This window comes from Pteropus alecto, unplaced genomic scaffold (genome assembly GCF_000325575.1).
Source record: "Pteropus alecto unplaced genomic scaffold, ASM32557v1 scaffold161, whole genome shotgun sequence".
Lineage (NCBI taxonomy): Eukaryota > Metazoa > Chordata > Mammalia > Chiroptera > Pteropodidae > Pteropus > Pteropus alecto.
In genome coordinates, this window is record NW_006432943.1 from 9,373,121 (window position 1) to 9,499,121 (window position 126,001).

Consider the following 126,001-nt stretch of genomic DNA (forward strand, 5'->3'; position numbering starts at 1 on the left):
TTCTATGTCTGTAAGCTTATTTTCTGGAGATTTTTCTCTTTCTTTCTGAGATGCCTTGTCACCTTGGTTGTTCATTGTGTTTAATGGACTATTTCTCCACTTGGGCATTAATGGAAGTGCATTCTGCTTTTTTTCCAGAAAGAAGATTTATTATACAAAGGTCTCTCTTTAGCCTGCTGCAAAGAACATTCTTTTCTTTTGATTTCCAGTAGGTGGCGCCTAAGCCTCTTGGATCACTGCTTTATATAAAGCCTTAATAATGCCTTTATATAATACCTTTATTTTCTTGTAGATATTTAATCACACTCACTACTCTCAGTTTCAGTCCCTGTCAGTGTTAGCAGCAGTTTTGATAGCATTTGCTTAGATTCCCCTGGTACTCTGCTGTGATCAGTATCAGAGGGTATAGGGGGAGGGACCTCTGGGTTGGGAGTAGGGGACTGCGGCTCAGCCTCTGTTTTGCAACCATGGCTGGTAAAAATCAACTGTTGTTTCTCTGCCGTCCGCTTCTCTGCCTTCTGCCCTGATGACTGGACCCTGCCCCCGGCTGCGTGGAACTCACAACTCTCCCAGGCAGGGCTGTTCATGGAAGCTGCTGCACCTTCTCCCCTTCCCCTCCGCCTACAGGGGCTCTGGTGGCTGCGAGAGACAGCTTTTTTATTTCTCCTAGTCCACTGCACGACACCCATGGTTCTGACCTGTGGTAGCTCTTATGCTCAGATTCCATGCTCAGATGTGTTGGTGTGCAGTTTTGGTGTTTTTTTGTTGAGTTTTAGATGTTCAGCTTATTGTCGTTTCAGGGGAAGAGATCTGGGGACATCTCTCACTCCGCCATGTTTCCTCTGAGTATCTGCAATTGTTAAACATTTGAAGAGTGGTGAACTGGGATGGCTTGCAGCTGACAACTTGACTTTGGCCTTGCGAGACCCTAAGCAAGCAATCAATTGAATCTGTCTGGGCTTCTGACCTATAGAACTGTGAGGTAATCTACAGGTATTTTTAAGCTGTTATTTGTGGTAATTTTTCATGTAATGACAGAAAATCAATATATCGTGTTCCAGAGAATGGGCAATAAACGCTAAGAAGATTCAGGGGCGCATAGCATCAATGTAATTTTTAGTCTAATGGTCTGAGGCATGCTGGAACATTCTGTCCAAAGTTAAGGGCAGATTATTGCATCTCTCTCTTCCCATAATCAGGAAGAAATACAATTACTGATGTCTTCGGTTTCTGTAGACAGCATATTTATTGCACACTTGGGAATATTGATTCAGTCCTTTTACTGGGTGACTCATAAGACTGCCAGCTTTGTGTGGGGCCCAGAAAGGGAAAGGGATCTATGGTAAGGCCATGCTGTGGGACCTCTTCCACACTGGATTTGACAACTGTTCCAAATATGGATTTGCCTTTTCTGCCTGGAGGGCCTCAACCAGCATCACTAACCAACAGCTCAGAAAGAGTTCGAACCACAGGCACGAAACCCCACATAAAATTGCATTGGACCAAGAGACCTATTTTATAGCAAAGAAGGTGAGCACTGGGTACATGACTATGGTCTCCACTATCCTATTACATATCCCACCACAGGCTGCTGGACTGACAGAGCACTGGAACAATCTGTTGAAAGTCCAGCTGAGGTACCACCTTGTTGAGAACACCCTGTGCAGATGGAACGCTGTCCTCTAAGATATACTTCAAATCATTAAATATTAGATAGTGCTGTGTTTTCAAAATGTAGAAGGCATGCATGCACCCAGGAAGAAAGAGGTGAAAACAGAAGGGATTCTTCTTACCATCAGCCCCAGTGGCTCCTTTAGGGAATTTGCTCTTCCCTTCTTTGAAACTCTGGATTCTGACATTTTATAATCTTGGTTCTTAGAAGGGGAATGGGTCCACCAAGGAACACAGGAAGATCCATCAAGGTAATTAATAGGATTAAGCTCTTACTTGGTTACTTCAAAGATCTTGTCCCAGCAGGCAAGGAAAATAGTCACTATAGTAGTAGGAATAATTCACCTGACCATCAGGCAGAGGTAGAGCTGCTTTTACACACCAGGCCAGGGAAGAATACATTTGGCACTCAAGTGATCCACGTGGTTGCTCTTGGTAACTGTTTGCCCCATTTTGATGGTAAATGTGACAGCAATCACAGCCTGAGAAGTTCATGGTGACCAGTGGCCCATGGTCACTCTTATTTAGAAATAAGTGTCTATGTTACCTTAGCAGGTGATAAAACTGGCTTAGCCACCTAGACCAGCAGAGGTGCTATTTGTAGGTGAAGAGACTCTAAAATAGATGGTGGAAGACAAGCACGATGAATGTCTGTAACTGCCTCAGGATCAGGTGCAGTGGTGAGGATGGTAGTTTTTCTCACTAATACTCCTTTAGTAAGATTCCCCAGGAGAAGAAACCAGACAGAATACTGGAGGAGCTTTTCAGAATATATTATATAAAGCAAATAGATACAAGTGGAGCAAGAAGTTGTCGATAGAGGATGCCATGAGTGCACCTAGCTTCCTCACAAGGCCAGTTCATTCATTCCCCCAAGTAGATGGAGTGTTAGTGGAAGATAGCGTTCAGCTGAGTTCCCTTTCTGGGACTTTCCACAGGCTGGAGAGAGCTGCCTTGCCCAAAATAATAAAGAGGAGAGCCTGCAATTCATGTCACAATTTGAGACACCTCTAGAAGGGTCACCTCAGCTCCCTGTAAGATTAACTGAGACCTTCGTTGCAATGGTCTTGAAGTTTCAATTCACCTCTGCCCAATCCTGCTTCTTTCCTTCCTTCTCAGGTATTGATCCCCAAATCACTCCCCAGTAAACCTCCTGTACATAAATCTCTGTCTTGGAGCATGATTCTCAAGTTTCTGACCTGTGGCAGAATTTGTGCCAAATTATGTCCTGCTAAAAATATATGAAATAATAGTTTCATCACAGAATTTCTGGCATTGTATACTTTGGTTTTTAAAGTTGGAAATTTATTTATTTTTTGTTGAAATTTATTATGCAAAATAGTGCATTAGTCTTATTTAGAATTTTTAAAAATTGCTAGTAAGGTTGAACATATTCTTACATGTTTATTTGTAAAATGTCTGTAGGCATGACTATTGTTGGACCTAGTCATTACATACCATCCAGACCAATGGCCATTTCTTTTTCACCTTTCCTACTTCTTTCACATGATGCACAGTAGGAGATTTTGAAGTATGCTCGTCTTGTTTACCACAAATAAAATACTATTCCGTCCTCTAATCTGTCAAGTTCCTAGAAGGGCCAATGAAATAAAATTAATGAAATTGGGTGGAGAATTGGGTTGGAAATGTGCTAAATATAAATAGACTTTTTATTAAAGGACTATAAACATACTTTATGACTTCTTTTTTGTTTGTTTAAGCTTTTCAAGCTTGTGATTTCAATTTTTCCAAGACTGGGCTATTTTTTCTGGATGAAGGGCTACATATTTCAGGACTAAATGTGCAGACACGGCTTTCAGTTTCCATCGCCCTGTAGTGGAATCTCCTTTAAACTGACAAAAACTTCAGCTTTTATCTGACTTCATTAGGCAAGTTAAACAAGCCCAAGGATATTTGGAATCTTTTTCAGAAGTTAGAAATATTTTAATGCCTTTCAAATTGCCACTGACATTTTAAAACTAGATTATGCAAAGAACTTTATCTTTGGGACATGGAATTACCTACTGCCAAAAATAACTCAATTGAGACCTGGAATCTTTTTCTAGCTCCGAGAAAAATGATGTTAGTAGGATTAGTTAACAGACCAGAATCCTCATTTTGAGCAAAGACATCGTATGTGATTAATGGACTATTTGGAAACAGGCACCACCTCACTTAGGATGGCTTAACTGGAGAAGTTCAATCTTTATAAGCTTATCATAAGCAGCACTTTAACCATAATGAACAAACTTATATTTATGATCATCTAAGAGCTGAAGCTGATGTACTCTTAGGATAAAGTCAGTGCAAATAATTGTGATAAAACAATGCAATGTGGATTATAGATTTGAGAGGTGAAAAACTTTTGATGATGTGAATTCAAGATTGGCTAAAGAGCATACCCTTGAACGAAGCTGTAAATTCTGGTAAGGCATTGATTGTCACTTTTTAAAACTGTTATGAACAGAGCTTGAGAAGCCATCAAGACAAGGTGATAAGTAGAGGAAAGTGGTTTAATCATTTAGAAAGAGAACTGGCTAGAAAATTCTTAGATTTCAGGGGAAGCTGAAAAGGCTGATATAAAGATATGGATGGCTTCTCCATAGAAGTTAGCTGCAGTCTTCAAAGATGAAGGCTATTGTACAAGATATGTGTAAGAGAAGTCACCTTTGAAATTCCTCCCTCAGAACTGACCAGTTACACTCATCACATCACCAACGAAAAATTTTGCCCCCACTGAACTGAATATCGAAGATTTCCAGGAACAGTGAGAACTTGCCAAGTCCGACTACGAAGGAATCTATTAGGAAAAGAAGACATTTTTGGTCTACACTTAAGTGGACTCACATTTTTAGGGATCAAACAATTAGTTTATACCTATACCCACACCCCAGATATTTTAAAATATAAATTTATATTGTATGTTTGGTTTTAAATATTAAATATAGGTTTGTCAAAGTGTATATCCAAAGCATGGGGTTTTCCTTTTCATGATTATGTGGTATTTTAATGATAGGAAATGGATTTTTAGGAACAAAACTCCAACTCAAGAGTCAACTGTGGAACGCCTTTAGCTGTCATCCAGAAATTTTATTGTAAATCTTGTGTCAGCAATATCTGCATTTCTAATTCCAGTCTGTCATTCTTTCTGAGGCACAGAGAAAGGAAGAGATGGGGTTAATGGTTACTAAGTACTAAGCATGAAGGGCCTTATTTAGTCTTTATAAACACCATTGTTAAATATTATCAACTACATTATTTTTAGGTATCTGAGGTGCAGGGAGATGTGCCCAGAGTCACTAAAATTAGTAATTGGCAGAACTGAGATTTAATTGCATGTTTATTTTCATGCGCTTCTCTGTCAATAATCAGTCCTACAAGAAGGTAATAATACAGCATTAAACTATTGATTTGTAAGTAACCATTGTGATTTTTATTTCTTTTTATTACCAAATATGCCTAGCTCAGTGCTGGGCACATAGTAGATGACCAATAGGGTAAGTGGGGAAATGGATAATGCATGAGGTTGGAACCTAAAGCACCAGGGTCCAGAGCCAACCCCCAGCTCAGTTACTGGATTCACCACTAACCAAATATGTACTCTTAGACAAGTCAGTCTCCTCAGATGGTAAAATAGGGATAATAAGACATATCTTCTAGGATGATTGTGCATAGTAATTGAGTTGATACTAGGAAATCACTTAGAATAATATCTGGTACCTAATAAGCTTGAGTGAATATTAGTTTTTACTATAGTTAATTAGACAAATTCTATCACTTTGCAGCTGTATGAACTTGGGTAAGCCTTGATTTCCTCATACGTAAAATATGGAAAAATAATTTACCTTGCACAGCTATTTTATTTAGCAAGCATTATCTTTTATAGTCTTTGCTCTGTGCTAGGTAATGTTCTATGCATTCTATAGGTGTTAATTTAACTTTCAGAGCAACCTAATGAAGTAGGTACCATTCTGATCCCCATTTTACAGATAAAGGAAAGTATGAGGTTAAATATTATTTTCAAAGTAATACAACTAGTAATGAACTGAAGTGAAATTCAAACCCAGACATGCTAGCTCCAGAGTCTGAGTTTATAATGACTTCCGTGCCATGGATGCAGTGAAATAATATTTGTAAAGCATCTGCCCTGTTTCCAATGCATATCAGGAGCTTAGTAGATGTCAGCTCTTCTCTCACCGTCTCAATAAATATCTTTTGAAATTCTGTGGAATACAAAACGATATGAATTCATTGGCTTGTCTACATGCTTTCATAAAATGTCTAAGTTTGTGTAATAACAGCATCCCTGTGTTCTTTGGGGGCACCGAGAAATATGTGAGCATTCCTCTCTCTGATTAGGCCCATCTTGGGTCATCTTGTCTGCTGACACGTTGGAATTCCAGGAAGCAAGACATCAACATGTAGTCATGTGTGTTCAGTGATGCCCTGTAGAGCAGCTGTCAGTGATGACAGTTTGGAGCAGAACAACTGGAGGGCAAAGCTGATGTTTCTAATGACTGAGAACAAGTCATGGAGATAAGGCAGCGGAAGGGATCACTCTGACAGCTGTGTGCACACCCCACGCTGCTGGTCAGGGTTTCTTAATGAGGATCCTGTAAAAATTTTAGGTGGAAAAATTCTGTGCTGTGCGACTCAGAGAACCTCAAACTGGATTATTATACATCATAGGATTTGGAGGAGAGGGTACGACTCCTCCAACAGCCCAGGGCCTTGGGGCCTGAGATTAATTGCCGTTGGGGATAACTCATTTTGTAACAGTTAAATGTGTATCATTTCATTGCATATCAGCCCCAGAGCTTGTTATCATGGCTCAGCAAAACCATCTGCAGCCTGGAGTCTCCTTATGGTAGGGGAGGGATGGGGGTTTAGAGGGATATTGAAGGAGGAATAATGACCTGTGGAACTCAAATGTTGAAAGTGAATAAATTAAAGAGAACCCTGTTCTTACTCTCTCTTACTCTTCCTAGTAGGTCTTTTATCAAGTTCTAGCTTTCTGAAAGATGTATCATTTTCCTCAGAAGACTCCAAGAAGAAATGGGGGAGCTGGGAGGAGTTGACGGGTGGATGGGTGTGCGGAATGACCCAGGGCTCTACATGTAGCCAGCTAAGTGCTGAGATGGTTTTGAACCCCTTCTCTATTTTTTCCCTCTTAGCTTTTTTTTTCTTTCTATTTTTTGCGAGTGAAAGAGGTGGGATGGAAGGATAGGAGAGGACAGAGGAGAGAGTAAGGAAAGTAGAGAGGGGAGATAATTTGGCACATTATATACAGTGTGAGTCTATCTAAAAAAATCTCTCTCTTTTGTTCATTTGTTTATTCTTTCCATATTTTTTAAATGGTAGAAACAGTATTCAGTATAGTAACTCTTTTGCTCTTTTCCAGTCCCTAAGTTTTACTCATACTTCTATAGAAGATTGAGTCATCTGCCATGTTAAAAACCATGACCAGATGAAATGTTGGCTGAGGACAAAAGAAATGTGCAATGGCTAACAGAAGGAAAAAATTATATATCAACATTGTCACATGACTATTTACAGAAAGGATCTTTCATAATTATGCATATTCTCATCCTTGCATGCATGTATATACACACACACACACACGCACACATACACACACATATATATAAGTAACTTTTTTCCTTTCCTTTCTCATCCCCCCTCAATTCCAAGATACAGTGGTTAACCTTATAATTTCCTATGTAAGTCATAGGCTGTCAAAGGAAGATTGCCTCTGAACTAGGAGTGACTATTCTCAGAGCTGAAGTGACATAGGGACACTTTCTTTTTAGGGAGCAGTGGAGTGAATCCTCAGTTGTCTGAGGGACAGTTGTATCACATTAGGGATAACATAATATTGTCTTTTTTTGGGAAGTTCTCATCTGGGATAAGAAAGGTGAACTGTGCTCATTTGTTTATTTTCAGCTCCGCATTGTTACCATTCTTTTCTAAGATCTCCTTTACAATACAGAGGAGAAGCCAGGAACCACATTTCTTGCAATCTTCTTTCTTGTATGGTTCTGGCTAGAGCTTGTCTATGAGAGCTTCTCAGGCCAGATATGGAAAAGGCAAAGTCATTCTTTAAAAACTGTTGGCGTCAGGTGTGGAGGCAGCTGTGGCTTCCCACTGAGCTCTTGAGGACCACCCACCTCACTGCTGCAGCCTGAGATGGTGGTGGCAGCTTCCCAAAGACCCAAGAATTTCAGCAGTTACCTGCTAGTGGCTTCCCTCACCTTTTCTCTTCCTGGTCTTGCAAAGTTTGTGTGAGACTCTAATTCTTATATGAAATTCTTAACTTTGTGTTAAGATTTTAATATATATCCCAGGAATACATGGAGAAGTTTTTTTTTTCTTTTTTCTTTTTTTACCTTTCCCTGATGAACCCCTATAGAGCTGAATGTCCTGGTACAGAGGCTGAGGTGGCCATTTGTCTCTTACACCACTCGATAACACCTGGCTTCTGACTGACTTGAACTTTTCAACACTCTGCCCAGCAGCGTTTGTTGCAGTGAATTCCCGTCCAAGTGCCAAGGTCGAAATGGCTAGTGGGAGAACAAGACAACAGTCTGGATTGTCTCACCACAGCTGCTGTGTGGATCTGATGACAAGAGAAGGGTCAGTCTGGAGTCCTCTGCTGTTGAATTAGCCCTGCTGTTGAGTTGGTGGATGTCGAGTAGGTGACCTTGGTTGGAAGTGCCAGCATCTCAACAGAGGCAGCTGAGAGTCTGCCGGGCCAGATGTTCTAAGAGTGGGCCCCTTTGGCTACTCTAAAAACTTTCCTTCAGGTAAGGACCTGGCTTCTGGTGGGTGCCAAACCTTGGCCTCTGGTTGTCCACACTGGGTTCAGACACAGATGGGCCTGTCTGATGGCTGGCGAGTGTGTGTGTCAGGAACCTCTGGCACAGAGTGAGGGCTCTGTGGAAGCAGTCATGAGCATGGACTCTGGAGGCTAATCACTGGCATTTGAATTCTGCTCCACCACTTACTAGCTGCATGACCTTGGGCACGTTTTTATAACTCTTTGGCCCTTAGTTTTATCATCTATGCAATGAGGATATTAATAACATCTGCCTTATAGAGATGGCAATCCAGTAAAGTGCTTTGAACAGTATCCAGCTCATAGTGGGTGCCATGTGAGAGTAAGCTATCATTATTATTATGCACCAAGGAGGGACAAGTTGGCACAACGATGGAGCCTTAGGGTAAGGGGGAGTGATTTCAAGGGCTGCATCCTTAGTCTAGGCTGCTGTGGACTCACCCCTGACTCAACTAAAAGAGAGATGTTCACTAACACTCTGAGAGGCAGAGGGGTCCTAACAGAATGAGGTGGTGGGGGGGTGGGCGGCAGTCTCTTTCTTGGCATAGAACACAGCCCAGCCGGGCAGCATGAGTTAGCACACATGTGCTCTGGAGCCTATGAGGCTTGCTGTTAGCTGCATGCCAGATACCTTGAGACTACCCAAAAGAGCTTAGGGGGACTTTGCAAAGGGTGAAAGTTCCCATTTTAGCAAGAAGTGTGAGAGTCTTAAGAGCTGGGTTATACTTACATCCGATACCAATCCCTTGGGTGGCAAAAGACCAAGGACTCTGGTGACAGGAGAACCGGGTTAGAATCCTACCTGTGACACTTACTAAATTGTAAATACTGGATTGTAGGGGCTTCTTATTCATTATAGAGTACACAGGATTCAGTACATGCATGAATGAGTTTAACATAGTGGAAACTCAGTTCCTCATCTGTAAGATGGAGAGAGTGTGATGACCATTAAAGCTGATGCAAGGTACCCAAAGCGCCCCCCCCCAAATATTAATTAGATTCCTTCTTTTGTATAGTAAATATTTAGTGTCTTGTTTAAAATAGAAACACGGTACATTTGTCGACTAAAATTGATTAATGCTGTTTAGCGCAACAAATGTACATTTGCCAAAGACTAGATCCTTTAAGAGAACATACCACTACAGGTTTTTTTCCAATTTGATCAATGCTTTTCAAGTGTCATTTATGACTAGATGATTTCTGATAATAATCAAAATACAGCTATTGGTCAGTACCATTAGATTTCAAGAGAGTAAAAGATTATAGATAGGTTACTAAAGAATTGAAACAGAGTATGATCTGACTTGGAAAAGCAATAATACTGGGAAAAATATTGATTTGGACCCAAAAATCATATAATGTAAACACTGTGTATTATTAAGCCTTTTCTTTCTATGCACATTTAAAGTGCTTTCTGACCGATCCTCTGCAGACAAACTTGGAATGGTGGAGTCTTTACTGCTTTTGTGTTCATGGCAGATTCTCAAGAAATGACCGAATGAGCAATGGAAAAGGGTCTATTCTATGCTTCTTCTCATTTCTCATCTTGATTCTTCACAGTCAACCCTCCAAGCTGTGCCCCTGGAAACCAGGTACCTAAACTTATTAAATTGGAACTTGAGTTTACATCCATCATGAAATCAATGAGCTGTAGTTTGCAAGTGGTTCCATTCCTCTCCTGCATTTCAAAATGCGTGGGCTTTGTTGTTGTCTTTTCTTCAGAATTAGAATAATCTTTGGTTAGTGTTTGGGTGATTGATATTGCTTGCTGTTTTACTGTTAGATAAGGGTGGGTATGCTGAATATAATTTTTTTGAAGGAGAACGAACCAAGTGTTATCAAATGTACTCCTAATGCCAGTATACTTTCATAGGACTTAATTATGCTTCACTGTCTATATTGAATCAAAGTGTTTATTTTTACATCTATTTTATAAGGCACAGTGTATAGTTAAGAGGAAAATCACTGCTTGTAAAATTTCTTCATTTCTGACATTTTTCAATTTTTTTCAAGATCAGGAAGACCTTTTCGCTCTGCAGAAAATATTATTTATTGACGTGGGATAAGTTTTCTATAAAAACAAGCCAGGGCTACTTAATATAAGCAGTATGGGGCTTATCAACTGAATGGCTTGAATAACACAACATATCAAAGTGTGAATCATCACTGTCAGACACAAGCTTTTAACAATTTTAATTGATATAATTATAATTGATATGCAATATGCCATACAACAAAAGTAGATACAATTACATTAAATATCAAAGAAGTTGCACATCTTTCCATCCTTAAATGATGTTGGCCAACTCACCCCAAGAAAGCAATCTGGTGTTGGTCTCTTAGCACTATAACCAATATCACCTAGCACTTTGAAATCAAAGTTGAAATGGTACATTTATTTGCCAAAAAGAAGTTAAAGGCAAAGAAGGTGAATCATCGTACAAATCTGCATCCGGCCCAGTTGCAAAATTCGTTTCCCAGATGCAAGGGATTGAACCATGCACCCTTGCAAGCAAGATGAAGGGCAAACAGATGACATCAAACTAAAATCAACTCCACAAAGGAACTCAGAAGACCCCAAGATGGTAAAGGCCAGAGGTCTATTTCTGTTAGTGTTCAGGTATCCATACCGTGCTACCCTAACCTCTTGAATCCTAACTCAACAGCCTGTGAAACCTATGTCTAGGGCCATCCTTCATATGGTGATGGAAACTAGCCTTTGTGGTCCCGAGCACAGTTAACCCTCAGTCAGTCAGCTACATTGTGGGGGGTAGCCTAGAGCTGAAACAGCTGTTTGATGTAGCTATGACAAAGCCGTTGTTTTATAGACAAGTAAAAATGACACACCAGTATGACAACAGATAAGAAACTGAGAGCACTTATATACTTGTGTAATACTTAAAATACTTAAAATGTCTATAAATATTTTTCTGAAGAAACTTAAAACACTGTAGACATGATTTCATTAATCCTCACAACACATTTGTAAGGTAGCATGGGTGAGGTCAATAAAAAAGCATCACCCTCATTTAAGAAATGATGGCACAGACATCCAAGGAGGGTAGGAGACTTTATTGGGGCCTCAGGAAAAGAAAACAAAATTGAATCTGCTATTTTATCATTTGCAAGCTGTAATCTACAAGAGGCTGCTTGCCTCCCTCCTGCTCTGACATTCCCTCTGATGCTTTGACTAGTCTTGTCCCTGGAGGGTATGTGGTTGTTTAGATCCACTGGAACTACTTCCCTTGGGTAGAGCTGGATAGACTCCTTGAGGTAAAGGTCGTCAATTATCCATATATATTTCAGGTGTGTGTGCATTGTGTACATGTGTGAAGCAAAGTTTGTTGAATTCGGTTGCTAAAATCCTTTGGCCAACTCAGAAATAGAAAAAATACATTTGGCAAAATCAGGTTCAACCCACTGGTACTTTATACTAATATAACAAAGAATGTTAGAGAGTTTTTTTTATAGGAAGCTGTCACCTTGCTGAACAGATCTGCTTTAGGTCCAAATCCCTGCCTTTGCCATAGGGATTTGGAAGTTAATCAGAGCAACAAATGCATCAAGTGCACAATCAATCCTAGCCTTCAGTAAGGAAAGATGCTGGCTGAGTCCATGGCTTATAACTGGTCAGGATTCCTTGGAAAGAGGCTGGTCCCTCTGACCCAGGATTTATGACGGAAGCAACATCCAGAAGTGCATCTATTTCTTCAAAGGTGTTTCATGGATATTTTGTCAAAATGTTTGTGACTGAGGGAGAAAAAATATATGTGGAGTGTCCTGTTTTTATTGACTCATCTTTTGCCAAACTGAAAGCCTATATAGGGAGTGGGGCCAGGAAAAAGGGACAATTATTTAGGTCAAGCTCAACCAGAGGAGTCATCATTGGTCATTCCTGACCATTTTTTATTTTTTGTTTTAAATAATAAGAGATATCTGAATTCCATTCCTTGTTACCCATTCCTGTTGTAACATACCTCTGGTGGTTGCTCATTCTCCTTTGGTACCTAAGGCATTTAGGAATAAATTCTTACCAGAGTGTGGAATGGCAGGTTTGTAGAAATGGCCTGGATACTGGTGTCTTTGATACCAGAGGGGTTTAGGACAGCACGGCAACTGTGGTTCACATGCCAGTACTTTGCTGGGCCGCAGCAAGTGACAGGTTGAGCTAAGGGTCAAGTTTCTGGAAACTAACAGAGTCATGGCAGCAAGTCCAAGTTTAAAAATAAAAGTTCACCAGTGTCAGGTTCTTTATGACATTGTCAAACAATATAACACATTTCAAAACAGGACCTAGTATATGTTTTCTACTCCACGAAATCAGAACATCAGTTGCTAATATCAGCTGTTATAGGAGGGCCGAGGTACAGCCATGAAATAAAGCTATCTCGAACACACAAGGAAATAAAAAGACAACCATGCATGCTCAAAACAACCCATCAGCCAACAAATTAAAAAGGATAAAAATGTAACAAATCATTTAATTTAGTTAAAAATCTGGGAGTCTTGTTCTGTCACAATGGGCAATTGCAATAAATTAGAATTCCTCAAACTCAGCACTATTGGGCCAGATAATTCTTGGTTGTGGTGGGCTATCCTGTGCATTGTAGGATGTTTAGCACATCCATAGCCTCTGCCCACTAGTAGCACCCTCATGTTGTGACAATCAAAAATCTCACCAGACATTTTCAAATGTCCCCAGGGTACAAAACTGCCTGTATTGAGAATCATTACAATAAATGGATACCTGTAAAAATGATCAGTTCATTCTCAAAATTTGTTATACAAGATTTTAAGACTATCTAACTAGGAGTTTTCATTTATTAAAGGGCAGAATCAGTAAAGTAAGTGTATGCAAAGAATAAATGGATTAATCACGGTGTCTTTTTCAAATGCCTCATGAGCAATTGCAGATAGACTAGTGCCTTAGAAAAATCGTCTTTAAAAACAGTTTACAGCCATTATCCGACAGACAGTAAGGCAGTGAACCAGTTGCTTTGTGGGGATAAAGCAAGGATTCTATGGGCTCCTCTGAGAAGTGGTTGCCTCTGATAGTTACTGAGAGCTGATTCCCATTTTCTTTAATGAGGCACTCAGTACATGTCAGCTTCCTCCCTCCTCCATTCACCCTACCGTACATTCACTCCACACTCCTCTCCCTTCCTTTTCTCTAACTAAGCTCATCTCATTGCTTTCTGTGGACCTACAACCCCACTGTAAGCTTGTGGGCTGGGAATCCAGCTGCTGTGGACTAGGACAGGCATCCTGGAGACAGGTGACCTGGAGGGGAGAACAGGTAGAGGGTACAATGAAATCTGACAGCAATCAGCTACTCTGCCCCTTGGCTGGCTGGCCTCCTCTGGAGCACTTTCTAGTTTCCCCTTTCATTAATTAGGCAGGTAAGAAACAGGCATCCTGTCAGACACAATCAGATAAATAGAGATTAAAAAGGAATCTGAGAAATTCCTGCTTCCTTACCTGCAGGGTGAAATCCTCCCAGAACTCATTTCTTTTCCCCTCATTGAGATTTAATGTAATTTTCTAAATAAAAGTTTAAGAAATCCACAAACAAAAAGTTCCCCTAAAAGTAACCCCCTGACAAAACAACTTGATTCCTCTTCCTCTGTCCTTTTTGCAGTGGGTCCTGTGGTGGGTACAGAAGCCTCCATCGCAGTGGTCTGGCTCCACTGGCTCAAGGTCGGCCCATTTCAGCTGCAACTCAGCCTCCACTCACCTTTATGTAATGGTTCTTTTCGTACCAGAAAGGGTAAGTTGTAGCATCCAGAGGAGAGTGAGGAAAACAAGATAACCAAACCAACAAAACAGGGCTTAAGATTGTCGCTCAATGCGCATCAGGTACTTGTCATTAATTCTATGGATAAGCACTTATAAATAAAGAGCAGTTATTCCTCATCCCAGGCCACGTTCCTTTGTTAGGAGTCGTCGTACAGAGGATTGTTGTAGTTTCCCCAAGACCCATAATCGTGATCATCCAGAAGCCTTCCATAGGAGGAATGCCTGGTGAGAAGGAGAAGAGGGTTACGGTTATTTAGAGAAGTTGCCCATCCGTAGACAGCCTGGTGCTCTGCAGCCTGAACTGAGGAGGTTCACAGAGCCAACAAGAGGGAAGCCAGGATCTTCACTATGACAACCTCTTGGCGACAGACTCATCAACTGTGGAGGCCCCAGTCTATAAACACCCTATAAGTTACCAATGATCAGCTGGAAGCCCAAGCGACGCCTTTTGTTGAGATCAGCAGAGTCCTGTCTGTCTCTCCGTGCCCTCCAGTGCTGGAGGAGGAAGCCCCATTCCCTTGGCTATTTTATAAGAAGTAATGGGAAAGGGAAGGTTGCATTCCTGTCATTTTGACTTAGGTCCTGAATTTAATTTTCCCTGAAATAATAATGCCACAACCACAGCCACTGTTGCTCTCACCACCCCTCCTGATATTTACATATTGTTTTATTATCTACAAAATGCTTCTATGTTCTGTTTCTACTTGATCCTCAAAATAAAGCCATGAGGCAGATATTGTTTATCCTTGTTTCTCCAATGAGGAAATGGGGCTCAGAGACGTTGATTGACATGCTCAAGGTCACCCAACTGAGCTATGACTCAATCCCTCACCTCCTGGATCCAGTGCTCTGTGCTCAGTTTCTTAGAGTCTGATTAGCATCTTAGTTGAACTACGATATGGCTTTAACAGTCTTTGGTGGGGTATTCTGGGAACTTGTTCCACAATTAATATTATGTCTTTAATAAACTGAAGTTAGATTGTTCTCATTCCTTTGTTCAAAATCTTTGAGTGGCTCCTCCTCTCACACAGAGTAAAAGCCAGTCATTACATGGATTGCAAAGCTCTACAGGATCTGGCTCCTGTTACTTTTCTGAGCGCATCAGCTACTATTCCAGTCCCTCTCACTCCCTCTGTACCAACCACTCTGGCCTCCTTGCACTTTCCCTTCATACCTGGCACACTCTTGCCTCAGGGCTTTTACACTTATTGTTCCCGTAGCTTGCAACAATTGTCCTCCATGTCTCCACATAGCTCATCTCCCCATCTCCTTCAAGCCTATGCACAAATGTCACCTTCTCAGTGAGGCCTTCCTTAAGAACTCAATTTAAACTTGTGCCCCCTCTCCCCGAGCACTCCCTGATTAATTTTTCTCATAGAAGTCACAATCTTCTAACAGACTTATTTATTTTGTTTTCACCTCTCTCCCCTAACTAGATTGTAAGTATGGGTCATTTGCCAATTTTGTTTGTTCTTGGCTCTATCTCCAGCATCTAGAAGAATATCTAGCACCTAGTAAGTCCTCAATAAATAAAATAAATGTTGGTGGAAGAAAGAGTGACTAGAAAAAAATATATCATGAAAAGCCAGTCTGCTCACAAGATGAGAGCTTCCTGGAGAGGATTATGGTCATTTTAAGACCATAAGAACTAATGACAGGATTGGGAAAACTTCACAAATGAGCATATGGTGCTTCTGAGGTTCATGTTAATGTGTGAATTATTACACCTTGCCATCAGAAATCAGCTATGCTATATATAGTACAGATAAACATTCCCAGTTCTCCTAATTTTTGTCTCAGCTAGATATGAAAATTAAATGAAATGAAAATACAATCTGAGAGGCATGAAAAACATTTGCTGTCCTTATATCTGTTGCTAAAATAATTGTCGTCACTCTCTGAAGCTTATTTCTATCTGTCAGGTATTTGAAAAGAAGTGATCTGTTGAAAAAAACCAGACGCTTGATGTGCTGGTTTCAAAATTTAGCCTTCAAAATTCTGATTTCTGTCCTGAAGGCTGGCTTAGCTGACCCAGTCTATATGCCTAAAACCTTGAGGATATTCCACAATTATGTTTTGTTTTCTTTAAAGGTTCACATTCATTTCTGCAGGTATAAGAAGGCAAGAGATCACAAATAACACACCACTGATTTTCTGATTGACAGGAATGGGGAGGCCAGTTTTGGTAGACTGGGCCACTAGTCATTGCCAATAGTACCCCACATTTAAAATTTCTAATTCCAATCAAATTCTTTAATGGAATAATTGAGAAATGGAAGGTATAGAAAGCTATAGAAAGTAAAAATCTGGGGATTACAAAACTGGATCCGGGCCCAAATTTCAGTATGACTTAGTGTTGCAAGCCTGGCCAACGTTTACCTAATAAACATGTTCCTTTATTGACAGGGTATTCCTGCCTCAGCTTTGTATGGTAAGTTACTTTCTCACAGCATTTTTATATCTATCATATGATTTTATTCCCATAAGATGTCAGTAGGGCCAATAGATGTATGTCCTTGAATGTGTTTTTAACCTCTCGTTTCTTCAGCTATAAAATGGAGAAACTTAAAAAAAAACTTCATTAAGGTTATTGGGAGGATTAAATGAGGTAATATGTATAAAAGGCCAGGTACATAGTAATGCACAATAAGTGTTTGACAATGTTGCTTTTTAATTTTTATTATAATGAAACTTATACAAGCATATGACGAATCTGCAAGTAATTAAAAAAAAAAAAAAAGACATTCAGTATCAATGAGCCTTCCTCCCACAAGGAACTCCTGAAACTACTCCTCAGGCACAGTTATAAAACCAGCTTCTTATATTATTGTTATTTGAATTAAAAAAAAATTATTATCATGCTGGAGTGAGGTTGGAGGATTAAAAATCTTCTGGTCACCAGGTTTTACTGATAATGGTTATTTTAGGCAAGACTATTTGATCAGAGCTATACCTCAGTCTGCTGTATTAGAAGAGACATCTGCTATACAAACACTAGTAAAAAAAAAGAAAAAAATGAATCTTTCATTTTTCTTTGCCTTCTCATTCGAATGAACAGTGACTCGAGCAAATTACTGATAAATGAGGAAAGCAAAGCAAGAGATATAGATAAACCATATTTAGAGATGTACTGAACCCATAGAGCTTGTTTTAATATATTAATGAACCTAAACAAAAAACATAGGGCATGCTGGGATTCAAGCCAAGTTGGGATAAATTCTATCATATTATAGAAAGGGTAAGACACAAACACACACATACACATACATGGGGTAAAGGAGGGGAAAGAGAGAGATAGAGGTAGGGAGAGAATAATTAATGATCACTTTAAACTATCTAGGTCAAAACTTCTTAAAGCGCGTCATGTTTTAGATGGAAATGAGGGGGGAAGATTTTCAAACTGGTGTTTGTGGAACCTAAGAGGTGGAAAACTCCCATTCGGAAGATCAGGAAGGAGGGCCTCAAGGAATCTCGATGACTGTCTATGTGATTTAATGGTAGAGCTGTTATGAAAACTTAGGTCTCCCAGCTCTATTACACAACATTGCTTCATCTAATTTCAATCTGAATAGCAATCTGTACGAGTGACATCATTGTCAGGTGAAAGCAGTTTTGTTTACTCAATTTCTTAGGGAAGACTGGCATTCGTCCAATACAGCTCTATTTCTACTTGCTGTGCCTTGGCTCCCTTAGATGGTAAACCTCTTGGGGGCAGATTATGCCTTATGTTTCTTCTTATTTTCTGAACATCTAATATGCTGCTCTTAGTGCAATGGTTCTTTTATAAATGTTTGATGATAGCTGTGTACTCCAGTAGCACGTAAATAGTACACATGGAGTTTGTTTGGTTGTTGCCAGCAGAGAGTAGTATGTCTTGTGGCAATTAATTGTGGCAAAGTGAAAATATCTTATTAAAGAACACAAAGGATCAAAGCCACCATTTCAACCTTAAATATAGGAAGAGGAAAGAGAATTACAGCTAAATTCCTCCCATGTGACAGTGTGTCTTTAAGCACTCAGCACAGTGCTCATAGTCCCTTTTAATCAATGGCACTGTGCTTATCATCAATATTATTTTACTGTATTGCATGGTTTAGTTAGCTAAAAGCAGAACCTGCGTGGACAAAATAGGGAATAATTTATGTTGTCGTTGCCTCATTGCTTCCTTCTCAAGTGGTTTTGCTCTAATAGGAAGCAGCTCTCCCACTTCTCTTCTCAATTGGTGATGCATTGTTGATGACAACTGGTATATATAGTGGCAACACTGCTTTAGGCCTTCTCCACCGCTGTGAAGTGATACCTAGTTTAAGGTAACTGTAGCATTAATACTTAGTGGAACTCAATTGTCTTTGAAAATGAAGGAGATTTTACTTTTCTTGTGTTGAAACAAACATTTTAGAAAACACCTTCTCCTTTCTAAGTTTCAACCCCAGTTCCCCATTAAGGCTCCAACTTTATTACTTTTCCTCCCCAAACCCTCTCCTCTTTAGTTAAGTGAGCCTTTCCATTCATTTATTAGTGCTTATTAGGTGCAAAGAAGGAAGGATACAAAGATAAATAAGATATGGCTTAGTGCTGGGAAAACACAGCTGAACCCGTAGCTCATTAGTCATTATAATTAAGCCTTAGACACTTATCATCCATTAGCGAGGCTAGATTGGTGCAGCTGTCACTGTCTCCCTTGTTTCCGCTGGTGGCTTTCTTTCTCTGAATATCATTTCCCTGCCTGGATCTTTCCAGTTAACTATTCATTGAAAACTTACCATCCATCAGGCTCTATTCTGCTGTCCTAAGGGAGCTTATATTCTAGTGGGGACAGACACAAAAAATAAGACATGAAAAATAATATGTCAGGTGGTAATAAATGTAATAGAGGAAAATAAAGCAGGGAAGTTCTGGGAAGTGAGGAATTCCAAATGGGAGGTGGGGATTATAATTTTGAATACAGTGACCAGGGAAAGTCTCACTAAGATGACATTTGAGCAGACACATAAAAGAGATGCAGATGAGCCTCAAGTGGATGCCTGAGACAGACACTCTACAGACAGAGAGGACGCCAAGTGCAAATGCTCTGGGGCAGGAGCAGAGAACACATCTGTATGGTAGCTGCTGAATTATAATTTTTTAAAAATAAACTTTTGTATTGGAATGATTTTAGGTTAAGAGAAAGACTGCAAAGATCAATATACCCTTTACCCAGCTCCCCTTGTCGTTAACCTCTTAAATAACCATGGCACATTTTTTAAAACTAAGAAATTGACATTGTGAACTACAGCTTTGACGCTAAGAAAGCTGTGACCATCAGGGGTGATTTTAACCATTACCGTAGCAAATTAGTGGCAGAGTGAGTATCATAATTCAGGAATTCTATCTGTTCTATCTTCCTTTCATCAGAATCCCAATGATGGAAATGTTTCTAAATGTTCACTTTCCAAGTGCTCTTTGCATAGTCTGAGTTTCCTTTAAAAAACAGTGACTTTCAAACTTATCTTAAATACCTACCTCTACTTTTAAGGGGCAGATAAAGTTTCTTGTTTACTTTACTTTTAAGTTATCTGCCAGATATCATACTTGCAGACACTCATCACAGAACAGGCTTGCACACTGGAACACTTCCCTATTTGTAAACAGGTTCAGAGTCACGAGGTTACCAGTGCAAGTGTAATGTTTAACAGATCCCCGTGGCTTCCCCTTCTCTAAACCTAGTTTCTCCTGATTTGGAGGAAATGAATACTGCTTCTGCACCCTAAACTTGCCTACCTAGAATCTTTCACTCAGGCAAGAAATATTTATAAAGCAACTATTATATGCCAGGTACTGCTCAGGGCTTTACATCTTTCTGGTGGAGGAGACTTGGCAGAGAACAAGACGATTCCAGTCCAGGGAAGTGAGTGGTACGAAGGGTGTGTGTGCAGCAAGGAACTCGCCATGGAGAGGGTGGGGAGGGGACTTCCCAGAGGGGCTCTCTTTTGGGTTGGACAACTTGGAATCAGTCAGATAAAAAAGAGGTGAACCAAATACCTCCGACAGAGGGATCACTGTGTTCAAAGTAACAGAGGCCTGAAACAGCAGGGCAATCTACCTGAGAAACTCTAGAGCAAGGTATTTGGAGTGTTAGGAGATGAGAGCAGAGCAGGGTTACTCAGGTGTTTGCTCTTGGACCAGCAGTGTTGGTATCACCTGTGAGCTGGTGAGAAATGCCGATGCACGGGCCCCATCCCGACCTACTGAAGCAGATCTGATGAGGATGAGACCTAGGAAACTGTATTTTTAATAAGCTCTCCCATTGATTCCCATACACATTAAAGGTTGAGGACCAGTGAGGTAGACCTGCAGAATGCCAAAAGCTGATCTAAAAAAGTCAACCTGTAGATCACAAATTCTAGAAGATCTTAGCCTTTATGGCTGGCTGGGCCTACTCTTTAAACCTAACAAAAACCAGAAGGAATCTAGTTCTATAAAATATAATCACTAGAAGACTTAAAGCAAAACATGTGACTTCTAACAAGATGCCTTCAGACCCAGGCCCTGTAGTGTCTATAAATCAATATCACATTTATTTTTGTGAAGGGAACAGCCGTGTTGTCTGTCTGGGTTACTAGCACACCTAATTATAGCAGCATCCATGTTACTGGTGATTGCAGATACGGTCTCCTGCACAGGAGATTATCTCGTGGCTGAATGGTTTTGAGCCAATTTAAACAAAACAAAACTGACTTACCTCATTCTTCAATCACAACTAATTAAAGACACCTTTCTGCAAGAGGCAGGCAAGGCTTTGCTTTCTTTTAAAGTTTCACATAAGCCCTGGAATAAATACTGCTCAGAGATCGTTTCTCTTTATGAACATATAACATGGATGCAACTTCACAGGCCTTTTGAAAAAGCACAATTGAAACTGCGCAAATGGAACATTAGAAAACTGAGCTGCAGTGCCATCTTTCTCCTTCTAGGATTCCCCTCTCCTTTGAATCTTTGATGCCTACTGGATGGGACTTTTTGCAGCCACCGTTTTTCTGAGTACCTAAGAAGTAAGCATCATTTTAATAAGAATGGTTACAATAATAGCAGTAGTTAATGCTTCCATCGCCCTCCTCTAGCACCTGTCACTGAAGGTTTATCTGTATCATACTTAATCCTCATAACAATCCTGAGTTAGGTATTAGTATAGTCCCATTTTACAAACGGAGAAACTATGCACAGAATGATTAATAAACTTGTTCCAGAGTACATGTCCTTAACCAGTATGCAGTCTATTTCCTCCACATACTCTCCACTCATTACATCAGTTTCAAAATGAACTGGAAAGATAGGTATGATTAGCTCTATTTTTGCAGGTAAAGAAATTAAAGACCGGGGTGATTGTAATTTGCCCGAGGCCACCTAAATAGTAAGTGGAACTTGACCACAAAGCCCATGTTCCTCCTTCCACACCACACTGCTGCTGGCTAAAATGGGGGACCCACCGATAATAGAGGAGAACCCAGGGCAATTCATTTCTAGAAGCAACATCAAAAGTGGCTTAGATCTCAGAAAGATATGGTTCTCCAGGCAGGGGACACTGTGATAAAACTAGGGGTCATGGTCCCCAAAGAATAGGAGTGTTAAAAACAGATGCCTAATGTTTACCAATGCCTTCGGAGGGAATTAGAGCTTGGGAAGAAAGTGAAACTACTGAGCTACTGTTAGCAGAGCTTACAAATCATGCCCTTTTTCTGGTTGCAAGGCTGTGCTTTTTAAGTGGACCTTTCTTTTACGTTAGTAGGGATGTAGCCCAGGGTTTCAGGCCAGATGCTAATGGCTCTCTCATGGCCTGTGATTTCAGTCAGCTGCTACTCTAGCCAAGTGAGCTACAGGACCACAGACAACAGACTTCTTGTTATGTCATTGTTCTCAGAAATCTGGGATGACAGGAATGAAATAAATTTCCATCCAAGGCAAAACTCAGCCTTAAGTACACACACACACACACACACACACACACACACACACACACACACACACACAATTGTCAATTGAGCCAAACGTATTTGATGAATGATTAGTGGGACTTTCCAAGAATCTGGCAAAATAACACTTGAAGGGGTTTAGCACAGCTTTAAGATTCATGAAAATTATGAACCTACTTGTTATCATTTTGCCAAAATAACAGCAGCAGAGTGGGGTTTTCCTTAGGGGGTTTCTAAACAGGGATTTGGTCACTTTATGCATCCTTAAGTTTGTAGTGCCAAAGATAAATAGTAGCCTTATATCTGTACCACTGGGGGCCTTTCTACATTTTAGAGGGAGGATATATATGGGAGGGAGAAACTATGACCCGTTCAATTTAATCACTCATCGAATTTATACAATGTTGAGAATGCCTGAAGAAAATATGCTTTACATTTTTAAAATAAAATATTATTTCATTTTAATCAGCACTTATTAGAATCAATTTTAATAGCCTACTAATAAAATTTTCCAAGCACAGTAAGTTCTGTGATGGCAGGACTGTGTCTCATTACTGATGTGAACCCCACGCTTAGAAGAGTACCTGGCACACGGCTAACACTCACTATCATTAAGCAACTGTCCTACTGTTGGGGTCACTTCCAGTTGACCACTTTGATAATATGATGATGACAATGATGATGATGATTATGATGGCAGGGATATGTACTTGCGAAGCAGTGTCTATTAATCTCCTAGCAATGCTACTGAGTAGTTAAAATTTTCGCCCTTATTTTACAAGGGAGGGAAGTGAGGGTTAGTGAAGCTGCGTCACATGCTCGGGTCACACTAGCACCTGCTACAAAGTGGTAGAGCTGGGATTCGAACTGAGGTCTCTCTGCTGTGGAGTCTGAACTATTAATCACTGTTCTAGACTGCCTGTCTATAGTCAATGGCAGGTTCGAGATGGTAAATGTGAATTCTTGTCTGAAATCAAGAGGGAGAATCCTTAGGTTTTTCGACATTATTTTTGGCGAGTGTGTGGCAAGAAGAAAGAATTTCTATTTCTTCCTTCTTTCCAGTGGAGGTAACATTTTTGGTGACACAGCCCTTCCGAAACTCACCACTGGTGAGTCCAAAATGACTCTAAGTTAATCCGTAAATCCCTTTTTTGGCGGGGGGGCCCAATGCAAAGAAAAATTTCGTTACAAAGTGCGAATGAGGTTCCAAGACTAGTTTGTAAAAGCCAATTTAACTCATAATAAAAATACAATATATCTGCAGTGATAAACTAGTAATTAAACCAATGAAAAAGAGTGCCATTCAGTAAGATATAATTCATAAAATTAAGTTTGCTGCTCAAGGAAATATAGACTTAACGAAGAGATTTTTTTAAAATAGGAAGGAGACCTAATGATGCTTTTATAAAGGCTTTTAAACACAGGTAGCACTGGCCCTTTAATTCCAATTTCTCTTCAAAACCTGTTTTTCCTATTCTTTGAACCTTAGATGCAGGTGATATTGCAGGGCATTCTTATACTTGACACCGACATTAGATTGATTTGGTGCACATTTAGAACAAAAGATGGAGGGAGATAAAAGGGAGGGAGGAAGGAAAAGTTCCCTAGTGGGCGTTGGAGTGGGCTGGGGTGACTAGAGGAGATGAAAGAGGGTGAGGAGAGAGGGCAGCAAAGGGGATGTGTGCATAAAGATGAGAAACTAAATACACGAGCTACACCTGGGGAACGAGGACAGGAGGGAAGGACAGGGTGTGCACACCCTCTTGAGGAAGAAGAACAGCTATGGGGAAGAGAAGTCAGGAGCGTACGTGTGTGACTGCGTAGCCTTATGCCCTGTTGTTCACTCATTCGATTTATCGAGCATCTTTGTTGTGCTCACAGATAAAGTCTGGGCTCTCATGGAACTTACATATTTGTCAGGAAAAGGAACATAAACAAACAAATATATATATAAAATAGACAGGTAACAGGCAGGATAAAAGTAAGAAAATAAATAATGGGCATCAAACTGGAAGGCAAGTCTTCTGGAGGATGTGATGTGAAAGCCATATATGAGGAAGAGTTAGAAGCAAAGCATTTCAGGGAGAGGGACCAAGAAGAGCCAAGGGCCTGGAGAGAAAAAGAGCCTGGTGTATTCTAAAAATCGGCTAGAAAACCTGCATGACTGCAGCCCAGTAGTTAAGAAAGAGAGACAGATGTGATGAGAGAGAAGAGGTAGGCAGGGATGGGTCCATGAATGAGCTTGGAAGGAGTTAGGATTCGATTCTAAGTGCCTGGGGAAGCCACTGGGGGCTTTTAAGGGAGGGAGTGAGGGGGTCAGAGGAGCTTCCGTAAAGGGCTCCTGCTGTCGGGAGGCAAACGTGTTAGAGGTCAGGGAGTGGCTGTGCTCATCATGGCAGCACATGTCCTTCTGCCTCTTTTTATGTGAACTGCACAGACTGGCAAATAAGACTGTCACTTGCCATTTGGTATTTTACAGCCGGAAGGACATTCAGTGTGAGTAATGTGATTTTGAGACTGGGATTTCACAGAGCGGTAGACAAAAGTGGAAGCTCACAGAGTACTGCAACTTTCTATTTGGCTAAAATAAAAAGAAGTGAAAACTCAGCTACCATCTGTGATCACCTTCATTTCATAACAAAAGATATTTTAAAACCAAAGCTATAAGGACATAATCTCGGGGTGGGGGGACCAATTTTATAGAAAACGCTGCACTTTCCTCATATTTTCAACAGTTTGCTCTAGTGCCAGAGAGAATGTCCTTACAGGCTGGTACACATCCACACATCAGTGTTCAGAACTTCAGTATTTAGGGACCATCAAACCCACCCTCTCTCCCATTTCACAGATGAGACAGCTTGAAGGTCAGGAGTCGTGGCTCCCTCAGGGTGATGGGGTGAATTAAAGGCAGAGAGCCAGGGCCTCAGTCTCTGGACTCCATTACATAATCATGCTGTGTATTTCAGCTTATTTATTCTGCTTTGCCAAGGTTCAGGTACTGTACCATCTATTCTCGTCCAGTGTGGAGGACACTGGCCATTTTCACTTCTCTGCCAATATTTCTGAGAGCTGAGATACTTATTAAGAAATAAGCACTCAGCAAAACAGCTCTCAGCCTGGAACCCAACAAAATGGAATTCTTTTTTTCATAAAGAAGAGTAAGGTGCCTCTCACCTGATCTTCAGATACGCTGCAACTCCAAACACCAGCACCACCACGGCAACGACGGCCACTGTAATGGCAGCGATGCTGCCTGTGAAGGAGGAAAGGCAAAGGAGAGAAGATGAGGGAGTGTATTCATTCCAGATCCTTCTGAAGTCAGAGCTAGAACAAAACTCAGGGTCTTAATTCTTTTTACCAAAATGCTCTTTTCACGCTAAATGAAGTTCAGTAAATGGCCAGTATTTATTAAGTCTGTTTGGCTGGCCAGGAGATCAGAGAACAGTCTACAATAATATTTGATTATTTTTAAATAATAACACCAAGCTATTTCTGCTGCTGCTGTTTGCTGGAGTAAGGGATTTAAAATCTCCCAATTTTATTTTCTTATTTTATAAGCTCTGGCTCCTCTTCTCACCATTTGCAAAATATTGGGAGACTCAGGATGTTTTATTCAAGGGTTACTCCAAAGTAATGTGGTTGGTTTTCAAATAAACTAGAATCATATAGCTATATAAGCACTGTCCACTTCAAAAGAACCATTTTGGTAGGAGATGCTCTAATTTTAATGATGCCATCAAATCAAAGCATTTTTAAAATTCCTTATTGGGAACTGTGTCCAGTTTTCATTCTTGAAAGGTAAATTTGATTTTGTAGAGAATAAAATCAAGTCTGGTATAAAAATAAGGTCAAGTCTAGTAGGTAACAGTAGTTTTTATTTGTAGAATTAACCCAGTGCAATTATAAAGTAATGTGAATATTTTATTGTATAGTTTGAAATCTGGTTCTAAAGGCAACTACTAATGGGCAGTTAAAAAAAAACCCAAAAAACCCTTTGAGCATGTAGCCATCTAAGAATAACCTATTGCTTCCAAAGATTACTACTTTGAAGCACAACAGTATTTTTGTGCGAGCTTTGGACTAATGTATATACTTCAGTTTTATTTCACCTTAGAAATGCCAAGAATCAATTAGGGTCTTGTCCCCTATAGTTAAAGTGGCTTTTTGGCACTAATGCTGATGTTAGGGACCCCGTTTATTCTTTCAGGCCACAGAGAAATTATTTACTACTTCAACAAATAAACCAGACTGTGAAACACACTGGAAGGAGCATCAGTGGTCTGGAGTCCAAATGTATGGATTCAAGTGTGGTTCCACCATGATCAGCTATGTGACCATGAGCTATTTACTTAGCCATGTCCACTTGTGTACCACTCACCTGCAGTAACGAAAGAAGAGCTGCTCTGCTCTCTCTCGCAATTTTTGGAGGATTAAATGCGATGCCATGTGCATTAAGCTAAAGTCCTCTCCAAATGTACCACCCTGGACTGGAGCCCGTCTCTTATAGACTATGTCTCAAAGGTGATGAATCTGTCCCACATTTTTGGAGATTTATCGTTTGTAGATTATTTTACTATTCCTCTTTTTATTTTTCTCGTCTCTTATGAATGGCTTTTGTATACTGTTCTTGTCATTAGCCCTTCCACCAAAGGAATTAGAGTAGAGCTAAGAAGCAAATCAGTCTACTAATTAACTCTTTAGTAACTCCTCAGAAGTTTTGGGTGAGAGAAGGCTATGTCAGTGATCCATGCCCCAACTGGTTATAATTTCTAAAAGAAAGCAAGTAGGTTCATTGCTTACATAGAGATTAAGATAATAGCTTAATGTGTCCGATTGACCACTTCAGAGCTTCTACACTTCTGGACACTCACACGCCCGTCTCCTCACTCCTAGAATCCTTTAGAGTATGATCGGTACATTTCTTTTCTCTTTTTTATTATTGTAAAGATAGAATTATGACACTAAATGCTCAAATGTGCAGACCAGATCAAACAGAAAAAGTTTCAGGTCAGTTCCCATTACGAAAAGGCTCCACTCCTACTTTGAAAGGCCGCACTTAGCTTCTTGGCCTCCAAACTGTGCTGAAATTAGAACAATTCAAAGTTCAATGAAGCCTCTTAACAGCTCTGTTAGGAGCTTGTGAAACAAGGATTATTATTGCAAGGTAAAGTGATGAGAGTATTTCAAGATTCAAAAAGATACAGTGATTGCAATTAGGAGCAATTTTTAAAACTGACCTTTTAATTTAATCCCCTACCCTTTTAAGAGTTGGAGAAAAGAAAGAATATAGTTGATTTCCTTGTAAGACCCTTCTCTCTTGCTCCAGGGATAGTTTAATATAGGAAATTGTAGGTTTGACCTTTTTCAAAGTTTCTTCCCTAACTCCGAGCAGTTGGATCTCCTTCAGCTTTCTGCGATGTACTGAATTTATTTATATACCACCTCTTTCTAAAGATAAATCGGGCAGTTCCCCAACTCGAGTGCTGCTTTTTTTTTTTTTTAAACAGGTGATAGAGTGACCTGCTTCTCCTCTATGTGACCGGTGGCTGTCTAGTCTCAGTGTTAACAACAGTCTTCAAATGGGGCTCTTTAAGGCCACCTTTTCTTGTTCACAGAGGATAGCCCATGCAAGCAGAGCTAGAATTAACAGGTGCTTTTCTACTTGATGGGCTCTTGAGGGCAGCTAGGCAAAGGGGCCCTTCTGAGGGCTTGATATTGCCCAATATGAGGCTAATGCATGGCAGGTAAAATATATTGAAATTGCACTATGGACCGTTTTGTTAACTATTCTGCCACACATCAGCTCTCCTGAGGGGCTAGGGGCCTGATAAAGGTCTTCTAGTTCCAGAAGACCCTGGCTCCCCTGGCTGGCAGCCTTAATGTGTCCGATTGACCACTTCAGAGCTTCTACACTTCTGGACACTCACACGCCCGTCTCCTCACTCCTAGAATCCTTTAGAGTATGATCGGTACATTTCTTTTCTCTTTTTTATTATTGTAAAGATAGAATTATGACACTAAATGCTCAAATGTGCAGACCAGATCAAACAGAAAAAGTTTCAGGTCAGTTCCCATTACGAAAAGGCTCCACTCCTACTTTGAAAGGCCGCACTTAGCTTCTTGGCCTCCAAACTGTGCTGAAATTAGAACAATTCAAAGTTCAATGAAGCCTCTTAACAGCTCTGTTAGGAGCTTGTGAAACAAGGATTATTATTGCAAGGTAAAGTGATGAGAGTATTTCAAGATTCAAAAAGATACAGTGATTGCAATTAGGAGCAATTTTTAAAACTGACCTTTTAATTTAATCCCCTACCCTTTTAAGAGTTGGAGAAAAGAAAGAATATAGTTGATTTCCTTGTAAGACCCTTCTCTCTTGCCCCAGGGATAGTTTAATATAGGAAATTGTAGGTTTGACCTTTTTCAAAGTTTCTTCCCTAACTCTGAGCAGTTGGATCTCCTTCAGCTTTCTGCGATGTACTGAATTTATTTATATACCACCTCTTTCTAAAGATAAATCGGGCAGTTCCCCAACTCGAGTGCTGCTTTTTTTTTTTTTTTAAACAGGTGATAGAGTGACCTGCTTCTCCTCTATGTGACCGGTGGCTGTCTAGTCTCAGTGTTAACAACAGTCTTCAAATGGGGCTCTTTAAGGCCACCTTTTCTTGTTCACAGAGGATAGCCCATGCAAGCAGAGCTAGAATTAACAGGTGCTTTTCTACTTGATGGGCTCTTGAGGGCAGCTAGGCAAAGGAGCCCTTCTGAGGGCTTGATATTGCCCAATATGAGGCTAATGCATGGCAGGTAAAATATATTGAAATTGCACTATGGACCGTTTTGTTAACTATTCTGCCACACATCAGCTCTCCTGAGGGGCTAGGGGCCTGATAAAGGTCTTCTAGTTCCAGAAGACCCTGGCTCCCATGGCTGGCGACCTTTATCAGGCCCCTAGCCTACAACATCTTATGTCCTGAGCTCCCTGTCACCTCTATAGCAGCTGCTCCCTTTAGAAGCAGCCAGGACCTTCACTCTGGGAAGTTCCACACCTCAGGGCATTGCAGTTTGAACATATGAAGGGTAGCTGAGCCAACATTAGCACAACTTTATATGGTAACTGAAAAAGGCTTGATTTCCTCCTTGTGAAAACAAATGTCATTTCCCCCTGAGTTCTATTTAAACTAAACTGGAACTCCCCTTCTCCTCCTCCTCTTTCTTTTTACAAGGTGGGGCAGAGAGAGAGAACATGAGGAACATGTGGCTTTGCCGTATGAGGAAGATGTGGACGCTTGGTGGGTAGCGCACTGGGAATGGAGGTGGCAGGGTGGCTGGCACCACAGTCCTTCCTCGTTAGGATCTGGAGTTATACACTGGGTGTGACTCACACTGTAAAGCCCTGCAGCCAAAAGAAATTAAAAGAGAATTGGAGGAAACTTATCTGCATATTTTATAAACCAAGATCCAAGAATATTCTACCCTGGTTCTGCCTGACCAGAGGGCTGTTGAAGATCCATGAGCCAAGGCCTCCTTGAATTCTGGGCTTCTCTGAAGGTTGGGCTTTCTCAGGGTGCCATTTTGTCACATTCACAACAACCCAGAACAACAACAACAAGAAAAAACAGGCTGAAGAATAACCTATTCTACATTTGCAGGTGGTTACTTTGGACTGGCACTGCGCCAAGAACTTTATAGTTATCATCTGACTTCATTCTCTATTACAATGAATTATTTTCATTTTATGGATGAGAACGTTAAGGCTCAGAGAGATTAAGAACTTAATTCAAGTTTTACAATCTGGTAAATGATTAAGCTAACATTTGAACCCAGGGTTCGCATTTTTAATCATTGGTATACTGTTTACTTCCCTGGCCCTTTTCTCAGCTTGGCCAACTCCTACTCTTTCTTCATGACAACCAAATATCAACCTTTCTGAGAAGCTTTCCCGACACCTGCAAGCAAATTACAGTGTTGTTGTGTGTCAGCTCTTTGCGTCTGTTCTTTCAAACACTTTGTGTTGTGTTTATGAGCTTCCCCAGGCAGAGTCAGTTCATATTCATCTTGCATCTCTTTCCCCTTCCTCCTGCACTCTTAGTACCAGCCACAGTCTTAGCCCATAGTGGGTACTTAACTCATTTGTTTAATGTCAAGTGAATAAATGGAATACTGGCAGAAAAAAAAAGGTAAGTGGCAGTTTGAGCTCAATCACTGTGCTAAGGAAGTTCCCAAGCAGGAGGCTCCTGTCCATCTTGGAATCCCCTGCTCCAGGTCTTACCTGAGTATTTACTCCCAAGACTCTACAGCTATAGTCCACCCACCACGGCTTGCAAGTCCCCGTGGACTACAGAGGTGCAGGGGAGTTACTTTAGGAGTAACTGTCTGCATAAAATCAGAAAATATCCTTGAAGTAGCCAGAGCAAACTCCCAGAAGGCCGTGACCTGGTCAGACCTGGTCAGACTAACCAAGGAGGTCATTACTTGACCCGCTGTGACTCTGTCCTGTGCCCTGTGCTGTCCTGGAATAAACTATGGCGTCATTTTACGGGGTCTTTCTCCCCACTTCTGCCTCTCACAGCGCAGACAAACTCCCTCTCTTTATCGCTCTCCTACTCATGCTCCAGACACAGGGAGTCTTCCACATTCAGAAGGGGCTCTGCTGCTTTCCTAAAGATGCCCTCCTGTCTTCCTGGGCTTAGCCTGGGCTTAGTAATATCCCCAAACGTCCCGTGTTCCTCTGGGACTCTTCTCATTGAGGCATTTTCTTTTTTCTTCACTTTAAACTTCCTCTACCCTCTTTGGCAAGATCATGTGCAAAATGACAATAGTAGGGTGCGATGGGGTGAACCTGAACAAGCTCGAAAGAAAGAGCCTTCCTACGCTATTCCAAAAGTTGTTATTGTTCTGAGAGAGCTGTGGCTGGAAGATGTGGGAAGTTTCCAGGGGCGACAAAAAGGTGTCTTGCTCCCATCTGTAGATGACTCCTGAATTACATCCTCCTTGGAATTTCAAGAGTCAGCTTATTTAGAATGCACGTGTAAGTACTTTGACCAAGTTCCTGATTATGGGTGTGCATACCTGATCTATTTTAAGTCTTTAACAACCCTCTTGCCTGTTTTTCAATATTCTTCCTCTTTTTTTCCCCTTCCTGGTCCAGAGAGTAGGTGAGAAATGGAGACTAGAAGCAGATGGCCACTTCAGAGTGTGTGGCAGCTCTTTCAGTCAAGGTCACCAAGAGGAAAGGAACATTTTGTCTCAAAGGAATTCTTTCTCTTTAAAAGCATGTGTTTGTGCATGTGCTGGAGGAGGGAAGTGGTGACTGGTAAGGAAAGAGGCTCAACGATTAGACCTTTGTGTGTGCCTGAATCTCTCTTCGCTACACTAGGAACAGGCTCTTCCATCTTTACAGCAATAGTCTCACGTCACAACTCCTTCCTGCATACGATGATAATAGTAGCAATAAATAACAATAAAAATAATAGCAATGGACTCTTTTTTGTTACTTACTCTGTGCCAGAAGCTGTTCTATGAACTTCAATTATTTTAACTTTTGTGATTCTCTAGAGAACTCTGTAAGGTCGGTACTGTTGGTATCTCCATTTTACAGATGAGGAAACTGAGGCACAGAGAAACTGAAGACCACGCGGTTGGTAATGAGAAGAACTGGGACACGAGGGCAGGCTCCAGCACCCATGCTGTTACCCACGAGGCTCTCCTGCCACCCTCTAGTGATAGATCTGTGTCTGCTTGTGGATAAAAACTGCTGCTCTGGTATGTCTCGCCTGCTTTCTGTTGGCTGTCCAGGAATCAGGCCTAATTTGAGGCTTAGTGGTGGTTTGGGTCCTCTAGCAGGTACTGGTGAAGGTGAGTCAAAACTCAATAATTCAGACTAACTGGAGGAGGACTAGTTAGAAGCAGACAACCATCACAGAACAGCGACCGAAGAAGGTCCATGTTATTGGCTTCTAGCATGTGTTGTGGTCCAAAATAACCGCCAAGAGTGCTGCCAAAAGCTGTACCTTGCACTATATTAAATAACACAGGGTGTGCTTTTTTTACTCTGCGTTGTTTGTGCTTGCACATGTGTGTATGTTGTGATATAGGGGAGAAAAAGGAAAAAGAAAATCTCAGTTTCCTAGATGGATCCTAGTTTTACCAGTTTTGAAGGTCATTTGACTTCTGGCCTTGAATTCTGCTCGAATTTCACTTCTGTTTTCCTCTCACGCTACATCACCCCAGGGGAAGCTAAGCTTATTTCCCTCTAACCCTGAATCGATGCCACAAGCTTCTCCTGAATGGGCTCCACAGGCTCCCTGTGAGCTAGGACAACACAGGGTATAGAGAAGCGACAGGCCAGGGTGCTGAGGTTTCACCACCCAACCTCAGAGACAAGCGTCAGGCCCTGGGAATCATACAGGGGAGGGCGGAACTGGATGGACAGACAGGCAGGTAGGCCAGGTGAGAGATGGGTAGTGGGTGGTAACAAACTATATTTCTGCTTTTAACTGGGGGGAGGGTATGTCTACAAAAGCTGGAGTAGACTTAGAAGAGGTGGGAATGAAGCTATTCTCTGAAGGATGGGCTGGACTTGAACAGACAACAATGAAGGTTTGAGGCAGGAACCAGCTAGATGGAGCACAGATACCTAACATTTCCGGGCTTGAAGGGTTAGCACTGAGCTTGGAGGCAGAGCACCTCAGCTGGTGTCCTTATCTAAAAAATGGGATAATCTTGGTCTTCTCCACTTCATAGGGCTGTGGGGAGGGTCCAGTGAGATGAAGTGCTTTGCAAATTTGTACAGATGAAGGGGACTGCTGGGATCTTTGCACAGTCCAGCCCCTTCGCTGTATGGATTAGGAGACTGTGATACTGAGGAAGGAATTCAGAGTGACTTACCCAAGATCGCACAGTTTACGAAGGGGACAAAACTAAAGCCACCATCCACATTAGAGGGTGCAATGGAAAACAATAGGGACCATGAAGTGGTTGGACACTCAGGACCAAATCATGGAGAATTCTGAAAGTCAGTCTCGGTGTTCGGGCTTGATAGCGTGGGGACTGGGGATCATGTTTTGGGCAGAGGGATAATTCGCAAGGAGCTTGTGAAGTCCAGTCTTTTTTTTAAAAATCATCCCAATGATGTCTGCTCAGTTTGAGCTTCTTTTTCTAGATGTTTTCCCTTTTACTTTGTATGATAGAATTTAGTTTACTTATTCTGGTATGTAACTAACCCTGACATATGTTGCTGTGGGTAGTTATAAATATACATACAAGATAAAAATGTATGAAATACACTATTATACCACGGTTTTATGTGAACATGTTCTGCCTGCCTGCTAGACTGAAAGTCCTTTAAAGCCAGGGATATTATGTACACTTCTTTATTTGTCTAGGCACAAATAATAAATCCATAAAATAACTGGTTTCTTCAGAAAGTATAGCTATTTTTTAAAACTTTTTTTAGTAAAGACCAAAAATAAAACTCCTTTATAAGGCATACAGCTTGCATGCAAATATGCTACAGAAATGTTTTTAATTAACACAACCTAAGTTTGTCTCGGTTAACTGGTCCTTCTCTCCACTGCCCCATCTCGCCGAATCTTTGAATCATTAAAGTACTGCTTAGTCATTTCTTCACACAGAATGACAGAGGTAAACTTTATCAAAATTAATGAAATATTACCACAACCAGAATTTTTTACTTCATGTTTATACTTTTACCTAAAAGCTAGTCAGTGGTCTGACTTGGTCGGTGAGCAGACTTGGAATTCAAACTTTGGAGCAGGGTCCCTAATATTTATACTTTCCATTTCCTGCAATCAGGAGCCCTGGTTTAGGAACTGGCTTTACTTTTAGAGCATTTTATTGATATAGGTAGCGTATGGTTAAGAATGGATACAGAAATATAAATCTTTGTGGAGATAATAAAAAATTTGCACTTGCCCAAGCAAATGTGTGTGTTTTCTCCCCATGTTTCTCTTTCATGCGGGCACATCAGCTGTATTTTCAGGACACAGGCGGCTCAGGTTTGCAATTAACGCAACCCAGGGCACTTAGCCAGCATAATCTCTAGTTACCACAATTTTAAAGTTTCTTCACTTCGCTTAAAATCACAGTCTTTCTGAACACAAATGAGGCTTCTTTCCCACCTGGAATTTATTATAACTACCTGTTTAGATCACCTACTCCCAGCTCTCCTTTGACACCTGTAATGTATGAACTAGACTGGATTTCTAAGAATAGCGAAGGGTGTGCCTCATTCCCTTTCCCATAGTTATAGGACAAGCCAATGACCGCACAGCAGCCCAAGGTCAATGTCAGGGAGGATTCCTCTCTTTCAGCTGGCCAAAGGGCACTGCCCAGACTAACAGGAGCCTGCAGGGAATGAGAATTCCTTCCGAAACATGGGTGATCCCTCCATCTGAATGCTATTAACAGACTCTCCTAAAAGACTGCTCTGAATTCAGGCCAGGCTTAACAACAGTTCTCAGGGGACATCTGTAGTAGTGTACCAAGAACAGTAATAGAAGCTTTAGGAAAAACAATCCTGGTCATAAAAATCATTGAAGCCATCATTATTTCTGGCCACTCTGTCCCTGGCACCAAGCTAGGCAGAGCTGGGTAGGTATCTCCATTTTGGAGTTTAGGAAATAAAGCAGTTAACAAAAATCTGCTCACCTGGTTAGTGGGCAGAAACAGGATTCAACCATTGAGGTTGGATTCCCCAAACCTATGCTTTTCCACTTTTTGTGATGAAACGATCTGACATGGAGACTGGCTTTATAAACACTCTAGCTGAAGAATTTTGGGCAAGTCACCTTAAGCTTCCCCTCTTCCATGGCCTCATTCGTGTCTCCATCTCTACCTATAAACAGGGATTCACTCAGTCATTCACACAGCTGATGTTTATCCTGTGTGCTGAACTTCAATAAAACACCCACTTCCTCTCAGAGTGCTTTTATAAATTAAATAGTGTATTTAAAATGCTTTGTCCATCATGAATGCAATACAAAGGTTGCACTTAAGCTCCAAGCACCTCTTACCCATAAAAACTCTGAAGCCAGGAAGGAACCTTGAATCCAGAGGAAATCTGAGCCAACGTAGGTATTAGACATGAGTGAGGATCTCAAGTCCAAGTTTTGCTTCCAGCAAGATCATGACCGATGGAAGAATGTAATTTATCGTCGAAAAGAAATTCTAAGAAGGCTCATTGAATTTAACCTCTTTGTTTTGCAGATAAAATAAAAGTCTATAGAAATTAAGAGATTTGGATGAGAGAAGAGTCCATTAGTGACAGAACTGGGACTAGAACTCAGAACTTTTGATGCTTGGTTCACATTCTTTTAAATTCTCTACCTCTTGGTCTCATCTCAAGTTAAAGCCTTAAAGTGCTTGTAGCTGAGGCACTAAATAAGGATAAGACTTCAGGGCAATGTTTCCAAAATTCGATTATCTCCATACCACTCTCATATTTTTTGCTATGTCCACACCATTTATACTATTATTTTCATAATATTTGTGTTTAAATTGAATTATTTTTCTTCAGATACTACTTATTGCCTTACCCTAAGCAATAACAGCTATGGAATCATAAATACAATGTGCTACTTTATTCTTTTTTCGAATTCACATTAAAACAAAAAACACGGTTTTTATTAGAATAAAAATGTTCATCACCTTGCATACTACTCATGTCAGAACTTAAGCCACACTTTTGAGAACACTGCTCCCAGGAATACCAGATTCACAATGGGGCTCGGGGAAGAAAGCTGGGCTGAGGGTAAATGAGTTGCCCGTGGAGCCCTTGGAAGAGACCAGGAAGAACAGAGGGCAGTAGTCAGAGCCAGAAGCGCATTGTCAACACCTACTATTGCGTTAAAGAATGTGGTGGCAGCTTCGTGAATACTGCTTCTTGGAAGAGGCCAAACCTGGAGGAAAAGTGGTACAGGAGAGAAAACTGTCCTGACTTGGTCATTCCCAGGAGAGGCAGTGCAGACATGAGCATCAACTTCACTTCTAGATCCATGATGTTAAGCCCTCCTGTCTGTCCCTTCACATGCTCCTTGTCAGTTTCTACCTTTGTCCCGTCTGTCCTGTAGGGCAGATTCACAGTGCTTGGCATTATAAGCCTATCATAATTATTTTAAAATTATTTTATGTAATGAATACATTTCAACCCGGGCTGAATTATAACTTCTACTGCTAAGAGCAGCATACCTTGACATGGGTGGGAATCTCAGCTATCTATCAGCCCCATTCCAGATGTCCTGGGGATGGGGAAGATGGCAGGCTTGGAGAGATTTCCAGAGAATAATAGGAAAAAGAAACCCCAAAAGAAAAGAGAATTCCCTTTACTATTTGTTCTGGATGAAGAGAACTCTTCTGCTCTTCTGAGAATTCTGTTCTGCAGTGCACACAGGTCAGCTATGTTATGTTAGGTCATCTAATTCCTCGATAGGAAAACATAGATATTTCCATTCAAGAGTCAAATCAGAAAGAGAAAAATAAATCCCCACATCTCTCTGCTATTTAAGTATCCTTAATGCAATTAGCATTGAAATTATTTAAAAAAAAAAAAAACCCTGGAGTTTTTCCAGTTTGGGACAACTGGCTGCGTGGCAGTGGGCAGGAGAAGGTATGTGTAGGCTGAGAAGGCTGCTTTTTGCAGCCTCTGGCTTTCAACATTAAGGGCCAAGTTGGGCATCTCAACTCCAAACTCATCTCTTGGTGGATGACACATAGAAGGGTGAATGATATATGGCAGGAAGCACGCCACTATCTTGTTCAAGAGCTGCCATGTGTCTCCGTGAACACTGAAAGAGAATTTTGGTTTTTATTGTTACCTCCTCCTCTATTTCTTTATTATTTCAATGATAAAAATGAGGTATGACCATGGATCAAACAATATTGAGGAGAGAAATAAACCAGAAAAGTTGACATATGCCCTTTTGTGAGACTCATCCAGCCTGCAAATCTGAAGGCTCAGATTTCTTCTGGATTCACCAGCCTTAGCAAGTAAGACCTTCCACACTGGTACTTTCTTGGTTCAGAGGACAGAAGTGAGAAGGAGGGGAGGAACTTCTCAGAGCCTAAGACAAAGTCCTAACGCTGTTTGCCAAGCAGCGTGCAAATTTATCATTTTAATTGTGGAATATGTGTGTGGAGCAGAGAGTCATGGTTTCTTATCACCTGTCCCAGAACCTTGGCCAAGGGCAGTGACATCAGTATAATTACTGCAGCCCAAGGACTCGGGATCTCAGCAGAATCATTAGTTAATTTAGCTTTGTCTACATGCAATTAATCACCAAGGCCAAGCAGGACCCACTTTCGGATACTGTATTTAACCAGGTTTTAATTTCTCCCACACTCAGGTCCTCAAGGATTTAGAGTTAAAAACTCTGGAAAGAAAATATTTCCAAACTTTGATGCCAGTTAAGGGAAAAGGGAACATCTAGCTCTTAGTCTTGATCCTTAGGGGCAAGTGGAGCCTTGGCGAAGTCCGAAAGCTCAGCCTTTGTATCCTCCCTCCCCCAAGATTTCTTTTCTTCCAGATACTTTAGTTGTTTGCATTCTTTAACCCTTTCCTTCAGATTTTACAAGTTTCATGAAAGCATTACTATTTGAAATGTGAACAAAGTTCATTTTTTTCTTTCACGCTTTTAGATTATCCTTTTTTTGTATTGTGTTATAAGCAGGTGCTTAAATGGATCTTTATTACCTAATATTTACAGTAAAAATCCTTTTGGGAGTCTTAATGGTGTTTAACAAACATTGTTTTTTTAAGTTAAAAAATCAGAGTCTAGAAGAGTCAGTTGGTATCCACAATGAGAATTAGGGACCCAACTGTAATAATAATAACAGTTAACATTTATTTAGTGCTAACTATGTGAGACACTTTATATACTTGTCTCATTTAATCCTAATTATAATCTTAAAAGGCAAACACGATACTATTATTACCTTCATTTCGTAGATAAGAAAAATGTAACACACAAAGATGAATAAAATTGCCAAAGTCTCCTATCTGGCAAATAGCATCAGTGAGATCTGAACCAGGCAGTCTAATGCCCAAGTTTGTACTATTAGAAACATTCTTGCCTTCTTACAGCCTGGTTTTGAAAAACCTCCATGATTTCTCCAAACAGAAATATAACAAAGTGTTTTTGATGACCTACTTCTATGGACTTATTGAGATTATATGATTTTAACCTAAGTTCACCTTTGTTTTTGAGTGTGTGGTCCACCCCTGAAGGCTAGGAGTCTGATGACAAAAGCAAGGTACTGTTAAATAAAATGTCTCTTGTTGGCCAATAGTTTTCTTTTCTGGGACCTGAGAAACAAAGTATGCTGAGGACGGTATCAATGTAGTATCCAGGTATCAATGTAGTATCCAGCATGTGTTCTCTGAATATAGTATTCCTGACTCAACGTGCTGGGGTGGGATTTTTAGATCCTTTTCTGATAAAGATGATGGGTTGATGCTGATTCGCTTTCACTTTCCTGTTATTATTTTGTAACTAAAAAGACACGCTCTTGAGTCAGAAGAGTACAATAAGCATTCAATCTGGAATCATAGGTATAATCCAATCAGTTTCCCTAATGAGCCAAAATGCCATATATTCATTAATGATATTAACTGTGCTTATGAGCTAATGCACACTTTCTCAGTGAAGCATTTCCAAAATCATTTTAGTAATAACTGGTGAAAGTATTTGAAGAAGAAAAAAAAATTGTTTTACAGAGACAGAAAGTCTCCAAATGTAATGAAAAGTGACAATGAGACAATTAAAATATGATGTACTTATGTTATAAATGTGTTGTGTAGAGTTGTATTCTACTAGATAACAACATAAATGGTAACTATCTGATTTTATTACCCTGACATATTTTTCAGAAGATATATTGCAAATATATCAAAACTAGGTTAAGATTTAAGTAGTGAAAGTAAATGAAGGAGAATTAAAAGTTGTAGAGACAAGAATTCAGAATAATTTTTATCTAAAATAAAATTTGACAGTTGGAGTTCCTTATGGTAGTTTACTTGGCATTAGTAAGCTTTTAGGTTTAGCCTATGTTTAAAGAATTGGGTACAAAAGAAAACAATGTGAGTGAGAGTTTGTAACAGTCCATAACCTTATCGGCCCTGAAGTCCATGGTGACCAAAGATAGGAGTGAGCATAGTGAGGAAAGAGAGGTGTGGTGGGAATGGGGGTGGGCAGAAACCCATAGCGTCCGCAGAGAACTCTTTAGATGGTCTATAGTGATGACACTGTGTTAGAAGGGTATCTTTGCATGCATAGGTATAATGGACTGAATGTTTATGTCCTCCCCACGCCCCAATTCATATTTTGAAATCCTAACTCCCACTGCAATAGTATTAGGAGGTGGGATCTTCGGGAGATGATGAGGTTATGAGGATGGAGTCCTCATGAATGGAATTAGCACTCTAATAAAAGAGACCCCAGAAAGCTCCCTCTCCCCTTCTGCCATGTGAGGAAGGACACAGTGAGAAGATGGCTATGTATGAATCAGGAAGTGAGCCCTCAGCAGACACAGAATCTGCTGGCACTTTGACCTTGGGCTTCCCAACTTCCAAAACTGTGAGAAATAAATTTGTTGTTTAAGCCACCCAGTTTATGGTAGTTTTGTTATAATAGCCTGAACAGATTAAGACAACAGATGAAGATATTTAATTTTTCTTCATTCTCAATTCAAAGGTCAAGATTTATGAAACTAAGAAAATAGTGAATTTATGGTTTAGAGCTTGATATTCAGTCATTAAAATACATTCATTTACTCATTCATCAAATATTTATTGAGCACCTACACTGAGCCAGACAGTGTTAGGTACTGGGAATATATTTATGAGCCCAAACAGACAAGTCCCCACTTCAGGCACTTGGAAAAGCAGTGTAAAGCAATGACACAGAGCCTCATATGTACATGTATAATCACACACTGTGGAGAAGAGATACAGCTGAATTGTGACAGTTTGTTACTGGGGGCCGGAGCTGGACTGGGGGCCCCATCAGAGACCTCCTGAACAGGCAATGTTTGAGCTAAGACTGAGGAATGAGTTGGAATTAACCGGATCAAATGATGAGTTGCAGCTTCCAGGTGGAAGCATCCAAGTGAGGAAATGACCTGTGTCAAGAGAGAGCTCAGCAGGTCCATGAAACTCAGAGACAGCCAGCATGGGAGTGCAGAGAGCAGGGCTAGAGGGCCAGACGAGGGAGGGGTGGCAGGCAGAGCCCCACCCTGCACGGCTCTGTGGGCTTGTGGATTTCATCCTAAGAGCAGTGGGACACTGGTGGTAGTAAGATTATGTGTGACCTGATCAGATTTGTGTTTAATTGTCATTTTGGTTGCTGTGTGAAAAGGTAAGCTGGTGAGATTGGTACAGGGTATGCAACAAAGGGGGCATTTAGGAGGCTATCACGGTGGGACTATGGAAGCTTTGACATGAGGTAAAACTGAAGATAAATAGATGAACTGAGAGCTACTAAGAGTCCAAAATCAATAGTAATTGATGATGGAGAGGACACAAGTAGTGAAGAAGAGTGAACTGAAAAGATGGCAGTATAATTTGCTTATAAGAGGCTGGGCCTGGGTATGTACCATGATTTAGTATTTGTAAAACTGAGCCTAAAATAGATATAATACTTTTTAGGATTATTGCTTCCTGATAAATTCTGGACATTCCAAAAGAATCTAATCAGTAAATGTTTAATATCCTTTTATATGGTCTTCTCACCTATTTTTTTTATTAAATCATTTTCTCTTTAATATATTTTTAATGTTTTCTAAATAGGAAGGTAATTAACTTACTACAATACACATTTTACTCCTAAAATAAATCTATGTATTCTTTAAAAGTTACTTTTTCACATTTTCTAGGAGTTAATTCTTTTTTCAAATCTATATTCATCCTAAGAGTTAATCTAGAATAAAGAGATGTTATGTGGAACTGCAAATCCTTTGCCGGTATTGACGCAGAGATGTCTAGATGTCTGTGCCTGCTTAGTGCCCTTTATTTAAAGGTATTTATTAGCACAGTTCATTCTGAATAGATACTGGGGTTTAGACTAGTAATTTAGATTTCAAAGGCCTTTGCCAATTTTCATAATTATGTGTCCTTCTCTTTGTGATGGAAAGTATAGGATAGCATAAGACTAGCAGACAGTTGGATTTTACAGACAAAAGAGAATATCCACTTTGCAACAAGCACAGTGACTGCAGTTGTAAAGTTTGCATATGTAAGAGTTGATGATACTTTGCGTATAACTTGGTGTGCAATGTCAGTTAATCCCCAAAGCATTTGCTGAGCACGGAATTGCGCACAGCACCGTTCACCTCAGTTCATGGAGTCAGAAACATTCTGTAGCCGTGGTTTCCACCCTTGAAGAGCTCTGATTTAATAACACAAGATGGCCCAAATTTAACACATCATGGCTCCCTCTCTCTTCCTTTAAAAGCAAAACAAAAGCTGAAAAGTGAAAATCAAAACTCATTTTTTCTGGGTAGCTGCTTTGGGACAAGTGCTACTACCTCCTGCTTTTCCCCCCACCACGCAGCCCCGCTCACGATAGCCAGCTGGCAGCACTCGGCATGTGACAACATTCCATGTCATTCATTTCTACAGTAGTTCTGGAGGCCGCTGGTCCTCCCTCAACTTTTCATTTCTATGAATTCATGTAAGATGGCTGTAGTGAAAGGAGCACTTAACTCGAGGCCAATCAGGAGAATTGAATCCGAATCCTGGCCTTGTCACTCAGGTGAGAATTTGAGTTAGTCACTTTACCCCTCTGGGCCTATTTCTTCACCTATAGAACAGATAACCCTCGAGCTCACTGTACTAGAATGCTTTGAAGAGTAGATGAGGGGCTACCTGTGTCAATCCTTGGAACATGTATATTCTCAGCAAACCTCATGTGAACATGAATCTCATTTCTTCTGCAGAGGATAATTGCCACAAACCATTTTCATGGTATAATAAACCAAAAGGACCCTGAAAGATTACCTCGCTTGTACATAGCTTACAGCTGAGATCTCTTAAAGTCAGAGTAGTTAAGTGACATGGTCTATCAGTGACAATGACAAGCCAGAAACCAAGTATAAAATGGTTTACGTGTTTCCAGGCCTGAACTCTCTGAAACTTACCATACATATTCCTGCCAAGTGAATCCTCTTAAAATAAAATTCATAGCATTTCTTCCCCTGATCACAAGCCTTTGGTGACTATAGATGGCCTGGTAAGTAAAGTAAATTGTCTCATCCTGCTACTCACAGTCCTCTAACACTTGTCCTGAAATCTTCCTTCCTACTTGTTCTGCACTGTTCCCCTCCACAAAGTCTGGGATTCACCAACTAGGTTATTTGCCATACTGTGTACATGTTACATTGTGAACTCTGTGTACATGCTACATTGTGAACCCTAGTATCTAGCCAGATGCCTGGCTCAAAAGCTCAATGAGAGTTTGTTGAAGATGGTGGGCATTCTTCATTATGATAAATATAACAACAGTGACAAAAATAATAACAACAAAATGGTAATGATAACAGTAAGTCACAGTAAAATAAAAATCATAGGCATCTACTAAGCCATTGCTCAATAGCCACTATGCTGCAAATTTATTATCGCGACTAAACCTTACAGTAACCCCATCATACAGATACTATCCTTATTTCATCTTATGAATAAGAAGACCATGGTTCAGAGAGATTGAGTAGCTTCCCTGGTATTGATTGGTTGACTCTTTCAACCAATAACATTCAACCAATGTTATTGAGGGTCTCCCATGTGTCAGGCTCTGTTCTAGGGGTTGGCTGTAACTTACATCATTCTCTTTGTAAACAGGGTTTTTACCTTCATGGAGCTGATAGTCTAGTGGCAGAATACAGACACCCACTCACCAAATAAATGAGATAAAGTAAGAAAGTGGTAAGTAATCAAAAGGAAAATAAAGTGGGGTAAAGAGATCAACGGTGATGGGATTGCTATCTCAGACAGGAGTGTGAGTAAAGGCTCCTGAGGAGATAACAGCTAACTAGAATCCTGACTCATGAAAAGGAGTAAGCCATTAAAGACCTGCGGGAAAATGTTTCAGGCATGGGAAATGGTTAGTGCAAAGGCCCTGAGGCAAGAGTGTCCTCAGTCTGTTTAAAAACAGTAAGATTGCCAGTGTGTTTACAGGTAAAAGAAGGTGAGAGCCAGGAGGCTGTGCATATTCAGATCATGCTGAGCATTGTTGGCATGATATAGACTTTGGCTTTGCTCTGACTCAAAGGGGAAGCAATCGGAGTGTTAGAGCTGAGAAGTGACAGATCTATCCTGAGTTTTAAAAGGATTTCTCTGGCAAGGGTGTAGCCAGTAGTGAGATCAGTTACGGGAATATGAAAGTCATACATGTGAGAGATGACAGAGGGGTGGGAGGAGATTGGGTTCTGATGGACTGGATGTGGAGTATGTGAGGAAGAAGGGAGCCTAGAAGTAGCCCAAGGCTCTTGGCCTGAAGAATCAAAAGAAGAGAGGGAAAGTCTGAGAGAGGAGCAGACTGGGGATTGAGGAACTCAGTAATTCATACATATAAAGTGTGAGATGCCTGTGAGCCACACACGTGGGGAGTATGGGTTAGTTGACAGCAGGATATACTTGCCTTTAGTTCAATGAAAAAAACAGGCATAGAATTTTATATCTCAGGGTTATCAGAACTGGATGGCATTTTAAGTCATGAGATGGGATGAGATCATCTTAGGAGTGAGTGTGGAGAGAAGAGGAGGGTGTGAGTATAGAGAGGTCAGGGAGAGGTCAGGGAGAGTGCTCCAGTGTAGGAAGATGAGGGGTGAAGTAAGGCAACAGAGACTGAGAAGGAGCAGTCAGCCAGGTAGATAAAGAACCAAGAGATAATGTGTCTGGGGGGTAAAGATCAGGGCAGTGACCATTTGTATCAAACGCTGCTGATAGGTCAGATAGAGCCGGGGCTAAGAATTAACCTCACACTTAGCAAAGTGGAGGGCACTACATACCTTGACAAGACCAGTTTCGGTGCTTACTGCTGGGTTGATTCCGAAGCCAGGTGTGCACAGCATTAACCATGTGCCACTGGTCCCCTACCTTTGCATACAAGTGCCCGAATTGTCTCCTTAGGCCTACATTCCCTTCATTTCCTATAACTCAGCTCATGTGCTCCCTCCATCACGGAGCCGTCGCTATTTCCTCTAGGCAAATTTAACTCCAATAGCATTTACCTTATTTTAGAATTATTCATGGGTGACTATGAATGGATGAGTACTTGGATTAATAAGAATACGCTATTTACATCAAGCACAAGGTCTTGGGAGATGCACAATATATATTTTTCGATTTAAAACTTCATAATCCTCTTTGGTCTATGAAATGGACTCTGGCCCATGCTCAGTGACCTCCCTCTAACCTGCCATGCCCATCTCTTCTCCAGCCATTCAATCGTTTCCTCATTCATTTACTCTAAAGTTGCTATTGGGCACAACGTTCCCTAGAACTATAAATGGTCATGACCCAGCTCTGTCACTAATTCTGTGCCTCTTGACCCTGCTGGCTTAGAGTTGAGGAAATCAAGACATGGTTTAAAGCACAAGCTAGAATACTGGGACAGGATTGTTTTGGATAATCAAGCCATAAAACTAGGGCACTTGTGGAAAGCAGTAGGTTTTATCAAGTTATGAAGATTCTTGCATGCCAAGCTCAAAATGTGTGGATCCACGGTGTCTGGAGTATCTTGGAGGGGCTGGAGGGTGGCAAAAGGAAGTGCAACCAGGTGGTGGTGAGGGTCTGAACTGGGAAAAAGAAATGAGGCCTGCATGCCTGTGCTTCAATGGCACCTTTGTTAGGGACAGTCTTTCACACACTGAGTCAAGTCAACACCCACTCTGCTCCCCAGGTGGTGGTGAGGGTCTGAACTGGGAAAAAGAGAAGAAATGGGGCCTGCATGCCTGTGCTTCGATGGCACCTTTGTTAGGGACAGTCCTTCACACACTGAGTCAAGTCAACACCCACTCTGCTCTAGGTGCCTAGTCTATGCTAGGGACGTTACCTGCATGTTGGGAATATGGACAGTATCAGGCAGAAGGTGGAGGCATGGGGGTGTGGCAGCAGTGGAGGCAAGAAGTACACACCTAAATGCAGTGTGATGTGTTGGCTGGAGGTATAAACAGGGTGCTAATGGGGATGGAGGCTGAACAGAGGAATCTGAGTACGCCAGATTTCTTCTCTTTGCCTCTCCAGATCTACTTCTCCACTTTGTTCTCTGAACAGGCCTCCAGGGGGCTGACTTGCATGGATCACATCAATAGATTTCCTTGTCCTTGGCTTCTGGCTGCCAAGAGGAAAGGGGAGAGCGAGGGCACAGAACTGATTCCCTTCATCCTCAGGAGGTTAACCTTGAGTTAGCTGTGTCTCTCAACTAAGAGTCACTGCTCCTCTCAGTGGTCTATTCTACAAGACTCTCTCCTTCTGGCTTCTGGTTACTTTTCTCTCCTCCTAGGCCTGACTCGCAACATTTCTGCTGTTATACTCTCCTGTGGTTCCCTTAGACCCCAGCCAAACCTTTGTAGTTAATACTTTTATCCTAGTTTGACTGTATCTCCCTTTATTGTCGGGACTCTTCACTGATATAGTGGTCTTTTAAAACAAGAATTTGCAATTCTTTGGGACTTAATTCTCTAGTAAACCGTGAGCTCCTCCATGAGGATCATGTCTTGTTAATCGTAGCTCTCTCTCTTCCACTTCCACTGTCTAACAGAGTTTCCATTCGTAGTGCTTGTTTATTAATTGTTTGTTAAAAGACATTGATTTCTCTACAGTCACAGCCATTCCTTCGACCCTAGCTGATCATGCGCGGCCCTGTCCCCAATATTCTCCTCTCGGTCCTCACCCCAGACAGGGCTACCCAGGGAAGGGGTCCAGCTCCACGTTCCCCTTTCATCTTCTGGCTGTTCTCACCTCATTGTTTCGCAATCAAGATTCCAAATGCCTTTTCCTAGAGTCTTTTCCTGCTCGATACCCTAAAATTTACAGTCTCCACGTTAATGTCAGATGCATGTGACCTCAGAAAAGACCCTAAATCTCTCTCTACCATTATTTCCAAGATTGCAAAATCAAGATAAAACTAATTCTAACTTCATAGAGTTGCTGGGAGAATAAGAACAAATGCGATGTCCTGTAAAATCTATTGTCTTCTCCATGAAATATATCAGTGACTATAAAGAATAAGCAAGTTCTCTCCACCCCCACCCTACATTTTTGGACTGGTTTCCATGATTTCCATAAACACTTCATTAACACACTGAGCAAAATTGTAATAACAACTGACATCTCCTGAGCACTTACTCCCTGCCAAGGCACTTTATGTATTATTTCATTTAACCTCCACAAGAACCATATGCGATAGAATCTATTTTATTCCCATTTTATGGATGAAGAAGAATAAGGGTACAAAGAGATGACGTAACCTGCCCAAGGTCAGAAGCCAGAATTGAAATCTAGGAAGCTTGACCAAAAGCCATGCTATTCATCTTTACTTATGTAGTCTCATTTGTTTACATTCCCTGTGACACATGTAAAGACAAATCATAAAACTGGCAATTGGCCACAGTTAATGAGATATCATGTGGAAATTACTAAGTGATTAAAAATAAAGTTTGCACTCTTATGGAAATTCTTATAAATTATTCTTCAGCTCAGGTGTAGCACTCCAAAATTCAAACTTAATCAGTTGTGTTTGGTTAGCCAAACTGCAGTCTTAACACGTCAATGTCGTCAAGGTGCTAGTAGTGTTCCAGCCTGAGACTCACCTGAACTTAGCGCATGCTCCACATCCCGCATGATGACCCTTTTGGGGGCGGTGGTGGTCTCCATGTCTACCAGAATACAGGTCACTTTGGCTGGCACAGTTGTTTGGGGTATTGTCTCCGTGGGCAACAGCTCTGAGGTGGCATGTGAAGTGGGGGTGTAGCCAGAGCTGTGCTCCTCTGCTGGGGACTCTGGTGTGGTTGGAGATCCTGTGGGCTTGGTGCTGTTCTCAGCAGAGCTGTGGTTGGTGCCGACGGAGACAGAAGAAACCTCTGGTGGTGAGGTTGACAAAGGTAAGGGTGATGAGGCTGGAGCCTGAGGGGAAGTGAGCGCAGGGGACTCAGTGGGGAGCTGCGACCCTGTAGCTGGCACACTTGCCTCGGGAGTGCCTGAGCTGTGTTCCGTGGGCGTGGGTGTTAAGGGGACCCCGCCACTTGTTGATAAAGGGTCTGTGTTTGTACCCTCCCAAGTCAAGGTTGGGCTGGTGGTCTCCTGTTCTCCGGGCTCTATGGAAACATTCTTGGGGAGTAGCGATGTCTGCACTGATGCCGCTGTAACTGGAAGCACTGAGTTGCTGCGCGTGCCACTGGTGGGGAAGGCAGGAGGGCTTTGTGAAGAGCTCGTCCAGGTGGCTGTCGTAGGGGTAATCTTTGCCGGAAGAGAAACAGGCAAGAGGGATGTTGTAGGCACGCCCTGTACCCTCAGTCCTGTGGAAGAACCAGAATAAATTGGTCAGTGTGTGTAACCTGAGAGGCAAGGCTGTCTTATAGCATTTTCACAGGTCTTTCTCGGTTTGCATTGTGCCTCCCCAGTTGTGACTTTTAAATATTTTCTTCCCACTACTTGCTCTCCCCTCCCTTTGCGGCTATCAGTAGGAACCAGGCTGAAGGCTCAGTAAGAGCATTAGAGGTTCAATGTAAGTCCAGCCAATCCATGTAATGGACTAATCTTGTCTCCTGCTTGCTTAAAACCATACCCTTAAAAAGTGAAACTCTCTGGCTTTGTGGGAATTTGTTTAGGCTGCTAAGGGCCCTGTGCCTGTGGGGATCCACATGCCTGTGGGGGATGCCCAGGGCCTGTGGTGGGAGTGGGGAAGGCATGGTCAGTGAGTGGAAAGGTGGAGGAGGTTACTGATTGGCGGGGTTCTCTGTCAGAGGAGCTCAGTGATTGGCTGTTCCCTGTCCCAGGGTCATAAGCTCTGCGGTTTAAGCACCAGGATACAAGAGCAATAGGCTTGCTGGCTGGGACGAGTAAAGGTGTGAGCACATTCTTTGCAGAGGAGGAAAGGCAGGAGGTTCCAGAATAAAAGCTGAAAGGAGGATCTGAGGTTTGGATATATTTTCTGAGGCTGGCACCTAATTCTTCCACATTATAGCCTGGGGTCTTTAAGATCATGTTATTTTGCAAAATGTTCTTTATATTTTGTCAAATTTAGAATTACTTTTCTTCCTCCTCCCCTCTCTTCACTTACCCATTCAGTTTAATTAATTAATTAATTCAACTATTTAATAAATAGCTTCTATGTGCTAATACTCTGCTAGATACTGGGTTTATGATTTCACTTTTTATATAAAGCATCCCTGATGGCCTCCCCGTGCCCCTTACCATTCCCTAATTAGCTTTTCCTTAGTCATTTTCACCTCAATGGATGACTCCCGCTTTCACTGTTGCTCAGTGAAAAACTGAGACATCACCCCTCACACCCCACATCAAATCCATCAGGGAATCATGTTGACACTATCTTGAAATGTATCCCAATCCAACCACTTTTCATCACCTCTCCCATTATCTACACATCACCTGAGCCACAAGTCACTTGCCTAGACAACTGCCATGGTCTCTTAATTGGTCTTCGGGCTTCCAGATTTCCTCCCTTTCAGCCTACTTTTCACACAGCAGCCAGTATTCTCTTTTAAATTGGTAAATGAGATCGTGTTCTTTAACGGACCAAAATTCTCCAAGGGCATTCTCTTGCGCTTAGAACAAAATCCCAAAGTAATCCCCTATGTTGTCCCATGTTCTCATGTTCTGGTCGGTCTCTACTCAAATGCCACCTCCTCCTCAGAGAAGTCTTCCAGATGATCCTAACTAAAACCATTTTTTACTCTAGCCGCTCACTTATTATTTTTTTTAAGATTTAAATTTTTTAAATTGCTAAAATATACGTAATATAACATTTACTGTTTTAACCATTTTAAGTGTATAGTTCAGTGGCATTAAGAACATGCGCTTTATTGTTCAACCATCACCATCATCCATTTCCAAAACTTTTTCTTCCTCCCAAAAAACTCTGAAACCATTAAACAATAACTTTCCATTCCTCTCTCTCCACAGCCCCTGGAAACCACTATTCTACTTTCTGTCTCTATGAATTTGCTCTAAGTACCTCATGTAAGTAGAATCATGCAGTATTTGTCTTTCTGTGACTGGCTTATTTCACTTGGCATAAAGGCGTCAAGGTTCATCCATGTTATAGCGTATGTCAGGATTTTCTTCCTTATTCAGACTGAATAATCCATTGTCTGTATAGACATTTTGTTTACCCATTCATTCGTTAATGGATTTTGTTGGGTTGCTTCTACTTTTTGGCTATTGTGAATAATTGTCAAGGTTCATCCATGTTATAGCGTGTGTCAGGATTTTCTTCCTTATTCAGATTGAATAATATTCCATTGTCTGTATAGATATTTTGTTTACCCATTCATTCTTTAATGGATTTTGTTAGGTTGCTTCTACTTTTTGGCTATTGTGAATAATGCTGTTATGAATCTGAGTGTACATATAATCTATACGAGACCCTGCTTTCAATTCTTTTGGGTATATACCGGAAGTGAAAGTGGTAGATCATATAGTAATTATATGTCTAATTTTTTTAGGTACTGCCGTACTCTTTGCTCATTTTTGTTTTTCATAAAATAGTTTAGTCCTGAAATTGCATTTTATTTATTTATCTATCTATCTATCTCTCTCCCTTCTACCAGAGTGTGTGCTATTTTCCCCAAGCGTAGGACAGTGCTTAGGTCATAGTAAGTGCTCAGTGAGTACTTGTAGAAGGGAAAAAGGAAGGAAAGAAGAAAAGAGAGGAGGGAGATAGGAAAAATAAAAAAATCTTAAGAACTTTATTAAAAATACTTTATCATCTTTCCAGTCTCTTCTACATACAACTGAGTATGGCAACATCCATCATAGCTGCCTCAGGGATGGCTGCCTATCTGGTGTTATATGAGGTCAGGAATCTTGCTGAAAAAGTCAGCGTCACTCTGTGTCATTCTACCATGACATATCCCTATCCCGCTGTCTTGTTAGATCGTCAACGATTTAGTCCTCCACACTCAGAGGAGATTTCCTTGTGGGTAACATATACATTATGGCCAACCATGATCAACATGGGCTAGAATCTAGCACAAAAGAAAAGATAAAAGATGTATGAGGGATAAAACTGTTTACTTCTTCATTCTGCTGTATTACAGACTCAGCAGCTGATGGAAAGTTCTGCTACAGAATCTATCCTTGTCTTTGGCTTCTGGGACATGGTTTTCTCATTATTTAACTAAAGTTAACATTTGAATTGCTATCAAAATAATTGGTTTTATTTTATTTAAAAGGAATCAGTCAAGACCATAAAATACAAGAGAGTTACTCACTAGTCACCATGAGGGTGGAGCTCCCAAAGTAGGCCAGATAAGTCCATGTTGCTATAGTGGACTTTGGCAGCTGTGAAGTGTCAACAATTTCAGGATGAATACAGATCAAGAGATCTTTGAAATATGGACAAAACAACAGTTGGGACAAATATTATTAAAACACTCGATCTTCATGTGTGACCTTTGGAGCTTACTGGCTCTGCATCCTGGTAGCTCCCATGGCTCATTAAAGATTCTGAGGCCAGAAAAACAAAAATGACAATGTTTACTATCATTCGTAGTATCATATAATAGATGGGCAGATGGAGGCAGAGTGGGCATGTCTGGTAGCTGAGTCAGAGTCTTTGGAAGCATGAAATGAATGATGAATGAGTCATATATAAAGGAGCACTCATTCATTGATTCATTGATTCATTCATTCATTCAAGCTCTCACACACACACTTCTATGTCTATGTCCTTGCCCTTGAAGAGTTCACTCTCAAGCAGGACAGAAAGGACACCTAAATTGTGATAAGACAAATGCCTCATGGAATTAAAAGTTGTAATGGGAGCCCTGAGGAAAGATGAATACCTTCTTTATGGGGACCATGGAATGTAAAAATATACAAATGACATTTAGAAGAGTCACAGAAGAGAAAACATCTGAGCTGGTTCTGAAAGGAGGACAACATACATAAAGGTATATGATGTTCGGGGAGATGACTACATTGTCATTTCCCACTGGAGCTAGAAGCTGTACCATGGAAATCATTATAGTGCCAGAGATGACACACACCAGGAGTTAGTTTTGTTGCAGAAGACTTCCATTTTCTTGTTTAATTCTGACTAATATGCTTTTATAACTCCTACCCTTCCTACTCCAAAGAAGATTGGAGATGGTCATTCATTTCCATGGTTCCCTACTGAGTACTCATTTAAAGTACTTCGCAGTCTAGTTCAGGCAATTTCTACTCCTAACAAAACTACAGTGCATGAAATTGTGTAACTACACAGGTTATCTTCACTTGAACGATTAACATTAAACCTTAATGTTTAATTAAACATTAAGAACATAAAAGCTTCTGCTTTGCCTTATTTGGTGGTACATTCCATACTGCTCTGACTGCATGAGGTTGAATTGTCTTCCGGCATGAAAATATCCAGGGCTCAGGCACCATAATTATCTTAGAGACTGCTTGCTGTCCCAGTTGCCTTGGGCTGCCAGAAGAGAATACCATGGACTGGGCGGCTTTAACAATAAAAATTTACTTCTCACAGTTTGGAGGCTGGAAGTCCGAGCAAGGTGTGGGACAATTCAATTTCTGGTGAGAGCTCTCTTCCTGGCTTGTAGGTGGCTGCCTTCTAGCTGTGCCCTCACATGCCCTTTCTTTGTATGTGCTTGTGGAGGGAGGGAGGGAGAGAGGGAGGGAGGGAGGGAGAATGAGAGGGAATGAGTGAGCCCAGAAGTTCTCTGGTATTTCTTCTTATAAGACACTAATTCCAGCATGAGGACCCCATCCTCATGACTGCATCGAACCATATTACTTCCCCAAAGCCCCATTTCCAAAGACCATCACATTGGTGATCAGGGTTTAAACATTTGAAATCACTGGGGAAATATCATTTCTGCCTTTTCATATGTAGGACTTGTATTTGTACAGAAATACAAAATTGAATAAGCGAAACAGCTAAGGATGTATACTTCTTCAGGATTTCAAAAAAAATTTTTTAACTAGAGAGGGCCTAAGTGATGAGTGAGTACAGCTCCTCATTAGATAAGTGAGGGAACAGACAGAGACATGGGAAGCGATGTGATTGAACTTACACATCTAAGAGAAAGAGTCAGGCAGTGTTATTTGGAGAGAATTGTGTAGGGACAGAGTCAGAACTAGAACCCCCACTCTCTGACCCCACCACCACCACACTGTGCCCTGGTTTCAAAAGGGCTGGTAGAACAGACCATAGAGATTATCAGTACAGAGTAACAAGGAGGAGCCCACACAAGACGGGGGCCACTGATGAAGTTAAAGTAACGCCGTGCCCCATACACCTTCCCACCTAAAGTAGAGCCACTTTTCTTTGAAGAAAAGAATTAGTTCTAATATTTCCTTGAGAAAATGGCAGAGGAAATAGAATGAAAAAATTGAATACATTAATCTCTAAATTAGAGGCGCTTGAGCATTGCTCCAAAACAGTGACATTGCCAGATATGGTGTTGCCTGCCTAGACAGTGACAGGCTCACATGTCTCAAACAGATCAGTTCAAGGAAGGAAATTTCTTAGACTTGGTCCAAATGAGAGGTCTAGGAGTATGACAACCAACTAAATCTGAAATTCCTGCCTGTAAGTTTACAAATGGCAGTTTTTCCTCAAGTTAGGTCAGCTTTTATGTTTCAAGAATAGCTGACAGATTGTCACTCAGAAGAAAAGATTTGTAGTTGGATAGAAAATTACTCATTTGCATGTATATTGTCCTTTATGGAGGAGACGAATATCAGTGTTTACATCTGTCTGACGTGTGAAAGAACGTGTCTGGCTTGATCCCTGTTTCCTTGCCATGCTAGGAGGAGGGGTTTGGGGGCTGATGGCTGAGACAGGGAGGTGAGTTCTCCCGTGCTGAGAGGAGTTACAGGACATTCTAGGCTAGTAACTCTGCATTCTTCACAAGTGTTCTAGCCTTTGGTCTGACTGGGCATCAGGAATACGGGTCGGCAACATTGGTGGACGATGAGTACCCTGAACTGTCACCTTTTCCTGGGTTTCATGAGCAGCACCCTGAGCCAGTGCCAGAGTCCCAGGCAGCAATTACCTATGTGGCTCATCTGTTCTCCTTCTCCCCACCCCTTGCCTCCAACATGTCCTTTCCTATCCTTGGTTTGTCAAGTACTCTAGAAAACATGTGACAATTCTTTGGCAAATTCAGTGAAACTCGATCAAAACGCTGTCAAGGCCTCTCTAGTGGCTGCCAAGTCAGCCCAAGTGTTGCCCGTGGCCTCAATGGATCATGCCAGGCCTCCCTGGCGCTGGCCCCACGGCTGCCGAGGTCTACACGCTAAGTAAGGGTTACTTCACCAACGGCTACTCCACACGACCACCCCGTGAGCTTCTTAAAAGGCCACTTGGACCCTATCACTCTATTGTGAGGCCTGAGCAGAGGACAGGAAGACTGCACTGGCTTCTCTCTGCACTGAGGATAGAACTTTAAGTCCTACCCGAGGCTGAGAAGGCCCTCTGTGATTCAACCCCAGTCTGCCTCTCCAGCCTTGCTCCCTACCAGGTGCTTAAACACAGCAGACTCTTTATTCTATTTCTTCTGCCTAAACAGCTCTCCTCCACTCTGCCCTACTTACTCCTATTTATACTTCCAATGTTAGCCTAGGGCCTTTGCTGATTCTCCTGATAAATCCATTCCCTGCCCCAACCTCTTATGTACTCAAGTTCTTGTATCTTAACTCCACAGCACTGAAATTGGCATGTAACTATGTAACTGCTTATGAGAAGCTTTGTTTAATGCATACCTCCCTCTTTAGACTTTAAGATTCATGTGGAACAGGGATTATAGTGGATATGCTTGCCATATATCACCCCTGCTTGGCCCATGGTAAAAATTCAAATATATATACATATACAAACATACTCTCTCTCTCTCCACACACACACACACACACACACACACACACACACACACACACACACACGCAGTGAATGAGCTAAGTGTTCTATGCAGGGCACTATGCTAAGCACTTCACATGCATCATCTTATTTAATCAGAAATAAGGCTCAGAAAAGTTAAGTAACTTCCCCAAGATCAGGCAACTACTACATGGCATAGCTGAAACTGCTTGGCCCCACGCTAACCTTTTAACCACTCTACTGTACTATACCGGGAAATGCCAGGGTGGTTTCGAAGTCTGGCCCCAGGCTTGTAAAGCAATCAATCACCAGTTTTTCTCTCTCCCCTAATAAATTCTCCAGTGTGGGCTACTACAGTGATCTTTAAAAAAGTTATCTGATCATATGAACCAATCTCCTTCCCTTTAATCCTGCAACAAGCTTCCTAATGTCCTGTGGATAAATCCTGAGCTCGCTGGCATAACACATGACATCTTTGATGATCTCCTGACCCTGTCCTTCATGAGCTCTGGGATCTTATCGATCTGAGTCACCATGCGGTCCTGAAATATTCCAACTGTCTGCCCCCCTGCCTTTGCGCCTGCTGCTCTTCCCACCCCGACTCCCCTCTCGCCACTCCAATTATGAGAACTCGAGAGCCTTACCTCCTCTGTGACTGTTCTCCAACTTGACAGAGCCCTTCTCCTCTGTGAGGCCACAGTGCTTCATACAAACTTTAATTGTAGCACACATTATACTGAGCCATATTTTTTTGCTTGTCTCCCATCAGGCTGGGAGCCCTAATAATAAGGACTGTGGCTAATTTTTTGTGTCTTAATGCCTGGCATAGGGACGGTGCTCAATAAATATTCATCGAGTAAAAACATGGATTTTCTACCCTTGGAAAAACAGAAATGTTCTCTGGCTTGTATGATGAGCCATGATAGCAGAAATGAATCCTCCCTTTGCTTTGTCTTTAAGTTCCATAAAATCCACCAGCTAATATGAAATTTGAGATGGGTCTATAAACAGAGTTTTGCTAGTTTTGCTTGCTCGTTTCTACTTTGGAGACCGCAGGGATTTCCTCTCTCTCTTCATAATATAGACCAGAGTCACCAACTCTTGAAATGCTGACCATCAATCAGTTGATTCAAACACAGGCTGGCCTTACCATCCTTGCACTGAATGGACTAACCTTCAACAAATGTTTAAGAGAGAGAAAGACAAAGTAAAAAAATAATCTTGAAATGATATATATTTTTTAATAACGAAGCTAGGTCTTAGTGTTCTTTAGCTTGAGTGAAGCCACTGTTTGGGACCCTCACAGTTACAAAAATTCCCCATGTTGCTTGTGGTTGGGGCTGCTAAAGGCACCCAACACTCCAGAAGGTTTATCTAACATCTGCAAAATCATTACTAATCAGAGTCTGGTCCGACCATATGGTATTTGAAAGCTATCATCTGTCTAGACAGAATGTGTATGCCCCAAAGCCATCAAACTGTGTTCAAGAAGACACTTGTTTGAAGTAGAAAAGCCATATTCTCCTGAGTACTTTGTTTATGGAAATGAGATACAATTGTAGTCCAAAATGAGAAAAAGGGCTCTGTGTTCCAGCTGCCGAATCAGACCTGGTGTATGGCTCAATCTCTCCATCCATGAAATCAAGACTAATGGAATCACCAGGCTCCCTATGGGTGCTGTGAATGTTAATGAGAGAATAACATTTGTGAAGAATGTTGTACTTCCTAGGGGAAAAAATAATACTATTTTTTTTTTCTTTTCCCCAGAAGCAACATCTGTCTTTGTCAGTCAAATGGCCCCCAAAACTCATTATCATTAGGTTGTGGGGACTGTGGTGGCCAGCCCCAGGAGGAGGCCATGCTGAGGCAATGATGCCAACAGAAGCCTGAAATTCTGAAGGTACCATATTGGGGTTTCTCAAGGTGGGCAGTGGAGAGAAAGAGAGACCACACAGGGAGGGCAAGGACCTTTTTGGTTGAAGGTGGACGTGGGTGAGTGCAGTGGGTAGTGGGGTGGTAGAAGAAGACCTAATGCTGCCTTCAGGTAGCAGGGGCTTTTCTGAACAAGGTCAGGTTCTCAGGTTCCCTTTCATGGACTCAGTTCTAATATTCGTGGGGCCCAGGGCAAAAGTACACACACAGGCCCTCATGGAGAATGTCTAAATAAGGAATTATTATACATTAAGCTGTACCCTGTGGCCCGTGCTCCATCCAGGACCCTGCGGCCCACTCTCAGGGAACCCCTCTAGTGATCTCAGCACTAACAGAATAGGGATCTGCTGAACAGTGCAGGCCAAAACCAGTGCTGACCCACCTGAACCCAGGACAGAGACCAACCTAGACTCATTGCCCCAGCAGCTTTGGTGGGCAAGCTCCCCTTCTCAAGCCTCACTTTTCTGGTAGGATTTTCAGGCATTTGAAAGCAGGGAGGGAGTGCAGGTAGGCACCATGGGTGGCCTGTGGTGATCAACTTTAAACAAAGGCAGCCACTCCTCTGGTGACTCAGAGCTGAGGCTGTGATTCTCTCCTCTCTACACTCAATCATGAGCTCGTTGACCACACTCACAGGCCTGGGGCCCAGTTCAGTTGCAGTAGGCCTCTCCTGTTTGTTCAATCAGTTAATGAAATTAAATAAAATCTTTTTCTCATGGGATTGTAAATAAAAAAAATCTCTGTTCTTGAGTGTTTGTAAAATGCAGTGGTCTCTACCCTGGTCAAGTGGGGGTGTACCCTTCCGTCCACTTCACCTCCTACAGGCCTAAGTCACAATCAAGTCATTTCTCATACCCTATAATCTCTGGAAACTATTAGAATTTAGGAAAGCCCATAATATCAGCTTGTTTTTATTCTGAACTTCTTCCTTCAGAAGATCATTTTTTAGACTTAGAATTGCCCAAATGGCTGAGGCAGCTCAGCTGTAGTTCACCACTGCCTTCTCAGCCTAAATGCACCTGTCCACTTCTTCCCCCCGTTGTCTGCAGTTCATTTGAGTGCCTCGTCCATGACTCCTTGTTCTACAAAGAGCTATAGATCTTTAGGTGGTCAGTTCCATGGCAACCTACCTTTGGAAGGATAGTTCTCAGGGGCATCCCAGGTTGATGCATCCTGGCATTCTTATTGGAGAATGAGTAGGCAATTTGACTAATCACAGAATAATGCCCCTAAAATGTAATCAGATAAATGAAGCTGCTGCTTCATAGCGTCTTAGTTAACACTTCCCTAATGCTTATTATAAGCCAAATTCTGGGTACTTTATAAGTATTAAGTATTAATATCCACAATCAACCTAGGGTAAGTATTACTATTGTTCCCATTTTAAAAATGAGCAAACTGAGGCAGAAAGAGTTTAAATAATTTACCAAGACATAAAACTAGAAAGTAGTATAGCTTGGATTCAAACTCTAGAAGGCAGTCTATCTCAATGACTTGACTTCTTAACCATCTTGCTGTATATAGCTATATAACTGAGTTTGATGGGATATAGGATAAGGGACTTCTGAAAAACCATTGCTTCCTTATAAAAGGAATAAATAAGAAAAGGAAAATCTCTTGATGCCTACTCTTTCTCCCTCCTTCCTGTCTTTAATGCAGTTGTGATGTGGTGCAGTGGCAGCCACCTTGTGAAGCCAAGGATGAAAGTCAACCCCCTAAGGATGACAAAAGTAAAAAGGAGAAAGCTTTCTTCTTAACAATACTGTTGATCTTGCCAAGCTAGGCCTGGGATGCCTGTCCCAGACTTCCTGTTAAGTAAACAGTAAATGTCTTTGGGGATTAAGTCACTGTTGGTCAGGTTTTCTTTTTCCTGCAATATAGATGATAGACCATGTAGAAAGCTTATCACAATGCTTGGCACAAAGTGAGAGCTCAGTAAATATTAGGCTATTATGTTGATCTCTGTCTAACTGGAACCTGGGCCCAAATGCTTTCACCTCCTTTAATCTGCTAACGATTGTCAAAAGACAATTTTTAGGCACCATCAGAGGGAGACAGTAGTATCAGCTCTGAGTGGTAGGGATGGAGTGCTCCTAACATCCTTCCACAAAGCAATAGGCAGCTGGAACTGTCAGTGTTCCCAGAGGGATTCTCTAGACTGGTGCTTATGAAAACAGAGCTGCCTCACACACTCACAGAATGCATCAGAAAGGAAAAAAAAGAAACCTAGCTAACTGTGATTTGTGTTTTTCCACCTTATTAAAAAAAAAGTTCAGAAACTCCCGTGGCAGTTTTTACCATGAGTCTTGATATGACAGGCATGAAACTAAATGGCTTCAGTAGGCTGAGGAAGCAGAGGAAATAGCATTCGGCAACAATCAGGGACCTGGACCTTGTTACTATTAGACAAGCTAGCCTGCCTTTATCAGTGTTATGAGGTATAAGCAAGAACATACTCACTAGAATGGCATCCTACTATTATTTAAAAATTTTAAGCATCACTTAGCAGTTTACATTTTAAAAATCTATGAGACTTTGTTTGTTTCGATCCAATTCTACCAATACATATTGAGTGCTTGCTATGACCAAGGCACCCAGGTATCTAAGTGATATGAAGGAAGGCACTCTGGAAGAGAGAAATTTGTTTTGTATTTCATATAGCCTTTCGTGTAGGCTTTTAGCCTGAAAGCTGCAATTCAGCTTTATTTTTCTCTCATGTACGTCAATGCTTAATGCCTTCTGCATCTGACCTTTCTGAATAATAATAACATCTGATGTTGGCACAGTCATGTTTCCTCCTCTACCACCCTTTCTCCACTCAGAAAGTCTGTTTTGTCAAGTATGCTGAAAGGCTGGTGATGTGGTCTGAATGTTTGTGTCCCCTCCCCCACCCCGGCCCCGCCCTCAGTTCATATCTTGGAATCCTAAACCCCAATGTGATGGCATTTAGAAATGGGGCCTTTGGGAAGTGATTATGTCATGAGAGTGGAGCCCATGTGAAAGGGATTAGTGCTCTTATAAAAGAGACCCCATGGAGCTCCCTAGCCCCTTCCTCCATGTAAGGACACAGAGAGAAGGTGCTGGCTATGAATCAGGAAGAAGACTTTCAACAGAATGCAGCCATGCTGGTGCTTTGATCTTGGACTTCCCAGCCTCCAGAACTGTGAGAAATAAATTTATGTTGTTTAAAAGCCACCTAGTCCGTGGAATTTTGTTACAGCATTACTAAGTCAGAAGGGGATAAACAAGGAGGCGAAGGGGGTTGGGAGGCTATTATGTAACACACTATAAGGTATTAATTAATTATGATTTCTGCCCTTTAGCTCTCTTTCTGCCTTTTAAACTGTTTCCTAAACTACAGGTTTAAAAACTTACAGTGTCAGAATACAGTTCCTAGCATCTAAAGATCTCTATCCTCTATAGACATCTAAATGAGAATGAGTCTTGTTACATACTTGAGCATCCTAGTCTGGCAGTGCTGAGGCAGAATTTGGAACCCTGAAGTCTCTCTGAATTTGTGGGAGTCGAGGCTGTAGTTTCTTGGACAAGCATCTTTAAGACCCAGTTTCCCTGATTATTAATCCTTTTCCCTATAAGAGACCCTCAATGCAATGCTTGGTGCCTCTGCTGAAGGAGGTCCTTTTCAGAACCAGGACCGTGTGGAGGATGGGGGCTGTGCATGGAACCACACTACACAGCAAGACCCAGCTCATCACCAGAGACTCTAGGAGAGGACTTTGTGTTTTAATTTCTTGTGGAATGTGGTCCAAGTCCTGATACGTCGTCAAAGATAGATGGACCATCCTAGGGATGCAGGGAACCATGTACCCATTCTTTCCTTGAATAAAGAGAAGGGGCCTTGAGAATGGGAACTCAGTCATCAGGAGGTCCCAGTTATGTGTGCAAACTTGTAGTTCACATGAAGATTTGAAGAGCACAAGCTAAGGGGAGACAAATTTTGTTTCTAGTTCATATGTTATTAGAGTAAACTATTAATTTTACAGGAGTGAATCTCCTCTGCAGAAATGTTCCTCAGAATGAACTATATCAGTTGAAATCAATATGAGGAACCATGCTTTATATAAAAGATATTGTGGGTAATGAATTTTAATCAGATACATGATGAAGGAAACTGGCTGTTTAAAGAAATTCCATGGTGAATCCTTATTTAATGTGATTAATTACCTCCTAATTTTTCACCTGTGTAAGAAGCGTTCTGATTTTTAATTTGCCTAAATATCCAGACTCTCTTATGCTCTTGTTCCCTAACACATTCACTACTCCAGAAAGAAGCCACTTGCTCTCCTTACTCATGGAGTTTGCACCTCTGCTTAAAATAATGTAAATCACAACTTGGTCTTCTGGGTTTCATTTGTTAACTAACCTCCAACTGCTGCTACTTCTCAGCATCTCTTAAATGCCTGTAGCATGGCTACCTCGTCTAAGGAAAGTGTCAGCAACACCAACTGGGGAGGCGCCACTGGCACTGTTATTGGAGGACAGCATATTCTGATGAAAATCTTTGGGATTCATTAAAATGCTGCTCCACAGCCACTGCTGGCAGATGCCATTAAACACATCAATCTGGAAGGACAGAATCTGGCAACATGAGCTCATTTGGGTGAATTACGGAAGCTGTATAAAAATTGGCTCTGCTGGTAGTTCAACTTGAAGAATAATTTCGCTTTGGGTATATTTATTTAGAATAACTTTATAAGTGTTGCTGCGTAGAAAGAAATTATTCAAAAAAGTAACTCTGCCCGTTCTATACCTTATGAATCACTTCTTTAACATATTCCATGTTCTCTCTGGCAACGTTTGGCTTATACAGTGACACTCTAAATGCACACATGCTTAATTTGAGGCAAAGGCAGCTGATTTTGAGGTTTAAATATCGAGACTTGCATCCTCTCCTGTGTTCCAGTCTTCTATCTCCAAGTGCATTTTGGGCTTTGCACTCAAAGTCAGCAAGTCTAACAACAGGTTTATCATTCTCCATCAAGCCAGCTCCTCTGACCTTCCCTTGCTTCTGTCCTTATCCTTCCCCTTATCCAAGTTCTTTTTATTTTATTTTTTTAAAAATAAAAATTAATGCAAAAGAATGAAACTAGACCACTATCCTATACCATACAAATAAATTAACTCAAAATGGTTTAAATTTTTGGATATAAGACCTGAAACCACAGAATTCCTGGCAGAAAACATAGTTGGTAAGCCCCTTGAAGTTGGTCTTAGCAATGTTTTTGTGGCTCTGACTTCAAGTGCAAGGGAAACCATCATTAAAATGAAAAGGCAACCTATTGAATGGGAGAAGGTATTTGCTAAATGTACATTCGATAAGGGATTAATATCCAAAATATGTAAAGAATTCATACAATCCAACAACAATAAAACAACAACCTAATTAAAAAATGGGCAGAGGATCTGAAGACATTTTTCCAAAGAAGACATAGAGATGGGCAACAGACACATGAAAAATTGTTCAACATCATCAATTATAGGGGAATTGCAAATCAAAACAGCAATGAGACATCACCTCATGCCTATTTAATGGCTATTATCAAAACGACAAGAAATAATAAGTGTTGGAGAGGATGTAGAAAAGAGGGAACGCTTATACACTGTTGGTGGGACTATAAAGTGGTGTAGCCACTGTGGAAAACAGTATGGAGATTCCTCAAAAAATTAAGAATAGAACTAACATATGATCCAACTATTCCACTGCTGGGTATTTATTCGAGGAATACGAAAACACTAATTCAAAAAGACATGTTCATTGAAGCATTATTTCCAAGATATGGAAACAACCTGTGTCCACTTATGGACAAATGGATAAAGAAGATGTAGTATATACTATATATAATGGAATACTATTCAGCCAGAAAAAAGAATAAAGTCTTGCCATTTGCAACAAAATGGATGGAATTTGAGGGCATTATGCTAAATGAAATAAATCAGAAAGAGAAAAACAAATACTGTATGATTTCACTCACATGTGGAATCTAAAAAGAAAAGACAAACAAAACCCCCCAAAACAAACAGATCATAGATACAGAGAATAGACTAGTGGTTACCAAAGGGGAAGGGAGTTGGGGATGGGAAAAAAGGGGGAAAGAGGTCAATCGTATGGTGATGAATTGTAACTAGACTTTGGGGAGTGATCACTTGGTGGTATATATAGACATTGAATTACAATGTCGTACACCTGAAACTTATATAATAATAAAAATTGTATATATTTAAGATGTACAACATAATGATTTTATATACATATATAGTGAAATGATTACTACCATCAAGTTAACATATCATCTCCCATATTTACCATTGTTTTTATGATAAGAGCTCCGGAAATTTACTCTCTTAGCAAACTTTCAGCATACAATATGGCATTATTAAGTATACACACCATGCTGTACATTAGATCTCTAGAACTTATTCATCCTACATAAGTGCAATTGCGTACCCTTTGACTAACATCTCCCCATTTCTCCCACTTCCCCACCCCTGGTAACCACTGTTCTATGCTCTGCTTTTATGTATTTGACTTTTTTAGATACTACATATAAATGAGATTATGTAGGGTTTTTTTCCCCCCTGTATTTGGCTTATTTCACTTAGCACAATGTCTTCCAGATTCATCCATGTTGTTATGAATGGCAGAATTCCTTTCTTTTTTTAAGGCTGAATAATATTCATATACATTAATTATAAATTTTTTTATCAATTCATCCAAAGTTACACAGTTCACAAGAAGCAAAGCTGGGGTTTGGGCCCAGATATGTCTAACTATTCCAGTAATCCTACAGGTCTTTTTGTAAGGAGGCTCTTATTTTTGTAGATATGGAGGCTACCAAAGGAAGCACTTCATGCTGTGGTGAAATATTAAGCTACACATGAACACACACAGACATAGACACACACAGATGCACACACACCCCCTTCTAAATGATGCATCAGAAAGGAAGAACTTTTGCTTGTCCTGTCAAAAACAGAAATTCCTCATAGAGTTAGCTAGAAGGAAATAGGTGGGTCATTCATCCATAGGACTGATGCCCGCATGTCCTTTGGCAGTAGCTATCTGACAGCCGGACTACTGATCACCTTCTCCCTAGCTCAGAGGCTGCTTTTAGCGTGACAGATTTACATCTCACCTTAAAAGCACTTTATCAACTGTTCAGTCTCTGTGGACTGAAGCAGAATCACTTTGGCTTGGTTTGGTTATGGGGCTGTAATTGCATTCACAAGTCTTTATACAGAAAATCTACCTTTTACTAAGTCCTTATCAAATAATGATATATAGAAAAGCCAAGATTGTTCTTTGCAAGATCAAAAATAGCATTTCTCTTTGCTGTGTAATTGAATCAAGAGCATTTCAGCTTTGGCTTCTCTCTCTGAAATCCACCTTTTCATTCACTAAGCCAAGTTACAGCAGAATAAAAAGGATATAAGAAAACTTTCTGAAAGGAACTCTCATACACTGCTGGTGAGAATGTAGATCGGTATACCACCATGGAAAAAGTATGGAGACTCCTCAGAAAATTAAAGGTAGAATTACCATATGACCCAGCAGTCTCTCTTCTGGGTATCTACCCCAAAATTTTGAAAACATTTATTCATAAAGATGTATGTACCCCTATGTTCACTGCAGCATTATTCACGATGGCCAAGACATGGAAGCAACTGAAGTGTCCTTCAACAGATGATTGGATAAAGAAGATGTGGTACATACAGACAGTGTAGCACAACTCAGCTATAAGATAAAATACTGCCATTTGCCATGACATGAATGGATCTTGAGCATAATACAATAAGAAAAATAAGTCACACAGAACAAGTCAAGAACCATATGATTTCAATCATATGTAGGATATAAAATTGAAAGCAACACAAGAACAAGACAAGCAAACAAACACTAATAGACACAGACAATGGTATGATGGTTACCAGAGGGAAAGGGGGTGGGAGGAGTTAGAAAAGGGAAAAGGAGGTTTAAAATATATAGTGACTGAGGAGATTTGACTTCGGGTGGTGAACACACAATGCAATATACAGATGATGTATTATAGAATTGTACACTTGAAACCTATATAATTTTATTAACCAATGTCACCCCAATAAATTTAATAGAAAAGAAAATTTTCTGAACCATACAGAAAAAATTAATTCTCCTTTTAACGTATGATCATACACACAACAATATGTAATAATATTGGCAATAATTATTATTTTGGGTAATAAAAATAATTAATGGTAATTAATCTAATTATCTGATAATAATTTTGATTTGTTTCACTGTTTTAAAGCCACAATCAGTGTCGGAAAACACTACCAGGAAAAAAGAAGAAAGCAAAATTTTCTTAAAATATAGTGGTAAACTCTCTGGGAATTAGCAAATCTGAATCTCCAAACTCACAAATGATCCCTGATTCCATCATTCCAGCTGTACGTAGGGCATTTCTTCTCAGAAAACATTTTATCACCGTGTTCATTAGGTTCTGATCTAAACTGAGCAATTCCAAAACAATTCTCATAAATGCTCCCTTGATGCTGCCAATGGCACTAGTTGTTTTAATGTATTAAAAGAAAGTTTTATTTCTTTCTCACTTTTGTTTTATATATTCTGTCAAACTCGATCCTTATTTATCCTTCAATTAAAAAAATTATTTAGAGACCACTGTGTACTAGGTACCATGCTAAGTGTTGGATATAAGAGAATAAACAAGGTCACGGCCCTCATAGAGCTTAATATTCAGTGGAGTGAGCCAATGATTAAGCATGAAGTTAGAGTGCTGTATAATTAGTGATGGTACAGAGTATTGTCTAAGCACATCAGAGGGGCCTAAGGCATGTGTAGGTCAGGGTGTCCCATTAGACTTTTTGAGAGAAAGGGGGAATAGAATTTTAAATGGAAAAAGCATCATGTACAAAATCCCAGAAATAAAAGAGCAAGAAGTCTTATGTCTGGAACCTAAAATGCAAAATGATCCAGGGCCAGACCATGTAGGACCTTCTAAGACCTGTGTGAGCTTTGGACTTTATCCTAATGATTTTGAACAGAGGGGTGGTGTGATCAGTGTTAGGCTTTTGTAAGATAACTCTGGTGAGGATAGAAACCTGATTGGAGGCTAGCAAGTCTGGAGCCAGGAAAAGTTGCTCCAGGCTGTTCCAGAGAAGAGAAGCCACTGTTTTGGGCTAAGGTAGTGGCCATGGAGATAGAGAGAAGTGAGTGCATTCAAGACCCTGCTTGAACTGAGTTCCTTTAATGTCACTCTCAGTACCTATCCTGGGCTTGCACAGTGAATACTTGAGGGTCTGCAGCACACACTGAACTCTGGAGCCAGGCAGTGCTGTTCAAACCCTGAGTTTGCTACTCATTATCTCTGTGACTATGGATAATTGATTTAATCTCTTGGAGTCTCAGTTTTCTCAGATGTAAAATAGGGGTAATAACAGTATACATCCCATAGTAAATATGTAGTAAAATATATGCATAGCTAATACATGTAAGCAGGTAGAACAGTACCAGGCACATGAGAAGCTCTTAATAAATATTATTATTATTATTTAATGTGTCTGGTATTATATCGTTATTTCTTTTATTAACAGTCTCATTAATCTACCCCATGATGGCATCTTAAATAGCTTTCCTACCTTATTCTTTCCTTGCTTAATTCTACTCTGCATCTGACTTCGATATTAATCTTCAAGACATCTTTCTTCAAGATGTATCACTCAACTTTTCCAGCTCTCATAAGCCTCCAAATTAAGTACAAAATTCGTAATCTAACAATTTGAACCCTTCCTCAACCTTGTCTTATTTACTCTTCTCTAAGCTTTTTTCTTATTATAGTTATGCCCCCAGGGAACGCCCTTTTGGTTTACAAGAATTTAAATTTGCAAGGAATTTCATGTAATATCTGCTTTGGCTTCTAATGATGCATTTATTCACATTTATGAGAACTATTTTGGATAGTCTGTATCTCTCAAGTAGCTGAGTGCCAGGAAGAGCCCCTATAAGGTCATCTCCCAGTGGTGAAGTATTCCCAGTATTTTTGGTTTACAAGTCTGTAGTAGTGACAACCTTCTGCACCATTTGCTTTGCTTTTATTGATTTATTTTGTCTTTTGTGGGTTAAAAAAAAGAAAGGACAGTAACGATTTAAATGTATATTATGCAATAGCCACAAACGAACTGAACAAAGGCATTCAGCATTATTACAGATTAATTAATGAAGAGAAATTGCCTTGGAGCTCATGCCGTGACAACTAATGTCATTTACTGATGTGACAGTGTCCGTTGGAAGGAGATTTGGTGTTTTAGTATAAGTGGCTTAATTTCAGGGCTCAAGAAGCATCATCTCTTGAAATTAATAGTAATTATGTTTTACATTTATAGGAATTTGCCTTATGAAGGTTTTCAGGAAGAAATTACTCTTGAAAGATTGAAGAAGACTGTTTACTTCCAAAAGCATATTCTGCTCAATGTTAGGCATTGGCTTATTCTTCCCTTCCACACAGTGTACTAATTCCTGCTTCTTGGTCTTGCTGGTACTCTGCTCGCTGCCTTAGCTCTCTCCCCACTTTTCTTTTACCATATTACCAAAGCCTATTTTACCGAAGACTCTATTACTAGGGCCCTGTCCTCTGTGAAGTCTTTTATAATAATTATAATCCACGTTGGCATCTCCCTTCTTTAAACTTCTATTGCCTGTTCCTTAGTTTTTATTGATATCTTTTTTTGACTATATAGATAAGGAATAGTTAATGTACAAAAACAGCACATATTTAAAGTATATATGACTGATGCAATTTGACCTATGTCTACTACCATGAAACTGTCACCACAATTGAGAGAATGTACATATCCATCACCCCCAAAAGTTTCCTTGAGCCCGTTTGTAATTCTACCTCTTTTATTTTTACAACCAGCCCTATTCACAGACAACTGTTGATCTGCTTTTAGTCACCAAAGATTATAAATTGTCATACATTTCGCTTCACTTCTACCTGCTTACGTGTATTAGCTATGCCTTAAACACTCAATTATATTATAAAGATATGTAAAAAGTAAGGGACAAAGTATTTTATATTTATCCCATTATATATATTCTATTTCTGTCCCTGGTATATCAGTTATGTATGGCTGCAGAATAAATTACCCCAAAACTGAAACAGCTTAAAATAGCATCTATTATTTCACAGTTTCTGTGGGCCAGGAATTAGGGTGCAGCCTAGCTGCAGATCTCCACAAAGGTGCAAACAGTGTGTCCAAAGATTCAGTCAGCTCAAGGCTTAACTGGGGAAGGATCTACCTTTAAGTTCATTCATATGGTGGTTTGCATGATTAAGGTCCTAGTGAGCTTTTGCACTGAAGACTTCAGTTTCTTCACAGATGTTAGCTAGAAGCCACCCTCAACTCCTTGTCACATGGGCTCCTCTATAGTGCAGCACACAACATGGTAGATTGCTTCATCTGAATGAGCAAGCAAGATGAAACAGAGAGAGAGAAAGCAAGATGGAAGCCAAAGGCTTTTATATCCTAATCTTGGAAGTGACATCCCAGCACTTCTGCTGTATTCCATTCATTTGAAGCAAGTCTCTCGATTCATCTCACACTCAAGAAAGTGGATTACACCAGGAAATGGGAATCATTAGTAGCCATTTTAGAAGCTTACTACTGCATGCCATCTTTTTTTGGAAGTACATATATTACAAAGCGCACAACACACTATTATCACTTTTGTTTTAGACAGACAATTCCTGGAGCTCTTTATTCCTTTGTTTAAATCCTGATTTCTATCTGGCATCATTGTCCTTCTGCTTGAAGGATTTCCTTTGACATTTCTTATATTGCTTCTTGGCTGACAGAGCATTCTCTCAGCTTTCGTGTGTTTGAAGAAATCTTTCCTTTGTCTGTTTTTGGAAGTTATTTTTGCTGGGTAAAGAATTCTAGATTGACAGCACTTTAAACTGTCAGCCTAGACTTTCAGTACTTTAATGCTGTTGCTTCACTTTTTTCTGAACTGTGTTGTTTCCAATGAGAAATCTGCTGCAATTTTTATCTTTGTCCTTTACTGTCGTTTTTTTTTTTTTTTTTCTGGAGGGTTTGAAGACTGTCTTTTTCATTGGTCTTAAACAATTTGATTACAATGTGATTTGATGTAGTTTTCTTTCTTTCTTTTTAATTTTAGTCTCTAGCAATAACAAAATTTAAAAAAATTAAATTTATTTATTTTTATTAGTTTCAAGTATACAGTACATTGGTTAGACATCTATATAGTTTGTAAACCATCCCCCCAATTGCTCCCTCCCTCCCCTGACCTTCCACATAGCCAATGTGTTAATGCTAACTGCATTCCCTGTGCTGTGCTCCCCATCTCCATGACCATCCATCAGCTACTAATTTGTACTTCTTTAACCCTTCACCTCTGTCCATCACCAAATTGTCCACTATATTTGTGAATCTGTTTTTGATTAGTTTGTTCTTTTTATTCCTTAGATTCTGCATATAAGTGAAGTCATGTGGTGTCTATCTTTCTCTGTCTGACTTAAATACCTTCTAGTTCCATGAAAGCAATATCTTTTTCCATTCCCTTCCTTTTAGTCTGTGCGTTTTTTAATCCGAAGTCTCTTGTAAGCAGCATATGTAGGAGTCTTGTTTTCTTATCCTTTCAGCCACTCTATCCTTTGGTTGGAACTCTTAATTCTTTCCATTTAAGGTACTTATTGATAGGAACGTAATTGTTACCATTCTTTTTTCCTGTTTTTGATACATGTTTTTTCTTCTTAAAGAAGTCCCTCCAACATTTCCTGTAATACTGGCTTGGTGGGACCCTTCTGTCCTCTAAAGTCTCTGTTGAGAAATCAGCTGCCAGTCTTATGGGTGTTCCTTTGTAGGTAACCAATTGCTTTTTACTTGCTGCTTTCAAGATTCTCTCTTTGTATTTAACTTTTGGCATTCTAATTATGATGTGTCTTGGTGTGGGCCTCTTTGGATTCTTGGTTTTTGGGATTCTCTGAGCTTCCTAGGGTTTTATGTCCATTTCCCTCATCGTGTTAGGGAAATTTTCCATCATAATTTCTTCAAACATCTGTTCAACATCTTGATTTTCTTCAGGTATGCCGATCAGATGGATATACGGACTCTTAATAGTGTTCTATATGCTCCTTAAATTGTTTTTATAGCTTTGGCATCTTATCTCTTGCCATTCTGATTGAGTGTCTTTAGCTTTCCTGTCCTCTAGATAGGGCATTTGATCCTTTTCTTCATTCACTTTGTATATTCTTTTGTTTATTCCATTTACTATACTTCTCATCTCAGATAATGTGTTCTTCATTTCAAACTGGTTCTCTTTTATAATTTCCATTTTCATTTTATTTTTTTATCTCTTCGTTGAAGTTCTCACTGAATTCATCTACATTTCCCAAAAATTCATTGAGCATCTTTATAACCAATGTTTTGAACTCTGTATCTGTTAGATTCCTTGATTCCATTATATCTGGATCTCTGCTCTGTTCTCTCATATGGTATCTGCTTCTTTGTCTTCATATTTTGGTTGCTTTTTCTTGTTTGTTTCTATATGCTAAGCAAAGCTCCTAAGTCTCCTGGTCTTTAAATAAATTAGTGTGGATTTGTGAAGTAGGTGTCCAGTGGCACAGTCCTGAGAGGGGCTCAGCTGCAGACCAAATTCAGCCCAAGCCTCTACTCCTCCAGGGCCAACTGTTAAGATTCAGCAAGCAATCCACAGATGTTGTGCTTATAGTTGCCTCAAAAGGCCACATCAGAAACAGGCCAGCTCCCTCCAGTGTGAGTCTAGGCGCTGCTCAGCAAGGAGCACCTGACTCGCTGAGGATATACCTGAATGTGGCTTAAGTGGGGCTGGGAGTTGGGGGAGGCGGAGTTTCAGGGAATCCTCTTGGTGGAGCGACCTCTGTTATCCACTTTGATGATATCAGAGCTATGGCGGCTCTGTGTCCGCACACTGGGAGGAGAGAGGGCTCAACAGGGAACTATGGATACTGCTGGCACTTCTGTACAGAGTGAGTCTTGCCTTAGTCCTCACTCTGACAGTGTTTCCCTGTAAGTCCCTGGTGCCCACTATGTGCAGCTTAATCGGCTTTGGTACTCAGAGCGAGCAGGTTTGTCACCACGAAAATCTGCTCACAGACCCAGCCCCTTTAAGAGGCTTTTGCCACTGCCACTGCCAAAGCCTCAGTCTCACTCAGCCACTGGAGACTGGGCAGCTGGGTGTCCTTGCCCCGTCCTACCTTCTGCCGTTGCAGAGTGATTTCTTGGATTTCTCCCTGGTTGTATGTCTTGTTTGTCTAGATCCCAGGCGAGTTTTTCTTGCTGCTTGCTCATTGTTTCCATCATAACTTTGATTTGGTTGCCAGAGGGATGAACAGAGCCTCTATTATCTACGCCGTATTTTTTCCTTTCCCTTGATGTAGTTTTCTTAATGTTTCTTTTGTTTGGGGATTTTTGAACTTCTTGGATTTCTAAGTTTATAATTTTCATCAAGTTTGGGAAAAATGTCAGTCATTAGGTCTTCAAATATTTTTTTCTGTACTCCCATTTCCTTTGAGGTCATGTATATTAGGTCTCTTGAAATTGTTCCCCAACTCATTGATGCTTTGTTCATTTATTTTTTGTCTTTTTTTCTTACTGTCCTATTTTGGAAAATTCCTATTGCTTTGTCTTTAGATTTACTAAGTTTTTATATACCATGACAGATTCTGTAGTCCCATTTTTTAGAGTAGACATTGTAATTTTCTTCTCTATAGGTTTGATTAGACTTTTAAAAAAAATCTCCCACATCCCTCCGTAAAACGTTCATTTTTCCTCTATCTTCTCGAACTTAGAGTACATTTATTATAATTGTTTTAATGTTTTTTTCTATTAATTCTATCATATGTATCCTTTCTATGTCTGTACCTATTTATTACTTTTTCCCCCTATTATGAGTTGTATTTTATTTCTTCTGTACATGTCTGGTAATTTTTGATTAAGTAATAGACATTGTGTCTTTTTATGTTGTTGGGTGTTCATTTTCTTCCTATTATTTTAACTGTTTTTGAACTTTGTTCTGGGACATGGTTAAGATACTTAGAAACATTTTAATCCTTTCACAGCTTGTATTTAAGCTTTGTTAGGTGTACCATAGCAGCCTTTAGGCTAGGATTAATTTGTTCCCTATACTTAGGTAATATCTTTCTGAGTACTCAACCTGGTGCCCATGCATTAACAGGTTTCTCTCCTCTGGCTGCTAGGAACATGAATTATTTCCACTCTTGAATAAGGGTCAGCAATTTTTCTGTCAATTCCTTCCTGATAATTTTTCCCTCAACTTCAGGAAGCTTACACGCAAAAATGTTCTAATCAGTACTCAACTTAGGACTTGAAAGGAGCCTTCTTCGGGATCTGGATTTCTCACTTCTCTCTCTGTCTCTCTCTCTGTCTCTCTCTCTGTCTCTTTCTTTCTGTGTGTGTGTGTGTGTGTGTCTGTCTGTCTGTCTGTCTGTCCGTCTCTCTCTCTTGTACACTGCTTTGGGAATTTTAGCTGGTTTGTCCTTCCCTAAAATTCTCAACTCTGCCTCCTTGACTCAGGGAGCCTGCCTGGCTCTGCCTAAGTTCTCTTTCTCTGCACCCCAGCCTGAAACCTCTGTCTGGGTATCAAGCTGAGGCAATTGTAGGGCTCACTTTGTTTGTTTACCTTTTCTTAGAGATCATGCTTGTTGTCCAGTATCAGAATACCATTAATTCATGTTTTTTTTTTCTTTTTATTTCTCTCATTGTTGTTGCTTAAGGTATAAAGTTAAATCTGGTCTCTGTTACTCTATCATGTTCAGAAGTGGAAATCTGTTCCCTGTGCTTTAGTAACCTATAACACAATTCATCCACCCCTAAATATTCATTCATGTATCCCTTAGGCCCATGAAAAAGTGCTCCCAGAGGGCAGAGCCCATATTATGTGACTCTTTTTTACCCTTAGCACAATGCTGTGCACATGCTGAAAAGTACATATTTCTCTTTACTTGGTCTCTTGGGGCTAGAAATAAAGTGTCTTCCTTCTGCTTCCATAATAGTTCATCCTTTTGGTCCTTCCCTTATTTCTATCCTTTGGTTCCTCTTCCCACTCTATAAATATAAGAGATCCCCTTCACAATATCACCCAATCTGATGGCTTTAGCTATTATCTTTGTCAAATACTTGGCAGCAACTTGACAACACCAGTGGGTCTCAAACTGGAATTTATGTGCCAAATATTTTAAAGGTGAACAGAGGTGAAAAACCACCATCTGGACAAATTAGTTTGATTATTTTAATTACTCTGCTTGGTTGACATTCATTATTTTGGATATCTCTCCACTTTCTGATCCTAAGCTCCCTCTCTCTGCTGTAATTTTTAATGTCTTCTCAACTCAGCTGGTAGCAACTTGTGACTATCCAAGACTTTCTCTGAATAGTCCTAAGTTCCCGTCTCTTGGATCACAGACAGAGACTGAGGTCCATTTGCTCTTTCTGGTATTGTTCCTGCATATCTAAATTTCATCTCTGGCTGGATCTGTGCTGTGCTGAGTCCAGAGGTAGTCTGGACAAGCTCACTAATCCCTATTTATTCTGTGGTTGCAAAATTCTTCCTCCTTCCAACTGGAAAAACTGGTTTTGTAGATGAAGATATCAATAAAATTACTACCTCATAGGTGAAAGTCACTTCCTTCAGGACCAATGGCCTTGCTTGCTTGAATTAGAAACTCTGTCAATGGATGGGCTATGCATTTCCATGCAGATATTCTGCTCTCACTTCTAGCTCAGTATATCCAAAATTCACCTTCTCGTCTTCTCTGCCAATCTGATCCTTCCCTCAAAGTCCCTGTTTGCATTCGTAGTGGTTTCAATCTCCTCATAAGATAAGCTTGAACCTCAGGAGTCATTTTCAACCCCTTGGCTTCTTACTATTTTCAGCTGATCTGTTTTCTCGTCCCAAGAGTTTTGCATTTATGATATCTCCTATGTGTCTATGGATTTTGACCCTCTAATGTTTCTCTTATTCATTTTTTTTCTTTACATTCCCATTATCACTTCCTTGCTGCAAAGCCTCATTACTGATTCCTATGCCTCTAGCATCACTGATCCATCCCACACAGTATTTCCAGATAAAGCTCCCTCAAGGATGGCCTGCTTGTTTGAATTCCCTCTTCCAAAGTTTCAATAGCTCCCCATGGTCTACAAAACTAAGTCCAAGCCAATTCTCCAACACTGAAGGTCCTTTCTTCAATGATTTTGGCTTCTACTACTCTTGTAATCTTATCCATCATACCTCATCTCACACGTGTCATCTCCAGCCAAACTGAACTTCTAGCTTCTCTCGGAATTCTCTCAGGCCTATTTATGCCTGTTTACACCTGTGAATCTGACCTTTAAGGTCCAGCACACATGTCAACTCCTTCATGTCATTTTCTCAAAGTTTCCAGCCAGAAGTAATGGCCATGTGCTTATGCTTAGAACAGTGCCTGGCAGACAAGAAGTATTTATTTAATGAATGAATGACTCTTTCTTTTTTATACTTTCATAATATTTTGGTAGTTGTTCAATAGCACTTTTTATCATCCTGCCTTGATGTACCAATTAGCTAATTCATTCAACAAGAGGTGACTGACCACCTATGATGTGCAAAGGTTCCACGCTGCGGAGTTAAGTGGATAGTGGTCATCTCTCCTATGGTGGTGTGAACATGTCCAGTCTATATATGGGCATCTCTCTCATGCCAGCATGAATGTGTCCACTGCACACATGGCCATTTCCTCCCACAGTGAGGTTCCTAAAGGAACAGATCATGTCTTATTCCTCCTGACTTCACTCATGGAACTTGGCACAGGGCCTCATATGACACAGTAAATACCAAATTGAACGGAAATGGATTCTTTTCTGAATTAATGAAATAAACGCAGCCCAGACACGAGTCAGGATTCTGATGATCTGTTTATGTCTCAAATAATTGAAAGGACAAAGATCATTGAATATCCCTGGAGGAAGTAGGTGTTGACTGCTTCTTTGTATTTGATTTTAATCCCTTTCACAACAGAACAGAACCCTGTTCTTATTGATCAACCATTAAAAAACACCAAAACAATAAAAAATCTGTCAAGTTTAGTTTCTTCAAAAGATAATCGAGCTAACTGAGCAACAAACATTACAACTTTACAATTTTATCTTCTGACATTGACATAGCTTGGCTTTAACATCATTTCAAATATTTTTAACTTTAATGTAGAAAATAAATATTTGATACAACTATTACTTCAAATTTAAAAGAAGTCTTAAAAAATAATTTTACTTCATGATCTTCTTATATATTATTTACCATAGGGTTTGATTTACACATATCTTTCCTTAATATATTTTCTGTTTGTAGATAGGACTACTAGAAAACTCACTATCTCTCATTTATAACTATGAATATTTATAGTAGATACAAAAGTGTTATGAAAATTCTGTCTTGCTTCTTTTCTAAGAACTAACTAAAGCATGGGCCCCTGTAGTCACACCCAAACACTGTGGTCCCATCGTCCAACCACAGTTGACTGGACTGGCGGTAGACACTTGACCCATTGACCCAAGCTAGACCAATCAGATCCCCTTCCTCCAGGAAGTTGTATTTGGGACTAAGACATCAGGGAGTCTGTCATAATTAATGTTTATATTGTGAGGACATCTTCCCATGTGCCTAAAGAAGAAGGGGAAACCAATCTGTAGAAGAAAAAGAATGAAACAAACATGAAAGAGAAACACAAATAATACTGAGCATTTAGTAAGTATAAGGTACTATTTCATTTAATTCTAGAATCAACTAAACTCAAGTGTTTATCAAGAGGCTAAAGGCTAAGAGAGATTAATGACAGTGGCAGAGAAGAAACATGAATCTGACTCCTGAGCCCAGCTTGCTCGTGTGACATTACACCGGCTGGGAGCAGCAGAGCAGAATGAGGGACTTCGTGACGCTAGAGAGCAGAGCACTGGCTTGCTAACTGAGAGACTTTCTGGTCTTGCCAGAGGCTTGTCTGGACTTTCTGCCTTTAGATATTATAAGGAAGACCAATTTCTTTGATTAAATAGTCCACCTTTGCTAAGTTGCATACAACAGCCATGCCCCCTTCATTTACACCCTCTGTGTCAGACCTAGAGCTGTCCTCGAAGTTCATGTGCATATGCTCACATTCCCACTTTCACAACCTCCTCTGCTCTTCGTGCTAGTTCTTACATATAGGCACACACGCATAGCATGTCTTTGCACTTGCTTCTACACTGTACATACAAACCAGTTACTTAAGTGTTTGTGGAGCTATAGGGCAAATAATGCAAAAGGTTTTGAAAAAGGTATCTGGGACTTTATTTCATTGACAGGCCTGGTTTAATTATGAGGAAATATTTTATTGTGAGTTGCTGTTTGTAATATCTGCAATTAATGCTTTTATATAATTAGGCAGTTCGAACATTAGCCACAGAAGGGTAATTAAATCTGTGTTTTGCCTTTCATACTGCAAAGGGAAACTTTCAAAACAACTGGGAAAGGTAAAACCTAGCCAAATCCATTTTTTTTTTACTGGGAAAATTTTTGGCAAACTTTTGCTGGCATCTAAATGTACGTAAATCTTTCAATGGATTATGAGAGGCAGGCCTATGCATTGTAAAATGCCATCTCTTAATATTATTGTTATTAAAGGAAGAAGGCAAAACAATGAATTATTTTATCAGTATATAATTTACGTCTAGTTCTTGTGGTTCTTGGCTTTTTGCTCAATGAAACAAGGCAATTGTATGTTGTTTGGGCTCTGCATTTAGATTGCTCAGGGTTAAATCACTGTTCATCACCTACAAAGTAAGCAGCCTTGGACAAGTTGCTCTTGACAGTGGGCAAGTTGCTTTGTCACTTTCCTTCCTCTGAGCCTGAGTTTCTCCATCTGTAAAATGGGATAGTAGTCATATCTACTTCAGAGGATTGTGGTGAGGATGAAAGGGACATTCTATTGTTGGCAAAGTCAGTGTGCCATTGGCCCAAGCATCTGTACACTTCCTTGCTGACTGTGCCAAACTGCAAGGCTTAACCATCCTGACACTGAGCCATTTCTCTAGCTAGCAACAGAGCCGATTAAGTAGGTCAAAGTGACAAAGACTGATTACCATCTGACTACTAGCTCCCCAGGGGGAACCTAGCTTGTTCACTACTTGCTGTAAAAGGTGCCAAGCCCTTAGCCCTGGATTCCTCAGCTGCAGCACATCTGATACGCAGGGGTCATCTGGGTCCATTGCATTGTATGGGATTTAGAGGCAGAGGAACCGGCCCCACTATGTGATACTCCTGCTGTTTGCTGTGCTGTAAGTAAAAACCATCTTGCTCTATCCATTGAGTCTTATTGTCTACTTTCAGCAACTATGGAGTTTGGGCAAGCCAGGCTTCCTGCCACTAACGTATATCATTTGGATGTTTTTTGTAGTCTTGTTACTTCTTGCCATCTTCTGTAACAGGAGTTGGTAAACTTTTTCTGTAGAGACCAGATAGTATTTTAGGCTTTGGGGCCACATATAGTCTCTATTGCATATTCTTCTCTGTGTATTTTTTTTTTAAATTAAAAAATTTTAATTATAAATAGTAGTTTTTATTTGAGTTCCTCTATGTGCCATTCTCTGTTCCAGGTACTTCACATGCACTGCTTTTTAAAATTCTCACAACAACCCCTTGAGGTGAATATCACTGTTATTCCCATTTTACAAATGGGGAAATCGCAACATAGAAAAATTAAATACTTGTCCAAGGTCACAGTGCTAATATATAGGAGAATCGGGATTTTTTCCCCTGTTATTCCTTCTATTTTTTCATTTTATTTTAATTGATTAATTAATTAATTAATTTTCCCCTCCCCTCCCCCTTTTCTATGTATTTTTATCTTTAACAACCTTTCAAAAACGTAAAAACCATTTTAATTACCAAGTTGAACAAAACAGGCTGAAGGCTGGTTAGGACCACCATTCTTACAAAGCTGGGTTTCTTCCATGATGGCCACGTAAAACATTTAGATTAGTGAATTTTCAAAAAAAAAAAGAGCTATTCTCATACTTCATACTTTTTGTTTTGTTAATCTCTAAACCTAAGGAAACCCTATTAGTACTCAAATAATGTTCCCAAATAGTGAGAAACTTTCTGGTATACATATAATGCACAGTGAGTAGTTCTTTCTATTCCTACATGTGAGTTCTGCTCCTCTGAAAACAGGACAATTCTTTATGTCGGGCTTTCCAATGCAGTGCCAACAATAAGTTATAGGTGTGTATGTGGACATGGAGCCTCTCAACCTTTGAGACAGTTGAGCAACTGGCCCTGAGCACTCTCCTTTGTCAAACCCAGTGAGTTGTGCAAATATTATCATTTCCTAAGTGTGCCAAGGCATGACAGAGGTTAAGTCCTGTGTTGAGTCATTAAGTTATTGTTTCATAAAACACAGCTTTGGTGTATAACATAAGGAAGTTTTATATTTTCAGACCACTATTTTCAGCTAGAGTGTGAGAGGCGTGGAACTCAGAGGGGCTCACATCTCCCTCTACTGATCCCAGGTGACTGTGGATTTTCCAACAGGACAGGAGATAATATCGAGTCATCCTAACTGATTAACTTTTAATCATTCGGATAGTCTCTGAAGAGAAAACTGAACAAAAACAGCCAGGAAGACATCAATGACATAAAGAATAAAAACAACAAAATAGGTCTTAAGAGGGTTGCTGAACTGGAAGGTGAAGGCTTAAGGGGGGCAAAAAAGCCAAAGAGAACTATAAATCAGTGCCCACTAATTTCTAGGCACTGTTTCTAGTTAAAAAAGTGAACTCTCCAGGGCTAAACCTAAAAAAAATGAAGCAAAGAAAATTCATGGAAGAGCCTTGTGGCACCACCTTCAGCTCATGCTACCTCAATCTCTATAGTTCCTCAGGAAGGACCATTAGCAGTGAATCAGAAATTTCAGTGTTGTCACTCCCTGCCCTGCTGAGAGACGGGGACATACATGTTGTCGCCCTTGTGCAACTCCAGCCAGGCCCCTGCTACCAGTGACGTCGAGGAGCTACATGTGAATAAAGAAGTATCTGTGACATAAAATCATTATGTTGTGGCTGTGCTCTGGTTCTGGTAGGGACTGGTACCATCCAGCTAACTGGTGTTGCAGGAAGAATGTGTTCCAATATCTTGAACTCCTCAGAAACCTGGAGAGTTTTCTCCTAGGAAGAAGAGTCTAGACCAGCCTGGGAGAAACTTAGGATCAGGAGTAAGCTAGGTCCTCAGTAACCCCACCAGTGGAGGAAGGCCGTAGAATGGACAATCCAGCAAAGCGGAACCCAGAACCTCAGCGCTCACCTCACTCACCCACTTCATTTTCAAATAAGCAATCCCAGCTCAGGAAGCATGACCTGAAAAGTAGCAATTATCAGACGCACTGCTGTTTCATGCACCATTGAGAGAGTGGCAAATACTGCCAATAAACTACAATAGGCAATTGATTGTGAGATGCCTCTAGTTTCAGAGGTGGCAAATGTAAAAGAAAAAAGGTGAGTGTCTGAGAATTGATGAGAGGCAACTTGCCCCAAATGCTCAGTAACAAGTCCTTAGGTCTCCTTCTATTCTCCACTATACTATGTAACTTCATTTCACAGATGAGAATCCTGAAGTCCAGAGATTGGGTGATTTACTGAAAGTCCTTGAGCTTCTAAAAAGCTGAAGCAGGACTCCTAGAAGACCTGTGACTCCTACAAGTTGGCTCTCATCACTCTATATGGCCTCTCACTCCAAGGTACTGATCTTTAACTCTAGAAAATAGAACTGAATTTGTCTGCAGAACATTTGCTCCTGACTAGGTTTTGCTTATGGATAATATAAAAAATTGAGCTGCTGCCTTGAACATATGCAGATGGGTTGGAGCAGCCTGGGTAGAAGTTTGCCAGTGGAGAAGACGGTGCCTCTGGATTTAAAATGTGCTTGGGGAAAATATATACAGTAAGTAATATACATGACTGGCAACAGAAGAGCTACTTATGGCAGTGAGTAGTTTTATGGCAGGTGGATTTGATGTTTTACTCGATCTAAACTTACTGGAAAGTGAGAGAGAGGTGAGAACAATTTTATTTTTTATAGGCCTAGCCCTTCCCTCCACCCCAAACCTAGTGTGCTAAGATGATTCCACAAGTCCTGTGCCACCACGTAAATGGTAGAAGCTTGCTACGCTTGTTACTAAATGCTCTGGTGGCTGGCATGGGAGCTCTCCAGCCCCAAGTGGCCCAGAATCCCCTCAGTCTTGAGAAGAGAGACAAGGCCACAAGAGGACAGCCCCTTCTGCAGTGCCTACTCTGGCCAGGTTGGCATCAAGGCACAAATTAGGCTTGGAAGAGAATGATCTGGAGTGTCTCACCTGGCTTGTGCCCCAGGAACCCAGGATACTGTGTACCTCCTGTCCACATACTGCCACTTCTAAGTTTAGCTTAAGGATGCATGACTTCCAACTCTTTGTGTGGGAGAGTCTTTTAACTCAGAGCACTCTGACACCTGGATTACAAGTGAGTGGACATAATAACACTTCACCCTACCCCTCTTTTCCCTCAGTCCCAGTGCTGGTCATCTGGCTGTGAACAGAAATGTTTTCTGAGTATGCCGATGACTTGGACAATAAAATAAGGTTGTATTCACATTCACTTGGCCCCTGTTAGAGGCCCTGGGAGCTTAGCTCACAGATCTCAAGATGAGAATGTGGTACACTATGATCTCACAAACAGTGGGAAACAAAATCCGCTACTCCCTGTCCACTCTCTTGTTGCCCAAGGCCTGATAGCAAGGTGTTGAGCAGTGCCCTAAAGAGAAGCAGCGGCCAGGCTGCCCTTGCTGGAAGAGGAACAGAGGCATTGCCTTCTTAGAAGGTATTTGGTTTCATCACACCACCGTCCAGTGTTTAGGCATTTATTTTCTTGGCGTTCCCTGCCTTGTGAAGAAAGGAAACACTCTCAGAGCTGTGCCATCAGATCAGTTGCTTGAGAAAATGCATCATTCCTTTTGAGACACACTGTTTTCACAAGCAAGATGGTCACTTTAGGGCTTGTGATGAGAGGTGAGGCCATCTGCCCTTTCTGTCTTCCTATGGCTGCAGAGGACCGCAGAGGGAGTCTGGAAGGTGAGACTTACATGCTGAGTAAAACGGGAGTGGCAACTGCATTCAGATTTGGTGCTTGCTTGCCAGCAACGTGGATGATACATTTTGTGCTGTACTCCCTGCATTTAAGTCTTTCTTACATGTTAAGTCAGAGTTTACATTTGTGCTTTCCTCTCTGACAGCCAGCAAACCCCTCTCAATGCATTACAGTATTTCTTAAATATGGGAAAGAACCACTACTCTCAGCCTGAGCAGAAACCAAAGATCTTACAGATATGTCCGCATTTCTGAGAAATGACTTTGATACGTTCTCAACCTTATGCTTGGTTTAATTCCGTCCAAAGAAATTACATTTTGTATTTTGCTACCTTTGACTAATGGAGAGATAGAAGTAAATGATCAAAAAAATTGCTTCTTTTGTTCTAGAAAAAGAGAAACTGTGTTAAAAATTACTGAAAGATAGCACAATAAACAACTGATCCTAAACTGCCTTTTCTCTGTTTAGTCAACAGGACCACATCAGGGGGAGATGGCGACTGGTTTCACAATTAATTACTGTTTCAGTTAATTTAAGTGCCGGTATTATTTGCCCCTTCTTTTCTTTCTTCTATGAACGGTGACAAATAATTAGGGTATGACATGTAAAATTTCTCAAATCTCATTTGAGGGTGAGATGGCACAGAATTCAGGAAGCACAAAAAAGCCTTATTACAGAATACAGCACCCATATTTAGGGTGAGGCATAAAACCAGAATAAATCGACTTTCTTATTTCCTGACCTGTACAAACTTAATTATCTAGACCTGATGTTTTGGTAATCTGATTTCCAAATGATGCAGTGTTCTTTTCCTTAATTTTTCTAGAGACAAATGCTCTAATTTTATTTGTAGCATTTGGGAGAAAGTAAAGTTCAATGTCTAATTTTTCTGATATAGAGCTATTTCCCTCTGCTTTCTAGGAGACAAAATAGAAAAGCAGAAATGGGATCAAATTCTATAAATAAATTATGATTGGCTTGTCCTCAGAAATTATAAACAGTTGAAAAGAGATGAAGTCATAGGTATACATTAATTTTATTTTGAAAGCTGGCTAAGAGATGGCATTAAAATTAAAGAGTTTTGCAAGAAGGAAAATGAAAGGAAGTGGGGAAACCCTGAGAAGACTTCAGAAAAAAATGCAACACCTATATTTCCTTGCCAGCCTCTTCCAAGACATCAGGATCCTGTGTTTGCCGCTTTATCCACTGTGCTAGTGGGATACTTAAGTAACCACCAAAATGCTGGGATATTAGCTGACAATCTGTCAGCATGTTGTTTAATAACGGCCACATTTTGCCTAATATTCTAGCCACTGTTTCACCTCCGTATATTAAGATATCCGCCAAGGAAAAACCACAAGTTAAATAACAGCAGAACAAGAGGGCCTTACAGGTAGACATGAATTTGGTTAGATTTTATGACCTTTCTTCATGCCCTTTCAGAATTTATTTAAGGAGTTGGGTGAGTCAGAATGTGTTAGCTTATGAAATTTTTTTTGGAACTGAAACCAAAAAAGAAAAGGTACAACTTCGAACTTAAGTTTTCACCAATTCAGCCCATGTGCCAATGTCAACCTCCATCGACCCTCTCCCGCAAGCTGTCCCCTCAAATGCTCTCTGTGATACAGTCTGTCTCACTGTGGACAGAGTTGTAAGGTGCCCCACAGCCAAAGGCAGGTGGAGAAATGGGGCTATTGTGAAGATAATTTTAGGTCAGAATACAAGCCAAAACCCAAAACTGGTTCTGCTTGAAATTGCCTGGCTGTCCTCATTTTACCACTTGGCTTTACATGGAGAGACACTACTCTAGGACCTACCCAAATGATAAACAACCATGACATTCTACACCAAGAGAATGCAAAGTGGAGACAGAGTTTATCATTTCTTGCAAAGCCCTGCACACCTGGAAACGTTAATGTGAACAAATGTCCTGGATGGGGAAATAAAGCCCTCATGTAGTTCCTCTTCTACACTTAACTCTGAAGATTGATGAGATTTGTGTTTGCGCTTGATGTAACATTCTTACACCTGCGTAAGGATCTTTTGACTGGAAAAAAGGACTCCTGCTGTGGGAAAGAACTGCTTAGTGGGTTGTAGGTAACAAACCATCTGCAAAGGTAAATGCCAAATCCTCAAAGCTTCCTTCCTCCAGACCCACCGGCCAATCAATTTGGGAGGAAATTGGCTCATATAACATTAACCCAGCAATGCCAGTGGCCAAGGTCTAGATGCTGGATGTGAAATCACAGGTGGAATCTGCTCCCAGGCTACAACATGCCAAGATTACAGATGCAGCCTAATCATCTGGATAGGAGACAAGCAGTGTGAGTGCTGGTAGTATAGATGCCCCTTCAGTTGGCATCAGACAGTGTTAGCAATACTGGTGATAATAAAGACTCTGCTTAAGCAAACTTTTGTCAGGTTCCTGTGAGCCCTCCTCTAGACTAGGCCTTGAACTTGAGGCCCCCTTTTAGCCCCTCCCCATCCTGTTTTGGCCTTCCCAGCCCAGTCTTAGCAAGAATCCTGCCAAGTCAGTTTACCAAGAATTCCCCCACCCTTGATATCTGATCAACTTTGATATCTGACCAAGTTCCTCACCCCTCACCTTTGATGTGTAAGTTCTTGGCCTGCTTTCAGCAAGATTCTTGTTAAGTTGGTTTAGCAAGAATCCCCTTACCCTTGATGTCTCTCTCCTCTTCATGATATTCCATCCATTGACCTCCTCATCCTGTCTTTGCTTATAAATCCCCATGTGTCCTTGCTGGATTCAGTCAAGCTCCATCTATCTGCATTATTGTGATGGTCTGGACACTTATTGCAAGAGTCTTGAATAAAATCTTCCTTACCATTTTAACAAGTGTCGGAATGATTTTTTCTTTAACAGTGATGACTGCTGTAATAGAAGCCAAAGGTCATGGCATTTCGGTGACAAGAAATGTCACTGTCTGCTCGGCAGGAAGCTTAAGTTTCCTCTTTTGTGATTACTTTGTTTAAATAAACTTAAAAAAAGTTAGTTGTTGTTTTACTTGCTTCCCCTACTAGTTTAACAAAAAGCCAACATTGACTATTTTAGTTTTGAGGTTTTATCTTTAAATAAACTGTTTATTTTGGAATAATTTTAGATTTATAGAAAACATTAGGTATTTTAGTTATGAAGCTTTGCTTTTAAATAAACTATTTATTTTGGAATAATTTTAGATTTACAGAAAAATGGCAGAGGTCATACAGAGAGTCGCCATATACCCCTCACCCAGTTTCCCTCACAGTTAATATCTTACTTTTGTCATAACTAAGAAATTGTCATCGGTACACTACTATTAATTACACTTTCAAATGTAATTAAAATTATGTGTAATTAGACTTTATTTGGATCTCATCAGTTTTTCCGTGAATGCTCTCTTTCTGTTCCAGGATCCAATTCAGGTTCCACACTGCAGTCAGTTTTCACGTCTCCCTACTCTCCTCTTAGCTGTAACTGAAACTGTGATAGTTTCTCAGTCTTTCTTTGTTTTCATCATTTTCACAGTCTCGAGGAACACGAGTCCAGGTGTCCAGGAGAATGTATCCCCATCTGGGTTTGTATGATGTTTTTCTCATTAGACCAGAGTTTTGGGGTTTTGGAAAGAATACCATGGAAGCGAAGTGTCCTTTTCATGGAATGATCATGTTTTTGTGATTATTTTGATTGTTTTGAGTATTGCAAACATGGCAGCTTTTGCTTGTTGATCTTAGAGCAAGACTCCTCACATTCCATAGCTATCTAAAGGGAAACCCACTCTCTAAGGTATTAGTAAGGGATTTCCCTGAGGATTCATGGTGGAAATAGGGAAGGGGAAGGAGAAGAAAGTGACATGGCATATAACAGAACACGAGTTAATGAAAATTAGCACTAATATCAGTGTTCCCGTTTCTTCCACAGGAAGGTCAGCCAATGTGGCCTCCACTTGCCCCGGCAGCCTCTGGAACCCACCAACTCCAATGCATCTGTACCTCAAATCTCCCCTGCCTCCACTCCACACACATACCAACTCTCTTTTTATTCATCTCTATATCCACTATCTGGTTTGGCAAAGACCCTTTTGAATATTCATCTGCACAAAAGTCACTTAGGGAGAGTAAATAAGAAATAATGTTTTCAATCACAAATAATTTTTTTCTTTCACATTAAAGAAGATATATTAAAATCTTTTCTACTCACAACCTATCAGGCAATAAATGACTTCAACACAATGTTCAACCATGCAAGATAAACTGCAGAGTTAAAGAACATTGTCCTGGTTCTAGTATCTGGGGGGGCGAGTTGGTTGAGTAGAGGCTCATTTTGCCTAAATGTTCTTTACTAGCTTTCTTCAAAGTCATGGTTACAAAGTGATCACAAATTTACTCATCATATTGTTTTAGTTGTTTGCTACTCACTCTTCCCTCTATGTACTAAATGGTCTGTAGGCAAATCTACTCCTAAACTTCCTAAAGAAGTAGAAACTAACTTGGAGCTCTCAAGAGGACAGGCCATTCATTCATTCATTCATTGACTCGCTCAACAAAAAATTATTCTCTGTGTTTTGTTGCTAAATAAGCTAGTCCCTACCTATGATACAGTTTTTCTTTGTGTTTGAATTCAACAGATATTTTCTAAGCTCATACTGTCTGGAACTGGATTAGATCCCAGGAATAGGATAAATAAAACAGACATAATCCCTCCCTTCGCAAAAATCTATAATCTAAGGAGATAGATATTAAACACATAATCATAAAATCATTTAAAGCTATGACAAGAATCATTAAAAAAAAACATGAAGGAAGGATTCAGTGAGACCTACTGTGTGTGTGTGGGGGGGATGTAATTTGCAGGGTGTTAAGAAGAGCTGATTTACTTTTTGAGAGTAGGCGTCAGGGAATATTTATCTGAGGGACTAACATTTATAGGAGATCTGAAGGATGAGTAAGAGTTAGCTAAGCTGACTGTGAAAAACATAGCACAGGCTGAAAGGAGGGCCTGTTGGAATGTTCTAGAAACTGCAGAGTGTGTTTGGGGAATAGAGACCTGTATGACCTCAGCAATCATGCACTCAGGTTAAGACCATGTTCAAAATTGTGAATGCTGTCCTTTAGGTAGGGTGCAATGAGTAATGTTCAAGAGGGCAAGAGTTAAGTATCTCTTTCATCACATAGAAGAGCACTGTGTGAACTGTGAATAAATGCTAACTGACCTGTCCCTACCTCTTAGCTATTCATCCTGCTCCTTCCACGTCTCAGAAAGGGAGAGAACAAGACAGCAAATCCGTAGCTCAGCTCCCTGACACAATATGTCATTCCTAACCAGGGCCTGCTACAGATAAAGGCTGTAGCTTCTCTTTGCCAAAAAAGAGAAGAGCTACATTATAGATCAGGTGCCACAACAATCCGCTCAGCATATCTGCCTCCGAGTTCAAGGATAACTCCATATGTCATTCCTAACCAGGGCCGGCTACAGATAAAGGCTGTAGCTTCTCTGCCGAAAAAGAGAAGAGCTACATTATAGATCAGGTACCACAACAATCTGCTCAGCATATCTGCCTCCGAGTTCAAGGATAACTCACTACACTGGTTGTTGCAAAGACCTGGCTCTGCACTTGATCATCCCTATTTAACCAGTGACTCTGTCAAGTGGTTTAATCATCTCAAATTCCCAATGATAAAGAATTTGAGCTCATGTTTTGTAAATAGTATAAGAAGGCCTGTATTTTTGTTGATACCTTGGTTTAACACCCAGGAAAAGTAATGAAAAATAAATAATAGTAGTATAATAACAACAAAAATGTACTAGTAATGAAATCAATGGTGCTGGACATTTTGTACCAAATGAGCTGCTGCTAATACATAATTCCATTAGCATTTGTCAAAACCAAGAACAAAAGTATATTTCAGTTAGTTATGGATTATTGGGATCCTATGGATGTAGCATGTATATTAAAAACAAAAGGAGCAGAAATGGTGCATGGTGGGGAAATGAGAGGTGCCCAGAGTGACCCACAATGCTTGGGCAATGGGAACTTTGTAAAGGAGAAAGGACAATCCAACCAAGACTTCGTGATAAGAACTTTGCCAACAGAGCCAGAAGACCTGCTGGATTCTAGAGCAAGATCTGTCATTAACTAACTGTGTGACCATTTACACATTTGTAAAATGGTGGTGATGGGGGAGGATGACGGAAATTTATATCAATCTCTAAGGTCTCTTATAAATTGAACATTTTATGATTCCATGTCTCTAACCTCCATTGTCTAATATAGTAGCTACTAGGCATGTGTAACCATTTAAATTGAATAAAATTAAAATGGCAGTTTCTCAGTTGCACTAGTAATACTTCAAATGCTCAATAACCAAACACAACTAATGGCTACTGAATTGGATGGTGCAGACAGAGAACATTTCTATTACCACAGTAAGTTTTATTGGACAGCTCTGTTCTAGATCTTTTTTTTAAAAAGACCCTTGAGAAATCTGATATAAACAATATTTATGTCCTTAGTTGTTGACTTTATTGTAAAGTTGACTATTGCTGCCACAAATATTTCCGAGAGTTGACATTTATTAAGCACTATTATTGCTAGAATTGGGCTATTTTGATTTAATCCTTACAGCAACCCTCTGACACATGTACTGAGTGACTAAATGAGTTCTTTATTGTCACATTCTAAGAAGTGGCAGAGCGAGGACTGGAGCCTATCGACTGTCATAATCTGGAGCCCAGATAGCTCACCCTGGCCCCAAGACTGGTTTCTGGTCTCGTAGTCTTTTGGCCACATCTCCTGGATTCCTCACAACCCCCTGTTGTAGACTCTGGGACCTTTGCACATGTGTTGGCTAGGATGCCCTCCCTCTCCACCTTTTCTTTGCTTGGCAACTTCTTATTTATCTTTTAAAAAAATAACTCAAATGTCACTTCTCCATCAGGCAAAATAGTTACCCTGTCTGCTTCGGGTTTCCACCACACTCCATTCAGACCTCAAACATAGAGGCCGCCCAGCAGCATTATAGTGTCTGTTTGCAAGTCTGATTTCCAGACTTTTAGTGCATTCTAGGTGAAGTCTGTGCCTCAATCATTTCTGTATATCTCCAGTTCCAAGAAGGTGTTGAATCAATGTTTGTTGAATGAAAATATCGAAATATCTTTCTGAGATTAAGAGTCACCATCTTTTTCAACCACTCTGGCTTATCTAGATGCTTTCCATTTTCCCTGGAACTTGCAGCTTAAATGCAAGTTTAGATAGTTCATTATCATTTGATAGCTCATTATCTGTAAGCAGAGGGCTCCAGGGCCCTCAAGTAGGGAGCAAAACTAAATACATACATACATACATACATACATACATACATACATACATACATAATTATTATTTCTGAGACGAGTAGTTCTTCCCAAGCCCCTCTGCAAGCAGGCTGCCATTTATAAACAAGGAAATACTGCCACTTTCACTAGGGCTGGTGAAATTCTGTCCACTCTTTCTGCCATGCACCAGGCAGAGCTCTGGGTTGCCTGTCTATAGTGACAGGCAACTCTTTCTGCCATGCCTATCCAGAGCTCTGGGTTGCCTGTCTATAGTGACAGAGGCCACTTGGAAATACTGTAGACCTACCAGGGTGCATGTAGGCTCAGTCTTCCCCAAAGCAACAGGACCACAACTTCTTTATGAAGGGATGCCATTCACAAGGTTTTGGTGCACAGATAAACAGACATCTACCCCCCTCGCCCCACGTTCTCCCTAGAGGCAGAACAGCATCGCCCTGCACCCTGCCCGGCAGCTCTTCACCCCAGACACAAATGGCCCTGCTTTCCCTGTCCTCCAAAGTCATACAGGTACCTCTATTAGAGGCCTCTTTTTTGACTCTGCATTTTCAAAAAAGTCAAGCTAGGTCCAAATCTAAACAAAACAAAGCCCTAATCAATCAACCTAATGAAATTGACAAACAAAATCAGAACTATTACCAGAACAAAGTGTAGGAAGAGGAACACTATTGATCAAAGACCTCTTGTGTATCAGAATTGCTCTTGGTAGTGTAACCTCTTATGACCCAACAATCCTAAAAGGTATGTTGAATGATCGTGGTTTACAGATGGAGACATTGAAGCCCAAGAAAGAGGCACCAAATAATAGAAAGAGCATGGGTTTAATGACAGAGAGACAGGTTCAAATTTGGGTGCCACTAGCTCTGTGTGTTTAGACAGATTATTGGACTTCCTTAGGCCTCTGTTTTCCCATTTGGAAATAAATACTAGTAAGTACTAACCTTCCAGGGCTGCTGTAGAGTCAGATAAGAAAATGTCTCTAAAGTGCCTAACACTTGGCTGGCACCTTATAAGATTTAATGCCTTGTCTGCTAAATGGCAGATTTGGAATTCCAAAGCAGGGTCATGGGCCCTAAACCCAAGTTCTTTGCAGCTCTGGAATGGGAACTTCGCTGAGCTGCTCCTCCACCACTGTGGGGTAGAATCAGACTAGCTGAACTTGAGCGGTTCTTTCCTTTGAACTGACGAAACATTCTCTCGTTATTTTATATATTTATGCCCAGAAATGAAAATCAAAATACATAAACCAAGCATCTTCCAGTGCATTACAATGTGCTTTCAGCGCTGCCTGATCATATGAATATCTCTGCCAGACACTTAATGTCATAGAACTACTTGGGAAAAAGGTTTAATGTTGGCATAAGATAATAGGATAATTATTGGGTTTGGGTTCCTATGGAATTCGTGAAAAGCCAGTAAGATATAAGAAGCAATAATAGCCTTTCTTATCCTAAACCTGTATCATAGTCCCTGCTTTGAAGTCAGTTGTGTATTCTTCTGTAAAGAAAAAAAAATACAAGTCTATAAAAACAGTTTTTATAACACATTGTGGGCTGCATTTTGAGCCAGGGTGAATTTCAGTCTCAGTAGTTTTCTTCCAGTTCCAGTCTCAGAGCTGGTCAGGGATAAATTTATCCTTTGCTTGATATAGAGGAAGATTCTGAAGTTTTAGGACAGTTCTTCAAATCTAGACTCCAGGGAATGCACTGTTTATCTTACTATAGAATTTATTTTGCATATAGCTCCCTCTCCAATGCCTGAGTCCATGAAAGTGGTCTCACCTGACAGCCTATTTCTTAGCCTGTGTACCCCGATGCCCTAAGAACACTGTAAAGACAGCTGTGGTACAATGAACAGGTGCAAAGTTGGGGTTGGCACTGAGTTCTGGCTCTGCCCTGTCTCTGTGGTTTCAGACATGTGGCTTCACTTCTAGTAGTCTCAATTTTCCTCATCTACATAATGGGAGTAGTAGCTGACTACCAAGAGCTTGCGAGGATTGAATGCCATGGTCGCCTGAAAGCTGTGTGGAATCCACAAGGTTCTATTTGAATGTTTTTATTAGAATATAAGGAGCGGGAGCCTGAAGAACTGCATGCTCAGGATAGTATTTTCCATTTTTAAATTGAAATTCATACTTACCACTAGTCTGATTAATTTTGGACCAGTTATGGGGGTCTTAGAATTTGAAGACCTTAAGTAACATAAGTGGCATCCAAAAATACTGAGCTCGTGTGCATTGAAATGTAGCTTTTATGATATTCTATATAATGAACTATAATGGAAAGAACACTAGACCAGGAAGTTAAAACACCTATACTGACTCCCAGGGCTCTCGCTGACTGCCTCAGTGACATCCCAGAGTCATTCTGTGCCCCTATGTCCTTATCCATAACTTGAAAGGATAATCTCTGCCTTTGTGGGTAATCCTTGGGTGAGATGAAGCATGCAAGATCCATCAGTAGGTTGAAAGCCATGGCCCAAATAAACTTGAGCCAGTACTACTGTTAGTATTAGTATACTCTCAAGCACCAGACCATGCCAAAGAACCTTATGAATTTTCAAAGAAAGAGTAAATCATATAAGCATCAAATTAATCGCAGAATGAATGTTAGATGTTCAAGTATTAGATACAATCTATGGATCGTCTCCCAAGGAGAAAAGGCACATAGGTATATACATGCTATGTTGGATACAATTTTAGGCATTTCATGGACTTTATGGTTCCCATTTATGGGTCATCCACGTTTTGGTAAACCTCAGGTTAAGAATCTGTTTTAGATTATAAAGAGCAGATACTAAAGCTTATCTCATTTAATACTCTTTATCTAAAAGATGGCAGATGGAAGCATGGAGCTGATCAATGACCATTCCAATAAATGTTAAATATAGTTTTAAATATGTTGTTTTCTCCCCTCCCCCGCCCTGTTTTAGAAGCAACAACCTACATTATATAGAGAAAGCTCGGTTATTTGGAATATTTTATTTACCAGAACATTGAATTCGTCATCCTTGTTAAATCAAGAGAAGCTTATGCATATCATATCCATTTCCCATACCATAAATTGAATTTATACTTTGAAATGATGCCATGTAGAAAGGAAGCACAGATCGAATTAATCCAATGTCCCATTTAAAGCCAAACTGCTAATGCTTTCTAAAGGATACTTTATCCACAAGCACTTAAACCTAAATTCTTAGATGAATTTTGATCTAACTGTTAATCAAGTTTCCTGAATTTACACAGCTCCTAGCTAATTGCCTATGTTCTGCCAAATTCCTCACCAAAAAGAAAAATCAGTGTTGTTTAAGTTTGATGCCGAGAAAAGTGTATTTTTATAAAAATAAAATCAAGAAAATGAATACACAATATACTTCTCACATTTAGGAGTCTGGGTGATGAGAGCCAACGTTCCCATTGCAGATGGGGATCTGGTGCCTGTTACTTACTGTCATCACAACCTGCGGAAACTGCTCGAAGGAGCAGTGGAGTTTGTTCATATTTTCTGAACGTGATGCTAAAATGGGCCGTTAGTGTCACAAGTGAAAAGAAAATGAGCAGGTAGAACCACTGAGTTTACAGCAAGGCCTGAGTGACACCTTGTTCACTGTGTAACCGCAAAATAGCATAATTTTTTTGGTCAGGCATTATGATTTAAACACAGGTCATATTTGGGTTGTTAAAAACATTGTAGTAAGTGCTTCATAAGGAACATAGGTGCCCTTTCAAATCCAAGTTGCTACTGTTGGGAAAGTTTGACCGGAATAGGCACAGCTTAAGAAAGATGATAAATGATATTACTTTAACTAGCAAAGGCTTAATGATGTATCAACTGGTATATGTCAGTGAACTTTGTCTCTCTAGTTCAAATTTTCCGTGCCTTCCACAAACCCAGCTCCAATTAAGTCGAGAAGTTGTCTCTCTTCCCTAGGACTCCTGTCCCTTCACGCACCATCTCAGAAGGCTTTTGGTTTTTCCTGGGTGGTCCTTGCTTAAATAGTGAGTGACTTCTTCCCACTAATTTTGAGAAGAATTTATCGTGGGTATTGAGCCTTAGAGTTTCAGAAGATATATTCCAGATCTATCTCAAGTTTCTGCTGTAAGTGCCATGTAAAGTCTCAAGCGGCAGCTGTGCCATCTTTGAAGAGGAGGTCTTGAGGTGGCCAGGCCAGCATGGTAGAGATGGTAGCCTCTAAATTGGCCAGGTTGACTTGTCCAGGCAAACAAGCTGCTTCACCAAACATGAACCACTTTCCTTCTTCTTCCTGTCAGGCCCTTCAGGGTTTGAGCCCCAGCTAGCTCATCTGCTTTCCTCTGTCAGATGTCTCTGGAGAGGCCAGGATGTTCTCAGATTATCAGTGGTGGTGAGGATCACTTTTCAAACTTTAATGTTTCCTGTCACTTCTTTCATTCTTGAAGAGTTATCATAAAGTACAATCTTCCACGGAAAAGTTAGGTCATTGCAAGCATGTGCCCCAAACCAGATATATGATCTGGTTGACCTGTTCACCCCTTACATAACCTCAGATTTCCTGATTAACTCCTTTAATCTTAATTGTTTTAGAAAAAAATTCAAAGCTTCTAAAGCTCTTTACTCTTAGTCTCCTGGGCACTGATGTTGGGTCCCAGGCGGTCTTACCACATTGCTTTGGCAAAACAATGGCTCTCCCTGGGATTTAAAAAATATAATGAAGCTGTTCTCTTGCTTTGTAACTTTATATCTCAGCATGAACTCAGTTCTCATCAAGGAACTTTCTTTTTAGTATCAGAGCTTTAAAATTTTTTATTCCTTTAAGAATAACCCAAATAATAAAGGCCTTAGACTGCAGACCTCTTGCTTTTCTTAGAATATTTCTGTTGCATATACAAGCAAAACTATTTAAGTAATTAAACCTACTAGAAGTATAATTGTAGTTTTTCCAGGGGAAAAAAATTCCACATGTTGATCTTTCAGATGTTGACTTATATAAGGAAAGCTATCATTAAAAAAAAATTCAATAGGAAGCTACAGAACCAAATAAATATCCATGTTCTACCTAATAAACATTCTAGTTACATTCAGAATACATGGGTGTATATAATTACAGTTGTTAAATGTATAGAATATCCTGCTTTTTGATGGGAAGGGAGAGTTGAATTTTAGATATTCCACAAAATGTATTAATCTACTGAATGTTAATTTTTCCTTAATAAGAAATTCTTTCCAGTGCTATTTGGCCTCTCCCTTTTAAAATTCTTCTAATTATTTTAGTAAGGAACGAAGCTGCTAAGAAGGGAAACACATCTTACCCAGAAATATACATATACACACATTACACACACACACACACACACACACACTTTTCACACTTGCAGACAGACATCCACTATTCTAGAATGTCATGATTTCTACATTTTTCTATGAAAAATTCCTGTGATCTCCTATGTCTCACATCCATTAATAGTTCTACACCTGAAATTTATATAATGTTATTAACCAATGTTACCCCAATAAATTTAATTAAAAAAAAAAAAAAGACTGAGAAGAAGATACTTTTTCGGGAGTAGGTCACACATACCCGCCCTGCGCACAGAGGAAAGGCATCATATCTGCAGTGCAACCAGCTACACCAAAAAAGCATAGGCACTATTTTTAGCTTCTGCAACTTTTTGGTCTTTCGATTCTCTTTCTGACTCTACCTAAGGTACAATGTGAAAAACAATATAGTAATAAATTGTACCAAATGACAGAGCAGAAGTGAAACGGTGCCCTTGAAATTTGCCACAGGCCTCCCAAACAGTACACATGCTACTAGGCGTGTCCAAACAAGAATGTTCCTGAAGCGTCCAAAGCCTTCTCGTGGTTAGCAGGCTAGCTGAGTAAGCAGAACTGCTATCGCTTAGTACAACTCTTTCTGTGTGAAGCTTTGAGGAGGCCATTAAAAATCTCATTAATTTAGATTGTTGGTTTCCAATGAGTCTGATAAGTTTAGAAATATGTGAAGGCATTATTTCCTCCCTCTTCACTTTGGTCTGTTCTCCCTCTTTTCCTCCTCTCTTTTTCTTTAATCTTGCTATCATAATGCCTGTAGGGTCCTCTGTTATTTAGTGGTCAGGGACCAGGGAAGCTGTCTCCATGTGTTATGTCCCCTTCAGAGGGGTCCACAGAACTGTGGTTGAAAGATATCTGATTTATCTTTGTTATTATTGTTATTTTTTATTTATTGTTGTTATTTTTTATTTTTTTTAGGCGAGGCAGCCCTTGGTTGACCTCACAGATTGCAAGGACCTTATTTTTTTATTTTTTATGCCTACAGCATCTGGTCTTCCTAGGTGGTCTCTCATCCAAGTACTAACCAGGCCCAACCCTGCTTAGCTTCTGAGATCAGATGGGATTGGGCTTGTTTAGGGTGGCATGGTCATAGACGAAAGATACCTGATTTAAACAGTCTCAACCAGCCTTCTACAAGCATAACTAATCAATAAATTAAACAAGTAAACAAGTAAAAAAATTCTTGAGGTGATAGCAGCTGCTGTCTTGAATGAAAATAATTTATAATTAAGTTATTGACTGCTTCTTTTATCAGTGGGGAAGGGTCTTTTATAAACATGGCTTAGATATGAAAAACGATACAGCTAGTATGGCCTGAACTGTGTCCCTGTAAAAAGATACATTGAAGCCCTAACTTCTAAAACTTGTAAATGTGACGTTATTTAGAAATCTGGTCTTGGGCAGATGTAACCAAGTTAAGATGGGATCATACAGATTTAGGGTGGGCCCTGATCCCATAGGACTGGATGACTGGTGTCCTTATAAGAAGGGAATCTGAACACAGACAGACTTAGGGGAGGAAGGCCATGTAAAGGGCGGGGGGTGGGGTGGGGTGGGGTGCGGGGGAGGGGCTAGAGATTGGAGTTAATGTTTGCACAAGCCAAGGAATGCCTGGGGCTACCCCGAGCTAGGCCGGATCCTTCCCTCCAGGCTTGAGAGAGAGCATGGCCTTGCTGAAACCTTGGTTTTAAACTTCTAGCTTCCAGAACAATGAGAGAATAAATTTGTGTTGTTTTAAGCCATCCAAGTTTGTGGTAATTTTTTATGACAGCCCTAGGAAACCAAGACAATAGCTAATCTATATTTATGCCAAGCTTGGCAGGTTGGCATAGTTCAAGGGAGCAAGCAGTTCACAGCAGTTTAGGGGGAATGATGTTTAGGGACAGGACACTTACTGGCAGCCTCCATTGCCGGGAAACTGAGAAGACATGAGAAGGCTCTCGCTTTCTACATTTTCTTTTAAATTCCTCTACCAGTGAATCCTTTAAGATAATTTTTGCTGGGTTCACTTATCTAGAGTGAAATTTTATTTCATAAAGATGTGCAGGTAAGGGTGGTTGCCCAAAGACAGCAAGCTTGTCCGGAAAGCAATTATAATTCCATTCCGAATTTCATATGCTGAGGTGCGACCTTGTGAAGGAGGCTGAATTGATCTCCTCTCCTTTCTGTGCTTCCCCAGGGGCCTTTTAGTGTCCAGCGCATTCGTGGAGCCTCTTACTGTACAACATTTTATCCAGGTGGTGTCCCAGCTCACAAGCCACTTTCCACTGTCAAAACATATTTGTCTTATAGGCTACTTTGACCAGGCTCTACGCTCATCTACATGCCAGTGCATGGCAATAGAGAAGTAACTTTCAGCTACTCTAAGTTAATGTGTTACTTCTCTCGGAGACCATGACTCTTAAATCCTAACTCTTCAAAGGGAGAAGTGTGGTGCACAATGTTGAAAGGGTTTTGGAGACTTCAAAGTCAGGGGACTTATTTTCCTACACACATGAGATTTTTGGTCTAAGTTCAGCCATGCATGAGCTGGGTCACCTCAGTGTCCATATCTCTGAGCCTTAGTTACCTTAGTCCAATTCAACAGGTACTGAGGACCCACAATGTGTGTACTCACACGTGGGAAGGAGGGGTATGAAACTAAGGCAGGGTCCTGCTTTCCAATGGCGAAAGTCTATTGGGGCTAACATACGCAAACAACTTCAGGAGAAATTTGAGCTCGCAGGATGAAGAGACTTTTGCTGGCACAGAATGGAGGAGTATGATGTTCTAGAATGAGGAACTGGCATGGGCAAAGGCCTGAAGATACGTGGCAGCTGTATTCGTCTTGGGGAAGACTTCCCAGAGGAGAATGACCCACATGCTTCTCTAGCCTCTCACACCATGAGTACCTGTATCTCTTTTCTTTTGTTCTGCCTGTAATTAAGATCTTAAGCCACTTGCTAAGGAGTTTGGACTTGTTTCTGTAAGAAATAGAGAGTTCTGGAAGATTGTTTTTACAAATTTTTTATAGTGGAGAAATTTAATCATCTATAAAATGGAAGAGAATAGTATAATGAATCCTTATGTTGCTTCTGCTTAGTTTCAAGAATTAACTCACACTAATTTTTTTCTATAACAACCCCACCTATTATCTCACTCCGGTATTATTTTGAAGCAAATCCTAGGCATGATAGCATTTCTTATCTAAATATAACAGTGTATCTCTAAAAGATAAGGATTTTTGTTGAAAACATAAAGGCTATATCATTATCATGCTGAAAATAATGCCTTCATAACATTAAATATGTAGTCAATGATTAAATTTATAATTATCTCATAAATGTCATCATTTATTTTTAGTTTTCATTTGATCCACGATCCAAATAAAGTCCACAATAATGATTGGTTGCTATGTCAACTAAGTCTCGTTTTAGCCTGTAACTCCTGCCCTTCATCTTTCTCTCAGTCTTGTCTCTTTTTCCCTTGGAATTTATTTATTGAAGAAACCATGTTGTTTGTCCTGTAGAGTTTTCTATAGTCCTGAGTTTGCTGATTTCATTCCTATGGTATTATTTAACATCGTAGGTGTTATTCCACGGTCCTCTGCATATCCTGCGACTTGATCGTTAGATGTGGAGGCCTGATCAGATGTGCATTCCTTTCAATGCGGCATGACTATTTTATAGAAGATGGTATGTTCTTCCATCCAGAGATATAGTACCTGGTTGTGTCACACTTCATGATGTTGTCAGCCATTGATGGTCAGTGCCAAGATCCATTACATTAACTCATGAGATCATGCCGTCGGTGATATTCTATTTCTACCATGCTGTCTTATGTATTGATTGGGCTACTTTTATATAGTTAGTCATTCCATCATTTAATATTTGCTCACCCCATGGTACACCTAATAAAATAAACGCAAAATAAGATCTAATGATCAATCGATCAATAAAAAGTACTTAATTCTTTCTATTTATTAATTTTCAAAATAATATGTTGGTTAATAAGCATCCTTCAATGGAGATCAATGGTTTTGTGTTATCATTGCTTCATTTTTGGTATCATTATGAACTCATGAGTTTAAACAATGTGGTTCAATCTATTGCAATTATCCTTATTAATGCTCAACTTGTCCTATCTTTGGCCGGTGGGGGCCTTGTTAAGATGTTCTAAGTCTTTTTGTTAGGATCCTGGTAGTATGATAGCATCTTTAATATCTGGTATAACAAGATATTCCAGGTACATCATATACATTTCCTAACCCAGACATAGAATTAGCCACTCCTCCATGGAACCTTCATTCCTTTTAGCAGAAATGGAATTAGCAACCTCAGTCTGAGCACTCAGAAGACTCTTAAGCAGATCTGGGTCTGCTTCTCCTCCTTTAGAGGGGAGCAGGCAATTTGGCTTGGCCTGAATGAGTCCCAAAAGAGTAGAGAGACCGTGAGAAGAAAAAGGATGACCAGTGACTATTTAGGAGTTACTGTAACAGTTTAGGAATAGATGATAAGATTCTCAATCAACAGTATGTGTGGGATGGGGAAGAAGATCAGAGTTGGAAGAAATTCTAGAGCCTAGATTTACACAAAAGGATTTATCAACTGATTTGGCAGTTCAAGGCAGTAGGGGCTGAAGTGAGTAAAAGATAACAGATCTGGGTTCAAAGCCTAGCTTTGTCACACCGATGGTGTGATCTACATCTCATTACTTAACTTTTGAGATTCAGTGACCAGAACTACTAAATGGAAATAGTACTGTCTAGCTCATGGGGTTGGTGGAAGAATCAGATGAAATTGCAGATGAAATGAACATAGTATAATGTGTGATAAAAATGTGAATTTCTCTGCTCTCCAACATGTCTAATTTTATCTGTAATATGAAGAGGTTGGCGCATATTACAAAGGCTCTTCCAGCCCTCTCTCTGTATGAACTTGCATTGTGCTCTGATAATGCCATGGAGTATTAATAATAGATCCTCCAGCATTTGCCTAAATCACATCTTATTGATTATTTTATTGAAAGATGATATAACAAATTTAATGTTGCCAAAAGAAAAACAAACAATATATTCTTCTGAAGACTGTTTTTCTTATTTGATATCTAAGTTGAAAAAATTTTATTTTGAAAATCTTAGACTAGTGTTTTAATTTAAAATTGCTCCCATTAGTGACAAATGCTAAAGATCTTAAAAACTAACAAAGTGCCTTAAATACTGGTCAGTTAGATCAGAGCCTCTTAAAATACTATCCAGAATGGTTGTCCTGATCAATGATTTATGCAGCACTCTGGTTTTAGAAAATATAACATCACTTTAAGTCAATTCCTTCCCAGAACCTTCCCTGCCCATTACGTCAGTGATATTCTGTAACTCTTTCTGGGATTATCAGTTTCTGTAAGATCTTATTTTTGAGGGCTCCATCAGAAGGATTTTTGAATCAAGATTTTCAAGATAGAAATGGCCATCTAGCAGGTACTACAGCCACATTAACTCTTGATAAAGAGGGAATAAACTGTTAATAATACATATGTACATATTTAATGATGAAGACAATACAAAGTATTAAAAAATTGCAGGCAAAACAAAAAAAGAGCATAAAAAGTGAATCTGACCCAAAGCTCACTTGCTGAAGATAACCACTGTAACTTTCTAAACCATTTTCTTCCCTCACACAAACATATTTTAACTATTTCATCACAATGAAATTTTATTCCATAGCTTGCTTTTTCAATATATTGTGAAATACAAAGTTACAAAATATTAACTCAATATATTGTAACCATTTTTACCTATCAATACATAAATGAACCACTTCATTCTTTTAAACAGTTGCTTAGTAGTTTTGCCCAGTCAAATAAATGTTGAATGCGTGCTAGTTTATCTGACTAGCACTTCACAGTTAGACATTTACATTGCTTCCAGTGTATTAATATTTATAAAAGTTCTTAACAAAAACAAACAAACAAGACTCTAAATCAGATCTAAACAGTGTGTTTATAGTTTCCATAGTAAAAAAAAATTTTAAAATCAATGCTTCAGGGCAGCTTTTAAAAATTTGTTTTAAGACAAAAGGCAGTTGTCACTAATGACATTTAAGTTTTTTAAACAAATACTTGGCTGTAAATTTCTAAATCTCAAAACCACATCTCCCCTCTTTCTGATAACTCTCCAAACTGAAACTTTGCTCTTGGTGAAGGAGTAATATTTTGCTCCTTCAGCAGCCACATTTGCCTTTGAGGTTTTGGGTACCACAAGCCTTTTCTTGTCAATGCATGTTCCTTTTCCTTCTAGTGAGAACTTAAGCCCCATTTTTCATTTCAATCAGGGAACATGGTATCTCTTCTGGAGGAGAGGTGGGGAATGGTCATCTGTCCTCCAGTGTCACACCCACAACAGCAAACACAGTTCCCTGTCCATCCTCCAGCACAAGGTCGGGGGTACTCTCCTTTGTCATTCCTCTGTGTATAGTTAATGCTGCTGCATTTCAAGAAGGCAGAGCGCCTTCCCACCTCAAGAATGGACAGTGGTCCTCACTGAACAAGCAAGGCACATGTTTTTAATACATGCCTTTTCCTTTATTTGAGATTTTTTATAGGTTGCTCTTCAAGTTGATATAATCTGATACCATTATCTCTAAGGCTTCAGGATGATTATGTTGCTATTATTTTAAGCTCATGGTTTTTTTTGGTAGCCGCTGAATAATGAAACATTCCTCTTTAAGGCAGAAAGTACCATGAGAATTTGTGGGATAATGAGGTTGGGGGATGTGCCAGCCTGGGTGATTTTAACAGCAGCCATGTCATGGGGTGTCAGCCCTGTGGGGTTGACACAGGTGCTCACAGGATGCAGGACTGATTTTAATCAGGACCTCACATCACTTCTATTGCTTGGACTAAAACACTATGATTATTTCAGAATCACCAGTGAAGGCAGAATGCAGAGTCTGTAAGGCCAAGAAAACACCCATTCTGTTCTTCAGCTTCTTAGTGACTGAATTACACCCTCAACACTCGGCACCTGACCTGACTTAACATTCTCGAACACAGCTGGGAAATTGCTAGCAGTGCCTCCCTCGAACTCAAATCATTTTCGATCACCAGGCTATTTTTAATTATTCTGAAAATTCTCGAAGATGTTCAAATAGTGGAGGTATCTTTATCTTCTGTAGCTGAGTTGAAAGGCAACATTTTCTTAATTGGACAGAGTTTAAGAAATTTCAGCTATTTTGAAGTGATATCTATGGCAAAAAAGAAAAAAAAAGGCCTACGTTTTAAAAAGAAGTGTTTTGTATGTGCATAGCTCAAAAAAAAAAAAAAAGAAAGAAAAAGAAAAAGCTGATTTTAAAGTTTAGCTTTCGTAATCCTCAATGAAAACTAAAAGGCTGGCTCATTTTTCAAAAACGCTATTTGGAAACACTAAACATAAGCACCTGAGAACAAGCAAGTTTGCCAATGTCTTATTTTTGAGTGATCTAAGGAAAATTTTGAATTAAATCTTCATTTGGCCAGCCCTCAAAAAATGTTATTTAGTTCATTCAGTTCAACAAATACATTTTGAGAATTCTCTAAGTGCTGCACAGTATTTAGCACTAGAAATATCACAGTAAACAAGAGACGAAATCCCGGGGTGTGGGGAAGGTAAGGGATGAGGGAGGAAGACATTAAAGACAAAGTAGAAGCAAGAGGCAGATAAGGGGCACTGGAATTTGGTGTTGGCAGGTGGAACAGACTGCAATTTTAAAATGTTGGTCAGGGTAAGTCTCACAGAGACTTTTGTACTCTACATGTCTTGCTCTGTTTTACATATTTTACATGATATTTGAGCAAAGGTTTTAGGGAGGTGAGGGAATGAGCCATGTGGGTATCTAGAAAGGAAGTATGTCCCAGCCACTGCATGCTGTAAGGAAGGCTCCACCTGAAGCCTTCGCCGTCTCAGTTGATGGTAACTCCAGCTTTCTAGTTGCACAGGATGAAAATCATAAGTCATCTTTGAGTCTCTTTCTCTTAACACCTCTCATCCAATTCTTCAAAAATATCTGTTTGTCTGATATTCTTTCAGTCCCCCCTCTTGTCCCATGTGTCCTATGCAGAAATTCTGAAACAGCTGCTGCCCCTTCCTACTGTCCATTTCTTACCCAGTTTCCACACGCAATTTGATATCACACTTCCTTCCCCACCAACATTTCCTAGGATGTAAACGATGAATGATCATTTAGCCTCGAAAATTGTTAATCCTTTCTCCTGATCAGACCTGTCTGTATTCTTCAAAAAGGAGAATTCCAGGGCTCTCCTCACGAATGCCATCTCCATCAACACTGTAATTTTTAAAACAAAACATCCAGGATTGCCCACTGGTTGAGTGATAGCCATATCCATCTTGATGTTGCTTCTCATTCAGCATCCATCAACAGCAAGAAGTCCCATGACCCGTAGAGTATGTGATCCACCAATAACTTGCCTCTTTTCTCAGGCTAAGAGAGGAGTTCAGTCTACCAGTCTACCAGATTTCCTTAGGACCTTCTGTTGAAAAAATGGGCATCAAGACTCCCTCATGTTGTAATTCTGAGATGTATTGAAGTCCTCTCATAATATAACACATTAGATTAATTCAGTAGAAGACTGGAGTTTTAGACATTTCCCTAAACACATAGAGACAGTGCACTGTAGCTTCTGCATAGTCAGTAAAGATGGCATTCTTTTATCCTTACAATAATTGTTACTCTTCTTTCTAAAGAATCCAAATCATAGTACAAAGCAAGAATCATATAGTATAAAGTGTTTAGCAATCAAATAAAAGTTCAATGCCAATATAATGGTATCTGTCTGTGATCTATCTGTGGGATCACAAAAGCTTTTCCAGCAGAAATTGGAAGGATTTAATAAGGGGCAGACAACACCAGTAACAATCTATCACAGATACAACTGTGGGTATATCGACTCTGTCAGTAATATGGTTATATTTCTGGACTACACAAAGCTGGTGAGAATATCATAATTTAAAAGGTAACACATATTTTAATATCCCCATATAAGAAAATATATGTTTTAACCAGTGTGCAGTCTGAATGATAGCTTGAAGTTTACAACCATGGCAAAAAAAAAAAAAGAAGAAAAATCAACCAAATAAAACCTTCTCTCTTCCAATTCTTTTCATGTTCAACACCTGCACTAAAGTTCCCATGTCCTTATTTCCTCCTTGATGGAAAAGAAAATCAGGTGTCAGAATTTGGACTGTAACTAGAAGATACTATCATCAAAGTTGTATTCTGCCATTAAGCTTATTTGGTATTGAATAGACATGTTTTCTAAAGATCACACTTGGTAACATTCCACAATTTTTTTCCTCTTAACAGTTACCTAGTCACGGATTTTACCTTGGGTATATGAAATATAAATTTCTACCACAATCCAATAGCTTAAAAGATTTTTTTAAATTTGCTTTGACATTTTGTCTAATGTGCTGCTTCAGGCTCTGTGTAGTCATAGCTTTCAAGCGATACCAATAGACCTATCCTGCAGGAATTATGTAAACCTTATATAATTAATATTTGTGAAATGTATTAAGATCCTGGCACAGAAGACAACATTAAGATCCAAAGCTATTCTATAACTTTTTTTTTTAATCAGCTGCCAGCTGGATTCTATATGGCTTCTAGTTCCAGCCCCTATGCAAGAACATTGCTAGCATTTAAAATATACTGTTTTTGTAAAAGAAAGGGTTACTAGGAGGTCAGGTAATGTAGCCTCAGGGAGACTACAGAAATCCCACCAATCATTCAGAAACACACAAAGCACCGTTACTCAATGTGCAGTCAGATTCAAAATATTTCCTTGGAGAGCTGCCTCTGAATCCTTGTAGTTGCAATTTGAGAGAGAGCTACTTTGAAATCTTCGTGTCTTCCCCATGAACAGATTGTTACTAATGAAATGGTGCCACTAAAGCCAGGTAAGATAGGCTTCAAAATAAAGCTAACCCTATATTAAACCCATTGCAGAGATGAACCACAGATGAAAGGCCAACAGTAAAGTTTCTCAGTAAAACACACACAATGCACAGTTAAACTTGAATTCAAGATAAACAACAAAAAATTATCTAGTTTAAGTGTGTCCCAAGTATTGTGTGGCATATACTTAGAATTCACTGTTTATTTGAAATTCAAATTGGATTGGGCAACCTGTATTTTTATTTGCTAAATCTGGCAACACTAGTCAAAGGAAAACTATTTTTCAGCTTATTTTCAATTGGCATTATACCACCCTGCACCAAGGAAAAACACAGATGAAAAGAATTATATAATTGTCTATTTTGTTTTAATGATTTCTATTATTAAATGGCAAAGGACTCAGGTTTATAAACAATGTTAAAACAGGTAAAAGAAATAGACTATGCTGGTGTAAAGGATTATGATGAACATTTAAAGATCCACAGATCAGGAAAACTGATGTTGCATCAATCCTTGTCATTTAAATAATTTAAGCTGTAACTAAGAAAAGTAATGCCAAGAACTACATACACAAATCAGTCTTATTTTATAGTCACTCTGCTTGCACATTAACTGGATGATAACCTATTAGCCCTGCATTTCCAAGTAAAAAACAATCATTGCATAAGGCACATGTACTTATTACTTGCCTACCTCTTTTTAGTACTTCCTCTGTTTTCTAAATGAAACATTATTTTTTTTAAGCAACTGTTTGATTTAATCCCTTATTAGCAAAGCAAATATTTGGTCTCTAAACGAATATTTCCAATTTCAGTGACAGACACTTCCAAAAGGAAGCAAACTTCTAAATGCTATAGCAGGATTCCTTTCACTTGGGTGTTAAGACAGCCAATCCCTTTGAAAGTATTTTTTAAATGTTTCTCTCCAGGGATGTTATACCCCCTGTCCCCGCCTCTCCCTGCCTTCCCCGGAAAATTATTAAGAAAGTCTACATTTTCAAATAGTGAAAATATTTGGCCAATATTTTCCTTATAAAAACACAAGCACAATTAGACCAGGCCCAAGTGCTCAAGTTAAATTAGTAATTTGGCCATTATATTTTTAGGTACTGGAGACAGCCATTCTGGATCATTCAGACACCATAAACTGTCTTTCCTAAGTCGTTTGATCTGTATTATACAAAATTTGTGGCTCTGGGAACCTGACCTTAAGGTTTACCTGAGTCCGGCTTTTGAAATATACCAGTTCGTAAAAGACTTTGTGGAAGAAACAAAGTCCTCGGTGAAACTACTTCTATTTGTTGTTGAGCATTTTTGTTACTGTTGTGCTAAATCTGAGCTGGCATGTTATTAACCTTTTCAAATTAGGCATTTAGTAGGCTCAGCTGAATCTTTTCCTAACTTGCACATTAGAATTTGCCAGAACAGCTGGCACTGGGCTGGAATATTAGTTGAGATCTTTGATTTACATAGTCCAAGAGCTAACATATAAATTCTGCTTTTGGAGAGGATGACCTAATCCCTGCCAAATACAGTAAACTTTGTGAATAAGAATAATAGCAACAATAATAGCTAACATTTATTGAGCGCTTATTGTGTCCCAGCCACTGTAGGTATCTTCAGTCATTAAACACTTTCAACAACCTTATGAGGTTATAATCCCCCAATTTTGTAGATAAGAAAATTCAGAAGGGTTAAGTTGCTTGTCCTAAATCATACAGTAAGTAGTAAAACTTGGCTTTGTACCTAGGCAATCTAGCTGCAGAATCTCCTTGCTTACGACTTTGCAACACTGCCTCAGTAAATGTATCCGGTAACAAGTAAGAGCTTCCACCCTCTCCTGTTATAAGTGAAGGAGGTGCCATTTCTTGAACTGTGACACAGACTTCAGGTGAATAGTAGGTAACCAGGCTAAAGGAATGCGAGCAAACTTTCAGGTCCACTACCAACCAACCGTAGGCAACCTCACTGTTCCTGTAAATGTGTGTGCATATTTTTGGTTTATCTTTAACATGTTTATGACAAGATTTATCATAGGGTTTTAGTATGCTTATGATAAGGTCCTGACAAAAATCAGGACCTGTAGCAGGAACAGAATTATAAATGTGTAGGGTGGGGTCTTTCTTCAAGGACAAAGACATTCTAGATGTTAGTCACCTGGAGAAGAGCTATGACAGGCCCAGAACACAAATAGAATCTTTAGCTGGGTGGCTGGCTGGAATCTAGGTCTCCTGATTTTGATCACCAAGGGGCCAGAAAGGCGGCCTGGCTTGTGGGGTGGAATGCAGTTGTTTCCCTAGGGGAAGGCTAGGGGCAAACAGGGCAGAACCCGGGGCAGAAAAAGTTGGACTGTGGGGTTTGTGCCTCTCTTACCCGTGTTTCTTTCCCTTTCGTCCTTCTTGAGTTTTTGAAAAAGGCCTTTTGAAAGTTCCAGTATATCTCGGATGTCTCACTGAGGGAGTTTTTTAAATAAATTGGCATAGAACACAGGAGGGCGGCAATGATGGCGGTGAAAATGAAGGAAAAGAATCCAGAGGGGAGAGGGCCAGAGATGAAGATGGAGGCTTCCTGTAGCTGGCCATCCTCCCTCGCTCACGGTTCTGCTGCCAAATCCTGCAGGTTCTGGCTTGTATTTTAGTTTGGAGGCAGGGCTCCTGTATGCCTTGTACATGCATTACAGGTGGGGGGGAATATTTGTACAATAGCCATGCTAGTTCTCTACCACAGTAAACTTTGAGAGAACTGTAGACAGTTCATAGTTTCTCTCTTCCTTCTTTTAAAAATACAGATTAGTAAATAATTTTTTTGCTGGGTTGTTGACAATGCACACATATTTGCAAGTGTCTATTATACAGACTGGAGGAAATGCTATGTATATATTGATTTATTAAGCTAAAAAAAAAAGCCCCCTGCCAAACCTCATTCCTGGCTCAAGATAGCATCACCTTAAGAGTTTTACAGAAATTATCCAGAAGCCTCTAAAGCTGGACGCAGAGTCAGGGCTGGGTTGGGGGAGAAAACAGAAAAGGAGCAACTGCCTGGTGAAACAAACTAAAGCTTTGCCAAGGGAGTTCCATAGGAGCCACTGAAACATGCACTTTCATTTCAAGAGCCCTCATCCTCCTTTCCTTTACTAAACATTTATTTATTCCAAAAAAAAGTGATATTTTAGTTTCAATGTCAAAAAAAGTGACATTTTACTTTGGGATGCAAAGAATCTCATGAGGTATTTATGTCAATTTGAATATTATTTTCCTGACAACTTATTGTAAGTAGCTCTAAAACCACACTGACCCTAAAGAGATTCCTTCAGAGGCAAACACTCAGAGGAAAGAATGGAGCTGCATCACTCCCTGTTGGGGAGATGTATACAGAAACATCATATGTGTTTCGGGGTCAGGAGAGCCCCAGGACCGGGAGGCTGATCTTCTTGGCTCTGACCTCCACACGTGTACAGGGATGGAGGTTAGGCTGCTCAGTTAGTCCCTGAACCACCAGCCTCCTCACTCTGGCTGTGAACAAGGGCAGTATTCCTGCCCCCAATTTGCGGGGCTAACCTGTAAAACTGGCCAAGAGAAAAAGTTCCTGAGCTCTTTAGAAAAAAAGAAAAATGCCACAATACACTACCTAGTGGGGTTAATCCTGACTTTGTCGACTGCCAGAGCTGTTTAAAAGAAAAAAGACGAGGAGCGAAATAAAATTAGTAAACAAACCTACTGGCTCTACTGGCTCACTGAAGGTTTTCTGAGCCTCGAGTCTCATGAAAACATATCTAGTGAGGGGAAAGTCAAAACCTTTCATGGCGTTTCGTAAACATCTCTTGCCTGGAGGATTACGGGAGTTGCCAAGCAGAGCAATCCCCGGGCTGGACGCGCTGTTAACCTGCCGCGATGCGCAGTCAAAGCCGCCACACTGTTCGGGAACCGTCGGCGGACGGGTCCTCAAACCTTGCAGACACCAGAGAAAAAAGGGTTTTCTCAAGTGTTCACTAGTAGAGGCAAAACGCACGCTATTGCCTCAAGTTGGGAAACTTCCTCAAAGCTGCAAGGAAAGCCCTAGTTTCTTTTCAAGGGGTTATAGAGACTTGTGTCCACAATTAAAGGAATCTAAGCAATTCAGGAGGAAAAATATACACGACTACAAGCAGGAGTCAAATCAACGTGTGTATGTGACTTGTCAGTGTCCGAGCACTAGTGCCACTATTTCCACTGGCGCTTTATCCTACTCAATTATTCCTTGTCGGGCTGCATTTTCTAGAAAAACCGGGCACCCCCAACTCGACTCAAAAGCGTTACTCTGAATCTCGCCTCGGCCCCCACCAAGCCGAGCTCGTTCCTCCTGCTCCTCTCTCCACAGCCTCCTGCCAGAGGCCGCCGCCGTCGGTGGTCCATAGACCTGCGAAGCGCGTAAGGGAAAGCGGTCCCGAGGCCGGCGCGTGTGTGATGGGGGAGTAGGCGGAATATGGGGCATGCTAGTTTTAGCCAAGTTAACAGTTTCTGCCATGGCACGCCTTTTTTGGGGAGGCTGCAGACCACTGGGTACAACTGCAACTCCACAGCTGTGATCGCAAGCTTGAGCCGGGTAGGGCCAGCTTCCGTGGGGCTCGAATGCCGCATCCTCTCCCAGAGGTCACTAAGTCTCGGAGAACGCACACCAGCCCCGCCCCTCGCTGCCCCTGCTTAAAGCCTTTCCCGATGCGATTCTCCTCGGCTTCTCCTGCTCTTCATCGCTCCCCGGGCCCATTCGCGTTAAGAAGTATGGTTCCGGCTTCTGGCAGAGTGTGCTCGGAGACCCGAGAAGCCTCGGGTCGCAGTCAGTGTCGCCCGCACGGGGTTCGAACGCGTCGCGCAGCCACCTGTTCTACAAAACCCGGAGTTTGTGCGAGCGCGGGCTATAGTAGGAAAGACCCTGTTATCCCTTCGGTTCGGAACGCCCCAGGATCTCCAAAGGCGCGCATCGCCCCAAGTCCCAGTGCACACAGTCCTTCGCGCAACCCCGGAGGCTCGCACCGCTCTGTCTACGCGCGGCGACTTACTTCCCGGTCTCCCCGCTCCAGCCCCGACCCTAGCGCTGGCTGTCAGGGCCCATACCACTCCCGACCCCTCCGGGAGGACCGCGCCCCAAAGTACCTGCCGTGAAGATGCAAAGAACGAAGAGAGTCTTGCAGATCATGGTACCCTAGTGCTCGGTGCCGAGCCCGGCGCGGGCGGCGGGAGAGTATGCCAGGACTGACCGAGCGCACGGGGCGCGGACGGTTCCTCCTCTGTCCCGCGGGCTGCGGTAGGAACCGTGTGTCCCGCGCGGCTCGGGTGGCGGGCGGGGAAGCCAGGCGATCGCGGCGCGGCTCCGTCAGCTGTGTGTCCTCCGGCGCCCAGCGAGCGTCTGCTCCATCCCAGCCGCCCGAGCCCGGGGCCGCCCCCGCCGCCACGCCAGCCTCCGCCAAACTCCTCCCACCCGGGCCCCACGGCGACAACTAGGCCACCCCCTGGCCTTTCCTCTCCCAGAGCTAGGGTCCCGGGAGCCCCGGCCCAGGGCGGCCTCTGCTGGACAGTCAGGGCGCCAGACCCGAGTATCGACGGGGTTCAGCAAATGTTTGGAGTGTCTGGCACTGTGCTGGGAAGTAAGGAGATGTAAAAAAGTGGGAGGGGATCTCTGCCCTCAGGAATTTATCTCAGCTTTCCTTACAAGAGCTTACATCCTTTAAAAAGGTAACCATATCCCATTGTAAGAGAGCACACGTATTTCTTTCTAAGCACGAGAACCTTTTTGCCTTCATTTCTCCAAAAGCTCCTGCCTGTATATTAAACCCTCACACACAGTCAGCCCCGGAGGACACTTTCTGGTACCTGAGCCAGTATGTCTGCTGTCCTATTTAGCTTCTTCCTGAAGTAGTACCGATATCAGGAAGCACTGATCATGGAATTACTATAAGCAAGACATCATACTCGGTGTTATATTGTTACTCCTTCTAACAATACTATGACATGAGAATTATTATTATTTCATTGTACAGATGAGAAGACTAAGGGACAGAGAAGTAATTTGCTCAAGGTCACATAGCCGGTAAGGGCTGGACCCCATAACCGAACAGCTTGTGTGCACGGGGGCCATAATAATAAAAGCTAACATTTCTCGTGTTATTACTTCATGCTGGACAATTGTGCTGCATAGGTTTTAACCAAATCAAGTTCTCAAAACGATGCTTTGAGGTGGGCACTGTTATTGTTTCATTTCCAGGTGAGGAAATGGAAGCACAAAGAGGTTTAAGTACTAGTCCAAGGTCACACAACTAGCTAATGGTATCGATAAGTTGCCTGCTTAAGGCATCCTGGGTCACCTCCATACTCTACTCCCTCTTCAAAGCCCAAAGGTTCGGTGCGTTTACGCAGATCAAAACTGATCTTTCATTTAATCCTCCCCAGCACCTTAGACTTGCTTATTTCTCACATCTCTATCAATCAGACCAGATGCCAAATCATCTCCCAGTAATTATGTGATTATGAGTCTGGTGGTCGCCTTGGCACTAGAGCTGGGAAGCCACAGGAATTAATGAATCTTCCAAAATAATTAATTTGCTCAAGACCATTAGTAGCTCTGGAGAATGGCACTGTTTTTCTGTGACTTCTTTTGCATATACCAGAGCCTCAGGATTTATCTTCTCACTCTTTTGGGACTCATTATTTTATCTGTGACAAGGTCAATTCCTCTATCTGACCACTATTACCACTTGTAGAACTTGTCATGCTTCCACAACCAGAAAGACAAACTGGGCGCACAGTTTTTCTTTCCTCTTTGTTAAATGTACTGATTCTTTTTGGAATGAGAACAAAAAGATATTTGTACAGCCCGTGCCCATTCCCTTTCCCTCCTCCCTAGCCAGAGAAACCACAAATTCCATTTGTTAAACACATTTTCTTAATGCTTTTGACCTTGAGGTCCTTCTGGTTTCTAGTATAATCTACATGATTATGAAGAATTTCTGTATCTGGCTTATAGTTGTCATGGAGGTAGATACCACACACAGATGAATTTTTGCAGGGCCTTTCTATAAGGAACTGGTGCCTTTAAATAGGGTCATTTAAGTAAGTGATTCTATAACGGAAATAAAGATTTTTGAAAACCACTTCATAGAAAAAATGATTCAATATAAATTCGATAAAACTTTAATGAAATTCCCCTGGAGTACAAAGCATGTGTGACTCTGACTTTGATATCTAAGATGATTGTCTGGAACCCTAAGGATAGTGCTACCCATATACAAATCAGTTAAAATTTCCAAGGTTTTTTACTGTACACAAAATAGAATTGAAAATAATTTCTTTATCAAAATTATTTTTATTAATGATTAAAACTTTTAATTCAGTAACTGTGAACTATAGATAAAAATATAATGTTGAATTTAATAAATTCTTTAGTCATCATAATTGTTAATGTGCTTAAAGTTTTTGTGTAACTCTTATGAATAAATGTATTCAAAGATTTTTAAAAAAATCATTGATTTAGAGAAAACATATTTGATTACTCACTAGGTGCCAGACACTGTGGGAATGTCATAGGTTATAATAGTTAGGGTAGGCTAGGTAATGCTGCTATGATAAATCACCCCAATCTCTCCAGAGACTTCAGCAATAATGGTTTATTTCTCTCATCAAAGTCTGCTATAGAACCAGGTTACACCTCAGAGTAGCTGTCCTCTATGTCAGGGCTCAGGGTTGTATCTCTATATCAAAACCTGCTTGCCCTCTCATTGAGATAGAGGAGAGAAAAGGAGAGTCAGTGCAACGGTTAAATCTTCCACCTAGAAGTTTCTGCTCATATTTCATTGGTTAAAGCAAGTCAATGGCCATGCTCAATTTCAAGAGATCAATCTTCTTGTGTGCTCAGATGAAGAGGATAGCTGGATAGCAGGGGACTGTTGTGATGTGTGCCACAGTGATTAAATGTCCCTGCCATGAGGAAGCTTATATTCTAGTTGTAAGGAGTAAAACATTGTATGAACGATCACAAAAATATAAGCAATAATTTATCTTAAATGATAGAAATAATACTAACATTTATTGAGTTTCTGCTATGTGTTAGGAATTATTCTAAGCTTTTTATATAACCTGTTTAAACATTACACTCCAGAAGGTTATCCCAATTTTACAAATAATTAAAAAAAAGCTGAGAGATACTCAAAGAGTTTAAGTATGAAGGAAACCAAAAGGTGCTATGAATTATAGCATAGGGATTTGCACTCCTCACTGGGGTCAGGGATGGAATTTGCATACAACCCTTTAGTCAAACCTTACAGCAAAAGCCTGTGTCTTCATGAAAATCTCTCTCTTTTTTTTTTTTTTTAAATGCTCTACTGGGATAAAATCTAAGATAAATAGGCCTTTCACTGAGTTCCACTCTTTTTGATTACTATTAAAATGAATTTCTAGCGTTGTAGACTTTCAACATGTTACAAAAAATTACCCTTGGTTAACTTAGTTTTTGACATCCTGAATTTATTATAATTTATAGATAATGTCATATAATGTATGTTGTATAATATAGAAGTGTTAGCTTTAGACTCTGGGATTTATCATGGCCTAGCAGAGACAGAGTACTGTGACTGAGAGAGCTGCGTGAGGCAGTATGTGCAGTGGTTAGAGACTGGATTCTGATGTCTAGCCTATGGCCACTGAACTCTGGATCTAATCCACCCTCTGACAAATACTGAGTGACTCTAGTTACTCGGCACCTCTACGCCTCAGTTTCCTCCTGGCATTATTGGGAAGATTGAATGGGTTACATATGTGAAGGCTTGGCATGTTCTAAGTATCAATACATGTTAGCTATTATTAGAGGAGAAACTTTAGGGGTACATTTAAAACAAAGTTGTTGAATCTAAAGCACTAGAAGAGACCATTAATGCCTACTGCAGCTATTTCTTCACACTCACAGTTATGTGACTTGGGCTCTGCCCTCAGTAATTCCACTCCTGCCATAACTGAGCTGCAGGGGAAAGCTCTACACTGTCTCTGACAGCTCCTTCCCTACCTCACCTCTATCCCAAAGGGTCAGGAATGCCATCCTTGAGACCCTGATATATTTTGCTTTCTTTTCATTTCTCTTCCCAAGCCACGTTGCAATAATGTTTCCATGGGTTCTGCTACAATTCCTCACATCACTTTTCTTTTCTCTTAACTGTGATTCCCTCTTTTTCAATATAAATGGCAAAAAAGATTTAAAATGGTTATGCAATATGCGCAAAAGGATAAATTTGGAATTTTGCCAAGAAATATCTGTTTAAACAAGGGCATTTGTAAAAAGGCATGGTAAAACCTGATTATTTCCTTGGTTTAAATAAAGTTGTTTGGAGCTGCATGAGATCTTTGAAGACACTAAACCACAGGTCACTAATTTTTATTTTAATTAAGGAGGAAGCCCTTAAAATATTTCAGAAAGGAAAAAACTGGCTTCTTAAACGTGATGCACATATTGAATCCTCTTATTTAAACAAGTCTAAAACTTGATTGATACTATAGACATGTGTTGTCCAAGAGAAGTAAGATACAAGTCACATATGTAATTTGAAAATTTCTAAAAGTCATATTTTTAAAAAAGAGAAACAGGTGAAATTAATTATTTAAAGCATATTTAATAATACGCTTTATTTAACCCAATATATCTAAAATATTTATCATTTCACATGTAATGAATATAAAAACATTAATGAGATATTTTACATTCTTTTTCTCATTCTAAGTCTTTGAAATCCAGTGTATATTTTATAGTTATGTGACATCTCAGTACAGACTCGGCACCTTAAGCAAACATGGCTAGTAGCTATCATAATGAGCACTGCGGCTATAGAACATTGGCCTGGTCTTTTTGCCTTGCCTCATGGATATGCTCTGTGAAAGTACAGAGCAGTGCTGGCGGGAGTAGTTGAAAGCCTAAGACTTGCTGATAGCATTGCTTCCAATCCTCATTAACCGCTCTGAGTCTCAGTTTCCCCTTCTGTGGAATGAAGATGATGATGATAATAATGATACCTTGTGTCAAAGGATTATTATGATCATTACACGTCTGGAAAAGATTTAGAACAGACCCTAGACAGAGCAGAGCCTTGATAAATATTTTCTGTTGTATTTGGGAGGAATGGTTATGATGATGATGAAAATGATTATTAATAGCAAAATCTTCCCAATTGTCATTGTAATATTAGAGATTCCTTACTACTCGGAGGCATTGACAATATCTCTTGCCCCTAGAAATTTACATATGTGTAGTTTAGAGTAGTAGTTAGCAACATTTTTGTTTCAGGACCCCTTTACCCTTCTAAAATTTGGTTAAGAACTCCCAAAACCACTTGTTTATGTAGGAAGGTCATTTAAGGGTCCTTTAGGATAATGGTTTTTCTTCTTTTATATTATACCAAAACTCAACAAGCAGTAGTTTTTAAAAAGTTAACAAAAATGTGGAATCTGAAAGCATCTCAATTAAATATTTGTATTACATTACATTAGAATCCATGGTCTATCTTGCATTTTGAATGTATCTTTTCCCATGTATGATTTTGTAACATCACTCATTATTTATATAAAAAATATGGGTTTGCAGATCGATGAGGATTTTCCGAATTTTAACACATTTCATTATATAACATCAAAAAGTTACATTTGTTAATATCTTCACTTACATGATCAGAAAAGTCTTTAATTATTGAGAAGCTATAAAGTTAATGGTGGAGGATACAAGTTTGGCAAAAATCTAATTTTCACTTGAAAGCTTGAATCTTATCGTTGACACCAAATACAGACAGTTGTTTTCTTTGAAGTAACAGGCTAACTTCATGGAAAAAATATGTATGAATATCCAAATCTGAATAACCATAATTTGTCTGTTAGTCACTCTTTCAGGTAAAAATTGTGTTCCATGAAAAAGTGGTTAGTTCAGCTTGCAACTTAAATCATTATACGAGTGCATTTTCTTCAAGACAATCATCTCATTTTTGTATGCAGCCAATAGGCTTTATGAATACATCTCATTTATTTGCAGAGATATAAAAATGTGTATTCGAGATCAAAATTTAATAAATTTAAATAGTTTTACTGCTTTTAAAAGGACATTCATAAATGAAACTTGCTTTTTTTCTGCCTTTAAACTGGACATGCATAGTGGTGAAGAATATGATGACTACTAGCATAATTTGGTACCACTGACTTCATTTATGCTAAAGCACCAAAATTTTTACCCATAATCGCTTTTGTACCATCAATGCAAAAATTAACATGCCAAAAAGATAAAAATAAAAAATACAAAAAAAAAATAGCATCTTAGTATTCTCATGGAAACAACATTGATTTTGTACACCTGAAGGATCTTAAGGACCCCAGGAGTCTGTGCACCACACTTTCTATACTATTGATTTAGTGAAACATCTTAGATGCTGAGGACATTAACTATTTTATCTTTCCAGAGCAGATAGATTTTTTTTTTTTTCAGGAAAATGCTCTCTCCTCTTATCTAAGCAAATGGTTCCAGTGGTGATTGCATCTTCCTATGTAGCCTGCCTCTGTTGCCACAGTGATTGGTATAGGGTGGACATTAGACCCTGCCCCAATGAGTGCACTTTCCCAAGGTTTTTATACTTGGGATCAGAAAATTCCATTAACAACTGCTCTCTGGAGATAAATTATGGGATTTCGGTATGCTGGTGTACTACTCGTGCATGTGGGTGAAACTAGTCTGAAATAGGATACGGAAGCCTGTCTCTCAAAAAGGAGAATTGGGAGAAAAGAGACTTGGTGGCATTCTAGTCCCTAGTCACATTTGTCTCTGAAGTGCAACCACACCTTTGCATTTTTCATCCCTCTGTGAGCATTTTGATAAGTTTCCTTTTTGGTCAAGTTAGTTCAAATTGGGTTTCTGTCATCTGCAACACAAAGAAATTGACTAATGCAGAGGGCAGCAAAAGTTAATTTCCAAAGTCATTCATTGTTCAATAATAGAGATTAAGGACAGGTCTTTCCATTCAGGAAAATTTCATTCTCAGCTCAGAGCTAAAAAAACAAAACAAACAAATGAACAAACAAATAAAAAACCACAATGAAACCACATGGCTGCTAAATTATTAAACTAATACATGGTAGAGCAAGTTAGAACATTCAACTTATATTTCTGGAAAGAAAAAGGCATAGAAGTGAAAATGGTTAAGTTTGTGAAAGCAAATGTAGTTCACCATGGACACAACAGGCTTAATAATACATGACAAATACCAATAATTTCCACAAATAAGTCATAATGAAAAATACAATAAATAACCTTGGCTTTAAACACCTTACATTTTTATAATATTCGTAAATTTAGCAAACTAAAATTTTTTCTTCTTTACACATATTTTTGCCACCATCAGTTATATAACACAGCTTAGTAGGTTTCACCTCAGCTTGTACTGAATTCATGTTTGTTTATCTTCTTTGAAAATATTCTTGAATGTAGTTTTATCAGACCACTCATAGAGGCTAATGTTTCAGTCATTTCAAACTCAGCATTGAATCCTTAAGTAACTATAACTGAACAGTACTGGTAACATCTGTCGACTCATCCAGAGCCAAGGAAAACTATTAGAAATCATTTTAAGCTGACTATTAACGTTTTTAAATTGATTATTGTTGTTGCTCCTAATGTCCTCAGCTCTTTCAGCAACAGAAAGTCTAATCATCCAAACAAGTTTGTCTTCTCTGGACACTGTTATTTTGGCTACTACAATTAAACACAATTTAAGTAACTCACAATTGGTAAACAATCTTTTTTTTCGTTTGGCTAACAAATGAGCCACTTAGAAAGTTCCTTTGGTTGCAGCTTCATTTCGATTTTTAATTTTCATGGAAAAAATCTGTTCTAATGAGATATTTGTTTTACATCTTCTCATTGTTCTGTTTTGGGAATACTGTGCTTTGGCAATAGTGTGACGATTATTTAGCCTGGTAATATTGACCTAATTGTATCCTTTTAATATAGCAATAGCATAATGCTGTGCAATTTAATTTGATAACAAAATAATTCACATTCCATTTTACCTTAAAAGTATGACGTTCAGAGTCTACTTTTCATTTTCTTTTTTATTCGTTTCAACATAATGGGTATGCGACAATAAAAAATAATAAAATAAAGGGTAGTGGCATGGTGATATGTATGGCATTCAAAATGCTGACAAGGTGTGACTTCATCACTGTGATTTGTAGTGTGCTAAGCAGCAATATGAAGTAATGAGAGTGTGACATATAGTTTCTGTCACAAGTATTCAACACTAACATTGCTGTTGTAGCATGAAAGCAGCCAAAGACGACATATGAACAAATAAGTGTAGTTGTGTTCCCATAAAACTTTACTTATAGACACTGAAATTTGAATATCATACAATTTTCGTGTGCCATGAAATATTCTTCTTTTAATTCTTTGTGCACATTCTGAGGTCACAGGTAGTACAACAACAGATTTGGTCTGCTAGCCATAGTTTGCCCACCTCTGTTCTAGAGAAGATTTGCATTTGCTTTTGCTAGATATCCTGGATTGGTTCAAACCTACAACAGCCTCAGATAATTTGCCTGGGGTTTCCTGAACTAAGTAATGTCTATTCAAACTCCAAATCCATATGAGGTTAGGGCTATGGTTCTGTTGTATGAGGGAGACTATTTCCTTAGTATTTTTCCTTTTTCACATGGAGCTGAGGCCTTGAAGATAAATTACCTTTTGTGTTTCCCTTTATCATCAGCCTTTTTTTTTTCTAGCCTACCTTTTTATTTAAGTTGTAGTCACCCTTCAAGGGCCCTCAATTTGTGCAAGAAATCTAATCCCATTACTCTAATTTATACAAGCCAAGCCCTTATGCTTCTTCCCCATTTATGCATTAAACCCAGAGGATCTACAAATCTAAAAACTGCTGACCACTCCAATTACAGCTCGATTCTCTCTTTTTGGGGAAAAGGGAGCTAGAGATTTTCTTTGCTTTCTTGTGAGCCCATTATATATTTTAAAAAGTTTATAGTAGTTTATTTAGCATTTTAAAGATATTTTACACCAGGAAGTGGTATTTTGAGAATGTCATTATCTTCGACATAGCTCTTCAAATCCAGGGGCTTTCTGTCAAGGTAGGAGTGTAGGAATTTTTGCAAGGCTGCCTAGGTTCCCACAAAGATAGTCATTTTATTACTTCAGTCTTTCCACTTGTCTAAAGGCTTTGCCTATGAAGTTCTCTGTATATTTAGACCTCAGATGTTACTGTTCTCGTGATTCAATCTATCTCCTAAAATCCTGGGAATTTTTTTCTTGTTTTAGAAAAATCATTTTCCTTTCATGATTCTGGCCTAGATACTTTGTCTGTACTGTAATCTTCTCCCAGTTTTAGGGATTAGGTCTTTGGAATCAGAGATCTGGGAGATTATGAAGCTACTTCTGATTTTTGTTCTACCATGGTCCTTTCCTCCCTGCCTCCTCTCTGTCAAGCTGACAATGATACCTGGATTGACTATTTGTTTAAATGGGGACAGGAAAAGAAAGAAATACAGTAGTAGAGTAGTAGTAATAATAATAATAATAATAGTAAAAATTGATTAATAGTTTAAAGTAGTTCCTGCCACATATTCAAATTATCTATCCTGCTACCATATGTCCTTTCAGATATTGTTAATATGACTTTTTTAGGAGGGATTGTTTTGAAGATAAAAATGTTATTCTATTTATTAAAATTATAAATGTCAAAACTTTTATATTCAGCTTATAAATTTTATTGTATTTATTGATTAGTCAAATTTTATATAGAATTTTTTAAATTTTTGGATAATAGCCTCCTACATAAAGCTACATTTGAAGCTACAATTGTAGATTTAATATTTTAAATTCCTTTTTAGATGTTTCTGTTGTCAGGCACCAGAACAAAACTTCTAAATTTTTGAATAATTCTTTTTAAATCTAATAACTTAAGTTTGCAAATAGTGATACTCAAGTTCTTTTAAATATTCTAATAACATGTATACTAAGAAATTTTCTACTTATACTTACAAATTTAAGCGACATATTTATGTGTTTTTAAATAGAATTAAAAATAACTATACTAATAGGCCAAATTCTTTGAAATAGTAAAAGTACATAAAATACAAAATATATAGAGATTCCTGAACCACAATTATTAATTTTATTATTGCTATTATTATTGGTTTATTATAGACATAATCCTCTGAAATATTTTTAAACATTATTCTAAATATTCTTGGTTTTAAACTATATTTACCCATTATAGAAACATTTATCGAATTCTAAGACATTTTAGGGATACTGTCTCACATATGTAATGGTTAAAGTTATTAGCCAAGGTGATGACTGAATTCTTGTTTGCAATACAAATTATTAGAAAGACTTCATAATGTAAAGAGTTTAGTCTCCTAGTCCATGTAGTTCACTTCTCTGGTCTGCTCATGGAAATCTTTATTACCATTTAGGTCACTTGACTGAATTTGACATTTCCTTGGCTTTTAACATAGTTGTAAATCTTTTGAACTTGTCAAACCTTTCATATCCCTGTATTTGGTAGAATCGTTCAACTCTTTAAGCTGTGAAAATGACATTTCCAGTCAAATCCTGGAAATCTTATATCTTTGGGTGAGTATTTGATCACAAATTATAAAGTCTTCTTATTGTCAGGTTCTTGTATTGCAAGCCGCAGAAACTGATTCAGGCTAACTTAAGCAAAAAATAAATTTATTTAAAGGATATGGGCAATTCAAAATAGGAGGCAAAGTTAAACATCAAGCCTTAAAAACCAGGGATCTTCCTGAGTAGCAGGAATTAAAGGACTGTTTCTTTATTAAGTCCCCTCAGGAGGATCAAAAAGAATGATCCCCATCCATTTTTAGTTGTTAAGATTATCAACACAAGATTAAAAATCTTAGGTGGACAAATTTGGTCTGTTTTGTGTCAAATACTACCCCTTGGCCAGGGAGGTCCCCAAAGGAAGACAGATGCTACTACCTGAGAAGTAAAACTCTAAAACTGGGCAGGCTAACAAAGGTGACACTCCAGTCTTCCAAGGATAGAAATTGTGCGGATAGCTCTGATTCCTTTCAAGTCAATAAAAATAGATCTTGTTGGGTAATCACTGGAATGCAAATGGTTTTGTAAACCTCTTCTCAATATTTAACCAATTTTGATGTTATTACTATCCTAAATGGAACTTATGCTAGAAAACAAACATGTAGCAGTATAACTTATGTATTAAAATTTCCTTCCATATTACTTAATCCTCAAATTAGTAATGAGTCACTTGTCTCGAAGAAAAATAAGGCCACCCAAATTATTGGGTCAAACCAACTAAATGCCTTTGGCTGAAGAGCATAACAAATCTATTTGCCTCCTTGAGGCAAAATGAGTGTGACAGGCCACCAGTGGTGATATGAATAACTACTTCTTCACTGCATCAGTAACCACTGGATAAGAGCATAGTGATTATTCAGGAGAGCAGAAATAATCATCATAGTAGCCACTTTATAAAGTTAGCATCACCTATTTTTGATGGTCAGCACTGAATGTTCAACCTATTAAGTCTATGTGACTTATCCTTTGAAAATATGATTATATTTGGCATTTGCATTAAAATTGGAATGTATTTCCCTATAGTCCATCCAAGCAGAGACTATGATCTTCAAAATATTTTTTGAATATTACTTGCAATATTTTTTCAGTTTATTCCATTTGACATTAGGTAGATACTTGCCATTATTTAAGTAATATTGTGTGCTTATAAAACATCCAAAGAGATTAAATAATAATTCTTGTCTTTAGAAATGGCAAGAGTTCACTAAAATCAATTAGAATTCCTTGTATTATTTCTTCTCTTAGATGTTAATAAAGAAACATATTGAGCTATAGTTTAAAGCCTAGTGCCATCCTATTTTAAATTATTTATACTTTAAAATATTATTGCAAAGCTATTTTTGGGTATGCAGTCATGCTACCTTAGGTTGTAGCACTAATAATTAAATAAGAGAAGACTCGGTGATTAGAAGAGAACTGGCAGTCAAACACTTAGGTCATTTTTGCTCTATGTAAAATTTTGACGCACCATTAAACGAAGCTGTAACAATAACATGATAAAGATACAAAAGCTTCAAGGAAGCTAAAGAGAGCTTTATGGACTTTACTTTTAATAATTCAAAATATCAGTATGAAGAAGGCCTTATTTGGGCCATAATTTCACATGCAGAATGAAGCATAAGGCTGTGTAATTAACTAGCAATGTGCAGAGAGAATTTGGACTCCTATGGTTTTGGTAAGCAGGGTTGTTTTAGCTTGAATTATCTGGATTGGTTAATTATAAGCTCATGCTAGTTATATGTTAACTGTCTGCTAAAAATTTGGATTCTCTTTTTCACATGTGATACGTCACTGGAAGGAAGGTGCCCAGACAAGAATCTCTTCCTTGCCTTCTGATGTGGTGATTAGTACTTTAGAATGGAGTGTGACCAGAAGAGATCTGTGTCTCTCCCAGATTGAGACTTTTAAGTAGATGAGGCTCCTCTACTTGCCTCCCTCTCCTCCCTTCTCAAGACAGAGGGAGCCTGAGCTCTGACTCAGGCTCCCTGTATAACAATAAAGACTATGCAAACTTATTCTAGATCCCTCACAAAATGACAGTTGAGAGGATTCCTAGGTTGAACTGGATATTGCACTCAATGGGTGCCATTTTTTTTTTTTCTGAATTATCATACCTATTCATGAATTGACTAAGTCCTCAGTAAGAGACTCTCATTTGAAAGCTGAAGCATGAACAGACTTTCTGGAATTTGAAGGAAGCTCTTCAACAACTCCCTTTCTAGGGGTCTATAGTAGTTTCTTATGGCTGCTGTAACAAAGTACCAGAATTGGATGGCTTAAAACAACAGAAATTTATTGTCTTACAGTTCTAAAGGCTAAAAGTCTGAAATCAAGGTGTTAGGAGGACCATGTTCTCTTTGAATCCTGTAGGGGAGAGTCCTTCTTTGCCTCTTCCTAGCTTCTGGTGTTTGCCAGCAATCACTGACATTCCTTGGCTTGTTGCTGCACCACTCCAGTCTCTGCCTCCATTGTCACATGGTCATCTTCTTACAAGTCATATTGGATTAAGGGCCCACTCTACTCCAGTATGATCTCATTTTAACTAATTACGTCTGTTACAACCTTATTTCAAAATAAAGTTACATTTTGAGCTACGAGAGTTAAGGCTTCAACATATCCTTTGGGGAGCAGGGACACAATTTAACCCCTAACAGCAGTCCTAACTACAAACAGCGCTTTCGTCTATTTGTAAATGATTTTAATTAAACTTGATGGAAACCATCAAAATTATTACTTATTATAGTCTTAATCTTGACCTAGTTGCAAAGGCTCTCTTATCTTAGAGCAATAACTGCCACTTCAAAATTTGTCATTGCTTCGGGTGAGCTAGTCCTCGGTTCCCTGCCTTGTTCCTCATATAGTGTAGACATTACCACTGACTGAGATTACACAACACTTTTCAGCCAACCAATTAACGTCTTATGAAATTTGTTACTTTCACTCTCTCACATTACTATTCACTGTTTTAACACCCTGAATCCTGCCTCTCTCCTGTCTCTACTAGAAGAAGGAGTATCTCATAATCGTTTGACCTCAGTTAGGGAACTTTTTGTAACTCACTCTGCTTTATTAGAGACTCCTAAAGAGAACTCTGACCTAATATTATTTGTCAATGGATCCTACCTTAAAACTGCAACTGGAGGTTGTAAAGCAAGATATGCTGTCATTAATTTAAGCTTGCCTTTAGAATGTGGTCCTCAATCTAAGGTAAAAATCAGATCAGATGACAGAATTTACTGCACACTCTGGAGCATACGAACTATCCAAATGCTGGAGTGTAAACACGTATACAAATAATAGGTAAGCTTTTGCAATTGTACATGACTTTAGGATGTTTTGGAAGCAGAGGGAATTTTTCACTTCTGCTGGAAATCTAATCAAAAATGAATAAACATTAAATGCACTCCTAATTCCCAGAAAAGTGGCTATTATAAACGTCGAGGCTTATGACAAAAGAGACAATAGAGAAGCTGAAGGAAATGCTCTAACATGTTTTTATGTCAAACAAGCAGTCTTAACCAAAGATATGATCTTAATTAAACCCCAAAGATAAATATTTGGGAGAATTCAAAGAAATCATTATAAAATATCAACATTTAGTTTCTGATTTTGAAAAGGAAGAATAGGAAATACATGATTGTACACTTTGCTCAGACCATCTCTGGCATTCTCAAGATGGAATGACTTGCTAACATCAGATGATTTCAATGAATATTAGTTAAAATGTTCAGTGAAGCTATTTCACATGATACTGATGAATTGGTTACTATTAGTGTAAATCAACATTGATGGGAAACTTTAAAAAGACAACTGGAAGTCATGTGTTACCTGTCAATAATATAATCTTGGGAAAACTGTAAAGGTGGGAAGTGAGTCTTAGAGGCCCTTTGAACACCTTCAAATGGATTTTATCCAATTTCTATCCTCCCTAGGATATAAATATATTGTCATTTTTTTATGTCTGTTTTCAGCATGGGTTGAAGCATTTCTCAGTCAAAAAGTTATAGCTCTTATAGTTGCTAAAAAGCTGCTAGACTTTGTGTTTTCAGCCTGGGGTATACAAATTTTTACATCAAGTGACCCATCTACACACTTGATGGGAATTATTATAAAATAACTCAGTAAGGCATTACCCCTTATTTAGAAACTACACTGCCTTTCTCACCACAATTTTCAGGAAAGGTTGAGGGAACCAATGTTGTTTATAAATTAAAATTAACAGAACTTTCAGAAACTTTCGTGTTCTATGGCCAAAGGTATTTCCAACAGCACTTATGGTCACATGGTCCTCCCCTTTGTAAACACACTGGTGATCCCTACATAGACCGGTAGCCAGAAGGCCCATATATTTAGAAATTTCACCTCTGATACTAGACTCCAACCTGCTGTAAACAGACATGGTAAAATATTACAAGGGACTCAGATATTATACTCAGTCTCATCATCCAAAGGCTAAAGCCACCTTTCCAAAACTTCTTTCCAAAGAGCCCCTTCATGATTTGCAATCAGGTGAGTTTGTCTATTGAAAGAGACATCAAAGCAAAACTGTTCTTGACTCTCATGGACAGAACCTTATCAGGTATTGTTAACAACAAATATAGCAGTGAAACTACAGCAAATCAATCTTTGGATTCCACATTTCACAACTACAGAAGTAATCAGAATTTCACACAATTAAAAGGCTACTCCAACAGGAAATCTGAAACAAGATTCTCAGAGATTGTTTAGAAACAGCTGATATTCAGAAGTAGACAACTGACCCAAGATTTTCAGAATAAGCCAATGATCTCAGTGGACAGATTCATCTAAGACATTGAACTAGAATTCCTAAATAACTCTTGTTTTGCTTTCCATTGCTTCCTTATAATTGTTCACATCATCTATAGGTTTGTGGTTGTCAGCTACTTGTAACAGTCCTTTTTCTCTTTTCTTTCCTCTTTAAGATAATTGTTAGATAAGAATAGAATCATTCTAATGCCACTATTAGATTATCTCAAAAAGTAGTCACTGCCCCAATCTTGCTGACTGCTGGACATTTCATCCATCGCTAGATCTCAAGGATAAAACCTCTGGTAAATTCCAGTTTCATCAAACGAGATCATAGGGAATTATAACCAATGACATTTCCACTTACACCTTAAACATGGACAAATGACCTTAAACAAATCAACCAGTAACTTTGCTGTGTTCCTCTCTCCTAGAAAAAGGACTAATATTACAATCTGCTGTAAAAACCTCAGTTATTCTAAATTTGAACTCAACAACCTTTATAGGGTGGTGGACTAAATACTTGCCACCTGTAAGAGACAAATAGAAATTCAAGTGTGTAGCACAACTAATGTAGGATCTTGATTCTGACCTTCTGCCATGAACCACTTCTGTTTTCCTGCCTCTCCATGTGCCCCTACTGGATACCACTTGCTTTGTGTCCAGGGTATCTGGTCCTGTTTTCCTCAGGCTAGTGCTTCATACTCCTTAGAAATAGTACTTTGAGACTTGTCTGTGCAGAAAACCTAATTCTATAAATCATCAGAGCTGGAAATTCTGATTCAGACACAAGCTCCAGAACACTGCCACCCTTGATTATTCAGGTACTCTACCTGGAGGATTACTGACTCATTGTTTATGCAAATGATCAGAGCAGTGTTCCTACCTGTGGGAATCATAAAAATGGGAAAGACTGTAAGAAACTTATCACTAACTTTGGCAGAAATTATTATTGTTACCACCTCTGCTTTAGATGGAATACAGATCAGTCTCAACTTATTGTCATGAACAGTGATGGACAACCAGTTTGCTCTAGATTTATTGTTGACTAGTCATGGTAGCATCTGTGTCCTTGCTAATTCTTGCTCTACATGTATCAGTAGTAGAACATGGCAGAACAGATTATACATCACCATAACAAAAAAGCTACTTGTCTCTCTAAGGTTGATCCTCATGGTCTATAAAATTTGTTCTTGGCCTGTGCTGGGCGATTGAAATGCCTGATTCCATGCATTTTAAAGGAGCTATATTAATCATTCTCATTTTGGTCATAATGGCCACTACATGGGTCTATTCCATTCTGCCAAGAATAGCCACACTCTCATCAGATGATCACCATGATGATATAACAAAAATGTTATAGACAACCTTGCTATGCAATTGATTATGAAGATGGCTTAACAATCCCTGAACAATAAAAGCTGGACCTCTAGCCTTTCATGAATTGGTTAACCCCTCACAAGTAAGATACTGACCAAAAAGAGAGATGAGAGACTGAATATACAGATAGACATTGGTGAGACCATATCATATATGGCAATAGCTCTCTGACCTACAATCTGCAGCAAACAGCATGAGACACCAGACTACAACATCTGCAGTGACCATTTCAGGAAATCAAACCATAGCCACTCCAGCAATTGTTCACAATGGGCAAGGCATGATCAGTTGTTTCTAGCTTCTCTATTTTTCACCTCTATTTCCAACTCGAGACCAACCAGAGAAAGCCAAATATGCTACCCAAACCAATTACATTTGATTCCCTACTTTTATTTTTCCCTCCTCCAGCTTCTCAATGACATCTTCGGAGCAGGTCATACTCAAAGCATTCCCTTTTTTTCCTCCCCCACTATCAAGCTTTCTCACTCCCCTGTCCATCTTTGAGTCTCTGTAAAATGCAAGCGATGGTGGCTGACTTCTTTGCCATAGTTAACTCTGAATACAAAGTCTCGTTTGTTCTGATTTTAGCAGTCTTTATTTATTTCTACAGCAGTCAGTCAATAGCTTACTTTTGTTTTTGGATATCTATAACAATGGGCCTAAAGGTATAAAATTATAAAGTTAGCATCAGACATGAAAGGTAACAGGATAGTGATGGAAGATTCTTCTGTTAAAATGAAGGACAAATGGTTTCTGAAAAATTGCCTTAAAATCTTCCGGAAAATATGAAGGGAAAGAAAATAAGCATTTTATTTTTGTAAAATGTCCGGATGGGCTGGATGGAGTCCTTATTTTTTACAATAAGAAGAAAAAGAAAAAAAAAGTCCAGTGCTTTGTATTTGAGAGCAATCTTCTTACCCAGGTTCTAAAAGCATTTTGCAAAATCACCTGATGTCAAGTACTATAAATCCTTTTTTTCAAAAATGAGAAGTGGGGGCACTGTTGATTTTTGTAAGAAGAAGAGAACAAAGATTTTTGTACTTTCCCATTAAATATTCTAATAATTATTTCAGTACCACATTTTCCCATAAACTAGTTTGTATGTCAAGCTCTTATATACTATGTAAAGTATATAAACTCCTAACAACAACAACAAAAAACAATGAACAGTTTTTGACTTTTAAATTTA

General features: G+C 39.8%; 1 protein-coding gene and 1 pseudogene across 1 annotated transcript; both read right to left on the bottom strand.

The window, feature by feature from the left end:
• Nucleotides 1–10,682: 10,682 nt before the first annotated feature.
• Nucleotides 10,683–108,416, bottom strand: PARM1 (prostate androgen-regulated mucin-like protein 1). The gene is made up of 4 exons (XM_006907651.3): nucleotides 108,171–108,416; nucleotides 47,071–47,775; nucleotides 25,426–25,504; nucleotides 10,683–14,524 (listed from the first exon to the last, which is right to left on the bottom strand). Exons 1-4 carry the CDS (start codon nucleotides 108,211–108,213, stop codon nucleotides 14,440–14,442), a joined length of 912 nt encoding a protein of 303 aa, XP_006907713.1. The 5' UTR covers nucleotides 108,214–108,416; the 3' UTR covers nucleotides 10,683–14,439.
• LOC112476338 lies at nucleotides 94,093–94,211 on the bottom strand (annotated as a pseudogene).
• Nucleotides 108,417–126,001: the final 17,585 nt, after the last annotated feature.

Coding starts and splice junctions, on each gene's coding strand:
- PARM1 (XM_006907651.3), bottom strand. CDS start 108,213: ATGATCTGCAAGACTCTCTTCGTTCTTTGCATCTTCACGGCAG. Junction 47,776..108,170: donor TCTTTGCATCTTCACGGCAG/GTACTTTGGGGC, acceptor GTTCTTCCACAG/GACTGAGGGTACAGGGCGTG. Junction 25,505..47,070: donor GGAGCATGCGCTAAGTTCAG/GTGAGTCTCAGG, acceptor CCTCCTTCACAG/GCAGCATCGCTGCCATTACA.